The sequence below is a fragment of the Aphelocoma coerulescens genome, chromosome 1 (assembly GCF_041296385.1).
Source record: "Aphelocoma coerulescens isolate FSJ_1873_10779 chromosome 1, UR_Acoe_1.0, whole genome shotgun sequence".
Taxonomy (NCBI): Eukaryota; Metazoa; Chordata; class Aves; order Passeriformes; family Corvidae; genus Aphelocoma; species Aphelocoma coerulescens.
In genome coordinates, this window is record NC_091013.1 from 4909235 (window position 1) to 5028299 (window position 119065).

A 119065-nucleotide genomic window follows, 5' to 3' on the forward strand; every position below is an offset into this window, starting at 1 on the left:
ATGGGCAGCCGTCAGGAGCAGATAGCCCTTGCAGGACTGCAGGAGCCTCCCTGGGCGAAGGATGCCCTGTGGGCTGGGAGCTCTCCCTGATAGTTCCCCTACCCCTGGGATGGCTCTGGCTCTGTCCCTGCTCTGCTGCCGTCCTCACACTTCAGTTGTGTGTGTGATTTGTGTGATTTTCCCGAGTGACAAATCCCCCCTGCCTTGCAGGTCCCTGTGAGGACGGGTGTCACAGTGACATCCCTGGTGTCGCACAAAGGGATGCTGGCAGCACTCAGGCGGCTGTCAGGAACAGCAGTCACTACCCTCCTCTCCAGCAAATCCGTATCTCAGGCAGGGACCGGGATTTTTGGGTCCCAGAGTCAGGATTTGCAATGGGAAGGGGATTAATTAATCAGCTCAAGCAACATTTCTGAATTTCCAGTCCCAATCTGTCAGTGACCAGAGCTGTTGCTGGCCAGCACAGCAACTGGCAAAAATGAAAAGAAAAGAAAATAACTTTATAAATATGAACACATGTCCATGCATACAGGTGGGTGAACAGGAAAAGGGAAGTCACATAAATAAAGAAGCATCTCCACTTGTAAATAAAAAATCATTTGGCTGCATGGTGCCAGATGGTCCCTGACTTTGTTTAAAATGACTGTGGCCCTTGGATTGAGAAAGCTGGGAAGGGCTGATCCCAGTGTAGCACACGTGCAGCACATCTGGCACTGCACAGCAGACCTGTAAAGACCTGGCACTTGTCAACACATCAACTGGGATGCTCCCACTTTGCTCTGCCTGCTGCTGGCAGGGAGGGCAACAGCTCTGAGGCCTCACAGCCCCCTGAGGCAGTGAGGTGTGCTCTGCCTCTGCAGCCACTGACCTGGGCTTGAGTTTCTCTGTGGAGCTCTGTCACCACCAAACACACCCTTCTTGCTGGGTGCTCCTGCACTGTGAAAGGGGAGAGCAGAAGGTCCTGGGTATAAACCACAAACATAAAGCTCTTTAACTTTTCCAAGGCCTTTTTTCCTTTTTTGGTTTGCTGGCTTATGTGTATTTTCAAGCCTATCTGCATTTTGAGGCTTCATTCCTTTCTCTGCTTTACTCCTTTCTCTGCAAGCACCCAGGGGCTCAGTTCCACAAGACTGAAGGATGAGGTGGCCAGTGGGGCTGTGGTTCCCTCAGGAAGGAGCAGTGCTCGGTGCCCAGACATCACTGGAGCAGGGGACCAGGATCTGCTGCGAGTGGCACCTGTGCAGGGACAGCAGGAAAGGTGCAGAGATGCTCAAGGACTGACTGGGCCTGTGAGAGGGGCACAGATGTGGTGTGACAAGAGGCTTCACCCCAGAGGGGTGAGAATCTGGGGAGGAGGAGAGGGTGCTGCCTTTAGAAGGGAATGAAGGCTTGAAGTTATCCTGTGCCTATGGGGTTCTGCCTGTTTCTTGCAAGCAGGGGGCACATCTGCCCTTCTCCCTCTTGGCTTCCCAGTCCCCCAATCACTTCATGCCCTGGTTTTGGCTGGGATAGAGTAAATTTTCTTCTCAGTAGCTGGTACAGCGCTGTGTTTTGGATTTAGCAGGAGAATAATGTTGATAACACAGGGATGTTTTGGTTGCTGCTAAGTAGCGCTCACCTTAAACCAAGGACTTCTCTGTCTCCCATGCTCTGCCAGTGAGGAGCTGCATGAGAAGCCGTGAGGGACAGGACAGGTGGTCTGAATTAGCCAAAGGGATATTCCATACCATGGAACATCATGCTCAGTGTATAAACTGGGGGCAATTGTCTGTAAGGGGCAGGGGGCTGGGCTGGGCATCGGTCAGTGGGTGGTGAGCATTGGGCATCACCTGTTTCTCTTGGGTTTTATTCCTCTCCCACTCGTTTTCATTGTTGTTGTTAATATTATTATTTTCAATTATTAAACTGTTCTTATCTCAACCCACAAGGCTCACCTTTTCTTTTTGATTCTTCTCTACACTGTAGCAGGGAGGGGAATGAGGCAGCTGCGTGAGACTGTAGTTAAACCTCAACACTCCTGAACCTGTTGGACAGAATTTGGGAGAGAAACTGCAGGAGAAGCTATTGAAACAGTGATACCAACATCTGACAAGTTTTGTGCAAATTTGTGACTGTTCCCACTGAGGGAAAAGCAGGGATGTTGCAGGCTCTGGCTTGGCATCCGCTGCTGGGCTGATGGTCTGGTGCCTGCCCTGCCTGCTGCCCAGCCAAATGCTGAGGGACAGGGGAAGGAGGGTGGGTATTTAGGGACACAGACTTGTGGAGAAAACAAAGGGCTTGTGAGGCAAGAAGGTCTCTGAGAGGCAGAGAGGATCTGGGGTAGTGCAGAGGAGGAACTATAAAAATCAGGGATTATTGTGGCGTGGGTGGATGTGGGGATGCAGAGCCAGGAGGGGCAGGGACACCGAGCTGTCTCCAGCTGCCATGGACATGTTTTCCTCCTTCTGCAGGGAGAAGCAGGAGGAGGAGGGGAAGAAAATCTTGAATAGGTGTCACCTTTCTCTTCCCTCTTTATTGCCACCATGGTGTGATGAAATATTTTGTTTCTGGAGAAGTTTAACCTCCACTTCCCTACCAGCTTTAAGGGTTTCTTAAAATTAAGTTACCTGCACATGGCTGTAGGTGCCTAGCACTGGGTACCTGTACAGAAATATTTTTATGTGATGGTCTTATTTTTGCCCTGAGGCCTGTAAGATGTGATCTCATCCTAGTCATAGTAAAAGTGCTCATAAAAAGGATAAATAAACTCTAAATAAACTTCTTTTCTTTCTGCCATTGGGGAGTGACAAAATAATTCGTAAGGAAAAGGTTCTTTTTCACTGTTAATGTCCAGTTATAAATTCAGCCTCTGATGGGAATAGACAGGTATTTGGAGATGTGGATAATAAGCTGCTCAACAGATCTCTCTGGATCAAAGCCAGCTCTGCAGTGACATCTTACTGCTATTTTTAAAATATTTAAAAAATAAAAATGTATCAAAACATGAGAAATTCTGAGGCTGTGATTGCCAGGGCATCCCACAGCGTGAGGAGCCAGCAGCACTAGCACACAGCAATCACCCAATTTGGGGAGCTGGGGCCAGCACCCACCAGAGGAGACCTGGGGAGGTCTGTGGATGCCCTGGCCACACTCCCAGGTGCTGAGAGTCCCCTCCTCTGCTGGGGGAGCTGCATCTCCTCAGTAACCTCTCCTCCAACCTCCAAGAATGTGACACGTGCTGTAACTGCATTTGCATTATCCACTTCTGGTGGCTGAGGCACGAACTGTTCAGCGTTTATTTATTTATTTTTCAACAGGATGGAGGCAAAATTTTGCTGTATGCTGCCATCTGCTGTGGGTTTCATGTGATTATGACCATTTCAAATTGGTCTCTGGTAGAGATAACGCTGCCTAGAGTAAAGGTAACCAAATAAATGACACATGAAGTTGTATGAAAAGGATCTGAAACTCCCTTCCACTTGACCCCCTATGCAAAATGTCCTTCAAACAGTGGGAAACCTGCACGAAGGAACTATGATTTACTGGGGATTTTAAGTGCAAATTATGTCCTCTAAGTGCTTCATGCTGTGGTGTTTCAAGACATTCTTGCTGTTTTCTCTTCCCTTCTCGTTTTTCCTTCCCTCCCTGCCTTTCCCCTCTCACCTGAGAGCTCCAGGGGGACCATATTTATGGCTGGCAGCCTCAGAGCAGAGCTCTGACGTGGGTGCCTGAGGCAAGGCCAGGCTCCTGTCTCAGCTGCCAGCCCTGTGCCTGCCTTTACCTTGAGTAAATACGCTCCAGCATTATGAGGTGGGGAAATCAATAATCTTTTTTCCTCTTGCCCATTGCATTTTACAATTGCACTGCTCAGCTATCAAAGCTCTCTTCAGGGAAATGAATTGATGATGGAGTCAGTTTTCTTTTGATCAGGAAAAACTGGCCTGGTCATATTTTGACAACTCAAAAGATTGGTGCATTTTTACCTCTCCCCTGCCAAAAATGATGCAAACTATTCAAAAACTTACTCATATACCTGGTGTCGATGCTGGGGCCACAGCCTGCTCTCCTCTACTGGGGCTGGAGCCCCACCAGCAAGAGAACGTGTGACAAAAGCAACAAAACAAACTTGGAAGCCTCTGCTCATGTTAAATACATCAAAAGAGAGATTAAAGGCAATGATCAAGCGTGCTCTTTCAGTCCAGATAAGAACCACTTCCTTGTACCTTCCCTAAAGTCAAACACACCAAGTAAGCTCCTTTCTTACTGTGCTTTATGTAATCTGGGGCTCTTGGTGCCCACAACTCTGATACTGCTTCTTATAGGCCTTTTTGTTGAAGGGAATAAATTTGGCCTGCAGATTTGAAACCAGTGCTACGCTCACAGAGATGCTGGAGTGTGTGCAGCTTTCAGGGATCAAAACAGGTTGGAACCAGAACCAGCAGGATGCGCAGTGCAGCACTTAGAATGCCAGCTTCCAGCCTGCTTTGTTTGGATATTGGAGACACTCCAAAAAGTGAAGAGACTGATCTAATTTTTTGAAGCCTAATGTACAGTTCTTAAATTTGCATTTACAGATTTATGTGGATCTTGCCCTAAGAACAGAGCTGGGCAGATGCCCACTTCTGTGCTGGGATGTACCTGGTGCAGGATGTGTTAAAAGCATGTCAAAAGCAAGTTAAATGCATGTCACCTCTCAGAAGGCACTTTGGCTTCTTCAGACACCAAGCTTAGGCTCTTGTTTTTATGCTCATCTCTGTCTCTTTACAGAAATTTCCTATTCATTTGTACAACTCAAGTGAAAAAAAAAACAAAAGGGATTTTGGATTGGCCAAAGGAGAGTTCATCCATGTGATGTTTCTCAGAGTGTCTGGGAAAACTGCATATTGAATAAAAGTCACTTGTGGCTCATCCAAACTTACCACCTTTGTCTCAGTTTCCAGACTAAACTCTCGTGGTGACAGGAACAGATGATGAATGGCAAAGGAATTTTCCTTCACGTGCTGGACATTTCTTGCAGCGTCCAGCATGTGAAGAACATTGGGTTAATTTCCCAAGAGCCTGTGACATGTTGCTGCAAGGCAGTGCCTACGAGCAGGTTGTGTTCCTAAGGGTTACTGTGGTTGTAATTTAACCCTGTGCTACACCAGTGATGTGAGTTCACAAACCTGAGGCTGTTTCATCAGCCTCTTTAATAAGGTGGCAAATATACACTCCCCTAATATAAAGGTCTTAAACACTCCCAAGGTGTTTACCATGAAACCCCTAATCAGGATTAGTTAAACCAGAGCTGCCTTCAGCCCCACCTGGTTTGGCAGCCCTCTGTACCTGCACATGTGGTGTTGAAAATTATTTCTGTTGAATAAAGAGAAGAAACCCCAAGGAAAAGGAAAGGCTTGGTAGCCTGCCTTAAAAACTCTTTGAAAAGTTACTTTTTTGTCTACCAGTTCATTCCAGCTGTAATACTGAGTACCACTAAAGACCAGTTCATCAGTCCCACTTCTCTCTGAATAAAATTCAATGCCCATGTCCATACAAAACAACTCCCACAGCAAATGTCCTAAACCCCCAGGTATCTTCACCTGGCTTAACATAAAGAAACATGTTAATATTGTGATTATATTTATTTTAAAGCCTCTGGCATGAATATTATGGGCGTAAGGAGGGGGAGGAAAATCCAGCTGTAAGGAGGGACTCATATGGCAAAGGGGTTGGAGCTGGGTGATGTAAGGTCCCTTCCAACCCAATCCATTCCATGATTCTATGATTCTATATCCTGCCTGTGCATAATTAAGACAGCACAGCAAGGGGTTTAACAGAAATGAGAAGGAAAATTGAAGGAAGATTTTCAGGCTTGCTGGGCTGGGTCTACCTATAAGTGACTGTCATTGATCTGGGGGTCAATGTGGCTTTTGGTTGGGAGGATTTCAGCAGCTTTCCTCATTTTACACTGGATTTCTCTTTAATATAAAAGCAGACCACAATGGATACTTATCATACAGTCTTTTTATGGAAACACAAGAGTGCAAAAGGAATTTTCAGGGGTCCTTTCAGAAATATGAAATAACAACACTGTCAGCTCCAAGAGCAGCACCCCCTTCTCCAGACTGCTGGTAATACTAATGTTGGGCTGTGAAACTGTCATGATAACAAGCAATGAGCATTAAAACTCTTCTGAAAATGTCTCAGCTGCACAAGGTTTCAGCATACTTTGTTGTAGTTCTGTCATGTTTCTGTCAGTTGAAATTAATCACAGTTTCTGTGTCAGCTTTGCGATAATGATTCCCTCTTTTTTCCAGCAACATTCAACAACATTCCAACACTGCAGTTTCTTCAGTCAGGGTGAAAGGTTTGGGTGCAGTGTCCTGTGATATCAAGGTTTGTATCCACAGAACAATGTGGAGGCTGACAGTTCATGCAGATTTGCTGTTTTCTCTCAAATTTGACCTGATACGTTGCAGCAAAAATTAAGTTCTGTTTCTGCCGGCACTTTCTTGCAGCAGTGGTGATGCAAATACTGATTTAGAAGCACACAGACTGCATCCAAAACCACATCTTAAGCAGATCACCAGCACTTGATCAGATGGTAAGATCAATTTTGGTTGATATTGGAAAGCTCTGACAATATTATCCATTATTCGGCGATCAATTCTAAAATTGACAACTTCCACCCTGGGATTTTTACAAAGGGCAAGTATCAAACAATCAAGAATTTGCCAGCCTAAAAATAGCTGAGGCTGTTACATTAAATTGGAAATCAGGAAACCACAGCAGCACTTCAGGTGTTTTGTCCTTTGTCTGGCTGGTATCAGTCCATCCATCGATGGTGTCACTAATAGGCACGAAGAGTGAGGGATCTGTATTGTCCCATCAGCAGAGAAAGGGAGGGAAAGCAGGGCAGAAAGAAACTCCTCTTCCATTTAGGTTCGGTCATCTCAGAATTTTCCAGTCAAGTTACAACCTGTTGCCCATTTCAGAGCTATTTACTTCAGGAGAATACCAAGAATTCGATTTTTGTGAACTTTGTTCACAGTGACATGATAATATATTTGAATTCAGAGATTATTTTTTCTAACAGTTGAACATACTTGTCAAAAGTGCCAACTTTCTGCTTCCTGCATGCTTTATGGATTCAAAGGAAGCTGCTGCTGCCTGAGTAATAGAGCATGGACCTCTTATGGACCTACATGAATACTTCCAGGAAAAAAGGAATTTTTGTAGTCTGGTTCTTGGAAGGTTAACTACTAAAGTAACAGTGAGCAACCTGAACCAAAGTTCTGGTCTTTTTCTGCAAAACTTGATCGTGACAGCATTCAGGGTTATCAGTCTTAGCTTTTTTGCTATGTGTAAAAATTGTAGCTGACAGTAAACACACATGCTCATCATCCAGCATCCATCTGCCTCTTCCATCCAAAACAGGCTGAATGTGCAACAGTTTGCATCAAGTACAGCTGCCAGCAACAAAAATAAATGGTAAAAGGTGTTCTGTGAAGGTCCAAAGCTCAGAACAGGTGACCAGAAGAGTGGGATGGGTCCTTCTGCAGGGCTGGAGCGTGATGTGGGTTTTCAGGAGCCCAAAGCATGGCCACTCTCTTCAGGTCTGCAGTTCTTCTCTCTGGGGAAAAAAAAACCCCAGTTATGCATCTGTTGCAAATGCTGGTGTTGCCACCCATTGAATTCTGGAGGGGTTTTCCCACTGTACTCAGGTCACCAGGGGAACTGAGGGGCTGCTGGAGCCAGTCCTGCCAGCAGGATCATAGAAACATGGAATGGCTTGGGTTGGAAGAGACCTTACAGCCCATCCCATTCCACTCCCCTGCCATGGGCAGGGACACCTTCCACTATCCCAGCTTGCTCAGAGCCCCATCCAGCCTGGCCTTGGACACTTCCAGGGATGGGGCAGCCCCAGCTTTTCTGGGAAACCTGTGCCAGGGTCTCACCACCCTCACAGGGAAGAATTTCTTCCTAACATCTTATCTAAATCTACCCTCTGTTGGTTTGAAGCCATTCCCCCTTGTCCTGTCATTCCAGGCCCTTGTAAACAATCTCTCTCCAGCTCTCTTGTAGGCTCCCTCAGGCACTGGAAGGCTGCAATTAGGTCACCCCAAAGCTTCTCTTCTCCAGTTTGATCTGGGCTATGCCCCAGTACAGCTCTGCCAGGTACAAGCCATTCCCTTGGCCCCACTTCCAAGGGCACACTAATTCTACTTTCTTTTGGTTTGCCTCGAGTCCATTAAAAAATGTCTACGTTTCCATGCTGCAGCTGGAAATCCTTTCTAAGGGGATAAATTGAGGAATAATGCTTACATCTAAAGGATGTCCCTCTGAAAAATTCTAATATTTTAGCATTTGGCTCAACAAAGATTTTGCTGTACTTTTTTCTCCCTTGATCACTTTATAATGGAAATCTGTGATTTTATTTGATATTACCTCTTCATCTGAAATGTTAGTACATGCAAAAAAAATCACAAATATATATATATTTGGGGGGAAGAAAATCAAGTAATATTACAGGTCTTGAAGATTCAGAAATATCCTGTTTTCCTGTTTTCTCTGAGTGACAGATAGGCTTGTGATAGCATAAATCTTCATGTGCAATATAAGCTGTGAAAAGAGTGTGTGTCATCCAGTATTCAGACGTGGGCTGAGCTGAAACTGCACACATCACCTTATTTTGGGCATTTGCTTGCCTGTGAATGTTTGATATTGGCAGCTTGGTTTGAGGAGGAAGTCTCACAAATTTCACAAATGAGATGGCGACAGGGGTGGTTTCATCTCGTGCCTGGACTGCTGGATTGCTGGGGCTGGAACAGCATCATTGCTATCCCTGCATTCCCTCATTCCAGCAGTGAACAGCATTGAATGCTGAACAGCAGCTCTGTCTGCGAGGGCAAGGCTGGAGCAGGATGGGATGCATGCTTTAGGATGGCTTTGCCACAAAGACAGGAAAATTACAATTAAAAGCCTGTGCACAGCTCTCTGCTTGTGTCTGCATGTCCAGAATCCTCCCAGGGCACTGGGGGAGGGTTCAGCTGCCTTGCACTTGCCCTGCCTAGTGCCACTTGAGGTGTCTTAGTGCACTTGGCACCACCTTTGTGGTGCCTTTGTAGGGTATCCGAGCCATCCCCATGGGGATGGATGGTGGATAAAACCCAGGGTGAGCTGCAGATCATTGCCTTCTGCAGGAACACCTGTGACCCAGCAGGACAGCCTGAGATCTCTACAATGTCTCTGCATGCCTCTGCTTAGGCAATGGAGCCCTGCCTGGGAGTCCCACTGGAGCACAGTGCCTGTCTCTGCTCAGCTGGCTCTCCGGCAGCACTGGAGAGGTGCTGACAGCAGCAGAGCTGGTCTCCAGTGAGTGGTTCAGCAGTGAGTGGGCCACCCTTGGGTCAGGTGAAGGTGGCTGCAGTGTCCCCTCACTTCCCTGTCTCTGCTCTCCTCTCCTTCCAGACAACACCGTGTTCTCTCTGCAATTCCTTTGGCCCACTCAGCTTCCACTCCCCAGACTTTTCTGTAGCAGCCTCACGGCTTCAAATCAAGTCACAGAATTATGGAATGTTAAGGGTTGGAAGGGACCTTCAAGATCAGCTCATCCCAACCTCTGCCATGGGCAGGGACATCTCCCACTATCCCAGGCTGCTCCAAGCCCCAACCAGCTTGGCTTTGGACACTGCCAGGGATGGGGCAGCCACAGCTGCTCTGGGCAACCTGTGCCAGGGCCTTCCCACCCTCCCAGGGAAGGATTTCTTCCTACTGTCTAGCCTAAATTTCCCCTCTTTTGGTTTGTACCCATTACTCCTTGTCCTGTCACTCCAGTTCCTGACAAAGAGTCCCTCTCCCTGTAGCCCCTTCAGATTCTGGAAGGTGCTCTGAGGTGTCCTCACAACCTTCTCTTCTCCAGGCTGAGCAGCCACATCTTTCTCAGCCTGTCTTTTTTGTGGAGGTGCTCCAGTCCTCTTACCAGCTTTGTGTCCCTTCTCTGGACTTGCTCCAACAGTCCCATGTCCTTCCTATATTGGGGGCACCAGAACTGTACTCAGTTACAGTCCCCTATCATCTCTTTCCTTGACGCCCATCTCCTGACTCAGCCCTTCCACACCTCTCTGCTCTGCTCCAGTCCCCCTCCCCAGTGATTCCCACCCATATGGATGTGCTGTCCTCTCCTCTCTACCCCTGTGGGGTGCTCCCAGCCCCCACTAAACCCCTGCACCCTGCTCTGCCCGAGGACCTGCCCTGATCCCCAAACACCCCCTCGAATTTCACATGTCTATATGGCACAACTCAGCTCTCACAAATACAGGCAAAACCCTGTGTGGCACAGGAGGAGCAAAGTGACACCAGAGGTGGAGGAACAGGGCAACCCCAGACCTCCATCTGCTCATGGATCCAGTCCAGGAAGGAAGTGGTTCGGCTGTAGACGCCTGGCTTGTTCTTCTCTGCACAGCCCACTCCAAAGCTGGTGGTCCCCACCAGCTTCCAGATACTCATATCTTCACATGCTAAAGGCCCCCCACTATCTCCCTGAGGGAAAAAGAATGAAAAAAAATGTCAGTGTCCCAGAAAAGGAGGGAAATATCTATTTGGGGAGGTAGGGGAAGAGACACAGTGCAGTAATTCAAGAGTCTTTTCTCTGCTCTCTTCTGGGTCCTGGGAAAAGCACATTACAGCAGGACTTGGAAACTTCTGAGATGTGTATTAGATTATATTTTTATTTCCCTGGCTCCTGGCTATTAAGCTGAGCTGAGCCCAAGGCTGCAACACCAAGCTCACATCTCACCTCCTTCCCTGCCTGCTCCTGCCTGCTTCTCCAGCCCTTCCCAGACACTTTGCTAAGCAGACTCAACTCAATGGACTCACATCTAAGTACTGAAAACTCCCCATTTCTCTTTTGCTGGGCGGTTTCCTGCCCTACGAGCATCAGAGCCAGAACAACAACTGGAAAAAAGGGAATTTGGAACAGGCCAGTCCCACTGGTGAGCAGGGCTCCTCCTGTCACGCGGAGCTGTGTGCTGAGCACGCTGCCTTGGGCAGCTCTCCCGGGCAGAGGTGGTGCCAGGTGCCTTTTTGGGGGGGGTTGTGTGCAAAAAGGGGATGAAATGCAGATTTAGGCACCCACTGCCTTTGCTTTATTTTGTCCCAGGTGTGGATGGGATGGAGCAAGCCTGGAAACATGAAGTCCACAGAATCACAGAGAGGTTTGGGTTGGAAGGGACATTGAAGTTCATGATCCAAGCCCCCTGCTTGGAACAGGGACACCTTCCACTAGGAATTCCTCCCCAGCCTTAGCTGGCTGCTTTTCACCATGGGCTTTCTGCACCTTGCAGGTCTCTGGAGCTGCTCACAGTGCAGGGAAATGCAATTCAGTGCAGTGCAGAGGCCACAGCCAAGGCAGAGAAAGGATGGCACCGTGCTGCAGCACATGCCGCAAATCAAAATATGCCTTAAGCAAATTTGGCTTCAGAAGTAACAGATAAGGTCCAGAGAAGAAGTATAAAAAGGAAATTGTAGCGTGTGAATGCACGTGGTCTGTGATTGATAATCATGGTGAGCAGAATAAATGGCACAAACCCAAATGTTTGCCCAAGAAAAGCCTGGGTGTGCTTTCTGATAACTTATCACTTATCACTCATGTTTTTCCATTTCCAATGAACACAGTTGCAGTTTGGAAACTTCCATACCTGGCAGGTGTCCACCCCTCCCTTTAGGAAACCAGCACAAAGCATTGAAGAAGTTATGATCCCACCGTAGACATCCCTGTGATTGCAAATTGCATTGGAAATCAGAGGAACACCTGCATAATTCATGGTGTCGGATGTATCACCTGTTAAAAAAACAGAAAAAATGGAAAAAACCAGAAAAAAACAGAAAAAAAAACCAGAAAAAAGCCAGAAAATAACCTTCCTGTCCTTGAAAATAATCTCCATTTATAAACAGAGAATGTTTTATATGTAAGGAATTGTCAAGGAAGGATGAAAGAAAGAAGGTTAAATAACAAGACAAAAGTAAGGCAATGTGGTGTCTCATCACTTACAGAACACAGTAATTATCTACTCTGTAGAGATGTGGATTATCACAGTGTATAAAATAACAATTAAATCTGGACATTGTATGTTTCCACTTCAAAGTAGACAATCAATGACACTAATGAACTAAAAAACTTGTTGAACATTGTGTTCAATACTAGTGCCAAAAACCTGTTCTGAATTTATCAACTGCTCTGTTAGTCAACAAATCATCTGCAAACATCTGATTTACTTTATAAATATTTATTTTATTTCATCCAGAGCCTGAATGGATCCCTTCTACAAATGGGAGTATTTGCACACTGCCTATTGTGAATTTAGGGCTGGTTGGTTTTTTTTTTTATGTGGCAAACCTTGCTTTCATTTTCTCCCCACCTTGGGCTGTTATCTGTGGGTCAGGTAATGTTCTGTTCTTGTTCTCTGAACAAAAAGAACACGTTCAGTGACATGAATGAGGAGTGATAAAAAACAATTACCTGACAATTCACACATTTTCACATGAAGGTGGTTCAGTTTATATTATTGATTAACATGACCTGTGAGTCATGGTAAAAAAAAAAAAAAAAAATTAAACATTTCCCTTTTCTTTCTGACGTTGTTCAATCCAATTTCTACATCACCCAACCTGCCTGAAAACACACATATGCTGTCTCTAAAAAAAAAGGGATGGTTAAGTGTTGCATTCATACTGTGCTTTCTATGCTTGGAGTTCTAAAGGACACAGCCTGTTTGACTGAGGCTGAGTACAACACTGTGGGCACTTCATATGTGTGATTTTCAGCTGTTTCAGAGGATACCATCCATTCCTTGTGATAAGAGTTGGCACACCACTTTTGGAGTTCAGTTTGTGCATAAAATTCAGTAATACTTCTTCTTTCCTCCTCCAGGTATTCCAGAAAATTTAGTTTTCAACAGTGCCCCAAGCAAACCCTGTATTCACTGTATGTAAGATGTGTGCATGCAGTGAAATCATCAGCAGACTATTTAAAATACCTCCTTCCACAGTTGCTCCCCATCCTGATACCCAGCACATTTTCCCTGCTGGGAAATGTTCACCAAAATTGGGCAGACAGATTGGTTCAATGTGACCTATTTAAAAAAAAAAGAAAAAAAAAAAGAAAAAAAAGAGAGAGAAGACAGGATCAAAATTTAGCAAAAAAAGTTTATGTGTCTAAAGAAAAACTTAAAGATTTGGCTCACAGTGAACTTGTGATGAACACCACCCACTCCCCACATAAATAGCCTGGCAGTTTTCTGCAGGTTTTTTGTCTTGTGGGCAGCACTGAGGGTTTGAGACAACTCCCACAGCAGCATTTTGGGAATGAAGCCACAGAAGGACGTGTCAGCAGGTCAATAAATTGAAGAATGAGCAAACAAGAAATGCTGAAGGGCAGATCAGAGGCCCCAGGGCTGCTGGGTGAGACAAGGAGCTGGGTGTGCACGTCCCTGAAAGGACAACAGGATTCCTGGAGGGCTCTTTGCTTCCCTTCCATCAGCTCACAGAGTTTCGGCGCCTCTGTGCTCTGGGACATGGAATTTCATGTGGTAAAATCAGTGCTTGATGCTTGCAGGGACAAACTGGTGCTGAATAAAAGGAGGGAAAATACAAAATAGAACTGGGCAGTTCCCAGTGGTTCTGTTCTCCACAGTGCAGTGATCCCAGCTCCAAGCCCCCATCATGGAACACAGTGGGATCTTGCTCAGGTGCAGAGCCACTAATGTTCCTTACAGCTTCCCAAAGTTATTCATAAGTAAAATAAAACAGCAGCAGCTGAGATACAAATCAGAACAATATCAAGCTTAATTTTCATTAAAAGTGAAAGTTTAAACCATTACAAGAGAATTGACTGAAGAACTGACCGTCTAAATGTGTCAGAGATTGCCAGCTCCCCTTCGCAGTCAGCTCACAGTGATTAGGAGGCATTGGCAGGTGAGCATTTCAATTAATACAATATTATTATATATTATTTCAACCCATTGTATCAACTGCAGGTAGCATCTTACCAAGAAAATAAAAGTAGTTTTCATCTAAATCATCGTTCTATTCAAATTGCCTTTTCTTCTCTTGGAAATTTAAGGTTGATTTTCAGCTTTGGACACTGCTGAATCCCCCAATATTCACGGAAAGGATATGATAAAAATCTCTGTGACCTCCAAGCAGAACGAGGCAGGGTGTTTATTTTAGATAGGAAGAATATTTAGAAAGAATAAAGTTAATGTTTGCCTATTAATAAATGCCTGCAGTAAATCAATACCAGCACGGACTGGGAACATTTTGCAGCACGTTGTCGCTGTCCATGCCTGGATGTGGAGTGCAGAGGAGGTGCTCACACTGAGGCTGGGTGGTTTCTGCTGGTGTTGTGTGAACGGGGATGTTTCAGCTGGGAAAGGTGAGGAAGCCAAGTGAAAGCTCACAGAGATAAATTACCATTGAGAGCAAGAGGTGCTGCCAGTTTCACCAGTGCTATATCATTGCCCATTGTCTTGGGTTTGTAATTCCGGTGGTATATGATTTTTTCCACTGAGTGGGGGTGAACCTGGGTGTCCTGCTGAGTCACAAAACCGACCTGAACGCTCCATGAGCTCGGCAAGTACAGGCTGGAACAAAGGGGTAGAACAGAGTGTCAAACCTCCAGGAAAACCCTCAGGTTTTTCTAATTGTCCTCTGAGCTTATGGACCACATAAACTCTGCAGGCAAATAACTCCAGTCTGCTGTACTGGCTTACCTCTCTATTAATAATGGCTATGCTCTGCATCTAATCTTTTCAAAATGTAGAAAAGGGGATTAATCTTATCAACAGATTGGGTCACTGATATATTATCTGTGCAATTATCTGTATCTTTCTACAAATATGTGAGAGTTTTTCATCAGCCCAGCTGTCTGTGCCCCTATGAGACCCCACAGCTGCTGCCTGGCACATCTGCACTCAGCCAGACCTCAGTGGCACTTGTGACAAGGCATTTTCAAGGAGAAGCTTCCCTTCTGGAAGGTGTTTCTGCCCCAGTTCATGAGCTGGCACATCCTTCAGCCTCCAGAACATGAGCAGCTCCTGTCCTTTTGCCCTCACTCCCCTGGGAAAAAGCTCCAGGGATGTGGGTTGTGTTACCTGCTCCCATCCCCATCACCCTTAAAACACACCACAACCACCTTGGTTGTGGGCGACAAAGTCAAGGACAAAAGTTCTAAAATGCTGAATTCCTAAGTAATTATTTTTATGGCAACACAGGGCTCTAAATAAGAACCAGGAGTGGGGTTTTTCTGTCCCACCTCTTCTCTCTACTGGGTATAAAAGCATTGTACAGAATTTACTCAGAAAAAGGCATCCATGTTGTGGATGCTTAAAAGTGATCAGAAAAATCCCATTTTAGCTGTTGAAATGTCTTTGGTGAAAGTGGCCTGGAGTTTATAAGAGCAAGAAGAGCTCTCCTGCACTATTAGCATCAAGCAAGACTGCAAAACCAGACAGCTCATTATAAATAAGAGAGAGGGCTATGTTTGTAATTACACAAAGAAGAGTTTAAATAACAATTTAGCATCTATTTACAGCTCGAAGACCTCTTCGACTGCATAAAAAGGAGCAGTGAGTAAGTGGCAAAGGGCACAAAGCACTGTACAACTGACCAATAACCACTGATGGATCCTGTCAACTTGAAAGGGATCCTGTAACTTATTTTGAAGCTCCAGTGGATCAGAGAAGCCAAATAAAAATTCTGTACATGCAAAGTACAGAAACTACAGATTGGGATACCTAAAATCCAGCACTTAAGTGTTGTTTTAGGCTGATTTCCCAGGAAGCTGGGTGTTGCTGCCTGTTCTGAGCTTCCCCTCCCAAAGACACTTGCTCCTGCCATGTGCTCTGAGCTCCTTTGTTCTAAGCGGGGGCAAACCCAAATGTAACTCAGACTCTTTAGCAGTGTCTGATTGACCGCTCACCCCGGGTCCGCCCCAGTCCTCCCCTTTCCCCTTCTCCTAATAAAAGAGATGGTCGAGGGAGGCTTCCCTCTCTCAGCTCAGCTTTTCCTGTGAACATCTGTGCTTGTCTCTCTCCCTTTTTAAAGCTTCTATCTGCAGGGAATTGAGCGGGCAGGGAGCTATATTTCTCCCTCTTTGCTTCTGCTGATGGTATTTGCTCTGCAGCTGATACAGGTACCGATTTTAGAGCTATTAAAGTGCTAGATCGTCCGTGCTGCCTCTCTGGGCTGCTCGAGGCTTTCTAAGGATTGAAATACAAGCGCTGGCCGGTATAAAGCTGAAAAGATACCATCCACATTTGGCTGGGTTGTAACTCTTAGTAACTTAAAAGTGCATAGAACAGTAACAGCTGGGAGTGCTCAGGACACCTGGAAACTGGGGCCCTGCATCTGGACAACGTCTCGGGGAAGAATTTTTTCAACAGAGCCTCACGCAAGAAAAGAGAGAAATAGGTGAAATATTACGGATGAGGCACAAGAGTGTCCTGCAGCTTATTTTTAAGAGCAAGCAGAGGGGTCCCTGAGCAGGGGGGGGATTTGGGACTCACTCGTAGACGCAGTGGGCGGCCGTGATGATCCAGCGTGGGCTGATGACGGAGCCCCCGCAGAGGTGGTGGCCCTGGAACTGCAGGCTGACCTGCCAGGGCCACTGCCGGGGCGACGACGCGTTGCCCCCCACGATCCGCGGCCCGTAGCTGGCCCGAGTGCCACAGGCTGCCAGGAAGCAAAGGTTACAGTCCAGAGAGGAAACACAGCCCTGGTTTGGGTCACCTTCAGCCCCTTTTCTCACAGCAGCAGGACCATCGCCATGGTCACATCCCAGGATGGGACAGATCCCAGAGGTTTCTCCTGCCGCCTCCCACCTCTGCGGGATCGTTCATGGGCTGGGGGTTGTGGGGCTCATGTCTCTCCCCTGCAGGTGCAGTGCTCAGGTGAGCTGTAAAACCTCCCTGCTCTGCCCTCCTTCATCCTCAGTGTCCCATGCAGGCAGGCTCAAGCATCTCCTCTCCCCTTGTGATGATTTTGCTGTTGTATTTTGATTTTTTGTATCCCAACCAGAAAACTAGCTGGCATGGGGAAGTGTGGGATGAAAATTCAATTAAGGCAGAATTTTCCTTTTCCTGCCAAGATGCCAAAGAGTTGGAACTACAGTGTGAGCCCATGGACTAAACACACAGTCCTTAAATACACACTTCCTACTGGGATTCTCACTGAAATGCTCCTGCTATCTGACACTCCCAATCTGCCCTCCCAGCCTATTTTCACTTTCTGAAATTCTTCCAAATTTTACACAAAAAATACAATTTTTCTTTGGTGTGATAAACTGACAGTATAATATGCCCTGAGTACACAGTTGCTCCCACCTCTTGCCATGCAGTGTATAAAGAAGGGTAGTTTCTGATTTTATTTTCACTTTTCCTGATTCTTACCCAAACACTTTAAGATGATCACATTGCCAGAAGTGCATTCCTCCCTGAGACGAGAAGACAGTGCAGCATTAGTCCCAATTCACAAATACTGTAGTTTTTTTCAATATTATCTCATTTTCCTGTGCACATAAATGTAAGTAACTCATGTATTGAAAGAGGCACAAAGGCATGAACTCCTCCAATCTAATTAGGGCCTTTAACTGAAATACTGATGTCAGGAGCTTGGCCACCATCAGGAGGCTGCAGACCATATGCCACCCTGCTGAGGAGGGGTTCACTTTTCCATGAGGGAAGGCTCATCAGCAGGTCTGAAGTCTCCTTGGAACCACTGCTCCCTTCTCAGTGGAAGGTAACTAAGAAAAACAAGCACTCATCAGGAGGAATAAATGGGCCATAAAGGGCTCATAAACCCACTGGGAAACGTGTAAGGATCTGCAAACCGAAACAAACTGCTTCACACTGGAAAAATGTAAGTGCCTGGTGTCTATCCATTTGCAAAAAAAATGGCATCATGGGACAAACAGTCATTTGAAACAGCTCATTTGAAAGCCTTTGTTGATTTTAACAGGTCCTGGATCAGACTTTTGGTTCATATTCCAGCAAGACTGCTGCTGAACCTCAGTCTGGGACGTGTAACACCAAGCACTTATAAAGTACTACATGCCTGAAAAAACAGCAACAATCCCAAACTATCAGTAATTCCCCTTCCATTGATTGCTCTCTTTCTGTCAGGATGAAGCAGCTGAGGCATACCTGAGGTTGGTGGCATTGTGCAGGGATGTCACTTGATCAGCTGAGAACCAGTGGCTGAGGGATACGAAATGTCTTTGGAACTGCTTTTCGACTGCAGCCACGGGCAGGTAACCTGAACTCACATAACTGCAAATAAACCATCAGCACAGCTTCCCCAGACAGCATTGCAGCAATCTGCTTAAATAATTCACTAATGAAAACCACAATAATCAGGTTCTGCTAATGAAAACCACAATAATCAGATTCTGGCACTCGATAAAAGTAATTCTATCCTCCCCCTATGCTCCTTACCACGTGCATGTATTTTTGACATAATCATGTGTGGAAGCCACACATGCTGAGTTGCATTTAACTGGCAGAGAAAGTAAATTTTAATTGTAATATTACAATGAAGTTTTTCATTGTAAGTGGTTGGCACATTTCCTGAGGCACTAACAAGCTCATTGTCTCCTTTCTCTAGAGTTATGTTTTGCAGCAGGGAGGATGATTGATTTTTAATTTTTTCTTCTCTTCTTTGTTGAAAAATTGAGATGCATTTTATCCTAAAGGCAACAATAACTTATTCAAAGAGGCTTTATACTGCTAACCATAACAGAAATCAAAATGATGCCATTATAAAATAACAGCATCATGGCAAATCACAACTTCACATCTTTCTCAATTTTGTGAAACTTTGTGAAAAAAAAGGTGCTTTTTCAGGAATGGGGTCAATCCAGCAAGAACTGCCTTGCCATGTTCTTCTCTAATCGGGAGGTGGACCTTAAATGCTAACATGAATTGTATATACAATTTACCTACAGAGGAAGTAAAGACATGGAAAATGCTCATGTTTTTTGTGCCTCTCTGACAGGCTACTAGAGTGACAAATAGGATTTGGGTACCTGTACCACACAGAGAAGATTTAGCCAAGCAATTGTGTTTAGCCATCATGCAGGATTTATAGCAGTAATGAAAAGAATTTGCCATGTACAAGTACTCAGAGCTATTTCCCACATCATCTCAAATCTCCTCAATCATATCACTCACAAAAGTGCATTGTTAAGTCATTTTTAAAGCACAAACTAACACAAGGCTTCATTGAAAACTTCAGAGTTTGTTCAGAAGGCCAAACAAAGGCTTTGGTGTCCATACCTTGAGAAGCCCAGGTGTTTGCAGGTTGTGTTGCCATACTCTGCTCTCCAGTCGTCGGAGCAGACCGTTCGCCAGGACCCAAAGGTGAACACTTGCAGCACTGCCCTCTTCCCACTCAGCCTGACTTTGAGATTCAGGACAAGAAAAGCCTCAGTGAGCTGTGAAGATGAACATCAGGCACAGAACAGGCACGCAACAGTGCCAAGGCATCGCTGTGGTGTCTGTGTTTTCTGGCTCGCTGAGTTTTGGCTACTTGTCTTTTTCATCACTTGGATTCTTTGACAGAATTTTTGTGTGCCTTTTTTTTTTTTTTTTTTTTCCCCCTCCCATTAAAGAAGGGAACGGAGGTACTCTGAGCTAGGACAGCCAGGAGAAAAATATCTTTACTCAAGGGTATGTCAGCTCTAATACAGGTGGCCAGGCTGCCTGGCCCTCCAGCGAGCTTTAAGCAAGTCCTGCTGATTGCAGTGAGTTGGAGCTGCAGATGCTTTGCCCCGAGGAAACCCGTGGTCAAGGTAAGGGGTGGAAGGTGGCTGGCACCTCCTGTGTCAGAGAGGTGGATGCACTTGTGCACAGCTGCCCTGGACCTGGGAAAGGGCACATCTGTGTGGTGGTGCCAAGGAGAAGGGAGGCCATGCACGTGGTCACTGCTGAACAGGGCTTTCCCACACGTGCCTACGAGCCAGTGTTACGGAATTGCAAAGGAAGACAAGAAAAGCAGAGGCTTTCCTATTGCCACAGCTCCACAGAGGCCTTGAGCCTCCCTGGGGAAAACTCTCCAAATGCTGAACACACTGTGCAGGGTTAACTGGGGCCAAAAGCTCGTGGTTCTTGTCATTCCTCCTATTGCACAGATGGAAAGCTGTGCTGCCTCCTTATCTGTGCATACAGGAGCCAGGATTAAAAGTGCACTGACCTAAAAACCAGTTATTCTGTTTATTAATTTTAGAGTCTTTTCCCTCCAGTGGCCCTGAACACCACAGTCACCTTCCACTGCACAGGACAGGGAGGGAGCATTTAAAACCTCCCTGTGATTCCCAAAACCACCACAGAGAGAAATTCAGACAGAGCTTATACATTTCACACATGAAGCAGCAAACTCTGTAGCACTGAATGCACAAAATGCTGATTTCTCCCATTCTCACATCCTTTAAGATAGTACCAGGCTTTTGCAGCCATCAAAACTGACACAGCACAACGGTGTGCCAGTGAATAGAGAGTTCTCTATTTACACACCATAAGGCAGTGAGGTTATACCTTGCAGGCAGAAGAAATGTGAGCAGTCAAAAAGCATCTGGGCTTCTAATGGAGAAAGGTGATCGATATGGCAGTAACAATATTCAGCAATCATCACATTTATCTAAAGAGCAGTTTGATTCCTCATAAACTGTAAATCAGTACCTCAGAGGGATTGTTCCTCTGAAGTGCTGGTTCAGATAATCCATTGGTCTCTGTCTTTCTTGCCTCACCCAAACTCTTGACAAGCATTCCTTGATAACTTGCCAATTCTACGGGAGGAGGTAGGAGGGATTTAAAATCAAATTTAAATTACCACATCTGTACTCATCCTCCCCTTCTTTACAGTTGAAGACACCATTGCACCTGGCTGATTTCTGGATACACTTAAAGGATGATCGACAGCGAAACTTCCCAATGCAGTTGTACTGGACTAAAAGGAATGAAAGAAAAGAGGGCAATGAAAACACACTTGGATATTAATTTAACACTTCTGAATTCCACTACCTGGCCAGATTTCAGTCTTGCTAAGGAAAAGCCAACTCCTGTATTCCAGGAACATTTGAAATACAACCTGGAGGCTGCTCCATGGTGCTGCTAAAACTCATTTATTAGTAATGACTCGTAGGAGGAGTCAGCCTTGCTGTGAGTGCTGTGTGTGCTGACTCCTTCCCAGCTCCCTCTACCCAGTTTAGGTTTCACTCGAGGGCAAGTTCCTGCCTGGTACCTCAGACCCTCAGCAACAAATTAGGGAGACCCTTGGAAAACACATCCAGTACTCGCTCTTCCCAAGGGGATTCCTCAAATTCCCACAAGCTGATCCCTGTTCCGGGTATGAAGACACAACATATTTGGCCCCTGGACCTGGGCAGGTCACACTTCCCAGCTACAACTAAACTCATTCTGCATTTTCTTTTTCTTTGTAGAAGTTGTTTTTGATAGGGGGGAAAGTTCTTTAACTCTTTGAAGACAAACTTAGAGAAGTGAATTATAAGACAAAAATATGGTGTGGGCTACCTGCAGGTTTCTTTTTACCCCCGGTAAAAAAGCATGAGGGGAGCTGACAACATTTTACTAGAGGAAGGTTTCCTGAAGCTGCAGGTTCCCCAGTGTTGTAAATATTACACCAATCCTCTCAGGAGTGCCAGACCTATTTTATCCCTACATGTAAATAAAATTTAAAGGCATCACATCAACAAGATTTTTTACTTCCGCAAACAAGCCACAGTAGCAGTTTAATTCTATTCTCAGTAAAAAGCTCATGAAAAATTAAGCATTTGAATGGTTAAGTGAGAACTTAATGAATAACTAATGGTACTCACCACCCAGGCCAACAGCAACTGCTAGGATTACTGCAAGGAATAAACCACAGATATAGGGGAAGTATTTTAGGGAGACAAGAGCATGGCACATTGAAGGTGGCTCGATATCTCCTGGAAACCAAACAGAGGGAACAGCTTCTGTGAGGTTAAACCAGCTGAGTTTGCAATGAAAAAGATTTATCTAACATTAAATTAGATGTCATCAATAACTCCTGGATATACTTTATGAGCTGACCTCACCTGAAGGGATTTGGATTTGCTCTTTCAGGGAATGAGAAGGCTCCAAGACCTTTGGGGCTGCTGCTGCTCTCAGGCATCCCTTGAGCATTTGCCTTGGGAGGGTCTGAATTGTGTCCCTGCAGAGCACCTGGCCTGTCCTCAATGCAGTCAACAATATGAGCTCCAAATTTTCATTTTCATGGGCTACATCACACTGGGAGCTTTTAAAGTATATGAGCACCTCTGCTGAAAACGTGAGTCCTGGGATAAAAATGAAATTCAGACCTGTTTTGCCTGTGTAATCAAACTTGTGTGCAGCTCATAAATAGAAGTTCAAGGCAAGAGGGAGGAAAGTCACTTGTCCTTGTGGACATAGAAGCAAGGTTAACTGAAAATTATAAAGAGCTAAATTTGAAAAAAAGCAGAATCCCCTAACTAGTCCCAAAAACTGTGAAAAGGTGATCTGCTCCAAGTTTTGCTATAAAGGCAAGAAGAGAACTGAGCAATGGCTCGAGGCTGAGTCTTGAGTTTTCAGGTAGATGCATCTAAAGTTAAAATATACATCAGTAGTAATTGCTGAATACATTTCATGAGCTGGACCTGTTCAACAACCACTGACCTGCAGAGCTGACCTCTACTTAGTGGTATTGCTGGTCTGGAAGACAACAAGTGATTCTGCTGAAATTAATGAATGGTTCACTTGTTTCAAATGTATTTTGATATATAAAGGGCAAACTGTGGGGGTATAGTGAACACAGCTGGGTCATGGGTGCACACTGGAACTGACAGACCCTCGTCTTTAATTTTAGTTCATACAACTCTTCACTTCCCCATTCCTCAGGCTTTGAAATTGAGATTGGAAGATACAATCAGTCAAGGATAAGGAGTGACTCCGAGGGTTTATAGACTCTCTACTAAATCCCAGCTTCCTCAGACTCTCAGCAGCAGATGAATAACTGGTTTTGGCAATGGAAGTGGTGTCTGGTATGCCAAAGATCTTACACAGCTGTAGCAGCTAATGGACTAGAAAATTAAATTGCTCTATTTTCATTCTGGAAGCTCAGTCTGTCTCTGTTGGAGCCCATGGCTGTTTTGAAACCTATGGGAAGCAGCAAACAGAGATGCTAATCCTCCAAGGCTGCTGCATTGTATATTCAGGTTTTTTAATGGACCAATTTCCAGGCTGACAAAATTTCAAACAAACCATTCAAAAATGTGTCTGAAAAGCGTGGGGAAACGTTTGCTTATGTGTGAATAACCTGGCTGTGACAAATGCTTGTGTCTGCAAGTCAACACAAGATGTCATCATGTTACTGAGCTGGCAAACCTCACACCTGGGGGAGGGAGGTCGTGTTTCTTCCTCCTCGGTGTGATTGCTTGCTCTGAGTGGGCAAGCACAGTTTGGCACACAGTGGCCATTTGGATTGCAAAGGTCAAAGGGCTCTGGGTTGTCCTTACCAGATCCATCTGCACTCGGGTCCACTCTTGCTTGTGGTATGAAGAAAAATCTTTTGAAGGTAAACTGAATTGGTGGTACTGGTGGTTCATCTTCTGTAACAGAGATGATTTCAAGACTTCCAGTAGCAGGATTTGTCTCTTGTACCTGACTCAACAAGAGGAGAAAAAAAAAAAAGAAAAAAGAAAGAAAATAATCATTATAATGTTGTCATAGAGTCACAGAGTGGTTTGGGTTGGAAAGGACCTTAAGATCATCCAGTTCCTTCCCCCACCATGGGCAGGGACACCTTCCACTAGACCAGGTTGCTCAGAGCTCCATCCAACTTGGCCTTGAACCTTTCCAGGGATGGGGCAGCTACAGTTTCTCTGGGCACCCTGTGCCAGGGCCTCACCACCCTCAAAGTGAAGAATTTCTTCCAAATATCTCATCTAAACCTTTCTGTAGCCCCCTTTGGGTACTGGAAGGGCACAACAAGGTCTCTTTGGAGCCTCCTCTTCTCCAGGACGAACACCAACTGTCTCAGCCTTTCCTCATAGCAGAGGTGCTCCAGCCCTCTGAGCATCTTCCTGGCCTCCTCTGGACTCACTCCAGCAAGGTCCATGTCCTTCCTGTGTTGGGGACCTCATACAGCTGGACATAATACATGGTTATAGACCTGATTCTCATGAGAGGAGCGCTTATAATTAATTTACCAGCAAACTACTGAGGTTATTTTTTGTTCATATCTGTCTAAGCACCATAGCTACTTTAAATAACTCACACCGAGGGTGTGAATCCACCCCCTCCTCTATAATCTCAGTAGGAAACAAGAGAAAGACTAAAACACGTAGGACACCAGCTCAGCACCTGACAGGATCCTCATTCAGGGGAATTTTAGTCCAATAAACTTTTGATGACTTACTACACAGGGAAAAAATAAAGTTAGCTAGCCTAGAATCTGGGGCAAATAGATTTGAAACAGTAATTTGTGATTCTGGTTCTGCACAATGGAGAAAGGAATCAGATTTTTGAACTCACAGTGGGGTGAAATAGGTCCAGGTTTGTTAAAGACAGTGGAGCTGGTAAGCTGTAAAAGCAGCATGTTTGCAGGGTCAGTCCAAGAAAATGCTTACAATGACACATTTTAGGCAAAGAATACATGTTTTATCTGTGACATTATACCTATAATGGAATATAACCTGTAATATTTTTTCACCTTTCAGCAATAAGGTTTACGGTCTTTCATTTGGTAAAATTTCACCTACATTTCAATGAACATAAATCAAACTTTGTAGAGAATCTGCCAGCATGATTGTTAAATATTAAAACCAAAAAGCCTCCTAGCTGGTGCATAATTTGCCCACCAGGAAACAAAACAGCATTGTGAAGTAAATTACCTGCAAGCTGAACACTGACATTTCGCTTATTCAGAGGCTATCACATGCTCCCAAAGCTTCACTCACCTCTTCCTGAGAAGTCATAGCTAAAAACAAAACTGTTTTCCTTCTTCATTATCAAAAGCAACCCAAAGGAAATTCGGAGTTTGCTGAGCCACCCTGCTCCGGGAGGGTTTCCAGCCGGCTGTTGCGCGCGGCATCGCGGCCGCAGCCCGTGTAACCCAACCTGGAGAGGGGTATCGGGTGGCCCTGGATGGCATGGCTACGGAAAGGGGGAGATAAAAATTCAACACGCTGTCTAATTATCCTAAGAACTCCAGGCAACACTGGAGCATTTGCAAACCTTCCCGCAACCCCTCAGCAAAGGAGCCCCAGGAACGCCGCGTGAGCGCGGGCTCATCCTCTGTCAAAGCTGAGGGGCCTGAATGCCAAGAGCTGTGGGTGGCAGAGGGCAGCAGCCCCAGGGCTTCACCTCTTCAGCACACAAAGCTCACAGACTCACCTTGCTCCTCCTTCAGTTGGTTTAGCCTTCGCTGTGTGCCTGCACAGGGTTTTTGAAAAAGCAGTGTCTCATGTTGCTGAGGTATCAACTCAGTTGTACTCTGGGATTTAGAAAATGGGAATGGATGTTCAGCTGCAAGGAATGCTCAAGAGGAGTAATAATTTGGCTGGGTTGTTTTCACTAAGAAGAGAGATTCCTGACAGAGGGAAGGGTGGAGGGAAGAAGGAGAAGGAAGGATGATGCAAAAAACCACCAGAGTGGAAGTGAAACAAGGCTCCTGAGAGGCCAGGGAGGAAATTAAAGTTTTCCAGGATAAAACCCATGTCCCTGGAACATGGCTGAGATGAGAGAAGCTCTTCAGTCCCTTTTCTGTGCACGATGGAAACTGGCACTTCCAAAGGAGAGGACATCATGTCACGACCTTTTAACTTCGGCCATGGATTCAAGAATTCTTCATCCTCTCTTGTGTCACTTTCAGCAGCCCTCCCTGGAAATGGGAACACTCTCCCCACCAGGCTTCAGATAGCTCAGATGGTTCTCCAAATGGCTGGAGAACCAGCTCAAGCTGGCCAGGTGCTCCAAGGGGAACTTTAGCCAAAGTGGGGAAAACATGAGGGCTCATTTCAGGAGACCAGCAGCTCAGGTGATCCTTTCAGTCCACGGGGTGAGGTGTCCTGTCCTCCACAAGGAACACTGATACCTGCAATGAGGACAGAAAATACTGTCTCCAACCAATTCACCCACTCTGGCCATGCTGGGGACCAGCCAGGGCAGCTCTGCAAAGGCTCCCACAGTGGGACTGGCACCCCTGGAAAGGACAAGATCTTCTCCCTGCTTCCACTCTGAGCTGCTCCAAGCTCAGCCTCAGGGTGTGATGTCTAGATGGGACATTGGGTTTAATCTTCCACAGTGGGGTTGTTCATTGATTTTGGCTGAGAAGACCAGAGCAGGAGCCATGTATGATACAGACAGAAGGACATGAAACTGAGCCCAAAAGGAAAGAATTTGGCCTCCAGACTAACTTCCTACATGCTGCAGGACAGCCCTGCTTGTTCCCCCCTGGTGCAGTTGCAGCTGAGGTGGATTTCTTGGCTTTCACAAGACAGTTTAAAGTGAAAAGCTAAAAGATTCCACCTCAGCCCCTTCAGCAAGTCCCCTCTGACTGCAGTGGTTACCTGTGGGCTTCTCATCTTGTTCTGCCAGGGCAGATAGGAAAAGCTTTTTCTTTTTCAGCCCCCCTCCAACAAAAATTCAGAGGCGCAGATTCTATGAAAACAGGATGTCAGCTTTTGTCAGAAAAGATCACAAGGGCTGTGAGGTTTGGGGTTTTTTTTTTCATTTCATCTGCCTCTTTCTCTCTTTCATTTTCTGACTCCCTCCCTCCCTCCCTTGCACCCTCCTCCCACCTCCCAGTTGCTGTCAGCACCGAGCACACGGAGAGGGGAGGACAGGGAGGAGATGGCGGTGGCTGAGGCACAGCTGTATGCAAAGGTGTCCAACAAGCACCGCAGCAGGAGCACCTCTGCACTCCTCGAGCCTCTCCTCGCCAAAGGATTCCCGGCCCATATCGCGTGAGTAGTTTGCTCAGCTGCCTTTGCAGAGGGAGATTTATTTAAGGTGTGTTTATTTAAGTGTTTCCCATAAAATCCCGATAAAGGCACCTTGGTTTTTTGATCAGGAGAACGTGCTGCTCTGGGGGTGATGTCCATGTGCAGGGATCAGACCTGTCTTGCTCTGAATTTCATACAGAGCAGTGTGTATTGCCCATATAGCAAAAGCAATCTGCTCGATGTCCCACTTTCTAAATTACTGTGTAAATCTAAAGATTCACACCCTTCCACATCCTGAGTTGGAGAGGCTTTTCAATGCGTTGAGAAGTTGACCATAGTTTGCTCTTGGGATACATAATCTTTCATCTTTTTCTGCTTATCATTCTTATTATAAGGGAATTAAACACTCTTATTATAAGGGAATTAAATATGGATTTAATTTCTAGCCAGAGTTCTTCTTTTAGGCCCGGCAAAAATCTCCTGTTGGATGGTGTCACTGGAAACTGTTTTAAAAGCTTTCCTTAACAAGATGCCCCATAAGTCTGTCAGTTTTTCTTCCTGTCTTGAATCAGGATCGTGTTCCAAAAATCATGTCCTGCCTAGAAAATACAGTAGTAAAGAATGAAGCCCCTATTCTTGGCAACTCCAGTAGATCAAAGAATAACTGGTGGCAGGTAAACAAGTTAATGCAAAAGAAAAGTGCTGGCCACTCCTCCCCCAAACTTCTCTCTTGTTGGACAGGCAAGTTTTGGGGAGGGTTTTCCAACTTCTGAAGGCCAAGTATGGACATTTTTGGTTCAAATTGTTCAAAAAGTAAATACTATCATTTAAATATTAGAGAACCCCTCATAAAAAACATTTTAGAAAGAAGAGCAATATCTCTCTCCCTTTTGACTGAAAATTAAGCAAGTGGAAGAGGCTCCATTTTTAAGTGCTGTGTTGTTTTTTGGGAACAACTGTGGAAGCAATCAATGTCAGACATGATGGGCACAGCTCACAAGGGAACTGTGAGTCCCTTGTTCCCAGTGATGCACAGTGGAATTTTAGCTGTGGGCTGAAAACATGGCTCATCATTTCTCTATTAATACCCTCAGTTTGGTCACCCCAAAGTAATGGCTACTTTTTGAATTTTTTTCTGCTTTATGTGTTTTTCCAATCCCCTTTAAAACCCTTCCTGCTGTTACTGAGATGACTTTGTGCTTCCCAGTTCAAAAATCAAGAAGCAGCAGCAGAAATACTGTGCAAATCAACAAAAGGCCCAAAAGCAATTTTTAAAAATTTTATTTTCTTTTTTTGACTTTAGGACCTTCAAAATTTTGACTGCATTTTTATAAAACCTTTTAGCTGTCTCTGTTGTCCCTCAATTAAACCATGAATGAAAGCACTGAAAAGTTTCTTTGGTATGTCCTAGACTGAGAAATATGAGGTGGGGTGGAAGTATTACAAAATCTTTCACCATGCAGAACCAATAGGCCAAAGCAACATTTCCCTGATGAACAAAACTCAGATATGTGAGGGTCAAGTCTAGCATAAGATCAACAAATTTACACAAGAAACGGTGCCTGCAGCTTCTTTTTTTATGCCAGCTTATTCTCACTGTAGATTTATTTTTAATCTACTTTCAGTACAGATTTTCAATGTTTTTTCCTACTGTCTATCTGAGAGACATTGGTACATGCAGAATTTATTCTTTGCATTATTTTTCAATTTTCACTTCTCATGTTGGAAGTGTAGGATTAATCACAGCCTAATGCAACCCTAGTGCTAAGGGGTCTATAAACCCTGCTGGGAATCATCCTACAGCCAGCTTATGTGATGAGAGACCAAAAGTGGGAACAGGTATTGAGAGGGGCACAAGGGAACAATGAAACAGGACTGAGCAGGACGGCAGTTCATGGCCTCAGGTCTCCCTTGTCTTATTATCTTTAATTTTGAAGGCCCCATGGTAAAGAAAAGCTGAAGCCAAATGCTGGTTTGGCTTCAGGGCTGTTTGCACAGAGCTGGTCCTCAGGTGGGAGGAGCAGCATGGCATGAAGTGGTAAAACACTCACTTGGAGGTGCAATGAGTAGTTATGAAGTGGTTGTGTTTGGTGTGATGGAGAAGGAGGACTCAGCAAAGGCACAGAAAGGGGACGTGCAGTGTTCCATCACAGAGGGCACAGGCTGGCTTTGGACCTCGTGGCTGTGCATTGATCTGGCCACAGGAGTTGATGCACTTTACAGAAAAGGAAGGTAGAAGGTAAAGTCTGAGCTCATGTTTGTCCTTATCCATGTGAAGCCTCACTAAAGAGCCAGACATGGTTGCATACAAATGTTATTAAAAAGCCCAAGGGTAGTTTTTACACTAAAGAGAAGACAGAAGACTGGGAGGGAACATAAGGATGAACCTGAGTCCTGCAGCTCAGTGCACACACTGCTGATGTGTGTTCGGGTGTCATGGGGATGGATGAAGAACAAAAATGGGAGGAGACAACAAAATTCAATGCCCTCAGAATCCAGTGGCCAGAAAGGGTGGCCTCAAGAGAGAAGGAAAGACATCAGCAGATGGCAAGGGATTCAGTAGATGCCAAGAAATTCAGTAGTTTTTTCCAGTGTCCACTGTTTCTACGTCCCCTTCGTGTTTCTTCTGAGAAGTTTGTAGGTGCATTTCACGGATGGAAATGGGGCTCATAGGTGCAGCTGCTGTTTGAACACTGGAATCCTTCCCCCATCACCCAGTATTTAGGCACAAAGATTTGCTCATGTGAAACACATGGCTGGCATTTTGAAAGCTCTAGTGAGAAAAGGAAATGTGAATCAAATCCAACCCCAGAGAATGGAAGTTGCATCAACAGAGAGAAATGAGAGATTTTGTCCCTCATCTTGGACTGAGCTGCTGGCTTAGATCTGGCTCTCTGCTGGCTGTGGGGGAACCTCAACCCAGATTTCAAACCCCAATATAAGTGTGTTTTGCTTAGTTTTAATGTATGGGCTTGGGCCTGGCATCTTGAATCAGAACCTGTTTCCTATGAACCAAGAAAACTCTGTTCTTGCAGTGGATGGATAGTTTATCTGACCTCAAGGAAATACATATATTTGGTAGGGCTGCTAAGGAAACACCTCCAGAACACAAAGGAAGGCATCTAATGAGGAGGACAGGTTATCAGTCTTCCTACCAAGAACAAAACTATCTGGAAGATTTCAAGAACATTAACATTTGCTAGGGAAAACCTTCTTACTAAAAGTCCTGCCTGTGCTGGAAAATAGACTTGGTGACCACAGTCACTAAATGCCTTTAATTTATAAAAGTTTTCTTTCTGCTGTTCTGAGGAATCGATTTTGTGCTTTTTCTAGGCAAAAGGCCTTGGTTGCTACTGGACAAAAGACAGTAGAAGATGCAGCAAAATGGTAAGTACCTGTGATTTCTAAGGTGGGCCTTAAACCTGCCTGAAAATCCCTGTTGATGTGCTCATTCTGTCACTGAAGTTACCTGCCATAAAAAACCCAAACCTGAATTTGAGATTTTTTGTTTTTTAATTTATTTCACTCAGAGAGAGAAATATTTGTATTTGCACTTATTCTGGGACTCAAGGTTACTTGTGGAAGGTCCAGGTAAATTAAAAAGAAGCAGCTACTTTTACCAATAAGCCAGTTCATGGAACCAGCTGGTCTGGTCAGAAAATCCTCCTCAACTTTAAGCCTCCTGAGGGAAAGGAACAAGGAAACAGGGAAAATTTCTGCAAACCCATGACTGCTCTTATAAACACATGCAGAAACAACAGCTGAAGGGGAACAGAAAGGCTCACCACAAAGTGAAAGACTGATGGTCAGAGGGAGGTATTACTACAATTAAAATCACTTCTCAATTTTGAACCCCACAAAGTTTTCTCCTCCTTACCAAGACTCTCCCAGAATATTTATATATCATTCATGGGCTGATAATTGATTTTTTTTTGCTTTAACTCACCTTCACATTAAATCCAATCTTTCCTTGCACTTTTTTTGGGGTTTTGTTTTACTTTTTCTCCCCTCCTTGGTTCGATTTTCTTCTTTTTTCTTCTTTTTTCTTTTCTTTAGTGAAAAGCCAGAGGAGATATTTGAGAACGGCATGTTCTTTCCAAATAATTTTTTTCAGGGATGCTACCACACTTCCCAACAACCATTCCCAATCCAACAGCTGCAAAGACAAACATACAGCACGTGAAGGACATGCTAAAGGACATAATCACATGGCATATGAGTTTCTGCCCTTTGCTTGTGAATTTTCTGATTTGTCTTTCTTGCTTTTCTTAAGGCTGAATAAAAAGGCTCTTTTCAAGTGTTTTTTTAATCTTCAGTTAATTTTAATTTTGTCATTCTTCAACGTGTTCCACCCATTGTCTTTTTTCTTCCTCCAGTCCTCTGTTCCAGTCATGAAGAGGGGAAAAAAGAACCCCAAACCCCTAAAAAAGTGGTTTTTGTTTTCTGTCATTTTCAGACACTGACAGAAGTGAAGACACATGATAAAATGTAAAGCACTCAAAAAATAAGCACAAAAAAAAGAAGTCTCCATTATTTAGTGTTTCAGAGAGAAAAAGGAGCTTTTATTTCAGCTTTTCATTTGTAAGAAAATACTAAAATTGTATTTCTTTTTTCTGATCTCTGCTATGGAGGCCTTCAGCCACAGGAAACAAGAGCCAGTGGTGCACACCCTCACTCTCAGGGGTATGCTCTTGATTTCAGGCTGCATTCCCATTGCAACGACCCCTCCCTGGATGACCCAATCCCTCAGGAATACGCTCTGTACCTGTGCCCCACGGGCCACCTGCACAGCCGCCTGCAGGACTTCTGGAAGGAGAGCAAGCGCCAGTGTGGGAAGAACAGAGCCCACGAGGTTTTCCCACACGTCACCCTCTGCGACTTCTTCACGGTGAGGCACAGGAGAGTGCAAGGGTCAAAATTCTGCTGGGTGATATTTGGTGAAACTGGGCCACCTGCTGCTGTCTGACACCAGAACTTGCTGGTGATCAAATGACACGACCCAGGTCCAGGCACGTTGCTTCATGTCTGAGTGATGCTTAATGTTTGAGTGATGCTTAATGTTTGAGTGATGCTTAATGTCTGAGTGATGCTTTATGTTTGAGTGATGCTTTATGTCTGAGTGATGCTTAATGTCTGAGTGATGCTTTATGTCTTGAGTGATGCTTTATGTCTGAGTGATGCTTAATGTCTGACTGATGCTTAATTTCTGAGTGATGCTTAATGTCTGAGTGATGCTTAATGTCTGAGTGATGCTTTATGTCTGAGTGATGCTTTATGTCTGAGTGATGCTTAATGTCTGACTGATGCTTAATTTCTGAGTGATGCTTAATGTTTGAGTGATGCTTTATGTCTTGAGTGATGCTTCATATCTGAGTGATGCTTAATGTCTGAGTGATGCTTTATGTTTGAGTGGGACGTTTCATGGTAGCTGATCCATCTAGAGCAGCCCTGTGCAGTCCAGCTGCTGTCAGGCTTCCACGTGTCCACTGCTGCATGGATTTAGGGTGATAAACCTTCCCAGCCAAGGCAGCAGTGGCTGCCATCAGCCAGCTGTGCAGCAGGGACTGTGTTACCATAAGATGCAGACAACAACGGTACCGAGCCTGTGGGAATGTCAGGGAAAGCTCTGCCTTCCCCACAGAGCCCCATCAGCAGCTCACTGCTATGGTGGTGGGTCCCAGATTTTACCCTTTCCACTGAAGCTGAAGATTTTGTGAAATCATTTGGGAAGTCCAGCAAAGAGTCACTGGTCTGAAAAAACTCTGGAGACACCTGGAATCCAGTTTTAGCATGTTGATGGTGGAACACATGAACATCAGCTGTATCTGGGATGTGCTGAAACAGGCTTGGGCTAGAGCAGCTGGATAAAAATTACTTTGTTCATCATACTTTTGTGTTAAACCATTAAGAGCTTCCTGCCCCCTAAGGGTGGGTCATCACAACCATGCCAAAAAGTAGAGACAGTGAAAATAAGATTATTTTGTTGCAAAACACAGAATGGTGCTCTGTGGCCATTAAACACAATTATACAGAACAAAATCATTAATTAATAATGAATGCCATGCTCTCGGAAAGCACCAAGTTTAAAGGCCTGTCTGGAAGAGACAACTGCATTGTAACCCTCACCTTGCACATCTCAGCAAAGGATTGTAGGATAACAGTAACACAAATCCTTACTTAGAATTGAAGAGGGAAATCATGATCCCTGCCTCATTTCAGACAGGTTACTGCACACCTGTCAGGTGGTAAAATACTTTGGCTTTTTCCTACCCAGGCTAGATACACCTTGGGTTGAAGGTTCCATCTCCTGTTATAGAACCAGGACACTGTGCTGATCCAACTGCCCACTATAACTGGTTTTAATGCCAGGAATTTCAGGCAAATTCCCAGGGTTTTTTTTGTTTCTCAGGAAGTTTGTAGCCCCACAGTTTTCTGGCAGTGCTGTGTGACAGGCTACAACACTGGCTGTGAGCTGGTAGGTAAAGCCTGCTCCTCCTCTGTTTTCTTTCAGTGTGAAGACCAGAAAGTGGAATTATTGTATGACATCTTAAAGCGAGTCGGTGACAGCTTTTCCCAGAGCTTTCCACCATCCATTTCCCTAACACTACATGCATCTCCCAGCTACCTTGGCTTCTTCATTGATGACAGACAGGCAAATGTCCTCAAAGAGTTTGCTGTTGCATTCTCATCAGAGGCTTCAGCTCTGGCAGGTAGGACCAACATCAGACGGCAAATGGGTGGGTTGGAGCACAAATGTGTAGCCACAGTACTGAAAATATGACCTGTGTCTCCAGGGGAGCTTGGCTGATATATTCCTGCCAGCAAACACCCTTTTCTTCTACACATTTGCAAGCAGAGAGGCCAGAGGAGCATGTTTTAGTCTTTGAAGACACCACACTTTTGTCTAAAAGCTGAAATGATCCTGTGTGCAACTTGGCAGGCCATTGATCAGGATATCCAAGATGGGCAGGGACATAACACTCCCCAGATTCCCAACTCCATGGTGCTATGGCCCAGCTTGATGGCCTGACTGCATCCCTGGGAATAGGGCCTAATCCCCTTTCCAAGGGAAACTGCATCACCAGTGGAGACTGAAGGGGCACAGCCCCACCTCAGCTTTGTCTGGGAGAAATGAGTTCAACACAGGCTGGGAGAGGAAATCAAACCCTCATCATTTTTTTTCCCCTCACAGATGAAGCCAGGAAGCAAATCCAGTCCACATTTGTGAATGATTTTGGCATGATTAGAAGCATGACACCCTTCAAAACCATTAGATCTACTCTACCACTAGTTACTGTGATATTTCCTGCATCAAGCAAAGCATGTAGGATAAAACAAGAGGAGCTTTAAATGCGCTTTGTTTCTGTGTTGTGATGTGATTGTTTCATCCCTAGACTGCCACGTGAAGCCCTCCTTGAAGCAGTTCCACCTTACCTTGGCCCACAGGTTTTATCCTCACCATCAGAAGACTTTGGAACAACTGGCCAAATGCATTAACCCAGGGGAACCCTGCCAGTGGGTGGCTGCTCTCTATTCACGGGACATGCGTTTTGTGCATTACCAGGTACTGGAATCAGATTTATTTCATTTCCTGAGCCCTTGATTTTCTTTGCTACACTTACCTTGCCTTTTCCATCCTTAAGAAAATCTCTGCCTGCTCAGCACAGTGCTTCAAAGAGCTTGGTTGTTTCCAGTGCCATTTTGGGTTGAAAAACTGCACTCCTGAATCAGTAGATAATACTTTTATTATGGTAGGTTGCTTGACCTGCGTGTCTCAAAATCTAATTCCAAACCCCAGTGGAAAAAAAACTTATCTTACCATGACATGAGAAAATAAAAGAGACAGGAAATCATCATCCTTTAATATTTGCTAGGATTTGTCAGTTTACAGTTTTGCAGTAAAATCCCATTCAGCAAAATTAGTTTTCTGGATTGTTCCAGCCATGATGAAAATTGCAGCAGTGAGCAAGGCACAGTTCTCACTGATGATTTTCTGCTTAGCAGACTCTTCGTTAAAACCTGTCAACATTGTTTCAGTTCTCATTTCCAAATTTAAATTATGGAATGATCAACAGTTTTTTGTCAGATCAGTAAATCGCTTTGTCACAAGTCTCACATTGGATTTTAGTCACACTCAGGAGAGCTGAAAGCAATCACAAAAATAGGTCAGATCTATGCTCGCTTTCAAATAAGTCTGTACCAGCAACAGGAGAAAAAAAGTATTTTTGTGAAAACCAAGTGCCTGTCTTTACACATCTTGTAAATGTGGTAGAGTCTTCCTTTTCCTCTCCTGGCATGCCACTAAAGAGCATGTTGCAGAGTGGAAAACAGAACCGGTTCTGTGTCCAGGAGAGGGGAACAACCATCCCCTGAGCTGCTGCAGCACAGAGAACATCCTGACCGTGCTCTGTGTCCCCCCAGAGGCTGAGGGCCCTCTTCCAGTACAAGCCCCAGAACATTGATGAGCTCATGATCAACGCTGGGGACTTGATCTACGTGGACCCCACGCAGCAGTGCGACGTGAGCGAGGGCTGGGTTATCGGCATCTCGCACCGCACCGGCTGCAGGGGCTTCCTCCCAGAAAACTACACCGAGAAAGCCCACGAGTCAGACACGTGGGTCAAGCACAGGTAACCTGGGATTTCACGGGTGTTGCTTTCCATCAGCCACTCTTCCTGCTGAGGAGCCATGGCAGCTCCTCCTTGCTGGGACCTGTGGGCAGAGGGGGAATCCTGAGGGTCTGGGTGGGATGCTGGGACACCTTCTGAGAGAAAAGGGAGAGGACACACACCCGCAGACACCCAGAGTTCATAAGTTCAGCTGCTCGAGGGATGACCCCTGCTTGCTCTTGAACAACCTGAACGCCCTAATGAATTTTGAAAGAGCACATTCTGCCAGGGCAGGCTGAGCCTTCAGCATGGCTGTCTGCTCTCTTCTCTTTTCTTATTTCAAGGGCTCGTAGAGTTAACTTGAAATGAAACCACACAAAGGTTGCTCCAGCAGCTTGGCACCACCCTTATCTTGTTGATGTGCCCTGTATCAGAAGGCACCTGTCTGGCTTCCTGCACTTCATTCTGCAGCTGACAGCACAGCTGATGCTACTTGTAGATTAGAGCTGATTTTTCTAGGCAGGGAAAATTTGGTGCACTTCTTGATGTCTCAGAGAAAGGGAGGAGGCCACCAGGTAGTATTTCCTGCTTGAATGTCCCACTTTAGCAGGGTTACACCCAACATACACTATCAGTTCCTAATATTTTAACCACATTTTTATGGGGCATATTCTAAATGAACAGCAAAGTGATGAGGTGGATTGCAAGTGTGCAAAAAGTATTGCATGGAACATGAATCCCAATTTACTGATCCTGTAAAAAATACCATGACTCAAAAGTCTCTTCTATTTGTGTGCGTGCCTGTATGTTTGTGTATGTGTGTGTGTTGCTTCTGCTTTTTCTCCAGGGAATATCTTTTTGAGACAGCTTCAAGATCCTTCACCAAAACTGAAAAGGAACCCAATGTAAAGCTGAATGGGGAAGGCCATAATCCCAGTATGTCAAGGAGCATAACCAATGTACTTTCTCTTCAGGTAATTGTTTTTTCCATTTCTTATCTTTGCCACATGCTTTGGCAGATATGCTATTAATTAATGGCATTTAGTAAATCTAATAGTATTTTCCTTTTCCTCCCTCACATTTTCATGTTTTGTTGTACATTTACACATTGTTTCGTTTATTTATTATGTTGTAGGTTTATATGTACATACCCACTCATACTGTATTGTATAACATCTCATACTTTTTTTGTAATGCATATTATATATATTACTCTTGCTTTTCATAAAACTTCCCTTATTCCTGTCATAATAGCACAAAACATGAGTTCCCTGCTCAGCTTTCTCTGAGCACAGCCTCAGTGGATATGGAGATAAGTCTGACAGGTGAGACACAGGCACGACCTCCCCTGACTTCCACATGGCTTCAGCCAGAGTAACTATATCAGAATTAGGCTCACCATTCATGGCTGCTCTTATGTCCAGATTCTGTGGATGTCATCTTGGAGGTTCCCATGGTCCCAGATCCCATTTAAATGTTCCATTTTCTTTTTTATTTTTAGATATGTAGGTAGTGCAGATAAGTGCACAGAACAGCTAGCTGGACTGGTTAATAGCACTGACAGGATCACATTTTTGTCCCACGTTCAAAATCAACAAGTATCAATTTTTCCTGTGTTTTCCACTGGTCTTCTGGTAGGAAGAGCAAAACAAATAAAGACTCAGATTTTTTCCTACAGCAGATTTTCACCTGCACTGCCTTTTTGGCTCTGTCAGGGATGCCAAGACTCGTTTTCAGCACAGACATGCCTCAGAAACCTCTTTGGCTTGCTGGCCTCTCTTCCTGCTGTGCTGGGCAATAACCCTGGGCTGGTTTGTGTCAACATCAGAGAAACTGAGGGCACCTTGAGGGAACTTCCATCCTGGGGCCTCCAGGACACCGTGTATATGACTGTAAGACATTTCTGAGCAAGTCACACATCCTTCCTCTGGCTCTTGGCTGCTCTTGGCCTCTCTTATCCAGCTCAGATCTGTGGCAGAGCTGAGGCTTGGCCTGAGGAATGTGTTTTGCAAATGGGCAGTTCTCCAGTGTACAGTTTCCCTGGCCTCTGGGTTCCCCTCAAGCAGAAGAGGAAGACCACAAAACCTTGGGTTTATACTCTGATCTTGTGGCAGTTGATGGGCGTTTCATGGCAGAAATGCAAGTGTTTAACAGAATGCACGAATATCAACCTCAAACCACTTCTTAAGAGTTCCCTTTTCTGTTGCTGAAGATGCAGAGCACTTAACTCAGTGCTGCAGCAGTAACACTGTTTTAAAGTTTTAAAACCTTTGACCTGTTCCTCCTTATCCTCTTCTCATTTGTATTTAATGTGCATTGTATACTAACCCCAACCTACTTCAAATTTATTTGTAATTCCATGCAGTCTGAGTTTAAAGAGTGGCCTTGTAGGAGAACTGGGTTCATTTTTGATTTGGCCACACAGTTATGAAAATGCAGAAATAGTATTTTCATTAGGAAAAGCAGAAGCTTGGTGTTAGTGCTGGTGTAGAAAAGGGCATTACCACTTAAATCTTAGCTGGTTTTCCATTTTTTGTTTATATCAACCATATGATATAAATTAAAGTTATGATTCCTTCCTACACTGAGATTAAAAGATCTGTTACCAGCACTTCTTTCACTAGTGCTAACACAGAAACAAAACCTGCAGCCCATGAGGGTCAGGGATGACACCTTTGACAGGACAAGGGAAGGTGGCCTTAAACTGCACCAGGGGAGGTTCAGGCTGGATATCAGGAAGAATTTTTCCATTGAAAGGATGCTCAAGCATTGAACAGACTGCCCAGGGAGGTGTGGAGTGACCAAACCTGGAGGTGTGCAAGAAACAACTGGATGTGGCACTCAGTGCTATGGTTGAGTTGACGACGTGGTGATCGGTCAAAGGTTGGACTCGATGATCTTGGAGGTCTTTTCCAACCTTAATGATTTTATCCTTCTATCTCTTTCATTTGCCTTTGGTGGAGAACCAGTTGGGATTATCACTGTCCTAAAGATAGGCATCTGTTATACTGTCTCTTCTCCAGGAATCCAGACTTTTCCTGAAGGTTATAGATAACATTCTCATGAAATCTCCTTTTTCCCAGCTGTCTCAGAACACCTCCCTGCGGAGAGGGGTGCTGGTGATGCGCCACGGGGAAACAGTGGATCAGGTCTTTGGCAAATCTTGGCTTCAGCAGTGCCTGACTGCAGATGGTGAGTAAGGTAATTGGAGGACCTGCAAAAACCAGGACCAAACCAAATTAATCCCAGTAATGGGTAGAAGAGATTCAGTGCAAACTCTGCAGATAAACAAAACTCTTGTGCTACTGAGGAATACTGTCTCACTGATACATGAACAAATCACAGGAGCACACTCATCACCTCTCATTATGCAAGGTGGTGGTTGTCAGACCCCTCCACCTTTCTGTGCCTGAGTCAGAATCACGGGCTGTTGATCAGAGGCACACTATGTCACTAGTCCAACCTGGGCAATCTGTGGTGGAAATGAAACGTCAGCACTGACCTAAATGAAAATCTGAATTTCCTCTCTCTCAAAAAAAAAAAAAAAAAAAAAAAGGATGGTTTTAGGTGAAGAAAACTGACCCAAAACAGGGAAATGTGAACTTCTACCTTCTTGTTCCCTTCCTTCCTCCTGACACACAAGTGAGAGCTTTATGCTGAAAGTCTGCCTTGCTATGCTGGAGATTCCCCATGTTCAGTATGTGAAATTCACACCAGATAAGGAGAGTGGTACCTTCTGGCTGCATAATCTATGCATTGGTTTCATTTTGATTCAGTGGAAATGGGTTTTTTTGGTCATTTTGGCAATAGTAAAAGAGTAAAGATAGGGAGTAGATTTTTGTTTTTCTGGAGCCCCACAAAGCCAAATTCTCATGATTTCCTCTTCTTTCTCTCCTCCTCCCCATTTGCTCCTTCTGAGCTTACAGAAGAGGTGCTATTCTATTAGGACAGGTGATTTCCCAAGCCAGTGTTGTGACCTTAAAATGTGACCCCTTCAAGGTACTAGCACTGGCTGTTTTCCATCAGTGACACTGACTCTGTCTGTAACATGAACATAACACAGCTGCTGCCTCCCTTGTGCCACAGAAAAATGTCCTGCTTTGTTTCAGGAAAATACTACAGAGCGGATCTGAACTTCCCCTCCTCCCTGCCAAGGAGGAAAGACAGCTTGAAGCAGTTTGAATGTGATCCTCCTTTATCTTGCTGTGGTATTTTCCAGTCAAGGCTTATAGGTAAGCTGGATATTATCCTCCTGCAAATGTAAGGGTTTGGGAAGACGGCTGTCATCATCTGCCAAAGCTCATGCTGGCTTTACAGCAGAAAAATTTCCTACCAGCACTCAATGTTGGCCACAATTCTCCGTGGGCAACCACTGCAAGATCTTCTTAAATAGCAAAATAGAGAACAGAGCTGTTTACTTGTCTTTGAGACCAACTCTGCCCGTTCCTGGCAGAGAAAGCCAAAAGGAAGACGCCAGAATACTACCTGTGCCCTGCTGCTCGTCTGCAAGGGATTAATGTCTTATGCAGCTGTCCCTGAATGGGCAGTGAGGAGTGAAGGGGCTGGCCAGAGGAAGCAGCTCCATGGTCAGCAGAGTGTGGTCACCTCGCTGCAGGAGGATGGGTGGTGTGGGTTAGGCTGACTCAATTCACTCACCAGATGAAGTTGTTTGTGCTCCCTGAGCAAGATGCATGACTGTGACAGTGCTGGTCTGCTGCAAATGCTTGTCTCTGATGGTTCAGATATATGGAGACAGCCAAATGCCTAACTGCTGTTTGCAGATTTGGAGTGAATCTTCTGTAATTATCTTTCCAACACTCATTTTAGAATTGATGTTTCCACCAGAATGAGCTTTCTAATGAGCCCAATCAGCAGACAGCGTGAAAAAAATGAATAGGAAAGGACTGTCAATGTATCCCATGTGGATAAAACTGCAAAGCTCTGAGCTGGTTTTTTGCAGACAGTATTTTGGAGTTGTTTCTCATCTGTCACACTTTGCTGTTGCCATCCAGGGGAAGCTCTGCTGGACCAGGAGGTGACAGTCAGCTCTGCGTACTCGTCCCCCGCCCTCCGCTGCATGCAGACAGCTCAGCACGTGCTGCGGGGTAAGGCAGCAACACCTGCCAGGTGCTTCTGCCACACTGGAAGCATCATCAAACTGCTGTGAAGTCTCTGACATGAGCAATTAAGAAGATGTACAGCTTTGTGGTCACTTGTGGTTCTCTTTAAGCAGGGAAGATGAGGTGGTTTTGATTAGCTGGTAATGCAGGCAGCAACAAACCTGCTGGTGTGTGTGCAGTCTGTGGGATAGGATGACATTAACACTAGTCCTTGAGAGCTAAAGTGGAATCTAATGTTACATGAAACAGAGGTGTTTCACATCTGCTTGAATTCAGCATTAGTAGATGTTCATCAAATCACCACTGCCACCTCTTCCAGAAAATATTTTGAGGCAAAAAGCAGATATTTCCAGAGCTCTGAAGGATCTGTATGTGAATCATGGATGACTGCTTTCATGTTTTCTTTTGCAAGCTGAACTACTATAATCCTTCATATTGCAGAACCTCTTTCCCTTCCTTTCCTCTCCCTCTTTTCTTTTTTCACCTCCTGCCCCTTTCAGCAGGTTCACAGTTTATTATCATGTTTACATTAGAATGCATTCACTGCCAGTCAGTAACCTCTCTTGAAAACACTCAAAAAATAATGTTTCTTTTGACAAGAGAATTCCATTTCTAATACTGGACAGTTTGGAAAATTTACTGCCCCGCTGATGAACACTGAGCAAAATGCTGTATAAAAATGGTAAAAGCACTTCCTGTCAGAAGTTTATTCAGACTGCAACATTACTGAGGTTTTTCCTTCTAGCAGAGCATCACAAGAGAGCTTCAAATATTATGATTATGATAATGATGATGATGATGATGATGATAATAAGCTGCAGTCCCTTTACACTAGTCAGACAAGAATATGATGGTGGCTTCCTTTAATCAATTGACAATAAGTAATTAATTGTCTTTAATGAAAGTACAACAGCAAACAAGGCAGAATGTATAGCCTGGATGCAGCACTTTGAGTGTACCTTTCCCCTAAGATCTGTTTCTTGTTCTTTCAGGGCTTAAATTAAATCAAAAAGTCAAAATCAGGGTGGAACCAGGGCTGTTTGAATGGACCAAGTGGGAAGCAAGCAGAGCAATCCCTAACTTCATGACTGTGGCAGAACTGGTAGAGGCATCTTACGACATAGATACAAGTTACAGGTAATGGCTCTGCATCTGGCTGATAAAGCTATGGGGTTTTTCCTGAGGTATCTTATCCTTTTATGTGTCATAAATCATTACAAACACTGCAGAGATGGGGCGATTCTGATCAAAGTGAAATCAAAATAAGATATCAAAATAAGATATGCTGTCACCAGCACGTGGGTGCACTCACACAAACCTCTTGTGCATGGGACCAGCCCTGCTCTGGTGTTGCCTTGAGAGCTGCTGGCTCAGGCCCACAGCTGGACATGTACCATCACATTATGGGCATTAATGCCAGGTGCCAGGAGCTTTGCTTTTATCTTTGGTTCATGTGAAAACACTTTGGGAATGTGAGGAATAATCTGATTTTCAGTGACAAAGAAATGCGACGTTAGATAAGGTCGACCAGCCATTGGCTGAAGGTCTGCAGGGCAGCAGCAAGAGGTTTTGGGGACAGGCAAGATAAGAGCACTTCACTTTAACTGATGTTTGTGGCATCATTTTAAGTTGCTCAAAGATTAATACAGTGCTCAGCAAGGACTTTTTGGAGCCCTCATAACTTGGTGGGGTGAGGGGTGATGCCTTTTCTGAGCACTTGCAAACCACAGCCCAGCAGGAAATGAAAAGCCTCCAATTCAGTCTAGCTCCTCATCTTTGCTCTCAAAGCAGGCTGCTCAGCCAGATCCAGGAAATTACTCAGCTGTCTCTGGGATTTCCCACATATTCAAGAAAGGGGAGAAGGAAACATCTCATGTATTAATGGTTTCCTTACAGCCAAGGAAGTATCTTTGTTTGAGACTACATAAAGTCTCCAAAATCCTTCTTTTTCTGGAGTGCAGAGCTTTCTGGTGTGTTTTTCACTAACAGACTGTTTTCTCTAGGGTTTTTTTGGTACAAAATCACTTGCCTCAAAAGAAACTGCAAATGCACAGCAGTGAGAGGTTCAGAGAGGAGGCTCTAAGGCAATGTTAACTACAGTGTTCAGGCCCCTCACAGCTCGCTCAGGTCCAGGCAAAAATAGGGTGGATGAACTATAAATTTGCACACAGAATGCCAGTTTCTTCCCGTCACATTCAGGGCTAAAAAATCCTTGGGTGCCAGGTGTTACAAATGTGTGTTTGAGATCACTTAGAGAATCACTGGCAAGAGTGTCAGTAAAAATCAGATATAATATTAAGTGCCAGCACAACAAAATTCATTGGCAAGGTTCACTCTGCTACTGACTAGATGGTTAGGGCACACCAAGGGGAAAAAAACAACAAACAAAATGCAGTCAATCAATCCAAACAGAAATAAAACAAGAGCTCTGTGTGTGTGTGTGTCAAAAGGAACAACATTTAGCAGCATTTACCTTAGCTTACAACTTTAATTAAGCTTACTTACAGGCCTGACTTAGATATCTAAAGTACCTGAACATCTAAGAGAGCAGCATTGCTGGTGTATTTGCTATAGCACATGCACACGTGTGGACATGCAGACAGACAGAGTCAGTGCAAGATACCTGTGAAAAATTCCTCTCAAAACCAGTGAAATACTCACTTTGGATGTCTTTGCATGTCCTCACAGGGAAAAGGGTTGAGCCTCGAGGAGTGGGGGGATCAGCCCAGGATCCGTCATTGTTCGGGGATCCTACGAGTGCAGCAAATGGGAGATTCCCAGCTTGGAGAGGTCCCGCTCACAGGGAAGTTCTGGTCACTGCTGTGGTCCAGGAAAACTCCAAGGGTCTCATTTTGGGCTGCTGTTTATAGGGCCCCAGGAAATGGGCTTTAGTCATAGCAAGGTTTCATCCTGGCCCCACTTCAGCTTGGCACTTTCTTTGAAAGTGTGAGAACAAGAACATCATGCCATTCAGGAAAAAAACAAAAAAAAAACCAAAAAAAACAAAAAAAAAAAAACAACAACAAAAAAAAAAACAAACAACCCAAAAATTCCAAGGCTGCTCATGAAAAAACCCAGGAGCTCGTTGGACAGCAACAGTGCCTGGGAGCAGACTAGCAGATTATTTCTGATAAGCTCCAGAGGAGCAGAGCCCAGGGGCTTCTCATCAAGGCTGAGGCTTAATGAGCATTTCACAGATCATAGTGTGTCCTGAAAAGGGTGGGGGGGAAGGATGCACCACCACACCAGGGTCTGGTTTTACCATATTCACCCACTGCAAATGGGGGCATGTTGTCCATCACTCAAGGCCCACCAGAGCTCTGAGGCTGCCCTGATTTACAACAGTGTGAAGGTCTGGCTCTTAGTTCTTTTGGGTGCCTGAAAGGCCCTGGTATATAAAAGAAAGAAGAATGCCTGGTCTGAGCAGAAGTGCTAAATCATCAGAGTGATGCATTGTGATTACTGTCCCTGGAAACACCTTTTTTTTAACTCTAGCAGTGACAGTTTTTACTATCCATTTGACCAACAATGCCTTGTGTGTTGTACATTTTTTCACTTGGTATATTGAGGAGATTAATGCTGAGGGACCAAATCTTGCAAGCATTCATGTCATCAGTGTCTCTCCTTTGTTTGAACTCAGTCAGGATTGGAAGACCTAGGCAGCTCTGCTGCCCATGTCTGGGCAGTGGTCCCTGCTGGCAGAATTGCTCAAAGCTTTCCTTAGGCATAAATCCTGCTTTAAATAACCTCCACTGTAAACTATAAATTTTACTGAACCTGGTTTTGCCTGCATCTGGTGCTTTATGAGCTGTGAGACTTAGCCATGAGATTTAATGGAAATTACTCAGAGAGAACTCCAGAGAAGAAGAGGTAACAGTGTGCCAGCCAAGTCAGTAGATAAACCTTTTAACTAGCTGCCTTTTCTCTGGTGTAGTCATTCAATGGTGCTAAGAGTGCCCCAGTATTCACCTAGATTGACACACAGTTGTGATTTTATTGTCAGGGGTAACTTCCCACTCTCTTCTCTGGTGCCATCGGAAAGTTATGACGACTACGTCAGCAGAAGCTCTGCGGTTATAAAACAGATCATCACTGCCTGCCCCAGCAAAGGTAAAGGTTTCAAGGCTTTGTATATTCTGTCAGACAGCTGCAGTAACAGGAACTGGCAGAGACTTGCCAACAGAAGCACATTTAATGTGCTGTTGGCACTGCACAGAGCTTAAGGCAGACTCAGTGCTTGTCCTGGGCTACACTGAAGTAACATGCATGCAATTTATGGGACAGAAATGAAAAAAGTAATATAGAACTGAGACAGTAGAGTACTAATTTGCAAAAGTATATGCTTTTCTTGGTCTTTCTCCATCGGGATGTAGTTCAGCACAAGATAATACGTTTTCCTGGAAAGCTTTTTTCTCTTTCCCTCACAAATGCCTTCTCTCACTAGCTGGCAAGCTCAACACACCAGATACTTTCTGCCCATCACAACGTGCTTTGCCACATTATCAAAAAGGTCTGCAAAGATGGACAGCCCCAAAGCCACCTCATCCCCATCTGCTGGGGGGGAACGTGGCAGTGCTGCAGCTCCCTCACCACCGTTCTTTGCTTTTCCTGGTGTGCCAGGTGTCATCCTCATCGTGGGCCACGGCTCCTCCTTGGCACCTCTCACCCGAGCGCTCACAGGGCTCCCCAACAGAGACAGCAGAGACCTTGCCCAGATGGTACGGAAGGTGAGAGGATTTCATTTCATCAGGAAGCTTTTGGGTTGTTTCATTGTACTTTTAATAAGGAGACTGATTATGCAGCAAGCACGTGTGTAGCAGCATGCCAACACCAATGACATCAGCTTTCTCATTCCAAAGGGAATCTCATGCAGTTTTAGCAAAGTGCTGGAGGTAAAGAGAAGGATTGTATTCTGGGAGCATTGTATGTGACTAGCAGCTAAATCTTTGGAGAAGGTTTTCATCTGGAAAGCCAATGCCATGTAATGCCTACAGACAAGAGGCACATTTGGAAACCTCTCCACTTGGAGGTAGTCTCCTTCCTTTCAAAGTGGAAAAGAGAAGGCTTTGGGGTGACCTAATTGCAGCCTTGCAGTGCCTGAAGGGAGCCTACCAGAAAGATGGAGAGACACTGTACAAGAGCCTGGAGTTACAGGACAAGGGGGAATGGCTTCAAACTGACAGAGAGTAGGTTTAGATTGGATATTAGGAAGAAATTCTTTACTGTCAGGGAGGGTGAGGCACGGGAACAGGTTGCCCAGGTATGGACGTGGAGTGATGACACAAGTTCAGCTTTCACCCCTCAGGCCTCGAGCCTGGTTTTAGTTCATTTCAGAGGTGACAGAATATCAGGGACTGCTCTTTTCTGTAGCAAAGCCCCCGCTTCATGTCAAAGCAATGACCCTGCTGGTAACTTCCTTCCCAGATCCCTTCCCTGGGCATGTGTTTCTGCGAAGAACTGAAAGAGGAGAACAAATGGCAGATGGTCAACCCACCAGTGAAGACATTAACTCATGGAGCAAATGCAGCATTTAACTGGAGAAATACTATCATGGAAGATTAAAAGGTCATCTCTGCCTTTGCAGTTGTCAAAAAGGAGCCAAAGGCAGGTTATGGTTCATCACAGTCCAGTGATTCATCCCAAAGACACACAGAGGGTGGGAAATATCCTCTCTGAGTCGTCAAAGCACAGAAAAACACTTCAGAGTCTGGTGCCTGAATTTTGATTTTATTTTGGTGACTGAGAAGAAAGAACTCATGAACTGGTGTTTAAGTGAGAAATAACACTTCTGGTGGTGGTGAGGAAAGTATCTTCTAACATTTTCTGAGAGTACAAATGTTTAATAAACAGGGATGTAACTACCTGATTATAAACTTCACTCCAAGAGGCGCTGAAGTAGATAATGTTGTATTTTTAAGACCAAACTACATCCAGCAAGAATTCCTTTTTTTTTTTTTTCTTCAGTCACTTGGATATTTTCAGACAACAGAAAAACTGGGACTCAAAGAAGTCAACTCCTACCTGAAGAGGGGACCAGCTCTAGCTAAAGCCACTGTGTTTCCTGTTCACTTCATCAGTTCTGTGAGAGCAAATACCACACTGACTCTTTATTTACCTCTTCTACGAAGGGAGTCCATTTTCTGTCACACCAGCTCCTCATCCAGAAATTCTCAAGTGATTCATATTGCAAAAGGGTCTAAATTATTCCTTTTTGAAGGAAACTGAAGTGATTGATTTACTGTTTCTGGAACAAAGAAAGATGCCCTGTGTTACTGCACTGGTGACAAAACTGTGACATGAGCAACTCTAACTCTGAACCCTTCACGAGATGGCCCTTGCAGTTCAACAGCTTTGCTTTGTGCTGGTTTGTGCCAAATTTATTAACGGTGACCCATCTTCCCAGTGGGTCACCCGAAAGGTTTCTGTAGCTCTTCTCTAGGTGATGTGTTTAATTAAGGGAATGTAGCCCTGAAATTTTATGCACAAACAGGAACATGCCTTTGCACAGTCTTTCTTCCTCTTTTCCTTCCTGGTTATCAGATAACTACCTCCAGGAAAGTACAAGTGTTTCTTTCAGTGAAAGGAAAAAATGAAAATGTTTCTCTCAGTGCATGACTAAAAATGTTTTCATTTTCATTCCTCACTACCTGCTCCTATGTGACATCTCCCTGCATGCCATTAGCCACTGGGCCATGCAGTGGAGCCCATCCAACATTCCGGCTTTGGGGTTGAGAAGTGTCTGACAAGCACCTTTATCTGTGGGTGCAGAGATTTTGTTATCTCAGTTGTGCAGCTGCAATGATTCATTCTGACTTTCCAGCTATGGTGGAGTTGTTTGAGCTCTCAGTTTTCTGACAGTGATGCAATTTTACAGTGGAAGTCAAATGCCCCAGGGCCAAGACAGGAGCTCTTTAACGAGCAAGGGCATAGAACTCAAGCTCAAGAGATAGGTGGCTACAGCTGCAGTCCCAGAAAAAGATAAAAACACCAAATGTCACCACAACCTTTCCTTAATCAGGGGAAGCAGGATGCCACTGCAATGCTGAGAGCACTGCAGCTTGGCTACTTCTCCACATCTCACCCCAGCACACACTTGCTGTCAGCCAAGAGAGGCAGGTGTGGTGGGGGATGATTTTGCTCTGAGCTCAGGCCAGGCTCCTCTGTGGTCAGCAGGGAGGGCACTGACTCACACGTCTGGCTGAGAAAGGGCTGTATGATACAAAAAAATCAGCAAAGCCACTTAAAAGACTGGTCATTTTTAAAGCATTAGGGATATAAAATTTCATTACAAATTTTCCTCTACCTTTTCAGAAATAATGTAAATTTTCCCCGTAATGCTCTTAAGCGTTAATCCTAGACTGTGCTGCAAACAACCAGTTTGGGTTAAGAATCTGTGTCTTCCTTTAAAACACCAAAATAAAATACCAAGTGAGATATCTCCCTTCACCCAGTGGCATCAGATATATTTGTCAGGGTGGGTCTGTTGTGAAAAATAACCTGTAAGAACAGCATCACCTCCTTTCTTTAGCAGCTTTCCTATGCTGCTGCCACAGCATACAACATAGCAATGAAATACTTCTCTTTGCTTTTCAGGCCTTCGGGTCTGCAGAAATAATCTTGCTAAAAGCCAGTTAATGGCACTCTAATCCACTTATTGTCCATCCAGCTCCTATCCTTAATGAGTGTGTGCAGCTCCCAAGAGGCAGGTGACAGGAGGGGAGAAAGACACGGCTGGGGGAAGTGTCTGTCTGTCTGTCTCTTATAGAGGAAGGATTTAACTGCTCCACCCGATCTTGGCATCTAATCAGATGCCCACAGTGCATGTACAACACTATTGACAAGCTAAATATACTTAATGGGCAGATTCCTAAAATGAATCAAATTCCTAACTTGAACCAAAATCCCACTGTGCTTTTCTTTTATCCTCAATACAGATGCATTCCAATGAATTTCAGTTCAGTGAAAGCAATGAATTAAACTTCAGAGCATGTTTAAAAGAGGGTCTGGGGAGTTTTCTCTTGGGGTGGTTTCTAATCCAGACACCGCAGTGCTAAGCAGGTGAGGACAAATGCTTAGTCACAAAATACTGTATTAAAGTTATAAAGACTTCTCCATGTCTGCTGTTTGATTCAACTCTACAGAAAGAACATGAACAGAAGGAACAGGCAGCACACACAGGAACCCATTAAAACTATCTCAGTCTTAATAAAGGAAGGGCAAGGACAAGCTCTTCTATTCATAAGGACCCTGCTTTTGGCTTTCCTGGGACCCCATGAGCACAGATTCACCTCTAAACACTTTTTAAGACCAGAGCTGAAATGATGTCTTCGACATACAAGGTTTCTTGGTTGTACAACCTGGTACTTAGGAGAGAGGGAATTCCTAATGTGATGTTTACACAGCATGAGACTAATCACTAAACACAGGTGAAATGAAGAAACTGTCCTTGGAAGCTTCCAAGCTGTTTTTGTAGTAAGCAAAAGAAATAGGAAATCCTTTTCCAGTATCTTGTTTTGTTGGTTTTTTATGCAACTTCTAAAATTAGTTGTTGCTTTACTCCATTGCAGTTTTCTTTGACTTGATCCATTTCATTACAAAGTTATGTACTTCAGTAGATGCTTTTAGTACTGCCTTGAGAATATGAATGTTTTCTTTATATCTTAAAAAGTGAGAACAAAAATTCTTTTGATGAAGACCTGCAGCGAAGCTAATCTGTGGTGACCCCTTGTGGGAAAACACAGCCTCAGACTTACATGGCTAAATCAGATCTGGTGTGATTGAGGGATGAGGAGGAAGAGCAGCAATTTTTTTAAAAACTATAATGCTTCCTCCATACCCTTTGGAAGGATATTAACATCAAAATTTATAATGTTTGGGACTACTTTTAGGTAAAGGAGCTTGGAGAGACATTTGAGTCAACTGCTTCTGAAAAGTGAGATAAAACAGGCTATGAATGTTGTGGTCCTGATTTTTCCAAAGCTTTTTGCTTGTGCCAGCATTAATACTGGTGCAAGGAATATGCACAGCTCTGCTGACTCAAAGAAGTAGATATTTCTGTTCTTCGCAGAATTTTAAGTCACAGGTGAGGAATAAAACAGTTGAGTGCATTTTTTGACTTCTCCAACAAAAACACTGGGGGTCTCCAAAAGGAGCAAGTCCTGTTCTCAGGAGCAACCTGTAACACTTTAGGCATTTCCTGATGTTCTCAGCTTTCCTTGATTGTATTCCAGACAGGAGGGTTTTTATTTTTTCAGGAATGCCACTGGAGGTCACTCATGTACTAACAAATAGTGCTGCAGGGGAAAAAAAGTAAAGCAACCAAGAATGAACTCAGCTTGACTTGAAGGTGACCTTAAAATGGAAGTGAGTTTGGAAATATGTGGTGCAGATATTCCTCAAATTTACAGTAGACTATAATAGAAGTAGCAAGTAAACCAATTATCTTAATTTTCTTATAAAAAGACCAAAAAAAAACCCCTCACAACATTAGCAAACTAATGTTAGCTTTGATCTAGCTACAGTAATAATAGAAATGCAGCACAACTCTGTCAGAAAAAGCAAAAAGAGGAAAAGAGAACCCATTTAAAAATGCTCACTGGGTCACATCCCTTGACAAGAAATTGCAAACAAAGTATAAGATAGGAGAGGAAAAACTACATGGGAGTTTTCTCATTTTGATATTTCTGATAGCAGAAAAATTGCAAGGAAGAAGTAATAAACTCTATTTATTTCATATTACTTATTTCCCTATCTCCACTCTCTCTTGATCCATTTTTATCACTAACTTTCAAATTTTTGGATATATTTTTGCTGGAGTCCTGAGTTGTAGAGAAAAGGAAATTGCTAAAATGTTTTTCCTCTTTCTGCTAAACTGAAATTTTAATAACTGATTTCCTGCTCTGAGGTGAAGAATTAGGAAATGTATGTCCTGTTTCAGCAATATCAGTACAATATCTCATCCCAAATGGGCCCAAACTGGTTGTTTTACTTCAACAGCAAACTGCTACTGGCTAGCAATTCTCTGCCTCAGGCTCCAGGCCCATCAATAGTCATACTAAAATTCCCACAGTAGGAGAGAGCCAATTAAAACCTGACAGATATATGTAATAATCAAGGTATTGCTTTCAAATTATCAGGGAAGAAAAGTTTCAGAGCAGCTTTATTCCCCTGCAGAAAGAGAGAAAAAGACCTGTCAGTGGCATTTAGAGCTTGTACAACACTTTGTACAGCTCTGCATTGCTCTGTACTTTTAATTTACTATTTACATCCTTCCATTCGATTCTGGAAGCTTCTAGGAGGGTTCTGCAGCTGCTGTGTCCTGCCAGCCACTTCCTGATTGACAGGTTTTTGATTTTGGTAGCTGCATGTTCAGTAATTATCTGCCTGCTGATAGGGGGTGCTGGACCGGGCTTTGTCTGCTCTGTAAGGATGCTTCTTCCACTGGGAGATGGGAGCAGAGCAAGCAGAGCTTTTGGTAATTTCTGTGGGTGCTGGGAAATGGCAGAAACTCTCCTGCAAGCAGTGGGGGCTGTGCAACACCAAGGCTGATGAACCACTGGGCCTGATCTCCAGCACCCTGGAGAAATTTCCCTTGGCATGACGGTGGTGACAGCCTAGACAGGGCTTGGCCAGGGGGATGTTGTGTCCGAGCCTCTCCCAGGGCTGTGGGAGGTGTGTGGAGGTCCAAGTGCCATGTCCATGGAAGGAGGAGGTGTGCAGACTATTCCCTGTTAAGGAGGGACAATGGGATATCAGCTGGAACTCCTCAGAGGTGAGAGCCTGAACCTGAGGTGGAGGGATGTCAGGGGCTGTGCTGGGTGGAGCAGTGGACACCCTTGAGGGAAGTTGCTGAAGTTCATGATTTCGGACAGCAGCAGCAATGTTCCTCGTCCCTGCTCAGACCTAAGTGCACAGTGTGCCAGCATGCAGGGCTGTGTGGGAGTGCACAGGACACTGCTGGGAGCTTTGGGTGTACTGGAGGTGTGGGAATGTCCAGAGCTGCTGTTGGTGATGGCACCAAAGAGTCCCTGGGGAAGGACTGAAGGACAAACAAATGAAGCAGAATTGCAGACTTCACAAGCAGAATTTTAATTAACCCCCTAGCAGTCAGCAATTCAGTTTGCACATCTGACAGCTTTACAACACAGACTGGAGAAGTGCATCAAACTACAGATATTTACATGGCAATTGCTATGGTCATGAATTCAGGTTTTTGGGTCGTTCAAAAAGTCAGTGACCTTGTACAGAAAGCAGGAAATGTAAAGGTGCTCCTGCCCTGAAGATTCAACTGTTCCATGTAATCACATCCAGTAGATGGATCTTGTGTTCCTACCAGAAGATAACTTAAGAGCATCCCTCAACAGAGATGATAGAGGTTCTAATATCATCTAAAATAATCCATCCCAGGAGTGGGTGGGAGGATGGCAGGAAGAGAAAGGAGAAAGGGAGGAAGTTGTGGTGTGTTCTGTAGTGCTGCCTCTCACGATCACAGAAATAAGAGCAGCCATGGGACCATGTGCCCTCTCCATAGCTGAGCTGGGCCCATGTCTGGTTGTGCATAAGAAAGCCCACCTGGTTTCTCAGTTGGGATTTTTATCTGTAGTAAATGTAACATCCTGAGCCTTTAAAATAATGGATATTCTAGAGATGATGAAGAGAAAGTAAAGTATATAACATGTCCCATATGCCAGTTCAGCATGGAATATTGCATCAAAATTACTTCATCCAAAAGTGACATTTCTTTACCTGAAGTGACTGTACTTCTGGACATCTGTTAGAGAATATTGTGCATTATCATTGTGGGAGGCTGCTCTTGGCCACCCAGCCAGGACGACGGCACCAACAAATGATTCTTTAAGGAACCAAGGGGCACCTCCAAACCATCCGCCCTTGTCCTTGGGAGGGAATTCCACTTGCTGGCTGTTCACTGGGAACACCCCACAGCTGGTCCAAACAGCTCCAGGAGGTTCCCAAAACGCCTGGACGACAACCTCTTGGTACAGGGACTCGAGGAGCCGGCTCGGAGAGGTGCCCTCTGGGATTTGTTGCTTGTTCCCAGGGGGGCTCTCGTGGCTGACGTGGGATTGTCTTGGCCGCAGCAGCCGCCGGGTTTCAGATCTCTGCTGCTTTGCCTGCGCCCGTCTGGCTCCCGAGATGGGCCAGCACAGGTGAGCATGGCTGCAAAAGCAGCATCTTTTATTAATGTGTCCACGGCAAAGCTGTTGTCCCAAAAGGATTCTTTCACCCAGTGTGCAAGAAGCCAATCCCCACACAGAGTTCAGGTATTTCCTTTCTTTACTGTTCTGCACAGAAAGAGGTGCTGGGTGGCAAATGCACAAAGCTAGCACAGCAACTATCAAACTTTTCACTATTTATACATTTTAGCAAAAATGGGATTAATGTTCATTGGCTACCAATTATGTGGCTCTCTTATTAATTTAATATAGTATTTCTTTTTTAAATTATATTTTTATAGTATCATATTGTGAGAAATGAGACAACTCTCAGTAAAAAAAAATTAAAATAATTTATTGAAAACAGAAAAATGGAAAAATTACAGAAATTAGAAAAATATAAAAATTTGGGATCCTATGGCTCGATAGATGGTATGCCCCAGGAGTGCAGGGATTTTAGATCTTCTGGCTGAAACAGCACTGGACCTCAGGTAGAGAAAAAGGACTTACAGTGCTAGGCTGGCTTTTGGCTGGTCCAAAAGCAAAAAATTTTATACTAAAGGCTCCTCAATAGGAGTAGGCTTTCCTAACACTGACATCCACCCCAGCTAGGCTGGAGAGAGAAAAGGGGCGTGTCTCTGTCTAGCTCATTGTTTTATAGTGCCTTTGCTCTGCCCCAGTCCGCCCACAGCCCACCCACAGCCCGCCCCTTTGGTTTAAAGTGATTGGTGCTTTCCCTTTGACAGATCATCTCTGTCCACCAATAGCTCATCGTTGTCAGAGGGGTGGTATCAGTTGAGATAAGGGTGGTAACATGCCCTCATTAAAATTCAGGTTGCCACGGAGCTTGCCTACAGGATAATGGCTATGGGGCTAAAAATAGCTGCTGGCTGTTAGAACTGGGGTTTTTGAAATTTCCCTTGGAACCAAAGTACAAGTAAAAACACCTAAAAAAATATTAAAATACATCCAACACATCTTAAAACACTTGTAAAAGTATACAGTAAACACAGGAAAGATAACTCTTATGGTGTACAAGTGGTTTGAAGTTTGAAAAGGGAGCATTAAGTTGGGAATCTTAACTGGGAAGGGTGCAACTCTCTCTTAATAAACTACTTTGAACAATTGAAAACACTGATAATGGAACTTGATTTTTGTACCTGGGCTGATGGGTTAATTTTAACATTCAATTTAAAAATATTTAACTCAAAATTAATTAATTAAAGCACTTAATATGCAAAGACCAAGCACAAATAGAGATTTCATGTATGACACATATCTAAACATTTAGATGTTACATTTATAGTATATGTAATCTGAAATGCTCTATATATTACATATAGATATTATCTTAGGATATATTATGAATATTGTTTCTCAATATTTATTATATATTGACGTTATAAATATTAAATAATACACAATATTTACATTTGTATTTTAATAGTGTTTTGTTTTGGTATGTATTAAATATTAATATAATCTTTTATCATATCATTGACTAATATTGATTAGCAATAACTTATTGATAATTAATATTAGTATCTTGACATTAATATCTTAATATTTTTCTTCTACTGGTTAAAAGATTTCCTTGCTCCTTATGCTAACTAGTCCTTCTCTGTGCTCGGTCTGTCTCTTCTTTTGAAGAGTTTCCTTTGTTCTTGCTTCTACAGATGCAAGGACAACAGCAAAATAAACAAGGAAAACGTGGGCCTGGAATGGTGGCCTAGTGACAGGGAAAATGGAAAGAGCTGGGAAGCCCAGTGCTGCCTTTGTCTTCACCAGCAAGACCCCCAAGTCTCTGTGCCCAGAGGCAGGACTCAAGAAAGACAGCAACTACCAGTAGTAGGAGAAGATTAAGTTGTGAGGACAAAGTTCATGGCTTTATGAATACAGAATAATTCTGCACTGAATTCAACACCTGATTACAGGCTACATGGAATAAAGGAAGTTGCTGTGAGACTGAGATTATAAAGGGTCCAAAGATACACGTTCCAGACAGAACAGTGACAGAAATGTTTATTCAAAGCATCTTAACACATCCTTTTACAAACAAAAATATTGCAGGGTTACCACACTAAGTCATCTACTCCAAAATTTCAGTTTTTGGGGTCTTTTCCTTTAGTTGTACCCAATTCCTCTGCTTCCTCTGGTTCATCCTCCTAAATCAGTAATTTCTGTGGATTAGAAGGAAAAACAGGGCAAAGAGATGCATTTTATTATAAAACACTGGAAAGTAATCCCAGTAATCTGAAACATAACTCGAAGATTCTGCTGTCCACCTCAGCCCTCCTCACCCACTGCCTTTCAATGGCAATACTTGAATTTAAGTTGTTTACGTCGTTTGTCAGCTGGCAGACAGACTCAGTACACACACACTGACTGCCAGCCAGCCCATGTGTAACTCTGGAACAGCCAAAGAATGTCTCCTGGTTAGATGATATCATAAGGAATGCAGAACAAGGAGGAGGGAATCTCTATGTGAAAAAAAAAATGATGGTAAGGGGGCAGGGAAGACCAGGCTGCAAGAAAATAGGTTTTGTTACATCTGATCTTCACAGGATGTGTATTTTCTTCAAATCATTCCCTCTTAGTATAACTTAATCTTGCTAAACATAAAGACAAGGGGAACAATATGTTGCCTCATTAATTATGGCTGGAGACCTGTGCTGAAAAATGTTTAAAATCATCCAACTCCTTGATTCTGGAAATAAAGTGTTGGAAGGAACTTTGAGAAGATCTATCACTTTGCTATGTTTTCATCTGCCTCTATGCCATATCTGACAGATACCTGGAATCATTTGTTCTCAAAAACACCCTACAAAAGCCACTGGGAAACCAGAACTCCTTTGTTGCAGTGGGCCAGAAAATTTATTAGAATCAAGTTCAGTCCAAATGGTTATTTGAGTCCAAGGGTCTTTGAGACAAAGCAGGCTCAATGCACTTTTGCCAAATCCAAAGCAGTGCTATAACCTGCTGAGATTTCTGCTGGATTTGACCCAAGCCCAGAGATCCTGTAAGATGTCAGTCCTACACACCAGGTCAGCCAGCTGCCTGCTCTGCCCTGAAGCTAGAGAGCACCTTCAGAGGAGAAAACTGAGAGACTGCAAGAGCTGACCTAAATGTTTAGTGCATACCTCCAGGCATTTTCATATGGTTTAAGAGATTTTCTGATCCCTAAAGACAGTGGTTTGCTTGGATTTATTGTAAAATGGACTGACTACAAATGGATAAATTTATCTGATATTTTCATACATCAGATAGCCAAGCTTGTAAATTTTAAGAATAAATAAAAACAACACAATTGAGTGGAGGCCAATAAGCTAAATATGAGTAAACATGGAGGCATCCCTGTTGCTTCTTGTAATTGTGAATTTAAAACAGGCTTCTGAACAACCTGGAAGAAAACCTGAGCATCTGAATTCAAATCTCTTTGGTTTGTAGGAGAAACAAACCAACCAGAGGCTATTCAAACCATAATGCATAATAACACCTAAAATTTGTTTCTTTGTATTTGTTTAGCCTGCTTTTGAACTACAATTGAGAGAATTAAGAATATACAGTTGCATTCATGACAGAAAAGTGAAGTGCTTGAAACTGCCTAAACTTCCCAGGATCTGACATATTCTCTCTCATTTTTGTAAAAAAAAAAACAAAAAAACCCCAACAAAACACAGTTTGGAAATGCAATCTCTTAGAAATTCAGCTCTGCAAGTATTGTCAAGTGTATATGCACTAAAGTGTCACTTTTAATTTGTACTGTTGCAGTATGTGAATTTGACTTCTCACAGTTCACCTCTCCAGAGGACTGCCCTCCTTACAAAAGGTACAGATTCCCATGGTCTCCCAGCAGCAGCATGGCTTCAGCTGATTGACATCCATCATTTCAAACCCTGACTACTAATTAAAGAATGAGCACACATGCCCCATTTCTTACCTTGATCTTACTGACCTTGGTTTACTTCTTCCTCTCTTCCCTCACCTTCTCCTCCATTGCTTGCTGGGTTAAAAACTTCACTGGAGGGCTCATGACCACCACCCTCTGCAGTGACTGAAATATGAGAAATTAGAAATACCAAAGAAAATCGACTTTACAAATTTGCACTCAGACTTTGTTTCCATGTAACACCAGCTAACTCCTACTGAAGGCTGCAGTTGTTGTTCACATGAGAAATCCCACAAAATCTTCTCTGTTTATTATCAAGTTTGTATAACAAGCCATAATGTAGAGTAAAATAGCTCACAGGCTTCCCAAGACAGTTGTATCTCATGCTATGTGAAATAAAACAGATACATACATATTGTGCAGTTTATGAATGGACTTGGAAGTTCCAAACATTCAATGGAAAATCATAGGAAAAACAAAATAAAACACAAAACCTCTCTCACATCACTTGGTATTAAACCTGTAAAACCATGGTCACCATAGTGAAAGCATGGAGTTTCCAGATGTTTCCAGAACAAACCTGTAACTGAAGGAATTTTCTCTTCTTCAGTTACTGCTCCTTCTGCTTCTCTGGGGGCTGGCTCTTCCTCATGGGGAGACCAGGGTGTTAATTTGGTAATTTTTGATGCTTTCCATTTTGGTTCAACAGGTAATGGTGGTTCGTCCTCTTCTTCCTCCTCTTTTTCCTGGAAGAGAATTCATGAAATCCAGTATCTCATTGCTACAGACAGTAACTAAGATGATGGGTTAGTCTACTAAAACCTTCTTATCTGGGATCAAAATGGCAATGACTGGAAAGTATTTACAGGTGGAGGAACTTCAGCAGCTGCAAATCTTGGACAAAAACTACACTTTGAACCTTGATGAAGTTCAGTAGACTATTACTGATGATTGATACCTGATGCTCTGTCTGGTAGATGCTGCACGGTCTCTCACAGAAACAGACTGAAAAACCAGTTGTTTCTGCCTAAATCTTTGCCTTTGAAAGGATCTAGGAAGCAGTAAGGTAGTGCACAAAGCTTATGGTTTTGAAGTGTGAAGATATTTTTTTAAATTTGAAAAAATCATGCTTTTTCTACAAATATGAAGGAGTCAATAATTGAATCATTGTCTGTATTGTTAGCTAATCTTTTCTCTTTTTTTTAATGGGCTTTGTTCTGCAATTACTTCAACTAAACCAAAAGGGCAAAATTTAATCTTACTTTAGTGACAGCACTGTCCCTTGCTTTACAAAGCTCATCCAAGAATTCCCAGCTGAACTAAGGAAATGCACATTACTTTGGATACTCCTATCAATCTGATACTTAATTTGAGGATCTCTTGCTTTTAGCTGGAAAAAAACAAAACAGTCTCCAAGCTTTGCAAATCTCTATCACAAGTGACAGGATTTTGATGATTTTTATTTTATCCTTCAGAAATGATTGCTGCATCAGAGAATTTTCAAGGACTGTGTAATGGCAACTAATGTCACATAAGAGGTACCAAACTCTAAGCTAAAATGTGGCAATTTTTCTTGAAATCAAACAGTAATATTAAAATATATTTCTTACTTCTGTAGCTATTTTTTTGCATCATATTAATCAGGAATGTTTCAAAACATTAATGCATAAAGGAGAAGGGAAAACACACTTTGATACCAGCCACTCCCTACAACTATTAGAAGCTGTGGATATTAAGTTCCTAACAGGACCAGGACAACAATAGGACATATTTCCCAAACATGAATCTGCTGGAAATTACCATTTGTATGCATAGCACCAAGCAGTTCAGAAATACAAGAAATATTGTTCATTGTTTTCTGGTGTTCAGAAGAAAATGTCATAGAGGCTAAACATGCAGACAAATATATCTGTATTCCCCTGTGATTTGAAACTTCAAATGTTTTGGGAAGATTCTGATTCTTTTTAAGCAGAAAGGATTCAAGTCTGCAAGCAGTGCAAAATCACACCTTGTAGTTTTCAAAGCTTACACAGTAGAGAACATTAAAAAAAAAAGGCAAAATGAAACCTCATTTAGTTCTTAAGAATGCACAAGTTTCCACCCTTTTTGACTCATAAGATCTACTTTACCATCACTGTCTGCAAGGCATTTTATATATTCCTCAACAACAGATTTGATTTACTGAGTTCTCTGATACTCACTACAACTTGCACTATTTCTTTTACCTGCACTGGTTCTATGTATTCACCATGCTGCTCACATCCCATATCAAAGATGAATTTGCCAGGACCTAAAGGCTGCATAAAGACATAAAAACATCAGCAGAACTGAACAGTTAATCCATTCTAAGCACAGAAATGTAAAATATCCTTTACTAAAAATTCCATACAATAGTCAGTAACACTACAGTTTGAAAGTGATGTTGCAAATAAACTTGCATTGTGTCCTACAGATTAATTCAGTTTCATGTGTTACACTTATGGTACAAAGAAATACTACAAAAGATCAGAAGCCTAGCTTCTTATTTTAAGTGGAAATAGGTCATATTAAGGCAATTCCATGCTAACTGTTCAGATGAATAGAAAGTGTTCCTGCACACTTACCTTACCATTGAGAAACCTGCCCTTAAATCTATGGTTTAGGTGGATAAGTTCAGCTGGTCCTTCCTGGATTCCATTTACCCAAGCACCAACATACTTAGATCCTGTGTCTTTATAGACATATGTGCCTTGCCCATGCCTAAGGAGAAAATAATTATTTTGTTTTATACCAGTGAGCATTAAGAATTTAGGATGTTGTTATCATTAAGGTATAAAACTGGTATTAATTAAGCAGCTGAAACTACTCAAGCTGGACTAAATTGCCAAGGTCACCCCTGGATGTCATTTTCTGCAGTCAGACATGCTCTGAAAATAATCTTTGCATTTTAATGCCATTGGGTGACTTGAAACATCCCTGTGAGAATGAAACAAACCTCTTGTTGTCAGCCCATTCTCCAGTATAGGTGTCTCCATTTGCATACAGATATTCTCCATAGCCCTGTCTCTGGTCATGCATCCAGTCTCCTTCAAGGACAAAAGGATAAAAGCAGTGTGAGACCTGGTTTATTTCTTTGTATGATACAGTGGCCAGTTTGTAACATTATCATACAGGTATTAGAGAAGGAAAAGAAAGCTATGATACTGTTGGAATTCCTCACTATTCCTTACACCACTCCTTACTCTAGAGTCCTTGCTCTTTTTTCATCAGTCTGCTCCTCTCCACATGTATTTATGTTGCTGCCTGACCTCCCTCTCCATTTTTCCATCATTATCTGTCTCTGTTATCACTTTCTATTACCATTATGAACACATAACAACCCAGTCCTATCTTTAAACGGGGTAATGTATTACAGCTGCATTAGATAATGTGACTTTTCCACATAAATTTAAAGAGGAACTACTTTGACTTATTTGCTAAAATTGTCCTGTCAGTCATGGGGCACATATATTCAGAAGGATGCTAGATGGTGTGTCTTAATTATTCTTCTAATCAAGCTTAAAAGTAGCTTAAAAAAAAAAAAAATCACAGTGCCTATGTTCCTGCACGGCAAGATCGGGCTGTGCTTTTTGCCCTCAGCTTTTAGCCCTCACAATGTGAATGTCTTTTTTTTTCCTAGCTTAGAAAGGAGGGGGGAAATATCCTCCCTTGAAACTTTACTGATATTCTGAGTATTTCAGGTACTCTCTAACAAGCAGGGAAACTGTGAACTTCAACTTCTCCAAACTTCAGAGGTGTTCCAATCCCTAAATATGGACTCAGATAAGCAGCTTAGTTTTTTAACGACAGATCTAATAAATGTCCTAAACTAAATCCCCATAAATAAACCCCAAGCTTCTCAGAACTATTACTAGAAAGGGAATAAGAGGACAGTATCTTACAGCAAATGCATCTTCTCAAAGTAAGACATTCTCCAATTCATTATCTCTTTTCATTTGTGGTGGAGGAGGAGTGAGAGGGGAATGTGTCCTTTTGGCTACAGAAATCCTTGCAACTGTGTTCAGTGTTTTACCTGCATATTTTGATCCATCTGGATAAAAAAATACACCTTTTCCATGCTTCTTGTTTTCAAGGTAGTCCCCAGTGTAGAGAGCACCGTTTTTAAACCTGTAGGTCCCCTGAAACACATTTGGTACCGATGAAATACCTGTCAGCTCTCACCCTTGGTTCAATACAGTGCCCAAATAACACAACTGCAGAAGCAGAACCACGACCAGGGTCGGTGTCTTACACGTCCACTCCTCAAACCATGCTTGTATTCCCCTTCGTAGGTGTCACCATTGGGCAGCCGTGCCTTCCCAAATCCATGCCGCTCCCCTTCGGAATTGCGATCGCCTTCATACTCCTGATAAACGCGGAGGGAAAATGGTTAAAGGGCTGGGCCTGACTGAATCCAGCCTCATCAGACAGAGGGACTCAGGTGTTTGTGGAAAGCTGCTCCAGCTCGGCTTCAATCAGACCCCGGCACCCCAAGCCTTCTTGGCGTGCGTGGATGCGGCGTTTCAAACCCATGGAAAAAGCGGGGCAGGTCGTACCTGGAATGACACAGCCGCTCTCCCGAACCCCCCTGCCCGGGGAGCTGCCCCTCGGGACCTCTCCTCGGCCCGGCCCGGCGGGCACTGAGCGCCTCATCCCCGGGGATGTTCCCTTTCCCTCTGCCTTCCCCGCTGCCCGCCCGCTCCTCCCGGGCCCCCGCGCACCCCGATGTCCGCCCCGGCCTCCCCGGACTCGTCGCCCTCCTCAGAGCCCAGGTCCGACATGGCCGCGGCGTCGCCGTCGCTGTGACAACCGGGCGAGGCCGCGGCGGGGCCGCCCCTCAGCGCGGCCCGGGCCCGGGCACCGAGCACAGGGCAATAAACTCTCCAACCTGTTCCTTAGAAAGTCGGCACTAATGATGGCGTCTTGAAGGAACATGGGGATAGCTCCCCAGAACATGCGTGTCAGTCGCCAAAACTTTTATCTATTTATACGTTTCAGCAAAAAGATTAGTAGTGTTCATTGGCTTAAAATTTACATCATTCATTAATTAGTGTTCTGCCTTCTATTCATTATTGATTTCTCGCTTCTCATGCTAATTAGTCCGCGTTTTTCAGTATTTTTATTATCTTTCTCCCAGATAGGGCACCTCTGCTTTATGTAATGTGGTTTATAAATTCTGTTCAGTTCTCAACAATAAATTCCCTTCCCAGGTTCTGCTAACTTCCTTCTCCAGGTCTGAGAGCACTAAAGTATGTCAAGCCCTAAACTTTTAATTGGTTTTTCTAACACATGGACATCACCCAGAGCTTGCCCATCAGCTGTTAAACTATTTCACTGATTAAGTCTCTTCTCAACATTTTCCCCCCAATGCTGCACAGGCTCCTTTTAAAGCAGTGCCAGACTCTGTTCAGTGGTGCCCAGCATCGGGATGAGGAGCAACAGCCGTAAAATAAAACACAAGACATTCCACTTAAACACGAGGAAGAATTTCATTATACTGAGGGTGGCAGAGCTCTGGAACAGCTGCCCAGGGAGGGTGTGGAGTCTCCCTCTCTGGAGACATTCCAAACCCACCTGGATGTGTTCCTGTGTCACCTGCTCTGGGTGGCCCTGCCTTGGCAGGGGGTTGGACTGGGTGATTTCCCGAAGTCACTCCAACCCTCTGCCTCTTCCCCTCAGCTTTTCCCAGCCAGTGCCTTTTGTGTGTTGAAACTGGTGATGGATGTGACCTGAGACCCCTCAGCCTTCCAAGAGCTCCCAGTAGTTAAGCTGGTCTGGCCTGAAAACAACACTTTAGATTTTAAACCTCATCCTTCAGCTAGATTCTTTTATTTTTGGGCAGTTTATTGATGTTCAGAAATACCAGTCCACTTCCTGTTTTCTCTCTTACAGGAGTCCAGCGAATCACCTCACCATCACTTTGCACAGTAATTTAATGGCCAAGGATTCACAAGGCAAGGATATGCTTGGTGAAAAGCAGTGAGCTAGACAAGCACTGGGCAGAGCAGGTGACACTTCTGAGGAAGGCAGGATTGGCAAGTGGTTGGAAAATGTGGTGGAGGTCACCTTATGCCCTAGATCAAAGCTTCTCCACCCAAACCAGAAGAAAAACAGGGTCATCACTACACATCACTACACCATATTCAGGTGAGTTTTCAGAGGTAGGAATCTAAATAGCCAGTATTTAGATAATGAATGAATTCTAATAAGGTGTCACTTCTGTGGCAAGTGTCTTTTTGTCTTCAGCTGGGTAAAGATGCAAAAAGAGGAGACTATTGCTAAATACCTCAGTGTTCATAGGAACCAGCTTCTGAGTTAACGTCCAGTTACTCATTTGAGAGCACCTTCCCTTTGAAACAGTTAAGAACACTGAAATTAAATTTTGTTAGCTGGTAGAGCACTAAGAAGCTATACATTTATTGACTCCAAACTGTATGGTTATTTCTCTTTCCTGCACATTCCCAGCATTTGACATGGGAAGCCTAATTTGCATAATGTACTGTTAATAAGCAATTGCAGACTATGCAAGCTACTGCTCTGCTGAGCTCCTGCAGAGCTGACATGAGTGCACATTATCTGAAACACAGTCTGTGCAGTTCCTTCTTTCTGACTCTTGATGATGCCTCTGTTTCTCCCTTGCACCTAAGAATGGCTAAATTCTTCTATCTACAATAAGGTAATGTCTCTAATTATCAAAGTGCTCACTTGGTCTGTGCATGGCGTATTCATTCTAAGCAGACACTGCGGCTCAGAGTGATAAGGGAATTTATGTTTGGAATGCATAGGGAGGTGCTCCCTGTTAAACAAAAGTAACCAGATGTGTCTTTTGGCCTGGAAGGGGACGTGGCCCAGGGAACAGCTGTGACACCAACAGGAAGCAGTGACAAGATATCAGAGTCACTCCCCTGGATGACCACTAATAATGATCATTAACAGTTCTTGCTTATTGTTTCAGAGTTCTGAAGGAGGAAAAGGGTCTGAAGGAGCTCAGTTTTCTTGGGAAACAGCTAACTCTTTCTTTATAAAAGTTAAACTGCTTAGCACCCAGAAGTGGCAGAAAGAACAAATGTCTTTATGACAGGATCATTTCACTTAAATGAGGGAGGCATCAGGTTAAGTTTTCTATACCTAGAAGCTGTCTTGTGAGAACAACTACAACTTATAAGGATATGTATAATTAATGACAAGAAGAATTTATCTTGTAGTTTCTTGTCTTCCCATTGAATTTGGGTGTATTTCAATGTCAGATTAAAGTTAAGCTTCAGGTATGTCACTTTTGAAAGGAGGGCTGCTATCATCCTTATTTTCCTGTTCTTTTCCCTTTTCTGTCAAAGGACTGATATTCTTAAGGTCCTGCTGATCTTGTATACGAATTTCATTTGTCCAAAGTCCCTGGAGGGTGATTTGTGCTGATTATCTGCTCTCCCCTTGCTGCTGGCTGAGCTGGCAGCTGCCTGCACTGACTGCCAGTCACCCTGGCAGGGACAGCAGAAGCTGCCACAGCTGTGAGTGGCCCTGGGGAAGCTCCTGGTTTGGATCTGACAGAAGCCCCACAGGGAGCCAGAGCTCCCCTGAAACCCAAAGCCACTGCTGCCAGAGGTGCTTAAAAACAGAGAAAGACAACAACACAGGATGGAGAAGGCTGCTGGGAGCATGACCCCAGAAGGTGCCTCCTGTGGAAGAGGACAGCCCTAGATGTCCTTCTATCCTGCCTTGCAAGTCCTCACTTTGATTTTAACCAGAGAGCTCCTCTGCAGAGAGAAATGGCCAAAAAATATTTTTAAGGCCAGTTATGCTCCTGTTTATCCTTGGACTTTACCCTCTGTTGGGAGGGGGAGACTTTTAGCAGTGCAGGGGTTTTGCAGGGAAAATGTTGCTGTGCCATACCTTTGAAACAACCTGACTGCTTCCTTCCAGCACTGACCAAGCTCTGAGAACACACGTTGCACAATGGACATTAGAAACGACAGGACTATTTGTTGACCTCTACGTTTCAATCAGTGTCTTGCTTCAAAGGGGTGATTAAAATACAGCAGGGTGCACACACAGCCTCTGAGATGGTAAAGGCAGCATCCTGCTTAATTCCCACTCAGTGCACTTGGAAATTCCTGCCCTCCAGGAGCTCGCTGCTCTCTGCCCCTGTTCTACCATGCATCCTTCTTCCAGGGCTACTGCCTCTGTGAGCCAGCTTTTCTCCACCCTGCCAGCAGTGTGGCCTTTTCATCTTCTGCCATCAAAATTAACAGGATGAGTGGAGATAATTTGCCTGACTCACAGGTTGGTTTCCTCACTTCACACATTACTCAGTCATTCCTGACAGAGTTGGTTACTCTGGGAGGGCCAGTCCTTGGCACTCAAGTCACTTTGAGTTTTGCTCTGGGCTCGATTAGAGATGCAAGTGATCCTTCACTGCTTTTGGTAGGGCAGATCTGGGCAGGATTACATCTTTTGACAAGACTTTAAAGAACAGAAATCTGCAAGGAAATATTTTTTTTATCTCTTAGAAGACAGTAATTTACATCTTTCTCCTTATAAAAATGTAATTCATGGCTGGTAACAGACACTAGCAAAGTGTAAACAGGAGCTGTCAGGAAAAACTTAATGAAATCAGTTCTGTTCCTCCTGAAATTTAAATATAAACCAGATTGTTTTCAACAGCCTTTTGGAGGAAAAATGTGGGATTAGGGAATTGAAATAATATCCTAAGGGGAGTTCTTGCTTGGGAATATACATTTCAGGTCTTTTTATTATTCTGCAATATATACTATCAGACACACTCAAAGAATTCAACATATTTTCTTAGGTTATGGGAAGAAACGGTGGACAAAGTGGAATTTGCTGTCACTAACTTCCATATACTGTTTTTTTTTCCATCCAGCTCGGAATTAAACAAGATTCTGAAATGTCAAAATCCTTTGCAAAATGGGAACTTCTCTCCGCACAGCCCTTTTTAAGCTCTTTACTGGCAAAATGAAATCTGCTTACTCTGTGTATACCGAGTAAAGATAGCCTCTTTTTGTGCTCATAACTAAGAAAAACAAGCAAATGACCTTTCTAGCCACTCAGTTTACAACTGCCTACTCCAAGTACAATTAACATTGCATAGCCTGAAGGCAGGATGATTCAAAAAGCTAAGTTTGTGTGAAATCCATTCTTGAAATACAGATAATGCTTTTTCTGTCTCTTGGCTAAATATGATCTTTCATTTCCCTCCTGCAGATTGTCCAAGGGAAAGTGTTCTGCTGTATTTATATCCTGCCTCCCATTTCTCTGACCTCACTGCTCAATTTGAAGTACAGACTGCATTTCATTCTTCAGACATCTGGGAAAGTTGTCAGGATTTTCTTTTTACCTAAGGGGTCTCCCTTTCCACTAAGTGCAGTAGGGACATACAGAGGTCACTTTGGTTCCATTTAGGAAGTTGTTGCTGCTATCTTTTCTCAAGACTTTGATGACAGTCAACATTACTAGTGATATCAAGAAAGCAGTTGGCATTCATGAGAGTAAAAAAAAAAATCCTATGGTCAGTATAAGAATAAAGCAGCATCAATATTACAATTTTCTCCATTTTTCTCTGGAAGTGTTTTTGGTTGGGTTTTTTTTCATTAAATAAAACCCCAAGCCTAAGCTTCTTTATTCAGGCAGAGCTTGTAATGACATAAAGCTCAAGCAGCCCAATCTTTTTGTCTATACCCCCTGAAGTCCTAACCTGGTAATTCAGAATTAATTCAATAGACAATAATGAAATGATTGAGGTAGATGGGACTAATTTGCTGTCTCCTCATTCCTGTCGGCTCAAATACCTTCATACTTCTTCTTATTCATGACTTGCAAGGCAATTGCTTTAGTGTAAGCTCTCTGTTCTGGTCTGCTTTCTATTTTACCATGGTTCTGGTATTTGATTTCTACTACAGTATGCCTCAGTGCTCCCTTCTCATATAACTACCCTTCAGTGATCAAGTCTGCAAGCAAGGAAAAAGGAAATCTGCTGGCAGCCTACCTGCCTGATTCTCTCTGTTTACTCCTCAGCAATTGTTTCTGTAGCCATATCTTGCACCTCCACCCAGATCTCCAGGAAATTTAAGAGCAGAAATAAGGGCAAAATAACAAGAGAAACGATCCCATTTCCTGCAGGAAGCAGAATTAATTCCTCAAGATAAGTTCCTCAAAAGAGATTTGTATTTTGTAATGAACGATGGTCTACATGTTTCTGTTGTCTGGATTTTTTTTTTTAAATTCTGCATTCTCAGAACAGTCTTGTTCATTTTTCTGTGAGCAGGTGGCTGAAGGTGTGAGAGCTGGTCCAGGGAACCTCCATCCCTGCTATGGGAGCCACTGACCCCAGGACCAACAGGTCCTGTGCAGCAGCTCTGCCCAGGACTCCCTTCTGCAGATCCTACCCCAGAAAACACCACTGCTGCAACAGCCACTTTTTTAACAGATCCTTCCTTAGACAGTATGAGGTGATTTAAGCATCCCACTCTCCAGCCCTCTGGAAAGCCTTGGGAAGAGCCAGAACAGGCAGAGTCCAATAGACAACTTACAGGTTTCAAATAAATGCTGTTATTTCTATTTGTCTCCTCCAGGCTAACCAATAGCTATCTTTATGTAGGTATCTTTATAGAGTTCCACATGTTATAGGGTGTTTTCTTCCTAAGTTCCCTTTAGTACTCAGGTATTGCCCTGCTCTGCCTGAATAAAAGCCTGTGCTGGCCCAGTGGTTTTGTCTGCTGGTGTCTTTTCCTAAAGCTACCAGCTGGTGATTCTCACTGGCTTTCTGGCAAGATAGATGCAATGAAAGTACCAGTGTGGAAATTCTGTGGTCATACTAGTGTGGCACTGAGCCAGCACTAAAATTTCTCCTCAACAGGAAGGACATAATGTGCTAACTCAGCTCGACAGCTTCCAGCCCCTCCAAGTGCCCATCTACTCCCAAACATACAGGCACAGCCTTCAAAGCCTCTCTTTTTTTTTGGCTCTTTTAGATATATATATATATATATATATACACATATTTTGTCTGCCAAAGCTTGATGTCTGCCAAAGCAGGTTATATTTGGATTGCACCCGGTACTGATGTGAATTGCATATACAATATTCCAGCTGCTCTGTTGGGAAAACAAAGCATGTAAAACTAATAAAGGCAACAAAAGCTATGATTATATCAGTCCTGAGAATCCTGCTACTTGTGGGGAATAAAGTCTAAGTAAATATAGATTTTTAGATAGTCAAATACTATTTAACAACCCATTATTATGTAAATAAGTTATGAATTTTTCTGTTCCCCTAAGACAAAGCGATCACTCTGTGGCCAAACAGATTAATCTTTTCCATCTGTGCAATTATGAATCATAAAAGATACTTTTTTATGCAATTTACTGGAAAGAAAATAAATATTTTAATCAGCTAAGGGATGCAATAGTTGGCATCCAGACCTCTGCTCAGCCAGCATCACCTATTCAGTGAAGGAAAGATGATGCTGACATCCACTGACTTCAAAGTGTTTTGCTTTGTGTGGACTTGAGGAGTTAAGAGCACCACTTGTGAAAGTAAAATTTAACTGTCAACTGGGAAATTAGATTATCTCTTCTGAGAGAAGCACCATCACAAACACATGAAAGCATCTGCCAACTCATACATCTTTACTTCTGTTTGCCTTTGCAGACAAGAACTCATCCTTTTCTATTTCCTCTGGTATGAACATTGCCAAGGGCTTAAAAACCCAAACCGCTGCCACACTTTCTACCCAACACAACAATTTCCTGGATGAAATCCTTAATTTGTGATTCCTTTTGGAAAGCAACTGGCAAAGTGTGATTTCTGTTTTTCTGTGAGGTTCTAGATTACACATTATTTTAAAATGTGTGTGTGTGTTCTGTTTTTTTAACCATGTCCATCTCCTTTTAATCTCTTCCTGACCTCTGGCCCCCTGCACCAGCAGGCTGTTGTGCAACCAGCAGCACGAGCTCCTGCTGCTCTCTCTCCCTGTATTCCTACTTATTTGATGGCTTCTGGCAATTGTAGCTGCTGGTGACCCACACTGGCAGAGCAGAGACAGCAGCTGTGCCAAGTGTGGCAGCCAGCAGGTTTCAGTGACACCAGGGGAATGGATTACAGGAAACATTTATTTGAATGGGAGATGCAGTTTCTGCTTTAAGTATGAAAAATATCAGGGTTTTCTGTGGCTCTTTGGCTCGTGCTTTTTGCAAGCTGCTTGTAACTGAGAATAGTAAGATAATTAAGCAAGGTTAAGATCTTTAAGGAATTTAAAAAGGGCCAAGGTGACAGCAATTAAAAAAAAAAGAGAATTTCACATGATGATAAATAGTTGTTGTGATAATTTGGGATGGCTAACCATGTATACAAGTCCACTGTGATGGGTCTGACCTTTTCTGCTGTAAAAAGACATGTTTTTTCTTGTGTGTGTGTCTGTGCACCAGTCAGAATAGACAGTGCCTGGGTTCTCTCTGGTGCTGGTGCAAAAGTGCAGCCACATGGTTCATGCAAATCATCTCCTCAGAAGGTAAGATTGGTGGTAATCAAGAGCAGTGCATTAGCTTTCCAATTAGGACATTAGTAGCATTTGGGGAAAAGATTTTTTTTTAACCTCTGATTCACTACTTAAAAATCTCAGCAAGAAAGATACAATCAACATGTGCCACCAACGAGCTGTAAAGCAGCAGATTTTACTGCCCCCACCTGCACTTGCAATGATCTGGGTGCAACTCTGAGACCCTTGCAAATGTGAAAATAAGGGTGAAGGGTTCCTTTACTGACTGGGAGAAGGTGAAGGAAAGATGCCCTGGGATCATGGAGCAAAGCTGAGCATATGTCTAAGTGTTTAACACGTGGGGCCTAAGTAACATCACACTGGGAATTAAAGACTTTCTTTTATTGGTATTCCCACCACAGGCAGTGCAAGATGAGAGGGAAAACAGAAAAAAAATTGGACACTTCAGTGTCAGGCACGTGGTGCTCTACAAGGGACAGACTTACACAGATAAACTTAAACCTGCATGAGGTAACTTTAGCAGCTATTCAGTCTTGGGTGAAGTAAATAGGGGAGGGTTTTTTGCAGTGGTGAGGTGGCCATGATGAAGAAATACAGCTGCAGCAGGAAGTGTGCATTTTTTAAAATAAACTGAACTTTGATGCATGGTTTCTGAAACACTGCAGGATCAGGAAACCAGAAGACAACTAAAATACATTCTTTCTTCTTTAATGAAGTCCTGCTGAATGTTTCCCTCGACTTTCAGATGATCTGCTGTATGATCTGTGAACGTCTGGCACCAGAAATACCTTCATGTATGTCTGACAGTGCTGCAGGGAAGCACGTGTGCACACCTCCCCAGGCCAGGGGCTGCCTGCCTGGGGATCCCACTGGTGGTGCTGGGCAGTGCAGAGAGGTTGGGCCACCACTCTGAAACACCTGGAGAGGAAGAGGCTGCCAGGGTGACAAATGGGGATAGCAGGCACAAAGGAGCAGCTCTTCCCTCTCTGGCAGGGACAGGGGTGAACTGGGACCCTGCCAGAGGCCAGGAGCAGCAGTTCACAATCACAGAACTGTCAGGCTGGAAGGGACCACAGTGGGTCACCAGGTCCAACAAACTTGCTCCAGCAGGGCCATCCCAGAGCCCAGGGCACGGGATTGTGTCCAGATAGTGCTGGAATATCACCAGTGAAGGAGACTCCATACCCTCTCCAGACAATCTGTTCAGTCCTCGGTCACAGCACAGTGAAGAAGTTCTTCATGTTCAGGCGGAACTTTCTGGGCATCAGTTCCTGCCCGTTGCCTCTTGTCCTGCTGAAGAGCCTGGATCCATCCTCTTGGCACCCTTCTTCAGATATTTATACACACTAATGAGGTGCCCTCTCAGTTGTCTCCTCTCGAGGCTGAACAGCCCCAGCTCCCTCAGCCTTTCCTCATCAGAGAGATGCTCCAATCCCTTCATCTTCGTAGCCTCCGCTGGACCCGTTCCAGGAGTTCCACATCTCTCTTGTCCTGAGGAGACCTGGACACAGCACCCGAGATGTGCCTCACCTGGCCTAAACAGAGGAACACGATCACCTCCCCGACCTGCTGGCACTGCTCCTCCTAAGGCAAAGGGTTCTCACGGCAGGCTCCTCCTCCGCGGCGGGGAGGGGCCGAGGCCGCCGGGTCCCGCCGCGCAGCTCCGGCGGCGGGCGGCGATCCGCAGCCGCACCCGGCCCGGCCGCTCGGCTCGGCAAGCTGGCAGGAAGGGGAGAAGGTGGAAGGAGGGAGCAGCAGCGCCGGCAGCAGCAGCCCAGGGTAGGCTGTGCGGGCGGGGGCGGCCGCGCACCTGCCGAGCCCCCGGCGGGGGCGGAGCGGGGGCGGCTCCTCGGCCGCGGGGCCGCTCGGGAGCGGCGGCCGGGCCGGGCCGGCCGGGGGTGCTGGGGAGCGGCGGCCGCGGAGCTCGGTCATTCTGCCGGCCGCCAGCGCTCCGCCGCCTTTTGTCTCCTTTTCTCCCGTTTATTTTTCCACGGGCGGGCGCTGCCCAGAGCTCCCCATCCTGCCGGACGGGGAGGGTCGTTTGTGAGGCGCTCCTCGGTTTCGGGGCTGGCACCGCAGGTTGGTGCCCCCGGGGGCGCGGGGCTGCCGGCGGGACCCGAGACAGAGCCCGGCCCTGCCCTGCTCGACACCTGCCCTGGCTGTGGGTCCCCGGGGAAGGCGGTGCCTGCCCCTTCCCCGGCTGGGCTTCTGCTGCCCTTGACCTTTGGGATGGCTGGAGCCGCTCTGGTCTGTCCTGCGGGTCCCAGAGCACCAGCTCACCGTGCGCTCACAGGGGCTGTGGTCCTATGTGGCTAAGCCACGGTGAACCCTTTCTTCCCCTGTATTAAATAGAGAGAACGCGGCTGTATAAGGCCCCAGAGTGATGGATTTGGCAGGTTCTGGTTCAGGTGCAGAGCTGCCGGGTATTAAGCACAATATGCATTTGATGCGCGTGTGTGCGGAGGCGTTTTGAGCCCTTAAGGACACCCCGGGGAGGGTTTGGTTACCCAGTGTCTGCAGACACAGAATTAATCTCAGCCCCGGGGGAGCTGCTCCGTGGCTGGGCAGGACCTTCCCGCTGCCTCTCCAGCACAGCTGATCCAGGGTTTGCCGTGTTTGCAGGGGGAAAAAGCTGCTCAACAGTGACTGTTTTCCTGAAACAGGGAGGAAGGTATGCTTCAGCCACTGCAGCAAAGGCGCAATACCAAGTTTGAAAGGTAAATATGGTTTCAAAGTAAATACTGGAATATGGCTTTGTACATTGCAGTGCAGCAAGGAGGAAGTGGAGGGTTGGTTTCACTGTCGGCAGAAATACTCGCTGAAAATGAAAGAACATTAAACAAGTTTGTGTGATTGAATGGGACCTTGTCCTTGGGCTTCATCAGTAAATCTGAAATACAGAAAATGTGTTGGTAAACTACTGGTTATGTGTTGTAGCCTATTAGTGTAATTTCTGAAGTGTAGCTTGGATTTTAAATCTGCTTTAATCTACAGTAAAAGTTGATCTTTACAAACTGTTATTACAAGTTTTATTGCCACAAATTTCTTTGCTTATGGGGAGGATGTTTTTTATGTTCATTAAAATGTACATGGATGTCAGAGGAACTTAAGGGTGTGTGGAGACAGAGATAAGTTGTTGACAGGTAAATGAGAACTCAGGTGTTTCTGCCTGTGGTACATAAAATGAAATCAACCCCTGTCAGATAGAGTTGGGCTGCAGTTCTCTCTGTGCTGCTGATAGTCCAGTCATCTGTGCTGGGGAGTGACTGGGATCCTTGTGATGGGATTTATGGTAAGGATACACTGCTGGGAGGTGGTGTATGGTCTGTGCAGCAACTGCACAGATGTGCAACCTGGCGTGACCACTGAGCACTGAAACCTTTTGTAAGATGTGTGAAGTCTTTTCCTGCTTGCACTAGAGCTGTTAAATAGTAACCTGCTAAACAATTGCCTTGCTATAATGATAATTGCCCTGTCCCATTATATTTTAAGAGAACCGTTTAAGGAGGTGTTTGACCTTAGGTGTTTGTTCTTTGCTGGCCTCTCACGTTTTTTTCCACTAGATATTTTTGTCACCTCATTTGGTGTGATCAGTGAAATAATGTTGGTGTTTTGGACTACTGAGAGAGAGGAGAAAAGGGGTTTGGGATCATCCTGAAATGGATCTGTTACTGCTGGAAGAAAAATTTACTCCTGGTTGTGAGCTACTATGCCAACCTCTTTCTCTCCTTACCTTTTTTCTCCCACTTGGAGCTATCTGCAGCTCGTTTCAATCAAACACAGATTACTGACGAGAAATTGTTGTTTTGGAATGGAAATTTTGAAATCTAACCTAGCTAACCAGCTGTGGCTGTAAGGGGCAATCTCACCTTTTAGTCCTTGTCTTTATGCTTCTGCTGCCTTGGATTCATCCTACGTGGCAATTTTGTGGCCACAGAATGAGTTAATATTCTCTACTGGATCAGCTGTATTTCAGGGCAGGATTTCTGATGGACCATGGCTGTAGGGACTATAAGGTCTGACACAACGGAGGCAGGGATCTGTATCTGGAGTTGGGAGAGGAGGGGGTGGGGTTGCACTTTCCCTAACCTCTTCAACCTCAGAGAGGAGGTAGGAAACTCGCGTTGGGTAGGAATGATTATGGGGTTAGATTAATTGCACAATCTGATTCAGGGCCAGGGAGGGGGTGGAACATGCCAAACGAGATTAGCAAGTCAAATCACTCATAGGGTAGGGAGGTGGCAAGCTGAACCAGGACACTGTAGAAAAAATAGAGGTATGACAAAAACGTGTTAGCATAAAGGAGCAGAGCCTTGATCTTCTGGTGGGATACTGTTATGTAAAGAGGGGGTAGTGTTCCTCCATCCCTGGGGAGAAGGCCTGTGTGGGTGGTGAAGCTTTCAAGTTGCCAGCTTGGACATGGCAGATCCTGTTCGGTGTTGTCACTTACCTGGCTGAGGAGGAGCAGTTTGGATTTCTGTAGTAAGATGGGGCAGTGAAGATGAGAGGAGAGAGTCTCACACCTTTGCCTGCCCTGTGGCAGCCCCTAAAATTCTCAGGTGAACACCAACCGTGGGTTTGGCAGTTGTGCTTTCTTGCTTTGGCTCACCTCCCGTTGTTTACCAGGAGAGCTGATCCTGAATCCTGCCAGCTTCCTGTCAGGAGCATGGCAGTGGCTTGTGCTGACATTAAGCAGGGCTGCCAGGAGGGTGGCGGGGTTGCTGCAGACCCTGGAGTGTCCCCTGGCATCCTGCTGGGGTAGCTCGGTTTGTGTGTTGTGGTCACACCTTTTGCATACAGCTCCTTTTGCCACCTGACTCAGCAGCTGCCTGAGCTGCTGCCAGGTCACAGTGCAGCCAGTTCCTGTTGCAGTACCTGTAATAAAGTGTGGGGTTTTTTATTTTCGAGGGGCTTCAGCCCACGTTGGAACAAACAGGAGGAACTCTGTGACACTTGAAACCAAACTGCCGCCGTCTCGCTCTTCCCCGTGTGTTAAGGACACACATGATCCTGCCTTCTCCCTTCTGCTGGTATAGGGAGCTTAAGTGGTAAAAAAACTTGATTTTTTTCGTTTTCCAAGTTTTCTGGCTATGTAGAGCTTTGTGCAGTGCTGATACTGGGTCAGGGAAATGGGGTGGAAGAGGGAGTGCTGGTCAAGCCTTGCTGGCAGCATTGTTCAGCAGCACCCACTCTCAAGCTGGAGGAGTCTCTTATTCCAGGCTGGAAACACTACAGCCATTTTTGAACAAATTGCAAGCTCATGAATGTTTCTGATTTGCTCAAACAGATCTCTGTGAGCTGGGAATTGCTTATTTGTAGTCATTCAGGGACAAAAGCGGAGTGTTTTGATGTAAGCTGGCTTTGGATCAAGTTTTGAGTACATCTTCCCTTTGTGTCTCCACTGCTTTGTACTATGCCGAGCTCTCAAAATAAATTATAAAAACCAGAGAAGGCTGCAATTTGTATAGGCTTAAAATTCCCCACTGCATTTTTGATGTAAAGGTTAGTGATGTTAATTACTTGCCTCTGAAATAGATAATTGCTGATTCAAATGTTATGATTAGAAAATATCCTAATAACTCGACCACGCTGTTTACTTACCAGCTTCTCTTGTTTGAAGATCAGCAGTAAACAAAGGCAGAGTGAAAAATTTGCCACGTCGTGACTAAAGGTAAAAGGAAAGAAAACCTACAGGGAGATCAGCTCAGCAGCAGATATTCCACATTTGTGGCATCCAGAGGCTTTGGGGGGATCTTTGTTACGCTTCCAGAAGAAACAAATAACGCTGTCACACGTGCATCATTGTGTCACCTAAAATCTGGTGCCAGCTGTGGTGTAGATGGCTCAGCTTCCTCCTGGGATTCGTTTCATCACTTCATTCTCACGAGATCAGTGGTAAGTCTTGAAGTGTTGGTGGTGATCTTTGCTGTGGACAGTGTGAGTTTGTATCTCTCGCCTTGCTCAGAATTTTTGCTTTTTCATTGCTTAATACATACAGGAAGAACATACAGTCAGTTGTATAATAAATAAATATTGCTGGCATATAAAAAGTGAGGTACTTTGCTGGGAAACCCAGACAAACCCTTACTAGTCAAGTGTGCTGGAGAATAAAGCCTTTTGTCCTTTTCTGTGCAAGATACATATTTGAAAGGATAAATTGCATTTTCAAGCTCCTAGGTGGGAGGAGTGCTCAAGATTAGCTTTTCTTTTCTTAGCCAGAAGTGTATTTTCTCCCCAATAATTTGATGTGTGATACAGACTTGTACAATTACAGTGTTAGTTCTTGTGATGCCATGAAGATTTTTGCCTTTTCTTTTATATCCCTGTTATACCTTTTTTACAGCTTCTGTATTCTTAGTGCTTTTTGCCTACATTCTTGGACTTGTTTGTCCAGCTAGGAGACTCAACATTTTAGAAGCTTCGTAGCCAGGGATCAGTGTGCCCCAGAGCCCAAGGTCCTCTCCAGAACACATTCTGTAAACCAAGATAGAACCATCCAGGGGAAGGTTCCTTGGGGAGGGGGGCTCATTGCAGCCTCTCATTGGGGAATCTTTGATAGATATGCTAATTAGTAAGACTTATAATGTTGTACCAGATCTTTTGGGGGTGTGCATTGCAGTGTGCATGGAGGTGCATTTGACCTGGACGTGTGCATCCTTAAAATAAATACCAAGGTAAAATCCCTTTTCACTTCTAACCGTGTTTGACTCTAGATAAGACCAGGAAAAGGCATCACTTGCTACTGCAATATTAAAAAAATAAAAAGCAGCAGAGCTTCCCAGCAAAATCAAACAAAAATCAAATCCTCCTTGCTTTAGGAAAACTAATCCTGGAAGTTTTATGGCATCAGTTCATGTGCTTTCTGAGATAGAATACTGAGTCAATTGTGTGTGAATAACAAAAAAATAACAAATGAAAGACCAAGCACTTTCCATCTGAGCAATTTTATCACGTGTTTTCTCTAGTTCAGCAGCAGGAACAAAGTAATTTCAGTTTTATCCCTTGTGAGGATGTTTTCATTCATGAGGGTGAATAGCTCAGTTCATGGGATGACTCTTTTTAATGCCCCTGTGAATATGCCAGAACTATAAAACAAGACCCTGGTTATGTAAAAGTTCATAAAGCAAAAAATTATTGAAAAACGTTCATTAAAAATCAGGGACTGTAGCAGGCAGCGTGATATCAGATATTTGTGTGTATATATGTACTTTCATTTACAGATGTTAATTTTAAGATCAAGGCTAGAAGGAGCCAGTAGATACACTCTGGGTACTTTTAAAACCACAAATCCTCAAAACACTCTCCTTAAACATCTGAGATTGCAGGTAGAGAATAGAATAAATCAGATTAATGTCTTTGTTTAATGCTTGCAGTGACAGTGAGATTCAGATGCCCTTTTAATTCAGCTGAACAGTAGAGAAATCCCAAGGATGCCAGTGAGGCAAAAAGGAGAATTCCTTCCCAATCCCAAAGCTGCTCAATTCTGTTCCATGTGCTCCAGTGTCAGTCCCATTGTCCATCTCTAGAAATGACTGATTTCTATTGTTAGAGGAAGGCAAAAGTAAAGTAAGATCCTAAAAGCAGTGAGAAAAGAAGGAACACCCCACTATATCCAAACTGACAATTGAGAGGGCCATCTCTTATGTCCTAGTAATACCACAAAACCCAGTGAGACAGGGAGGTGTGCAGTCTGATTATCAGTGTGTTTATTGTTGAACTGATATTTAATAGCCCCCAAAGGAGGGTTGCAAACAAGGCAGGTCAGCTCTGTGGGCTCAGGGTGCTGCCACGTTGTCCTGCCTGCTCCCGTGTGCCACCAGGCTCCCTCCCAAAGCCTCATCAGAGCAGATGGGAAGGAGCATAACTGGGAGGGCTGGAGAGCACAAAAAAGCTGTCTTCCAGTATTCCATATTATCAATGATTTGTGTAATGTTTTTTGTGTAACTGGGTGTTAAAAGAAAATCTAAAAAAAATAATTTCCAGATTTTTTTTTTGTATCGTAGGTATAGAGCTTTCATTTTCTCTCTCACTTTCCTGCTGTATGCCAGCTTCCATCTGTCAAGGAAACCTATCAGTATAGTGAAGGTAAGAGAGGTGGTGTCCTTGTTTAAACATCCTTCTGCTTCTGTCACACAGATGTCATTGTCTTTTTCAGTATTTCCTGTTGGGAAAGGCAGGGTTAAACTTTAGCTTGAAATGCCTTCAAGATGAAAGACTGATAAAGCTGGTACACAGTGATATTTGCTTGATAAACTTTAGTGAGACCACACCTAGAATATTGCGTGTGAGAATGGGCTTTGGGCTGGAAACAGCTGTGTCTACACTTCATTCATGTGAATTAATCTAATTAGAGATATTTGAGAGGTTTACATTCTTATGGTTGAGAAAAGTTGCTCATAACTGATGAGTTGAACATTCCACTGGCATTTCCAAGAGTGTTCCCAGTACTGTTGAGCATTGTAATCATCGTTGTCTGTACCCTTGTGACTATTCCCAGTGAAGCTGATGACACAAACTCTCTGATTTTGGGTTTGTTACTTTAATCTTCAGTGTTTATAGCTTGTGCCAAACACAAACCAAATCCCCCAGTGCTGTCTTGTATAAAACTGATGAGTAACAATGGGCAAAGTACTTGATGTTACTGCAGAATTTCAAAGTTGTCACTGTCAGAAACACCAGATTACAGCAGAATGTTTTTTCTAACCATGCCATTACTCCTTCATGTAAGGGTGGCTTCACCCAGCAAAATACCAAGCAATTAATAATGGCCAACAATTTCACTGATTTTGATGGGTTTGACACAGGTACTTATAAATCTAGAATTGTTAAATTTCTTGCTGTAGGAGAATTATCAGTCCCCAATTTTCCATTTTCACATGTCCTTTCTGTTTCAGGGAGAGCTGCACAAGCATTGTGCTGCTTCACATGAAGTTGAGGTTGACTCCTACAAAGAATATGCTGCCCAGATCCAGCCTGTCAAAAAGCCATTTAATGCCTCTCAGTGTGGTTGGGAGCCATTTGGTAAGGCTTGGGGTTTTTTTTGATTTCTGTTTTCCTTTCCTAATAATGCGCTGATATTCATAATTAGATTATTTGCTTCTAGCTGTTTCTTCACATATGAAGGGATGTGCATGGAAGGGGTGTTTTGTTTTCCATGTCCTCACTGATTTCTCCACAGAAAGTGAAGTTGTGCCTTACCTTATGATGTCTTTGCTACTTAAAGTCACTTAAACAAATTATATTATTTTACTTGTTAAAGCTTTGAGATGGTTTCAGTAGATCAGTTTTCAGTCAGAAAATGGGATTTGTCTTTAGAATGTCTATTAAGGAAAAAAGGGTGAAGAATAAAATCAATCATTATAATTTTCTGCTTGTTTAATTCAAGGTCCAGCAATCTTTTAAGTGAAATTACTTGGTGCTTATCTAAATTGGAACTTTTCAGAGTCCTTATCTGCCTGAAAGAATATTTTCCTCTCTGTTTTAATGAAGAAAAAGGGGAGACTTTATTGCAGGAGAGACTTGACAACTTACTGGATAGCTTATGAACCTGGCCTTTCACTTGAATAGAAGAAAAAATATTTGCCTACTGAACAATTAAAGTTTAATTTAATCGTATTTGACTTTAAATGAGACTTTGAATCATTCCTTGACACTTTTATTGCTACCAGGAACATCAATGGAACAGATTAGTCCATTCTGTCAAAGTGCCAGTCCACCCCAGTCTGTGTAACCATACATTCTAATAAGTCTTTAATTAGCAATTAAAAAAAAAGTCCTGCTCTCTTCAAAGATAATTAAAGATCTGAGCTTTGGGGTTTCTGTGGACAAAATGCAGTGCATTAACTGCCTGCTGCAGGGTCTACTGGAAAAATTTAATCCCCCAGGTGGGATGCAGTTAAACTTGGGGAGTGTTTCTTGTCCCGGGGCCGGGGGGTTGAGTTTGTTTGTCTGAAACACTGATCGACTTTTTTTAATGGAGACTTCTGAGCCCAACTCTCCTTCTTTTTCCATGGACATTATTGCCAAGCTGCCCCTTTGGAATGGCACTCCAGACTTGTTCTTTCAGCTGTTGTTCAGGCAGACCTGGGAGTGACACTGAAAGAAGGAATATGCTTTAACAGCTGTGACTTCATGGTCAAAGCCAATGGCAATTCTGGCGATTTATTGCAAATAAATATACAAACTGTCTATCTTGGTATGAGCTCAGGTCCCTTGAGACTTGACTTGGTGTTTCCATCTGGGTGGAGCCCCTTCTGCTCCCTCCATCCTGTCTGCAGTTCCATTTTAGGTGTTATTATGGTTGTTTGCTCTACAGGGCAGAACTCTGGGGTTTTTTTAAGCAAAACTTTTCTGTGCTTTGTGATTATCTGGAAAATGAAATGCAAGAGGCTTTAATAATTTTAAAAAAAATTAAGCTAATTCTTTGAAAGACTTTATAATGGATTTTTTTTTTCAGCCTTTTTGACTCCTAGAACCTCACGCTTTTGAAACTCATCTTTCCACTTTTAATCAAGGCTGTTAAATTGGATTTTGGATTTTCTTTTGCCTAAGGCCTCATAAGAAAAGGGCACCTTGCCAGTAACTGATGTTTCTTCTCTTCCAAAATGCTGTTTTGAGTAAGGTAGAATTTAGGATGGGCCTACCAATACTTTCCTAATATGTTAGAGGCAGAAGGGGTTTTTTTTTTGTTAAATAAAACATTGGCAAAATGTTTGCTGAAGTCTGAAAGTGCCTACTGAAAATTAAATGTCAGTGCACGTTCACTGACATTTTTCTTGTTATGTATAAAAATGGTTGGGAGGTAATTAGTACATTTAAACTGATAATTTGTTTTGAAAATTATTCTTAGATAAGAGCAACTACAAACAGTTACTGGGAGCGCTGGATTACTCATTTTTGTGTGCATATGCAGTTGGAATGTATTTAAGGTAAAACCCCACTCTCTTTACTGTTTATTTATGAGGCTGTGTGACTTCTGAGATATTTTGCTTTCCTGCTGCAGAGTTTCTGATAGAGAGTGAGAAATTGATTGCTGAGGGGAAAAAGACCAACATGATTCTGAGCCCCAGTGGTCTCAATCTCTGATACATAGGATCTTGATACACCAATCTCGACTGCCTTGTGCAGGAATATTTTCCAGGCTGAAGTCTAGCCTGTCTTTTTTTCATGCAGAATATAAAGGAATATGCACTGGAATATGTGTCCTCAAACTTAATCAGTCTTCAAATTGCACTGATTGGGTTAAAATGATTGTCCTGGCTTTCTTTAGAGTCAAAGAATGGAGCAGATATCTCCTAAAAATAATACCAAGCCCATCTTAAAGCATGTAGTCTTAGCTGCTGTTTGGAGATGCTTCTTTTTATTGACTAAAGCCAGACCCTTCATGAGTAGAATTGTTAGCAAGGGAGACAAGTCTCACTTCAGCTGGCTGGAGACACATAATTTGGAAAATGACTCTGTAAGTAAACGGCTTTGAATGTGCTCCAGATGAGTATCTTCTTGAAAGATGATTGTGCAGATGTCAGAACTTAGCAATTAATGAACTTGAAATGTTTTGTTGGGTTTTTTTTTCCTCTGTCAAGTGCTAAAAATTGCTCCTTTGCTACTGCAAAGGCAACCAGCAGTTACCAGTACGGTTTCTCCTCAACCAGAATTAAACAACACAAAATATTCTTCATTTGTGAAGGTTTTTAGGGTGTGATCTCATTTTTAATTATGGCTTTTTTCTATATTTCCTCCCCTGTTCCAAGTGGACTCATAGGAGAGCGGCTGCCCATCCGGTACTATCTGACAGGGGGGATGCTTGCCAGTGGACTCTTCACTGCAATGTTTGGATTGGGTTATTTCTATAATGTACATAATCTCTGGTTTTACATAATGGCCCAGGTAGGCACAGTGGTAATTTAGACACTCAGAGTTCTCGTGGTGCTGTTCAGGGTAATATCGGGGATGTTTCACTTGCACACAGTGATGAGTGGTTGGGTGGGAGGATGTAAATGCTGGAATATGTTGTTGATGACAGGCAGAAGTGATAGAGTGGATACCCCCAGGTATTTATTTTTGAAAAATGGTGGGGTTTTTTGTTTTAGTGGAAGAAATCTTTGAAAGCAAATTAGTGTGTTTCGCTCTGTGTGAAATCAGTGATCAAATCTTTGCAAGCTTAAATGCGGGCGAGTTTTAAAACAAGCGTATTTACTTCTGTCAGTCTGCCAAGACCTGAGTGACACATCCTGGCTTTCTCTGCAGGAAAATTGCATTTTTACTGCTAATGATGAGCAGGCTCCCACACTGGTGTGGCTGGGAACAAGCAGTTTATGTAACGAGATTCATTATGTGAGGTTTTTCAGAGCTCTGATCAGGTGTCACAAGAATTTTTACTGTTGGCCTGCAATGGAATTTAGGTCAGGACCAGGGTAGGGTTGGCTCTGGGGCCATTTTGGACAGGTCTGCACCTTGCACTGCTGCTTTCTGTGTTGTTGCAGTAACACTCTCACCTCTGGCACGTCTGCATGGCACTGAGCAAGGTGGCATGCAGAGACACTAACCTGGGCACAGCACTTCTGTAACCTTGTCACCAATTAATCTGTCACTGCCCCAGCCCTCTTGGATCAGGTGTTTTCCAGGACAGGAGCTGCCTGCTTTAGGGTTGAGCTGACTGTCTCTGCCCTGTGGGATGTGGTCAGTGAGCCCTGGAATTCCAAGGGTGGCCTGACATCACCAGGCCCATTGGTTTTTGCTGGGTACAGTGAGGCTGGGTTTTGTTGCATGTTCAAATGTGAGATTTTGCATTGTGGAATTTGTGTCATGGTGCAGTTGTGGAGAGGGAGCTTTTTAGGAGTTGAGATGAGTTAAAGTTCTGTGCAACGTGGAGGCTGAAATAGTTCTTACTTCATCCTGAATATATTAAGTAAATTCCTCCTCTCCGTTTATTTACAGGTGTCTGTTAAGCATTTTAAAGTTATCCAATCTCCCCTAAAATTGCTTTTTTTTCCTGCTTTATTTGATTGCAAACATGCTTTGCCATATGCTCAAGTTGAGATAAGTGTTGTGCTGCTGCTTGAGTGTGGGGAATTCACTTCTCTGTTCAGCTCAGAGCAGTGTGATTTTTGGTAAGCATGTGATTGAATTACAGTATTCTGTGATTTAAATCATAAACTAATTATAGAGATGTAAGTAGAGGGAAGAATCTCTGCAAAACTTTGTAACTTGTTTATTCTTGGGGAAAAAAAAAGTCTTCAAAACCCCCCACTAAATTTCTAAATTCAAAGCATTTGTGTAGACTTCCTTTTCCCAGTGCAGCACATGGCAGGAATGGTGTAGGAACCTGATTTATGGCAGGGAATGTTTATTTATTATTATTTGTATATACTTTCAGATAGCTAATGGGTTGGTGCAAACCACTGGCTGGCCGAGTGTCGTTACATGTATTGGCAACTGGTTTGGAAAAGGAAGGTAAATGATAAATAATCCAAAGTTTGGGAAGTACAGATCAATACATTCTGGGCTGTGATATTATAATCAATTGAAATATCTTTCTTTGGCTTCTGTGGGGTTTTTTTTTTTGGAATGAAACAAGCAGTTAGGTAGGGTTTTGAGAGGAGTTTCCTTTGTTATGCTGATTAATTTATATATGAGTTTGAAACTGTCTCGCTCATGTCAAAACAGTGTTCTGTGGTAGCTCTTTTTCAAATGAATTATTTCCAAATTTTATTAGAATAATTCTTGCAAATATAAACAGTCTAAAAGTACTCTGAGTAAAGGCTGTTATTATGCCACTTTAATGTGGAATTTCCTGTGTTTTCATTTGTGTTTCAAAACAGTTGTCAGGGCGGAACTGTAAAAAATACCTTTGTGCAATGTCTTTTTTTCTAACACACTTACATAAACTTGAAAATTTAATTTAAAAGACAGAATACATATGGCAACTGATTTAACCTTTCTTTTATCACCTTCTTTAAATCATCTGCTTGGGGTTTTTTTTAATCTTAATCCTTCACAGAGATCACTCATGATGTTTATTTTGTCACACCATACAGTAATTTTCCATAAATTTTGCAAGAGCTGCATGCCAAACCCACTGGCTCTGATAATGGTTGATGCATGTAGCATATAATAATGCTACTGTGGTACCATCCTTTCTATATGTAGAGTGTTATTGTCTCAGTTCCAGAGAAGGATGTACTGAAATCCAGTATTGGATTTTTATATAAACCACAGGATACTTAAGACGATATAGGCTCAAACTAATTGTCCATTAGGAAATGCAGAGAATGGTAACTGTAACAATACTGAACAAAACCAGTGAGTTTGTGCAAAAGAAATACATTTATTCAGGTTTTGCTTTGTGCAAAAGCAGCATCCTTTACTTTTTGTATTCCCCACAGTGGACTGGTGAGTGGGGCTCTGGTTTGAATGTCAGTGACCTGGTTCTTGGTTTCATTCTGCTATAAATCCCATGAAGCAGACCTCTTAGATCTTGTATTCAGACTGTGGAAAAGGTTTGGGTTTGTTCAAGTTAGGCTACTCCAGATAAAATCCTGCTGAGGGCAAGGCAGCTTTCCCATGACTTAAAAGGGGAAAAAAAAATCCCTGCTGTCATGATTTCAATGGGATTTTTGTGGTTTACCTTAGCTCAGCTGGAGCTGATGTACAGCAGTCTAATCTGGGATTTCCAGGCAGACAGGAGCCTGATGTGTGTGTTAGCCAAGCTTGTGCAGGTGTCATCTTCTACCAGAGCCCAGCAAGTCCAGAATGGGATCAGAAAATACTGAATTTGCCCAACATATCCTGTACAGTTTGATTTCTTCTACCTGATAAGTCTGACACATCCTGCAAGCATCAGATTATTGGTGCAATGTGTTTGCAGGAGGATTTTTATTCCAAAAAGCATCAGGCTTGGTGTCCACATGCTACACAACCTCAGCATACTTGTTTTAATCAAAGAAACTATCCAGAAATAGGCAAGCCCTAGTGGTGTTTTTAAATGGCAGTAAGTGCAGGATGAATTTTGTCATGCACAGAGTGTTTACAACAGTTTTATTAATTTTTAGGTGCCTTGAAATTGCCAGATGGGGATTGTAGCATAAATAAATGATCAGTTAAAGAACCGTAAGACTGCAGATATTTCAGTGACACTCCAGATGAACACCCATTTTGATACACTTTTATCAAGAGATTAATGCTTATAATAAATGTTTGTGTATGTGTGTGTGTGTGTGTGTGTTGTTTTTTGTTTTTTTTTTTATTTAAATGCAGGAGAGGCTTGATCATGGGAGTCTGGAATTCGCACACTTCAGTGGGGAATATCTTGGGATCCTTGATTGCTGCTTACTGGGTGTCCACGTGCTGGGGTCTCTCCTTTGTGGTGCCTGGGGTCATCGTGGCTGTCATGGGGGTTGTTTGTTTCCTGTTCCTTATTGAACGTGAGTGCTTCAGTGGGACAGAACCGTGGAGGGCTCATATTCCTCAAGCTGTGCCCATGCTTAGAGAGCTTCTTCCCAGAACACTTGGTGGAGAAGAGCCTGTGTACCTCCAAAGAGTTTATACAGTCAGAATCACAGAATCACTGAGGTTGGAAAAGCCTTCCAAGGTCATTGTGTCCCAGCTGTGCCCAGTGCTCACCTTGTCCCCAGCCCAGAGCACTGAGTGCCACGTGCAGGCCTTCCTGGGACACCTCCAGAGATGGGCACTCCAAACCTCCCTGGGCAGCCCCTTCCAATGCTTGACCACCCTTTCCATGGAGAAACTCTTCTCCTCCTGTCCCTGTTCCCTGGGAGCAGAGCCTGACCCCCCCCAGCTACCCCCTCCTGTCAGGGAATTATAGAGAGAAATAAAACACCTCTGAGCCTCCTTTTCTCCAGGCTGAGCCCCCCAGCCTCCCTCAGCTGCTCCTCATCTGATTTGTGCCCCAGACCCCTCCCCAGCTCTGTTACCCAAAAGGTCCCCAGCACCCCTAACAGAGTGGCATTCCAGAGCTCAGCCCACTGCCCTGTCATTAGCTCTTGTGTTGATAAATGATTGCAGTGTATCTTAGCAGAACAGCCCATCTGGCTGCAGTGCATATTCTGTGCTACCATTCAACCCATGCCATCCATCCTCTGTGCTGAGAAATACAGGAGTCAGCTGATGAGCAGGTTTTGACACTTTAATTTAGAAATTAAAGAGGAATGCCCCATCCTGTCCCTGTGCAGACTCGGATGTCAGTGTTTTACTGTGACTGTCCTGTCTCAGGAAGGGAAGTCCTGCAGATATAGTTCTGTCATGAGCTGGACTGCCAGAATAGCATTTTTTATCTGTACTGTCAGTTTATTGTCAGTAAATTACACTATTTGAAAGTGTTTTAAAAGAGATCTTCCTTGGGCTTGTTTTCACCACTATCTATGTGTGGTTATTTTATTTCAGATCCTAAAGATGTCAGTTGCTCCTGCACACCATCCAGTGTAAGTGAATGCATTTTCTTTTTTGAGTTTTGCCTCCTAATACACACATTTATTAAGATAGTTCTGGAAATCAGATTGTCTGGGTGCCCCTTTTGTGCCAGGCTGTTATAACTGATCCTGTACTTGAGGCAATGATTGGTCTTCTGTGCTTCACTGGTAAACCAGGAGCTCATTTTCTCTCAAAGCAAGTGAATCAAGAAGTGAATTAATTTGTTTTAAATAAAAAGTTTTGGAACAAATGATCTTATGACAGTAAACCAAGTCAAAACTGTTCATCTCTTCTTTTGTGTTTTATTGAGTTTTCTTACTTTTCTTCAGTCTTCCTGAGCACCTTCCTAGGGTGTTTTATGTGCTCAGAATTAAGTATTTTAGAAAGTTGTATCAGTGGTGGAAAGATGTCCCTTGGAAATCCTGAGTTGCTCTGTGAGAAGATGATTCCTTTCCTGCCTTGTGTAGCTGTGACCCAAGAGGAGGGAGACAATCCAAATGGAATTGGAGAAAAGGAAAAAGCAAGGAAGGGGAACAAAGAGAGCATTAGGAAGACCAGCTGTGTTTAACTTCTCGTAACAGAATGTCATTCCTGGCCCAGTTTTGTTCAGGACTGTGCTCACAGGTTGATCTTGTTTCATGTTCCCTGAGACTCTGGTCTGTGTTTGTCTCTACTGCAGCCAAACTCTGGAGCAATTCTTGCTCCAGGCTCCCAGGAACCTCTGGGCAATCAGGTCTGCCACGTTTCCAAGTATTTTTTTGGGATAGTAGAGGGGATTGGCAGAGCAGGCCATGAGGTTTCCCATGTCTGAAGGCAAATCAGAGGTGTAGGTCCCAGGGGAATCCCACATGGAAATTGTCTGTACGTGTGGATTCATGTGACCTTTTCTTTGCAAATCTCATGGGCTGTACAGGGTTGATAGCTGTTTTTTCACCACCTAATATTTTCAGATAGATGGAGTTTTGCATTTTAAATGCTCTTGAATAGGGACTGAAGGCAACTTTTCTAGTCTGTGTTCTCTCTTCTTTACCAGTTAATGCTTTTTTTATCTTCACATGAAGCACTTCTGGGAAAGCTTCTGAATGCTTTTAATGCTCTGTGGAACTCCTACTCTTAGTTTATTCCTGTGAGACAAGGTGGCTCACACTGCACTCTGTATTTTTCATTTATTTCTCTTTCATTTCTTAGAAGTAATTTCTGTAAATTGTGAGAGTATTTTAAGTGACTCTCACTGCCTGCTGTTAGGAGTCCCATATTTCCTTAGCTTTTAGGTAGTTCAGAGCATCATTTTTTCAGAATATCCAGTTAACCCTTATGGAAGTAAGTATTTATTTGTTTCAAATACACATTAACTGGAAAGCATGACTAAAGAGCTATGCACAGAATGTTGCTCATATGTCTCAATGTGTGGAAAATTTTGACATGGAATATCTAATTGCCATGATACTTTTAACAAAAATTTAGCATTTTAGGAGATATTTCCCCCAGCTGCAGAAAAGGACAAGCATTTGCCTTAATCCTCTCTAGTGCAGCAGCAAGGTCACTGCTCCAGGCTCACTCTCACTGTGTGGGATGCACTTGACCTTCTGTTTCCCTGGAAACCTCACTCTCCAGAGCCAAAGGAATCACTTCTTCCTTCTCAATTCCCATTTCACATCTGGAAATCTGGGAGGAATTTATAACAGGGCTTCTCCACCTGCCTTTGGACACTTCTCAGATTGAGATTTGCTTTGTCCTCGGGAGCTTTATGTCACTGGGACTGCTCAAATACTTCAGTCCTGAGTGGTCTGCAAGGATTCTAAACCCTTGTGGAAGGGGCTCACAGCTTCTGTTCACTGCAAGGAGGGTGAGTTTCTAAACTAGGGAAATTAATTAGGTAAGAGTAGAAGTTCAAGATGTCCAGATGCAGATGTGGTAATGACAGTTTCTGACTGCAAAGAAAAGTGAATGCTAATTGAAGAAAGGTTCGTGTAGTAAAAGAGGGAAAAGATATTTCATCTGGGTTGTACAGGGGTAGAATTTAACAGGCATCAAATGCTTGCTGTCCCTTTCTTGTTCAGTCCTTTCAGTGACAACCTGAACAACCTTGTGTGCTTTTGCAAATAGTTAGAAATCTTTTCTTCTAAGGCATTAAACTTGCTGTTCTCATAAGGCTCAGGTCATTTTGGCCAGATGTCCTGAGTAGGTGCAGCCAGCTCTGCTGGCTGGTGCTAAAAACTAGATCTCCTTGTGGAAGAATGAAGGCAGTTAAATTTAAGCACCACTAAAATAAATGCTCAGCACGAGGGAAGGACTTCAGGTTTATATTAAGATTCAGGGATCAGGTTCCTCTCTGTGTGGTGTCACTGTCTGGGATGAATTTGGTCTACTGTTTATTTGCAGCATGGTCGTGAGCCCAATATTTCTACAGAGTTTGTAGTGGTGAGTAATTTGATTTCATTGAGTTGTCCAAAACCACAGATGGAGAGTCAGGCACAGGGCCTTGAACGTGTGGTTCTTTCTCTTTGTTCTCTGGTTTCCTGGGCTGTGCTTCATTTGCCTGAATTCATCTTGGCTCTGCTTTACCCATCTGAAATTTGTTTCCAAATAAATACTTGAGGACAATAAAGTGCTTTTAAATGCTGGCATTGGAGGCTTAATCTTGACTTTCTGAAGGGCTGTACCTATGACAAATGCAAGTGAGGAGTCAGTGGGCTTTATTCAGAATTGCTGCACTTCCTTCATGAAATTTAAAGAGGAGATTTAACTTTTTTTTTTCCCTTCGGGCGATGTGATTTAGAACTGGTTTTATTACTTCTCATCTTTTCTCCCTTTGTCTTTTTTTCTTCCATAGTTACATCATGGTCATGCAGACCTGTGTTTGTGCTCTAGAAACTTCCTTTATCTTGACTTCACATTCCCAGAAAACTTCCCTCCCTTAAACTCCTGTTGCAAAGTGCTTGTGCATTTAAAAATTACCAGGCTGCAATTTTTATCTCCAGAAAAGGAGGAAGAAGTCTAAGTATTAAATGTGCAGCCTCTCAGTCTAGTCCTTTTCCCTAGACATTTTCTCCTTACCACAGTAAATCTTATTTTTTGACAGTCAAATGAAAAAGTCATTCATTTTTCCTCTGCTGGGCTGCTGATTAAAAATGTAGATGACTTGTCTCTAGGTAATGGATTTTCTTCCCTGTGGATTATTGTAAATCACATTTTTGACAAGAGCCAGATTTTCTGTAAGATGAAACTTAAAAATCTGTTTTATCAGACCCTGGGGGCCTGAGTGTTGTTGGTTTATTTTGAGGAATGCATGTCCAAGACTGCTTGTACCTCAGCTCTGTACTGAGCTGCAGAAATACTACCATTTATCTTCAGAAGTATTTTGCCTTCTTCGAAGGATTTGACTGATGAAGGGCAGTTTGTCTAAAAAATACATACTCTTGTATGAAATACATACTCTTGATTTTTTTTTGGGGGGGGGGAGGGGAGGAATTACCCAGTGATTGATTTTTGAGCTGGATTGTTCAGTGAGGATTTGCATGCTTTTTTTATTTGTGGTGGTGAGCTTGAGGGGGTATTATTTGGGGCAGAGTTTGTGGGGGTTTTTTATTGTTTTACTTTGGTTGGTTAGTTTTTTTTAATGTGGCATCCAGTGTGTGATTAGACACTTAAACATCTCATCCCTGAGAAATGCACAGTGCTTCTTTTGGACTTAGCAATAGGTTGTCCATACCTGACTGCACACCTGCTTTAGATCTGTATATTTACTTCAGCAGACAAATCTGAATGTCCTTGGTAAATCTTTTTAAACTAAAGATCTCAAAATGATGTTTTCCAGTGAAGGCAGTTTTGGTGTGAACTGACACAGGAATGCACTTCTTAATAAGTAAGGATAAAAAGTAAGTGCATCTGGTGCCTAAAATGTAGCTTTTTTTGTCTCATGTTTTCTTCTGGAACTTGCTGGCGGTGCTCAGGATCCTCAGTAACACTCCTGTCCACAAGAACACACTGCATTTCTGGGTTAAAAGTGCTATAGAATATAAGCTAAAGGGATGAACTTTTCTCTTAAAGGGGTTAGGAAAGTGAAAAATCAAAGTTTTCATTAAACAAATCAACTTCTGTAGTCGCTGCTGGAATCATCTGCTTAAGAGCAAAAAACTAAGTTTGCAATCAGTAAGTTCAGTAGAGGAAAAAGCAGCTAAAATTGTGGAGAGGGGTATGACTGTGCTCTGAATTCAGCTGCTTCTATATAAAACCAGTATGAAAACGACCTTCAGATCAATTTGTGAGTGCATTTTATGTCCATTGCCAGAGCTCTGTGTAAGAACTCAGAAATCTCAAAACACACAGTCATCAAATTAAAGATGCTCCATTTGGGGTTATGTTTATGTGACAATGCACAAAACCTTGTTCCAGAGAGATGATTGACACTAATGTAATCCTTAGAAGAAATAAGCAGCAAAAATATGGAGTTTGTTTTCTTTTTTTAGAGTTCTAAAACCTTCCTGAACGGTGCCTCTCGGTGCAGAATCCAGATGCCAGCCTTAAATGCTAAGGAAAATGGCAAACCTCAGGTAAAATACAAAATACTGCTGTAAAATAGCATAGAAGACTTCTTAAGGCTCACATGAAACGTTTACTGCTTGTAAAGATTTTTCCTGCTTTCATGATGCTGAAATCTGCTTCCATCTTCACACACAAATGTAACTTCAGATGAGGGAACTAAGCATTACCTGCCATAAATAATGCAGACTGAGCTGAATGAGCTGGCAGTGCTCTTTTTTTTGTGATCTTGACACAATTCCAGCAAGAATAATGCACTACAAAATACTTTAAAGACAGCCCACTTCAAATATTTAAATTATGTATATTGTGTCCCATCCTTGCAGTCTCACTTCTCTCCGTTTCCTTTCGAAAGCTGTCTGTACTTAGAAGATTATATGTGGAGATGGAAAGTTCTAAATATAAGCAATTATTCACAAAAATCTTAACTTAAAACTTGTAACCATAAGGAATGTTATTTCCTACTAGAAGATGAATTCTGGACTTGCCCATTTTGTGGGCAGAAAGCCATTTTATCTTGTGATGGACATTAACTGAAAATTTCCATTTGAAATTTTGTGTTTGTATTCAGTACACTTGGCACGCTGTATCCTGAGAGGATAACTTTTTTTTTTTAACTTCTTTCAGACTTTTCCAGGAAAATAGAAACTTCCTGTTCTCTTCATCCTTTGCCCATAGAATAATAATGAGCATTCACAGGGTGGAATAATCAGTGTTGGTAAAAAGGTTTCGAAATTTTTGCTAAGGAGACACTTCCAATACAGCTTAAACTCCCTCTGTACTGAGTTTATTACTTTTGTTTTGAGCTGCCCAAGCTGCTCCAGCCCAGAAACCATTTGTTGGTGTTACTTCACAACCAGCTGGAAGGTAGAGGGAGATGTAAGAATACCAGCAGGTGTCTTTAGACAAGCTGGAATTTACAGAAGAAATTCTAAATTTATGGAAGAAAGGGTGGTGAGGCACTGGAGCAAGTGGCCCAGAGAAGCTGTGGCTGCCCCATCCCTGGAAATGTCCAAGGCCAGGCTGGATGGGGCTCTGAGCAACCTGGGATAGTAGAAGGTGTCCCTGCCCGTGGCAGAGGTGAAACTTGATGATCTTTAGGTCCTTTCCAATCCAAACCAATCTGAGATTCTAAATCATGATGACAAAGCTAAAAACGTACGTAAATCAGCAAATCAGTAGATAGAATTTCTTTTTTAACTCTGCTGGTGCCTCTACTGACACCCTGTGAAGGGTCTGCTTAGCAAAGGGTGAGGAAAATGTACCCCTCTCCCACTCTGGTGTCCCTGGGGAGCAGGACAGAGGGATGACATGGACAATGGACCTGGGGGCACTTGCTGATAATCCTGGGAATATCCCCCCCTTCTCTCTCCACCCTGCCAGCTGGGTTATGTTTGTAATAAAGACTCTTAACAAGGTTTAAAAAGAAACTAATAAAATCATTAAAAACCCTTGTTGGTCACTCTTTGGGACTTCCTGATTTTCTGCCAGTGACAGAAGAACATCTTTTTGCTGTTGGAGCCAAGCTGAACATCTTCCCTTTCTTACAGGGGTTGTGTTGCAGTTATTTGGAGCTGATTTTCACAGCTTTTGAGCCTCTACAAACAGCAGATGTTTTGTGTTTATGAGTTGGTCTCCAAGCACACTGGAATGGCAGCTTTTACTGGGTTTTCATTGACTTCTGCAATTACTGTAAAAAGGCAGCAAATACTTAGGATCTGCAGTGATTGAAAGCAGAATGTGTTTTTGGCTGCGTGACCTGAATACCTCTGTGCTTTCATTGCTGCTTGTGTTAGGTTGGCCTCTTAAAAATCACACAAAATTGTAGGATAATGAATCCTTCCCCAGAGATCAAGAGTGTGCCATATGCCGAATCATGCTCTGAGACAAGCTGGCAAGGCTGTACAACATCATCTCTGCCAAGCACAGCCTGCTGGTTTTATTTATCCTGTAGCTATGTGCAGCATAAAAACCCCCATATCATTGACAAAAGTTTCCAGCATGACTTTAAATAACTTATTTGGGCTTTGGTCACCTCTGCTGCAATATTTACCCACTCTTTTAAAACTAGAGTTGGAGCTGCTTGTCTGAGAAATGAGCAGCATTTCCTCAGACAATCCTGGCTGGGTTTGCTGTGATAATTGTGCAGGAAATACTCAGACACCATCTAGAATCCAGTGGGGAGCTTCACTGCTTAACCCCTTCTTTTTTCCTCTTTTTCTCCTCTCTTATTTTTTAAAATTTTTTAGTAGTTTATGGTTTGAATTGCTGCTGCTAAAACAGTTCAAGTTTTGAAGTTGCTCCAGTAATTGAGAAGATAAATATTTGTTATGATGATGGAGTGGCTCCTGGGCTATGACATAGGTTTGTAGTGCCATGTCAATGGTCCCTAGATGTTTTTTTCTGTCTTCTAGTTAATGCTTTATCACCTGAGCCCAGACACTGGACTCCTGTAAGTCCTGCATCCCATCTAACAATCATGTCTAGGATTTTGGATGCTGCATGGTGGCTTCTGAAACTGTGCTGGGTGTCTGGGCTCAGGTGTCCAGATGGTTCCCTAGTGCCCTCTCCTAAATGATGTTCTTTAAAAATGGAATTTATTTAGAATCACTGAGTGTAAAATAGCAGAATTGAATTTTTCCAGCACTTATTTTTTTTTCCTTCCTCCATCAGCTTAGCAAATATTAATCAAAGTTTTCATCTTTGCAATAAGCACTGGAAATGGAGCAGCCTACTGTTACATCCTTTCTAGCCTACAGTCAAATATATATTTGAGGCTTAATTCTTCACTGAGGCTTTGTTCAATGGCTGAAGAATTAGGAGAAAGAAGACAGTGTGCAGAATATGTAACTAGGAAAAGTACACAGCTTGGTAAAGCTCTCAGCAAGCAGGTGAAAGTGAGGATAGCTACATCCCATCCTTTTTCTAAGTTGGAAAAGGAGTACTGAGGTCTATTTATACCTGATTTTTTTTTTCCTGTGTGCAGCTGTAAGATGTAAATTTTCAGCTCTATTCTGAGAGTTCATTTCAGTCTGGTGGAGGAATAAAAATAACATAAACCCTCATGGCTACACTGGGATGGCTTGTTCTTGTGGAGTGGTAACTTGCTCCACAAGTATTCTTTAGCAGCCAGTGGAATTCTTGGAATAAAATCCTTCCTAGTACTAGAAGAGAACTCAGAATTCACAGCTTAGGCAATGCTGATAAAATCCAGGCTTTTATAATTCAGGGATTGCAATTGCTCAAATGGAACAGATTCGAAAAAGTAAGTGATTGCTTAACATAAAGCACTCACTGTCCTTAATTTAATTCAGTTGGAAAGATAGCCTGTATTTAGATCAGTAAGATGATGTTACAGAGTCTGAAAAATGGGCTAAATATTTGTACAGAAAGGAGATAATACATGGTTTTACACAGAAATGTATTCTTTCAGAAATGTCTTGTATACAATGTTGTAGGACTCAGTAGATTGATTGTCAGCTTTAAGTAGACCATATTTATGTAGTGAGGTGAGGGAAGATTGGAAACTGTTCTATTCCACTGAATGTACTCTTAATATGTGGGGGTTTTGCCACTTGAAATTGTTTCTCAATAGAACAGGAACTTGATTCTATTACAGACTGTGCACTCAGACAGAACAACCAGATACCACTGGATATTCTGAATATAGTCTCTGCTCTCTCTCTGTGTACTCTGGGTATCCAAGCCAAGACATTTTTAAAAGCTATAATTTTCTGTGATAAAATAGATACTTGTTTTTAGAAATTATTTTGGAACTATTTGATTTCTTGATACATATTTTGTTTCTTTGTTCTTTTCTCTCTCTCATCTGTTGCTGGGGGACGCCGCAGGATCCAGAGATGCAGCATTTACTCACTGACAGTGAGAACTGCAGCGTGTCACTGAGCTCCAGCACCGTGGCCACTGGGGAAGGAAGGCATGGGACATCAGCCATTAGCTTCCTTGGGGCCCTGAGGATACCTGTGAGTGCCTGTGCTGCTTCTTTTAAGAATTAAGTTTTGCCTCAGAATTCATATTTCCATGAAGTTCTGGGTGGAGTGGTAGAGAATGTTAACTTTGCATCACAGTCTTGGAATGCTGAGGACTTTGGGCTTGGTTTCTTTGGAGGAAAGGAGGCTGAGAGGGGACCTCATTGCTCCCTGCAGCTTCCTGAGGAGGGGAAGTGGAGAGAGAGCTGCTGATCTCTCTTTGACAGTGTTCAAGAGGCATTTGGATAATGGCTTTATCAACGTGTTTCATTCAACTTGTGTCAGCCCTGAAGGGGTCAGGCCGTTTGACTGGGTGGTTGCTGTAGGTCCTGACTGAAACAGTTTATTCCATCCTGAAGTCCATTCTGAAAGTTAACTGAACCTGATGACATGGAGGTGTTAAGGATGGAATAGCAAACTGAGTCCATAAACACGTTTCTGTGTCAGAACTTCCTTCTGTGGCTCCCCTTTTTACATTGCTCAGCATTTTTAAAAGCTTTAGTCTTAAAATCTCTTGTCTGAGAAGTTTCAGGACTTTCAGCCCAAATATTTGGACTGCTGCTAAAGGAAAGGAAGTTTCCTTGAGGTCAGAACCTGTCATTTTTGATTGTCCTCTCAACCTGAAGCCTAAATGCAGAAGTAGGATTATTTGGACCATGTGTGGAGTAAAAAAAAATCCTGCACCCACCCACTGTATTCCTGTGACCTTTCATTGTGTTTAGTCTGGTCCTCAACTGTTTTTCCTGTGGCAAAGTGAAAATAGTGGGTGAGAAATTGCTGCTGTTGCCACCTGGAGTCTCTGAAACCCTGTGATATTTGTCCTGCCTGTTGCTGGGAAGAGAAATGGCTGAGTGTGGAGTGTGTGTGCTGCTCCTCAGGATAACTGCAGCCCTCCATACCAGGGATTTAACAAATCTGGTTTCAAACAAAAAGTTATCTGATGGTGAGGGGAATGAAGATGGGTTAATTTGGCAGTTCAGTTGCATGTCTGTGCAGTAAGTAGAATTTTATGTGCCCAGAAGGAAAGAGGATGGAGCGGGTTAGAGCTTTAAACAGGTCATTGCCCAGTCTGTGGTGTGCTCTTTCCACATTCTGATCTGAACTGTGTCAGACTGGTTTAGTGGCTTTTTATAAAGAGCTGAACAATAAGGGAGAAATCTTGGACCCATCTGAAGGAAGGAGATAAAGAGCACAAAAAGATGCCAGTTGCTCTGGAGCACAGTCCAAACCTGTTATAATGCTGTATTACAACTTTATTCGAGGGAAATAAATGATGCAGGTGTTCCAAACGGTATAAAATCCTTCACATTTCATTTCAGTGTTCTCTGCTCAGATTATTCAGTACCATTTTAGTGTTCTCTCTTCAGGCAGTTCAGTACAATTGAAAGAAAACACGTAAGTAAAATACCACAGTCTGCTCAGAGTGCAAGCTTTGTGCTCTCAGGGGAAGAATGCTTCTTGGGAAATCATGAGAGAAAAAGAAAAGCCTAAATGCTTCCTAGAAACCATTCTCATAATGGTCTGTGAAAGCAAATAGCTCTGTTAAGATACTGACTCCCTGTTTTCTTTATTCTCTCAGGGAGTTGTGGAGTTCTCCCTTTGTCTCCTGTTTGCAAAGCTGGTGAGCTACACTTTCCTCTTCTGGCTTCCCCTCTACATCACAAATGTCGGTGAGTATCACATGAAAGGGATACAGAATTATGGCTACAAAGTGTCTGCAAACAGGAGCTTGGAATAAATAAGAAAATAAACATTACTGCTTCTGAAAGAGGCTTTCTTTGGTGCAGTAGCAGGGGAGTTATAAGTCACCAAGCAGCATATTTCTCAGGTTTATGAATTCAGTGTTATGAGAGGGCATTTTCAAAACAAACAGAAGTGTCTGGCTTATCTTCAGTAATTCCAGGCATAAATACCTTGTCTTTGGCTCTTGCAAACCAATCAAAAAGACTTACTTACTAACAATGTTGTTCATGATTGAAGTGCCCTATTAAAACCTATACAAAATAATGTAAATGAGCTTCTTTATCTGTTCAGGACTGCTTTTTTGGGTTTTTTATGCTTTAGAGTACAAGATGGACCAACTTTTTAGGGTCTGTTGCAATAGGAAAAGGGGTAATGATTTTAAACTAAAAGAGGGCAGATTTAGACTAGATATAAAGAAGAAATTTTTTCACAATGAGGGTGGTGAAATGCTGCAGCAGGTTGCCCAGAGAAGCTGTGGATGCCCCACCCATGGCAACATTCAAGCTTAGGTTGGATGGAGCTCTGAGCAACCTGATCTAGTTGAAGATGTCCCTGCTCATGGCAGGTTGGACTGGATGACCTTTAAAGATCCCTTCCAACCCAGACCGTTCTGTAATGGTGTGATTATAAAACTGGTAAAATGTCTCTTGCAGTGAGAGTAATTGCATTCAAAAGTCTGTATTGCTGAATGCCTACTTATGTTCTTATTTCTTTTACACAATGTCACCTTACTGTGGGTTATTCTGGTGAATAAACAACTCTGCTGTAAGATGCCTTTGCCCTGGCATTACAAGACTGCTGAGATTTCCATATTTTATAGTCTAGAAATGAGACAGGTGTTTTGCTTCTCTCACCAGAGCATCTTGATGCCAAAAGAGCTGGGGACCTTTCCACACTGTTTGATGTGGGTGGGATTTTTGGTAAGTTTTAATATTACTTCACACTCTTAATCAGGAAAGGCTCTGGTACACACAGCTTACATGTTTTTATAGTTCATATGCATTATTTCCACTGAAGAAAAGTGGCAGTAAAGGTACTGAGCTGAGAGCAGTGTTGAAAAGTGAAAATCTAGTAAAATATCTTCTCAGCCAGTGATACTGTCCAGTGCAGATGGTAAGAGTCAAATTACAGAATCTTTCAGCTCCTTCAGCTCTGGCCCATGAGTCTTGGTCACCACCCATCAAAATATCTTCCTTTTGTCACTCTAACTTAAGAGAACTGTCCCAGTTTGTACAGTTGTGTGGGTTTTGTGGGCACAAAGGTGAATGGCCACAGGTGTCTTGGTTTGGTTTTTTTTTCTTGATGTCTTACATGTGATAAAATTGGGAGATCATAATAAGGACCAGGCTATTCCTTTCTCATTTGTAAGGTGAGCATTGAATAAATTTTGATGCAGTGCAGACAGCTGAACTCATAAAATAAAGCAAACATCATCATCCTGAAGCCCAGCTGACTTACCCCAACCACACATCCCCTCTCCACTTCCCCCATTTCCCTTATGGAAATAAGCCCTGTATCAGTCCTTTGGAAAAGAAGGCTCACGATGGAGAAGTTTCCCTGGATCAAGAGCTGTGTAGCTCAAGGTGTTGGTGTCAGGGTGTGTTGAAGTTACTGTTCTGTTTTTTCCTGGGTCTGACTTCTGCTTATTTCATCCCAGAGAGCTCAAAGCCAGACTCAGCAGTACCTTGGAGAGGTGGGTGACATCTTCCAGCAGCATTTTATTCTGCTGTGAATACAGGCTGAACAGTGTGTCAGTGCTGCTTGGATGTCTGGTGTTTATATTTAAATTCAAGTAGGATGGGAGCAATTTGGAGATGGGCAGCTGGGAAGGGAGGGGCAGGCCCAGCAGTATTTAGGAATCTGGAGAATCCAGAGAGTTTCCTTTCCTTCTCCTTGTGCAAGTTGCCTTAATACAATCTTGACAGAGCCTTCCCTCAGCCCTTTCAGCCCCCTCCAGCCACACCCTCAGATCAGTTCTTCTGTTGTTGGAAAACACAAGAAGCAGAGGGAAATTCAAGAGTCTGGATTGACTACCTGGAGAGAAAACCAAGGATTTCATTTGCCCCAAGATCTAAAATGGCCCATTTCCCCTGGTTGTAGTATGACAGGGACAGAGAACCAAGTTTTCTGTTGCATGTGAGGTTTTAAGAGACCAGTGAGTGGATTCCAGAACTCCAGCAGTGGGGCCATGTGGCACCTGGGAAAAGGCTTTTTGCCTTGGACATTTGGTTGGAATAAACAATGAGGAGGAGCAACTGTCTGCTTCTGTTACCTCCAGGTCAAAACTGGTTGGGTTAATGAGGATGTTGCTGTGTGAATTATGTGTAACTGTGCTGTAAAAGCCATTGGGTTGTGTTTCATTAAATAAAGCTGATGTCTTTTGTGCAAAGCATGCACTGAATGTTTTCCTCACGCCCCTGTGTGTTTTTTCAGGTGGGATTTTGGCAGGTCTCATTTCAGACAGGCTGGAGAAGAGGGCATCAACCTGCGGAATGATGTTGCTGCTTGCAGCACCCACAGTAAGAGCCTGTCCCTCTCTCACAGCCGTGACTGAGGCTGTGATGCCATTCCCTGGACAGTTCTTCAGGCAGCATCTCCTAACCTGGATGTAAAGAGCCCAGGCCAGTTTAAAAACTGGCATGAAAAGTTGAGCAAGTATAGATATTGGAGCTAAACAAGCTAACAAGCTTGTTTACTAAACAAGCAAGCAAGTCTAATGTATTTTTGTTTACAGAATGTATGGAAAGTTTCACTCCCTTGTAAAATTTGAAGTTCAGTTGTTAGAATTTTAGCTGCTCAAAGGGTAAAATTTCGGAGCTGTAACTGTTGGAAAACCAGCAGATGGACATGAGAGATGCATTTTTATTTGATCTTTTTATGAGCTGTGTTCTGTGTTGAAGCTGCAATTGGAGAGTTTAAAACTGAGTGGCCTCATAACACAACCCTTCTGAAAGGACATAGGGGAATGGGATCCTACCCCTTATCTCCCTCCTGTGTCCAGTCAAGCAATCATTCTGCTGTGGCCTAAAATGGTTTAGTAAAACCTGGAACTTTCATGTAATACCAGCTAAGATATCATGTAGTTAACATGAGGAATCCGGGATTAGTCCATATGTTGGTATTCTGAGTGCTTATTTATTATCTTTACAGCTATACATGTTCTCTGCAGTCAGTAAAATGGGCCTTGAGGCTACTGTAGGTGAGTATTTTTAAATTATTCTGCCTAGCTTTCTGTGAACTTTGCACTTATGATCTTTGATGGTCCTTCCTTGTTTTTTTTGGTTTTTTTTCTATTTCATCTTTTCCCTTAGAGGAGGAACTATGGAATCAGATTCCTTAGATTTGGTCTTGCAGGCTTTTTACAGGGTAAAGGGGGAAGGTAGGAAATGAGTAAGGGGTGGCAAGAGAACAGATTTAGTTAATATCCTTAGTCTTCCTGGAGCTTGTTGTGTCAGCACAGACTTTTTTATATTCCTTGTGCTCAATACCAGAGATGTTTAAAGATTGCCTGTAGTACTTCTGACAGCAGTGTTAACTTTACTTGAATAGGCTGAATTCACCTGTGGCTTTCTGTTACACCAGAAATGGAAACACAAGTGCTGACAGTGATGTCTCACCTACCTAAAGGTCTTGTTTGCTTTTAGGGTGCTCTGTAAGCAGAGAAGGGATTTATGGGTGTATCTTGTGAGCAACCCCTGCCCTCATGGTCAGTTTGGTCAAATATTCCCCCCATTCTCTGACCTACCAGGATCGATAAAGACCCTGGGAAGTGCTTTTTGTCTTAGCCCCATCTTCTGGTATGTTTGAGAACTCACATCATGGAGTGAGCATTGAAAAGAGAGAGGAGTGGATGTTGGTTTTCTTCCTTTCCCAATTCTGTATTGGGTCAGGGAAGCCAAGGAAGGATTAAGCCATGTGGGAACCATAGGCTGTGATGTCTCCTGTTGTTATAGCGAACAGTTTTTCATGAAACTCACATTTTCCTTTTTTTTAACTTGGAACAGTGATGCTGCTTATCAGTGGTGCCCTGGTGAATGGCCCTTATGCCCTGATCACCACTGCTGTCTCTGCTGACTTGGTGAGTTTGGCTTCCCCTGTGACATTTGGCCTCCAGAGAGAGCCCTTGGACATCTTCAGGGTCACCAGGAAAGGGGTTGCATTGTACCAAAGCAAAGGAATAAGGAGCTGGAAAGGCAGTGCTGAACTCAGCCACTGAGGTTGTCGTAGTGTGAATGAGTGCCATGCCTGTGAGAGGCTTCTGAATTATTCTTGACCACTCACAAGACAGACCAAATCTTGTGGCTGACAGCCCAGAGTGAATCTGAAGGTTGCATGCAAAGCCAGGCCTCTGTACAAGTGCCTTGCCCCTTTTAATACTTTGCATTTTTAAATGATTGGAGGAGCTGTACCTGTGTGAGAGATGAGCTGGTGATTTAATTCCCGTCAGTGCAAAAGCTATACCTGGCACAGACCTTACAGAAGGAAAGGTATGGGAAAATAAAAAGTCCAGCAGGATCAGGTCAGCCAAGTCACAAATGCCAGATGGAAACATTAACACTGCTCATGAGGGAGACTTTGGAAGTTTGCTTTGTAATGTGTTGGCTCCCTAAGGCACCAAGCAAGATGCAAAAGCCCTCTAACAAATGTGCTGAGCACAGGAAAAGGAGTATCTGGCAGACATCTCCAGACATCCTCTGGAGCCCTGTCCTTGACCTGGAGGTGTTGGCAAGACCAAAGTGACCACCAGGCAATGCCCATTTCGTCCTTGGCCTTGTTGAAGGGGCTGGCACTGCAAGGTGCTTAGGGCATCTCTGCAACACAGATCTGATGTGGAGGGGTGTGAGATAGATGATGTTATCAGGGCTTTTTCAGAGCTCAGCTCAGCATGGCTCCAAGCCATCTCTGTCCCTCCAGGGTACCCATAAAAGCCTGAAAGGGAACGCCAGAGCCTTGTCCACAGTGACGGCGATCATCGACGGGACAGGATCTGTGGGTAAGCCCAGGCCACCTGCCTCACCTGTGACAGGTTAAAACAAAGCATTTTTGAGAAACTAGGCTCTTCAGGTCACATTTTACCAGGACTCAGAACAGTTTGGGAAATGAGGAATAGCAGAAATTTAGCCCGAAACCTCCAGTGGTCCCACACCTGAGGGTGGAAGAGGGGAAATCTCACTGATACTGGGCACAAGCAAAAGGAGATGCCACTGGACTGTTCTGGGATCAGGGATATTTTATTTATGCCCTCCATGTGGAAGGGAAAACAGTATAAAATTCAGTTCAGTACTGGATGGGCATTTTGTTGAGCCAAAGGCAGATGTTTATCACACATCCAGTTTTCCAGCTTCCCTGTGTTAGGTTTCCCACTGGCTTCCCATCTGTAGCAGTAATGTTTTGCACTTCCCAGGACTTTTTAATACATCAGGTAATACTGAGTTAACTAGGTGGAAAAACAGATACTCTAATTGAGAATAACTACATTTCAGTACAGTAAATCTTACATGGCACAGTACTGACAGTATATAATATAAAATACCAAAATATAATACCAATATTGTATTTTAGGTGCAGCTTTGGGGCCTCTCTTGGCTGGCCTTATTTCCCCATCTGGTTGGAACAACGTGTTTTACATGCTCATGGTGGCAGATGCATGTGCCTTGCTAGTAAGTGTAAAACCACTATCTGGTTGCTGTGTATTTCCTTTGTGCCAAACGATCCCAAAATGCAAATTGTCCTTTTGCCACTTCAGTATTCTGTGTTGTATTAGACTTCCAGTGGTGTAGGAGAATTTCAGTCTTAACAGCAAATTTGCCTGTTTTGAAATTCTCATCTAATTTTAATCAAAAGTGCAGATCAGTTCTGCTGCACTTCAATTCCTGAGCAAATACCCAGCTGTTAATTGCTGGCTGAGCAGCTTAGAGCAGGCATAATTGCAAGGAAAGCTTCATATTTAGACCTAGAAGTTGTCTCAGATTCCACTCACGGAAGAATCACTTCTGGTTTCTTTAAAGCCAGTTTAGCAAAGCTGTAACAAATGTTTTCCTACATTGCTGTATCAACAAAATCACCCTGATAATGAAGCTGTTGAAAGTTAATACATCACATTTTGCAGATGGGCCCTGAAAGTGCTGTACTAAGTTAGATGAAGAAATGGCAGTCCTGGCTTTTGACAGTAACCAGGAGCAGATGTTTGGGAAAAAAAGAGCACACAGGTGGTGGCTTGGTGCAAAGCACTGAGCTCTGGGCTCATGCAGAGGAGCTGAGTGTCATTCCCTTCCTGACACAAGAAAATCAGAAAGCCTTTGAGTTACAATGGAGGCTTTTTTTTCTAAATTCAAATTAAACCCCAAATGTAAAAGTAATTTTTTCCCATTTAAGAGTTAATCTCTGGAAATTAAATAAATACATTAGATAAGTTAATAGCTGAAGTGTGTTGCCACTGGTAGCCAGCTGCTTTATAAATCCTGGTTTGTGCTGGTTTCAGTGTTTGGTATTTCATGCTGCAGAGTGAGGGCTGGGAGGCTGTCATATTTTTCCTAGATAAACTTCTCATTGTCTTTCTCTTACAGTTATTGATTAAAATGCAAAAATGCCACGTTTCTTTGCAGAATCAATTAAAACGCCTTTGCAAAGCTCTGGTTTTGAGAGGTTTGACTCTGCAGTTGTAATAAATCCTTTTTTGCATAACTGTTCTGCTTGTCCTGGTTTTTGCAGTGCAGCATATGGATGCCTGTGTTCAAATGTTATTTCTCCAAGGATACCCGGAGGGGTGTAGCCTCTTACGTGGTGTTCAGTTCTCTCACTCTTGGCCATTTCTGTGCCTCTGAAAAATAGGGTTTAACTTCTTAAAACATTCGTACTTAAAACAGTGAACAAACTTACATTTGTAATAGTGAGATTCTGAGGATGACATAACCTGAAACAGTGAGGAACCCTGAAAGCTCCAATTCTGTCTTTCAGGTGCATGAGAACCATCAAATCGTATTTGTAAAATCACTTTACTGCTACTCTCTCAGTAATCCTTTTAAAGTGCTCTTGGAAGCCCTGGTGCTGCACAGACAAGCAAACGTGACTGTCTGTACTCACCCTGACTAATTGTGGTATTAAAGCTTTCCACACACACAGTTGTTCTTGCAAATAGCAGCTAAAATACTTCTATGCTCCAAAATTCCTTTCGGACACGTTTTCTTGCAGCCTCGGGGTCCCTCTGCTGGCTTCTTTACACATCTGCTGGTAAAATAACCAGAAAACCATTCTGGTTTTTATGAAGAAATTGACCTCTCAGATGCAGAAAGGAAATTATTTTCCTCTTGCCTGTTTATTGTGAAAGCTCCTCTTCCAAACCTTACTGACCATCTGTAAATCTTTATTTTTTTTAAAACTGAGTTCAGCATTACAGGGTTATGTTTCAAATGAGAAACGCTCCAAATAACAGTGAATAATTCTGTTTCTTACCTTGTTTATCTGTGTGATACTAACAGAGATTCTGTGATTGTTTTTGCAGCTCTTACTCCGTCTTATCCAGAAGGAACTTCAGTGTCATGCAGATCACACCCTGTAAGTGTTTTGCATGGCTGCTGCTCTTTAATAACACATCCTAAGCACATTAGTAAGCCTTCTATTTATAATCATGTATGATCATTAAGGCTGGAGAGGACCTCCAAGATGAATTCCAACCTTTGCCCCATAACACCATAGTCCACCTAGACTGGACATGTTAAGGTTTGTGTATATCCATTTCTGTCTGTTTTAATTCTGCTTCAAAAGAGTAACCTCAGTTTGATGTTTTCAAACCATGGACACTTCCCTTCTTTTGAAAATTACCTGAAAACACATCTCTGTCACAATCTCTTGTTTGTGGGGTTTTTTTTTCCCCCCAAATATTTGACCCTCATGGGTTTTGATGCCTTAGGATTTTGGCTTTTATATTTTTCAGATCCTGTACTGCTTTAGTATGCAACTCTGAAACTCCATAGCCTGCTAGCTACTGTTCTCCCATCCTGGTTAGACATAACAAATCCTCTCTAGGCCTGGGACTCAAGGACACCCTGTTGTCCCAGGGCCTGAAATATGTAAACTAAGCCTCTAAAAAGGGGGAACAAACTTGGGGTCATGACATCATTGCCTGAAATTATAATTGGAAGATTAACCCTGGTATGCAAATGGACCAAACTTAAAAAAGTATGAAAAACTGGTGACCAGTGGTCCATTCTGGGTGTAGCCCTAGGGCTCTGTACCCATAGTGTGCCTTAGTGAAGGCCCTTCAATAAATACCTGCTTTTATCCTCTTAATTCTGGCTAGCTTCTGTTTTTACTCAGCCCCAACAAGGCATCACTTTCATCGTGCAGGTGAGGAATTACCTGCCCTATCTTTAATAATAGTTAAAAATATAACTTTTTCCAAAAGTTCTCCTTAAAGAAAAGGGTGACTCTGAATTTACAGTGTTTTGTAGTGAAAAAAAAAAACAAAAAACATCCACAGAATCAATACACAAAATCTAAATTGAGCCCTTTGGTTGTAGAATTTTGGAGGAGTAAAATGGAGAGAATATAAAAATGCGTGGCAGGGGCTGGATCCTGCCTTTTGGTGTCACACCTCAGCTTTTCCTGCCTGGTTGCTGTTCTTCCCCAGGTTTAAAGAGCACTGAGCTACAAGACCAGAGCTGGGATAAGGAGTGTGCCAGTGGCTGGAGCTCTTCCCTGAAAACCAAACTCCGTGGGACACCTTATCGTGTATTTGAGTTTCTGTGTGGTGAAGAGCTTTGCACGTTTGCTGGGAGCAGTGTGAGACATGCAGCTGGTAAATCCCTGAAGCTCTGATTTTTGCACATGAATAAGTACCTCAGGATGGCACCTGTTCATCAGATGAAGAGATGGGGACTTTGGGAAGGTTTCAGCAGCACGCCTCAACTGAGCCAAAGAGAAATACCAAGTGCCTTTTTTATTTCTTTTGATAGGATGTTTTTAATTAAAACTATGGACTGTGTATTTGCCAAAAATCAAGGGAAAGCTAGAGCAGGAGGAAGTTGAAATTTTAACAGTCTGCAAGTGACTGTCCCAGTGTCAGTGAGCAAAGGACGTGTCTTTTATGTCATCTTGTGTACACTGAGAGCATCACTTTCTAGAGGACAATATCAGCTGGTTATTAAGATGTGCTGCTATTAGTATTTGAAGCTGCTCAGACAATAATCACCCCACTGTATTATTAGATTTTAGCCACAGCACTACTTCCCAAGGACAGCATCTGGCCTTTTGGTAGGTTATAAAATAGAATTTACTCTTGCTGCGTACTGCAGTTAGCAGTTTTCACAGATTCTCTGGATGGATGTTAGTCCTCCATTAGGACTGTGCAAAAGAAAAGGAGTCCTAAGCAACAAAAAGCAGTTTATGAGTCAGAATTTCCAGTGGGGGCTCTAATGACTTTTCAGGGCATTATAAACTGGTGGTGCAAACGTCACGGAATTGTGCTGCTCTGCTGGGCTGGGCTGACATGAAAGGTGGTTTCTTCAGGGTGGCAGAGAGCTGTGAACTGTCCTGTGCTTCAGCACCACAGGACTGAGCAGATGGAGCTGTGTTGGTGCCCACTGGCTCCGGGATCTCTGTTGGGTTTCAGTGCTGGTGTGTGCACATGGAAGTCACCGTCAGATCTGGGCCTTAATATCCAGAAATCTCTCTCTAGTGGCTACTTTCAAGTGGCTCTGGGTTTCACATTTGGAGCCAAAATCTCACAGAAGAAAAATTACCTGTGTGGGTGGTAGTTTAGAAGAGAACATTTGAGTAACTAGTGCTACCCAGCAAAATAGATGGTTTAATGTCTTCAGAACATATCATTTCTTTGTACAGCTGTCTGCTTTGCAAACAGAATGTTTCTGTGATTTTTTTTTAAGATGTACAAAGTGAAAAGAAATCTTCTTTTGTATGGGATGTTTATACTTAGATCACAAAGATTAGGTAATTTAAACTGTGTGTTGTCCTTAACTGTATTTATTAAAGCTCTAGGCCTTTGTCTTGCTCTTAAGTTTTGTGAGACAGTGCAGTAGTCTTTACACTTTGATTAGCAAAACACTCTAAAAGCCCTGCAAAATATTCAGGAATGTCCCATCAGCTGCTGGTGTTGTGTTCCACGTGCTGGCACAACACTTAATTTCCAGGGCTGTTTTGTACCTGCTCAGTCTTTGAGTTGCTTCACTGGATTGATCCAGCACGTTCCTCGTGCTTGACTGGAGCAGTGTCAGAACGGGCTCATTTTTAACTGTTTTGCTGAGCAGAGGTGCAGGGATGACCTCAGACCCACAGGGACTCAGGCAAGCTGCCAGGTCCTTGCAGGGAGCTCTAGGAGGGTCCTGTCCCTGCACTTAGCTGGATGGAAGGTTGACCTCACATTTTGGGTAAACCAGGGGGGATACTCAACATCTGAGCGAGCTCAAAAATCTGTGCTGTGCTTGGGCTGTGGTTAAATGTGACAGAATTGTGCAGCAATGTTACTTGAAAGGACTTCCATCCTCCTGGAATGGGAAACTGCTCCTGCAATGTCAAACTGCTCCTCACTCAGCCAGGCTGAACCTGGGGCACTGCTGAAACAGCCTGATGGGGCAAAAATGACATTGCAACCCCAAAACAGCAGTCCTGGCACAACTTCAGTGTATCTGTGGGGAGGGAGGGATGGATGGAGGACTACTTTAGCTGAAGATTCCAATCCCTTTCCCCAAAAATACGTGCAGAGCTTATGCTAGTTTATTGAAACAGTTCAAACTCTGCTGCGCTCAGATTTTGAGAAGTTGCTCCCTGTTGGCTGAAGTCTGAGGTTAAAAAGCTTTTGGTTGTATTTCTAAAGATATTTAACTGTGTTTTGGGTTTTACTTGTTGGGGCTGCTGCTGTTATTTATTTATTTATTTGAATCGCTTTTGCACTGCACTGACTCGGGTATGGGGTAATGACAGATTGCATTTCAGTTCCTCCCAGCTACAAATTTGGTGGACAAAAATATTAAAGATTTGTTTTTCTTGTCTTAGAAACCCTAAAGGTCCCCCAGATAGTGAATAAACTGTGTGTTTTGTTAGTATCAGGTGTCTATATCCATTAATCTGGAAATGGGCAAGACTGACAAAATTTTGTATGTAAAAATGTGAGTGACCAGTAGGTACAGCCAAATTTAAATGCAACTGCAGGGTTGGTTTGTTGTTTTTTTAATGCTGATTATTGTGAATTTAATCCATTCATCATCCTGTGTTGAATAAAAATAGATTCTATTCTAAACAGAGAAGCGTTGAGTACTTTATCTTCTACATCTCCACGAAGAAATGTTCCATTTATTGGTTGGAAGGACAGACATCCCTGCTGGGACATTTGCCTGAGTCAGGGGCTGAGTCTGGCTCCTCTGACGTAGTTTTAAGGTGACTTTTTTTGTTGTCTGCTTTGCTTGCTCTTCAGTATATATGGAATTGATATGGAAAAGCTTCATCCTTTCTCTCTAGCTCTGATCATCTCGAATTATTGTCTTGATTCTGTTACAGTGTTTGATGGGGTTTTTGTGCCTCTGCCTGACATACAATGTCCAAACCACAGATGTGCTGGGGAAAAACTGATTGAAAAGGAAAACAACTTCTAGTTACAGAATTTCTGATCAAAATGTGCCTGAAGTACCTCCCAGGGATAGGCAAATAATAGCTGGGGTGTCTTACAAAAGAAGGGAGACTCAAATCCCAGCTTCTGTTCTGCCTGATGGGGAGCAGGAGCCTCCCTTGTGAAAATCTTTGTGAAAACCCTGGCTGTCACTGGACACGCTGCAGGGGGGTTTGTCTCTGTGTGTAGGAAGGGTTTATAGGCTGGGAAGAAGGTAAATAAGTAGCAGGGATAGCAGTGTCATGTTCCCAAGTCGCTTTGAGTCTCCTTTTACCAGTTAAGTTAAACTGCGAACCTACTCCATGCACCAAGACTCAATCCTGTATGTTTTGCTAGGTAGGGAAATTCCAGAAAGGATTCTGCCATTTTTTTCAGGAGGTTATTGCATGTGCTTCTGGCATAACATCCTTAGAATAACAGTGAGAATCCTCCACGTGTGTTTGTGCCAATGCTGTGCTGCCTCAGACTTTGGCTGAACTCGTCGTGTTTAGGCCCGGGGTTCTTTGGTTTCTGTAGTGACTGGTGCCTGGGTGTGAGAACTGCTGCTCAGAATCAGGCAGGTATAAGATGGTGTAAATGAAATCAGAGGGTGTTTAGAGCTGTTGGAGGCTGCTGGTTTTCATATGGAATTAATTTGGGGAAGAATGATTACAATTCCATCAAACGACGAGGCCCAGGATCGGTAATGGTGGCGTTCTCTGGTCTGAACTAAATTTATGGCCTGTGTATTATATAGGTGGTTAGATTAGATTATTTCATGGTTTGTCCCTACCTCTGATAGGATGTTCTGATTGCTGACCTATACCCTTTTCACCTTGGAGCAAGGCTGGTTTGGTTTTGTTTTGCTCTCTGCTGAACCAGCCAGGGGGTGGTGGGGACACGTCCTGCCCTGCTGTCACAGCCTGCAGGGGCTGGGGAGGGACTGCAGACCCTGCTGGGGGCTGTGTCTGCTGCTCTGGGGCTTTGGGAACCTTGAACTACATTTGCTGCCGTGCTGAGTTAAAAATGTGGCTGTCATCCTTATGGCAGGGGAGAGGGAAGGAGAGGATTTAACTGCTGGTGTAATTCAGCCTCATGTCCAGTGACCTTAAATGCTGGGTTATGTGTCTCGCTGCCTAAGAGATTAGTAAAATGGGTTGTTACAAAGTGTTAGTTGTTTCCTTCTTTGTCTCCCTTCTTTTGGGTATTTTCCAGTTTGGAACAAGGAGATAATTAGTTGATGCTTGGGTTTTTGGTTTGGTTTGGGTTTTTTGTTTGTTTGTTTGTTTGTTTTTGGGGGGGTGGTGTTTTTTGTTTGTTTGTTTGTTTGTTTTTGGGGGTTTTTTTTCTGCCTCTGTAATTCCTTTGTCTACCAGCTACCCTTTGGCTGCAGTGAAGCATTGGCTGCTCTGTAAACTGGGAATACAAGAGCCAAACTTTCTTTAGCACACTTTGTATTTCATCTCCTCCATCAGATCAGCTGTAAAAATGTGTGCCAAGTCTCTTGATGCTGTACTTACCTGGAGGGTTTTAAGGATGTATCCTTTGCCTCATGATGATACTGGGGTAGGGTTTCTTTCCCTCCTTCTCTTACAAAGCAGCTGACAAATACCCACATTTCCACAGTATCCCCTTCGGTCCAGTTGTTTCTTTCAGCAGAGGAGGACACTAAACTGACTTCACGTGTACTGCCATGTAAGAATGAACTTTGGAACGCTGTTACAAGGCTGGAGTTATTTTCAGTTTATCTGGTACCTAAATCCTGAACAGGTGGTCTGAATTTCATGGGTTATTCAGAAACCAGCAGCTGCTTCCAGCGTTGGGGCCAGAACTGGAAGCAGCAGCCTGAGTTTGTATGTTGAAACAAAGTGATCAATAATGTCTGAGTTGTCACCTTCTCTTCCCTGTGATGTGAAGGCTGGTTGGTGTGGGCAGCCCATCACAGCTGAATGACACAGGCAAAACCTTGGAAGGGGTGAGTTCCCTCTGAATCTTCCACCAAACACACTGTTGTTATTTCTGCTGCAAGGACAGAGTATTATATTCGAGTCTGAGTCACCCAATTTCACCACAGGCCACATGAGGCTTCAGCTGACTAAGTACAGCAGGTTCTGAGTTTTATTCTTGTATTACTCAGATCATCTGGTTGGAAGCAGCTGAATGTTGTGTCCTTCTGTGGCAGAATCTGCAGGTTTAGTTTTATACTGAGAGGTAACAATGGGATTCAATTTAGCCATGGCTGTTAAAAGTCTTTATAAATCTTCCTCCCCCTCTTCCTCTGGCTGCAGCTTTTCAGTGATGTGAAAGGAAGACAATATGGTAACAAAGAACAAAATAGGTCACAAAAATGTCTCAAAAGCATACTCTCTTCCAAATTTTGCTCACTTGCTTGGCACCGAGGGAGATCCACTATCACAGCTGGATTGCATGTCTGCCTGTAAATCTGTGCAGTTGCTGAAAGCAGAGAAAAATAGAAACCTTCAAGTTTCCTTGCTCTGATTTTTACAGTGACAGTTCTCAAAATAGATGTCACCAGCCCAAAAAGGAAGAACCAGCATGACTGAAGAATCTGGGGTGCAGGCAGGGAAGCCCAAGGATGTTTGGTTTAGGACTGATACCTGTGTTAGAGCTGCATTAGACAGATTAAATTCCCATACAAATCCCTGTCAGGCATATCATGAGGCTCTAAACTTACCCCAGGTGTCAGCAAATAATCTTTTGAGGAGGGTGAAATCCATCACCATCAGAGCACCTAGAAATGGTGCTAGGATGGATAAATTCCCGTGAACATCTGAAGCAGAACTAACACATGCATTTCTCAGAACAATTTCCACTGTCATTTGAAATGAGCCCTCCTGGTAGAAAGGTTGCAGATGATGTAAGCCTTACAGTAACAGGGAAAACAAAGCTCCTGTGTTGGCCTGCTTGAAATCCTCTAATAAAATAATGCATCTGTCAAAGCAGCATCTAAATGTCATTCCTCTGTGTCATCAAGAGGGAAATGTTGTTCCCAAACACAGACTGGTTCCTATGCACAATTTTTTTTCAGGCTTCCCAGACCCGTAAAAGCAGTCAAAAGGGATGATTAGCAGCTCTGGTACATTCACCTTATGCAGCTCTGTAAACATCAGGAGCTGCCTTCTGCATTGTTTTTGCTGTCTCTGTTTTTCAAGCACAGTTGAAATTGTCCATATAAATGGGTTCTGCTTGGAACAACAGGAAAAAACACCCCCATGATAAACTGCCTTGCTGGTCTTATTTTTTAGGCCATAGAAAAAAAAATGGAGGTAGTGCTGCGTGACTTCCCTGCAAGTTTAATATTCTGTGGTGTGAGTCTGTTTTCAAGCAACTTTGTCCAAGCAATTACTTTGTGAATTACAGTTCGATTCACCCAGAGTCAAATGCTGGGTTGTTTTGGAGCAGCCTTTGCTGGGCTCTGCCTGTGCAGGTGTCTGAGCTGCCTTGCAGCAGCTCGTGCTTGTGCTGGAGGCTGGGCTGGGATGCCGAGGGCAGGATGCTTTCACTGAGTGATCCTGAGGGATGGGGTTTGTGTCTCAGGAGGACTTGATCGAGTTTAAACCTCCTCACCTTTAGCATGAGAGGCAGAGCTGGTTTCTGAAGCCAGCAGGCTCCCAAGGGATCATGGCCAAAGAATCACAGAGCAGATGCACCCAGGGAGCAGCAGAGGCAGCACTGGGGAGAAATTGGACCCCAAAGGCACAAGGAGAGCATGAGGCTCCTCTTGGGTACTGTTGGGATGTCTTAATCTTGTTGGAGGTTTGTGTATCCTTGCAGAGGACTCAGTGGAAATTCCTGAAGTTAATATTCAGCAGGAACAGCTAATAATGGTGATGTTTGTCACAATGTGATGCTGTAACACTCCAGCAATATTGAATTCACAGAGCCACCACGTCTCAGTGGTGGGTGGGTGTGTGTGTGTGTGTGGGTGTGTGTGTGTGTGTTTGAGGGGAAAGAAAGCACATTCATAGCACAGGTCATGCCTTAAATCTTTACTCTCCCAGACATGGGTGTGCTCACAGAGCTGCACACAAACCAGGCACTCCACTGAACAGCAGCTCCTCTTCTTCAAACACTACTCCAGCTGCAGTCACTCGCCCTGGGAATGCGATGTGTTTGGGTGGGAGGAGGGGAGAGCAGTGTGGAGAAATAAAACAGACCAAAAGCACCATTTTATTAAGAGAAACAAAGTGAAGTGTTGCCTTTGGCTTCCTCCCTAGCGCCAGGGTCAGGCGCTCACACGCTCCAAAGTAAGCAGGGCTTGGGTTCCTCTGCAGGAATCCTGTTTGGCTGGTGAGTGATTCTGGCTCTGGGGCTTTGCTGCTGCTCCTGGGCACAATTCCTTGGGCAGAGGGAGGCAGAGAGCTGGTTGTTCTGCTGGCAGAAGGGCTGGATGGCAAACTGAAGGGAGATTGCAGCCCTCGGATGGAGGGGGGCGGGGGAAGAGCGTGGAGCCCCTTCACCCTGGCAGGTGAAGACAGCAAGGGAGAAAGTGGGGAGCAGAGCACTGGCCAGAGGAGATGATGGTGATGATGAAACAGCAGCAGGGAAAAACAAATGAGTAAAAGTGCAGGGAAAAGGTGTGGGGTTGGAGAAAAGAGCTGGGTGCAACGTTGGGCCCTTTTTTAGTGGAGGGCTCCTGTGTTTTTATTTCTGTGTGTTTATTTCTGTATGTTCTTAATCTCACTTTCTTGTTCCTGATCACAGTTTCTTGTCTGAGAATGTCTTTCCTGCCTACTGGAAGCTTTTAGGCAGGGGCTAAGGTCCAAGGAGAGGGAAACCTTCACATCCAGTGTCCAGGTTGTGTGGAAGCAGCTGAAGGTGAGAGGATTTAGGGAAAAAAAAAATCTGTGTGAATCCAGTGAAATCCACTTGAGGAAGAAGAAGGAAGAGGAGGATGAAGGACCAGGAAGGAGACATGGCTTCAGCTGTGTCAGAGTATGATTGGAAAGAGTCCAGCCTCTAAGAAAGCCCCTCTGGAAGAAGTTTCTCACTAAAAGTTTTGCCTGGGGCCACCTCTAAGAAAAGGAGGGTGCAGGAGGGAAGGGGAGGCATGGGCTGAAACCCATCACTGGGATGAAAACCTGGGCTGTGTCCAATCAAATGGAGGCTGGAGAAAGCAGAGTGAAAGGTAATCCAAAAATAAAATAAAATACAAGTTCTGTACGAGGCAATCCCTCCCCCTATAAGCTACTTCCATTTCATTTTCTGCATTACTTCAGAGCTGCCCTCTCTCCTGACCATACCATTAATCCATGATGTTTACTGTTTCCTCAGGAAATTGGGTTGTCTTATTGCAGGAAAACCTCAGCTCAATTTTCCTCGGTGAGAGTTTCTGGCTCTCAGAGTTCTAGAGGGAATCTTATGTACCTGACATGGATGAACAGTCAGGCTTGGGAAAGAGGAGACAACTAAGGAGAAGAGCCATAAATGTGTTATTCAAAGGCAGACACTAATGATTTCTCATCCGATCTTTTGAGTTTCTTTGGTCATGACCTGTGATTTTTGGAGATGGTGAGAACGCTCTGGAGAGACGTGTGACTCCCAGGAAAAGTGACACTCAAGTACACGTAATTTTGGGAACTTAGTTAAAAATGTCCCTATTTCATGTTGGCTTCAAATGTTCTGGCAGAGCAGATCAGACACTTTCAGTGCTACTGGAGGCTTTTGTCATCTTTTCACATGGATTCTGTGGTGGTTTTTTGGCCTCCCTCCCTAAAAGCTGAGACTCTTCAATCTCTTCTATTGAGAAAATGTTCTTCTGCTCATTAATGGAAACAGCACTGCACAAACAGAACAAACATGAGAAAATACCTACATCACAACAAAAATGTTACATATCTGAGAGACTATCTAGCTGTTTATGAAAACTGTTTTTTTTTTTAATGTTAACATAGAAAGTCCAATTTTTAATGTACTGCAAAGAACTGTGCAAAGTCTGCTTGACCCCCCAGGAATTCCACATGGCTCGCTCTGAAGTGATGCAGCTGAGGGACAATCTCCTACCCATTGAAAAGCAGCCCCAAGCAGTGAAAGACTTTGCAGACATTCCTGCTGCTGTGCTGTTGCTGTAGGAGGGGGTGATCAGCATCGTTCAGACAAGGAGGCTCCCAGGGATGAGTCAGGGATGCAGCAGTGATCACCTCCTGCTCTGCCCAGGCCGGGTCTTTGGCCCAGACAGCCCTGACCCCACCTCTGTGAACTGTGGGACAGATTGCATCAGGCTGGCACCACGATCAGCAGCCCTCAGTCTTTGAGTTAATCTTTGGGTTGCCAAGACTTCGGGGTGTCTGAGGTCTGCTTGTCAGAGAGATGGAGGAGCTGATTTGCAGTGAGTCACTGCACGGCTCCGAGCTGCTCACATGGCAGCCTCCCAAAACAGGCATCTGAAGTAACTTCGCTTTCCTGCACCACATAAAATGCCAGGCGGCTTTCTTCAAGTCGAGCCATATATCCCTTCCCTGTAGTCTGGGATCATGGGCTGCAGCCCCTACTCAGACTTTCCTGCCAAGAACATGAGCCAACCGTGCCCTGTAGAGGGAATTGATTTTTCCACTCCTTGGCCATCATCCCTCTAAATGATCTAGCGGGTGACTCCAGGCACACTTAATTTCATTTATTTTTTTTTTTCTCATCAGCTCTTGAAAGTTCCAGTTGGGTCTCTTAATTTCTTCCATAACCTTATGAAAACACAGCTCACAGGGCTGGGCTTTCCCAGCAGCTCTGTTCCAGGGATGCAGCAGGGCCACTAGCAGCCAGTTGGGGCCTGCATGTGGGTGTGAGATTTGCCTTGAAAGCTCCACATCCTGCAGCAGTGCCTGGAACAGGATTTTGAGGCACTCTTGGCTCTCTCCTACTTTAAATGAAAGCTATGGGGAATTATAAGGTAGAATTGGGTTGTGAGCTGTAAAACCTGCCTGCAGAAGCACATGGCAAAACAAAGGAGCACATGGCAGCACAGAGAGGCTTGTTTCCTCGGGACCCTGGGGGGAGGAGGTGTCACACGGCAGAGCCCTATGGAGAGGAGCCTGCCAGGAGCTGAGGGATGGGTGAACAGCGAGTGACCACCCCATAAAGGGACACTGAGAAAGTGTGTTGCTGGTGTGGCAACATGAGACAGGTCACACCATATAAGGAAATGCTGTGCCTTAGAAAAGTGTGTAAAACCAACTCGCTCCTTTGAATAAACAATTCAGATTCCTTGCCGGTCTGGGTCCATCATTCAGTTGCTGACAAATGGTGCCCCATGTGAGGAATTAATTATACGCCAACCTGTGCGTCCGTCGGTGAGCCCCGTGGGACTTGAAGTGCTGCTGCAGGAAGCAGGAACGCTGGCCAGTGATAATCCCTACAAGGTGTAGGTGAGCCACGGGAGACATAGGGGATGGAGTATCCCAGGAACAGAACGTCCCAGAGACGTTAAAACGGATCTTTGAAAAACGTGGCAGGAAAGTTGAGTCTACAGATTTGAACAGGCTCTTGTTCTGGGAAAAGAACTGTGGCTCAACTTTAGATAGGGCCAATATTTTTGGTCCTCAGACAGGGGATGCTTTAAAAGACGTGTTGTGGAACCGAATTACACGCAGCACTGACGGAGCTTTTGTGTCCATGCAGGACAGTGTGCAAAGCACTCATAGCACATGTGGCACCCAGAGACCGGACAAAGCAAGCCGCTTGTGCCACCATGGCAGCCATGCCGGGCCCTTCTGCACCACCAGCGACACACCGTAAGTCTGTCGGGGCTGTGGGAAGAAAACCAGAAGATGGCCCCTCGTCCCCCGACCCGTTTGACCCTGGAGGGAAGCCGGACGGCACCGTAAAGCTCGCGCCGCCCCACGCCACGTGGCATCAGCTGGAGCTGTGTCGCGGCGAGTGGCTGGAGCCAGGAAGTCCCGTCCTAGTAGCGTGTTCCCTCTCCATTTGCCCTCTGCGAAAGCGCAGCAGCAGCAGCAGCAGCACATGCGACAGAGAGGAAAGCGAGCACACGGTGCCGGGGAACACACGCCGGTGAGCACATGGCGGGGCCATGCCAGCGAGCACATGGGGACAAGCCATAGTGGCGAGCACATGGCAAAGCCACGCCGGTGAGCACACGCCGGTGAGCACATGGCGGGGACAAGCCGTAATGGCGAGCACGTGGCAAAGCCACGCTGGTGAGCACATGGCGGGGCCGTGCCAGCGAGCACATGGGGATGAGCCATAGCGGTGAGCACATGGCAAAGCCACGCCGGTGAGCACACGCCGGTGAGCACGTGGCGGGGCCATGCCGGTGAGCACATGGCAGGGCCGTGCCAGCGAGCACACGGGGACAAGCCGTAGCGGCGAGCACATGGCGGGGACGAGCCGTAATGGCGAGCACGTGGCAAAGCCACGCTGGTGAGCACATGGCGGGGCTGTGCCAGCAAGCACATGGGGACGAGCCGTAGCGGCGAGCACACGGCAAAGCCACGCCGGTGAGCACATGGCGGTGAGCACATGGCAAAGGCACACCGGCGAGCACATGGTGGGGCCGTGCCAGCAAGCACTTGGGGAGGAGCCATAGCGGCGAGCACATGGCAAAGCCACGCTCGTGAGCACATGGCAGGGCTATGCCAGCGAGCACATGGGGACGAGCCATAGCAGTGAGCACATGGCAAAGGCACACCGGGGAGCACACGCCGATGAGCACATGGCGGGGCCGTGCCAGCAAGCACATGGGGACGAGCCGTAGCGGCGAGCACACGGCAAAGCCACGCCGGTGAGCACATGGCGGTGAGCACATGGCAAAGGCACACCGGCGAGCACATGGTGGGGCCGTGCCAGCAAGCACTTGGGGAGGAGCCATAGCGGCGAGCACATGGCAAAGCCACGCTCGTGAGCACATGGCAGGGCTATGCCAGCGAGCACATGGGGACGAGCCATAGCGGTGAGCACATAGCAAAGCCACGCTGGGGAGCACACGCCGATGAGCACATGGCGGGGCCGTGCCAGCGAGCACTTGGGGACAAGCCGTAACGGCGAGCAATGGCAAAGCCACGCCAGTGAGCACATGGCGGTGAGCACATGGCAAAGCCACGCCGGCGAGCACATGGGGGGGCCGTGCCAGTGAGCACATGGGGACGAGCCATAGCAGTGAGCACATGGCAAAGCCACGCCGTGGCCAAATCCAGCAGCTGCCCGCACACCGCGGGCAAGCAAGATCAGCGGCAGGGAGAGCTGGAGGGGCTGCAGCTCCGCTCAGCACATGGTGGGGGCTGCAAGAGGCTCTCTGCATGTGAGAGATGGAGAGACAGGCCGGCCGGACCTGTGCAGCCAACAGGACCCATGCAGCCAACGGGACCCACGTGGCCAATGGGACCCACGTGGCCAATGGGACCCATGGGCTGGCCAGACTCGAGCTGCTACAGCCGGGCTCCCATCTCCTGCCCCTTCCTCGGGGGTGGGGGAGCTGCAGATAGAGCCTTTGCACCAGCTTGTGCAGGAATGGCTGCAAGCTAGGCATGCTGTTCCTGCAGCTAGTCCATAGCACTCTGTTTGCCTTATTCAAAATGTTGCCACAATAATTGTAATTTTCCAAAGCCTAGATTTATACCCCACATTGTTCTAATTGTTTTTTGTTAGACATGCTCCGGTAATAATTATAATTTGTAAGCTATTTTTTAAAGTAAGAATTTGGCTTGTTACCTTTTGAAACTTTTTGAAACCTTTTGAAACCACTTAGAGAGTTAATGTTATTATATAATATTACCTTACTTATTGTTACTTGGTGCACACTTGTTGTATTAGATGTATTATTTTACTGTTCATAGTAAGAAAACTGCATGTTATGTTCCACATTTTCTTGAATTTAGTAAGTTGAAAAATGTTCATGTTACCTATTGTTAGAACAGAAAAAGGGGAATGCAGGGATGGGGTGTGCCCCCCACAAAAGACTGTAAAGAAGTTTACATGTTCTTAATTTTTCAATCGCATTCAGAATGATATTAATAAAGTTTCTAAGCAATTTTATAAGCATTTTAGAGAAACCCTCTCAGTCAAAGCTTAAGGCTCTGGCCAAGCCCTAACCCTGGCTGACTAAGGATTTATACCATCAGACCCAGGTGTTTCTGCTCTAAAAGTGTAATCAAGTCATTTTGACTTGCTAATTTGATCTTAAAAAAGCTGGACCCTCTTTCAAAGTAAACTTAAAAGTCTTGCCTAGGAAAGACATTCTAAGTCCTCACTATGAAACAAGACCTTCCAGCATTTGCAGACTCTGAGTGATGGTAAAAGTTTTAGGCAACTTTACATTGTCAGGGTTTTATCTGTTTGATAACTGCCATCATTCTTAATTGTATAAAACAGAAAAGGGGGAATTATGGGGAATTATAAGGCAGAGTTGGGTTGTGAGCTGCAAAACCTGCCTGCAGAGGCACATGGCAGCACAAAGGAGCACATGGTGGCACACAGAGGCTGCTCTGCACCGGGCCCTGGGGGGAGGAGGTGTCACACAGCAGAGCCCTATGGAGAGGAGCCTGCCAGGAGCTGAGGGATGGGTGAACAGAGAGTGACCACCCCATAAAGGGACACTGAGAAAGTGTGTTGCTGGTGTGGCAACACGAGACAGGTCACATCATATAAGGAAACACTGTGCCTTAGAGAAGCGTGTAAAACCAACTCACTCCTTTGAATAAATTATTCCCATTTCTGCCAGTCTGGGTCTGTCATTCAATCACCGAAAAAAGCCGAGGAACAGACAACTGGATTGAGGAGATGGCAGTGGGAAACAAAGGGAAGAGGTAGGAAATGCAAAGCAGAGAGGGAAGGGAGGCTGAAAATTGAACAGAGAGGCTGCAATGGAAAGGAGGGCAGCCAAGGCTCTCTGTAGGCACACCATGGCACAGGGCATGGAGATTCCTGGGGTCCTGTGGCTCCTGGAGGTGATGGAAGGTGGAATCAGGATGGAGACTGAGCTGTGCCAAGGACCTGGTGCCTCTGCTGCAGTGAAAGGAAATGCTTGTGGAGAGTGAGCTCCTTCCACACCCAGCAGGGAAAGGCAGTGGGTCTGCACCACTGGGAGACCTTCAGGAAACCAAGCTGGGACCTGCCAGGTGTTGCTGTAGAGGACAGATCACTAAAAAACTGCTAACATAGAGCAGAGGGAAAAAGGTTTTTTCCCTCAACAGACAAAAGAGAAAAGCCAAGAAATTCCAGATGCTGTATTGGAGAAGTGCTCTCATAAAGTGGAAGGATTGCCCATGGCTGGAGTCTGCTCTTCTCCAAGCCAGCACTGCACTCATGGACAGGTATTTGTGAGGTAACAGGGATGGGTTTTTCACTTTTTTTTCACTTCCACAAGATATGAGCCTATTAGCTGGCTCTGAGTGTTGAGACACAGCAAGAATTACTGGTAGGTACCAGACTTTTCACAGCAAGAGAATAAAGGCAGTATTATCACCAAGGTGGCCAACGCTGCTGGATGAAAGAGCAAAGCTGGTTCCCGAGTGAGTAATCC

The 119065-nt window shown here is 43.8% G+C and overlaps 4 protein-coding genes across 14 annotated transcripts; 2 read left to right on the top strand and 2 right to left on the bottom strand.

The window, feature by feature from the left end:
- Nucleotides 1-7570: 7570 nt before the first annotated feature.
- Nucleotides 7571-24985, bottom strand: TMPRSS3 (transmembrane serine protease 3). Of its 2 annotated transcripts, XM_069028233.1 has the most exons (13): nt 24968-24985; nt 23525-23669; nt 21848-21958; nt 20842-20958; nt 19290-19413; nt 18159-18284; nt 17406-17449; nt 16524-16689; nt 14431-14600; nt 12996-13091; nt 11658-11800; nt 10348-10500; nt 7571-7591 (listed from the first exon to the last, which is right to left on the bottom strand). In XM_069028233.1, the coding sequence occupies exons 1-13, from the start codon at nt 24983-24985 to the stop codon at nt 7571-7573; spliced, it is 1434 nt and encodes a 477-aa protein (XP_068884334.1). The 2 variants fall into 2 exon arrangements, with proteins under 2 accessions (XP_068884334.1, XP_068884338.1); XM_069028237.1 differs by lacking the exons at nt 23525-23669; nt 24968-24985 and adding an exon at nt 22088-22175.
- Nucleotides 24986-26861: 1876 nt separating this feature from the next.
- Nucleotides 26862-48689, top strand: UBASH3A (ubiquitin associated and SH3 domain containing A). Its single transcript, XM_069018584.1, has 14 exons — nt 26862-26974; nt 30287-30340; nt 31655-31841; nt 33465-33663; nt 34348-34517; nt 35375-35583; nt 36410-36536; nt 38646-38754; nt 39672-39794; nt 40575-40667; nt 41675-41819; nt 44686-44792; nt 45303-45409; nt 46107-48689. Exons 1-14 carry the CDS (start codon nt 26862-26864, stop codon nt 46242-46244), a joined length of 1881 nt encoding a protein of 626 aa, XP_068874685.1. The 3' UTR covers nt 46245-48689.
- A 6205-nt stretch (nt 48690-54894) lies between these two features.
- RSPH1 (radial spoke head component 1) lies at nt 54895-61550 on the bottom strand. 2 transcript variants are annotated; one of them, XM_069028248.1, is made up of 9 exons: nt 61484-61550; nt 61015-61128; nt 60796-60901; nt 59719-59809; nt 59348-59483; nt 58970-59041; nt 57325-57490; nt 56811-56909; nt 54895-55035 (listed from the first exon to the last, which is right to left on the bottom strand). In XM_069028248.1, exons 1-9 carry the CDS (start codon nt 61541-61543, stop codon nt 55013-55015), a joined length of 867 nt encoding a protein of 288 aa, XP_068884349.1. In that variant the 5' UTR covers nt 61544-61550; the 3' UTR covers nt 54895-55012. The 2 variants fall into 2 exon arrangements, with proteins under 2 accessions (XP_068884349.1, XP_068884358.1); XM_069028257.1 differs by having other exon boundaries at nt 56796-56909.
- A 7562-nt stretch (nt 61551-69112) lies between these two features.
- SLC37A1 (solute carrier family 37 member 1) lies at nt 69113-107229 on the top strand. Of its 9 annotated transcripts, none has more exons than XM_069018778.1 (23): nt 69113-71052; nt 71896-71990; nt 74182-74321; nt 74878-75168; nt 77277-77358; nt 78168-78294; nt 80123-80201; nt 81024-81159; nt 82649-82725; nt 84529-84695; nt 85675-85712; nt 90171-90254; nt 94095-94226; nt 95812-95902; nt 96833-96895; nt 97633-97668; nt 98409-98494; nt 99126-99174; nt 99980-100053; nt 100890-100968; nt 101538-101635; nt 103477-103529; nt 104605-107229. In XM_069018778.1, the coding sequence occupies exons 4-23, from the start codon at nt 75113-75115 to the stop codon at nt 104618-104620; spliced, it is 1623 nt and encodes a 540-aa protein (XP_068874879.1). In that variant the 5' UTR covers nt 69113-71052; nt 71896-71990; nt 74182-74321; nt 74878-75112; the 3' UTR covers nt 104621-107229. The 9 variants fall into 9 exon arrangements, with proteins under 9 accessions (XP_068874879.1, XP_068875016.1, XP_068875185.1 ...); XM_069018915.1 differs by having other exon boundaries at nt 74894-75168; XM_069019084.1 differs by lacking the exon at nt 74182-74321 and having other exon boundaries at nt 74878-74944; nt 75044-75168.
- Nucleotides 107230-119065: the final 11836 nt, after the last annotated feature.

Coding starts and splice junctions, on each gene's coding strand:
- TMPRSS3 (XM_069028233.1), bottom strand. Junction 10,501..11,657: donor GAGGGGTGGACACCTGCCAG/GTATGGAAGTTT, acceptor TTTTTCCCTCAG/GGAGATAGTGGGGGGCCTTT. Junction 7,592..10,347: donor GGATCCATGAGCAGATGGAG/GTCTGGGGTTGC, acceptor TTTTTTCCCCAG/AGAGAAGAACTGCAGACCTG.
- UBASH3A (XM_069018584.1), top strand. CDS start 26,862: ATGGCGGTGGCTGAGGCACAGCTGTATGCAAAGGTGTCCAACAAGCAC. Junction 30,341..31,654: donor GTAGAAGATGCAGCAAAATG/GTAAGTACCTGT, acceptor TCTTGATTTCAG/GCTGCATTCCCATTGCAACG. Junction 41,820..44,685: donor GACATAGATACAAGTTACAG/GTAATGGCTCTG, acceptor TTTTATTGTCAG/GGGTAACTTCCCACTCTCTT.
- RSPH1 (XM_069028248.1), bottom strand. CDS start 61,543: ATGTCGGACCTGGGCTCTGAGGAGGGCGACGAGTCCGGGGAGGCCGGG. Junction 59,810..60,795: donor AGATGGATCAAAATATGCAG/GTAAAACACTGA, acceptor TTGTCCTTGAAG/GAGACTGGATGCATGACCAG. Junction 56,910..57,324: donor GAAAATTCCTTCAGTTACAG/GTTTGTTCTGGA, acceptor CTCATATTTCAG/TCACTGCAGAGGGTGGTGGT.
- SLC37A1 (XM_069018778.1), top strand. CDS start 75,113: ATGGCTCAGCTTCCTCCTGGGATTCGTTTCATCACTTCATTCTCACGA. Junction 78,295..80,122: donor GTGTGGTTGGGAGCCATTTG/GTAAGGCTTGGG, acceptor AATTATTCTTAG/ATAAGAGCAACTACAAACAG. Junction 101,636..103,476: donor CAGATGCATGTGCCTTGCTA/GTAAGTGTAAAA, acceptor TTGTTTTTGCAG/CTCTTACTCCGTCTTATCCA.